Source organism: Hyaena hyaena, unplaced genomic scaffold, assembly GCF_003009895.1.
Source record: "Hyaena hyaena isolate Hyena2069 unplaced genomic scaffold, ASM300989v1 scaffold_40, whole genome shotgun sequence".
In the NCBI taxonomy this organism is placed as follows: Eukaryota; Metazoa; Chordata; class Mammalia; order Carnivora; family Hyaenidae; genus Hyaena; species Hyaena hyaena.
Window position 1 is genome coordinate 4,237,475 of NW_024080672.1, and position 118,096 is coordinate 4,355,570.

The 118,096-nt window shown below is 45.3% G+C and overlaps 2 protein-coding genes across 2 annotated transcripts; one reads left to right on the plus strand and one right to left on the minus strand.

The window, feature by feature from the left end:
• The first annotated feature begins 10,383 nt into the window (after positions 1 to 10,383).
• Positions 10,384 to 36,611, plus strand: WIPF3 (WAS/WASL interacting protein family member 3). Its single transcript, XM_039229902.1, has 7 exons — positions 10,384 to 10,573; positions 12,590 to 12,721; positions 17,733 to 18,485; positions 21,396 to 21,545; positions 22,517 to 22,618; positions 32,264 to 32,340; positions 34,328 to 36,611. Exons 1-7 carry the CDS (start codon positions 10,384 to 10,386, stop codon positions 34,349 to 34,351), a joined length of 1,428 nt encoding a protein of 475 aa, XP_039085833.1. The 3' UTR covers positions 34,352 to 36,611.
• Positions 36,612 to 40,899: 4,288 nt separating this feature from the next.
• Positions 40,900 to 105,809, minus strand: SCRN1 (secernin 1). Its single transcript, XM_039229881.1, has 8 exons — positions 105,618 to 105,809; positions 81,581 to 81,740; positions 67,644 to 67,825; positions 63,356 to 63,558; positions 60,007 to 60,201; positions 57,052 to 57,217; positions 47,655 to 47,835; positions 40,900 to 44,914 (listed from the first exon to the last, which is right to left on the minus strand). Exons 2-8 carry the CDS (start codon positions 81,737 to 81,739, stop codon positions 44,756 to 44,758), a joined length of 1,245 nt encoding a protein of 414 aa, XP_039085812.1. The 5' UTR covers position 81,740; positions 105,618 to 105,809; the 3' UTR covers positions 40,900 to 44,755.
• Between the last annotated feature and the right edge of the window lie 12,287 nt (positions 105,810 to 118,096).

Below are 118,096 nucleotides of genomic sequence, written 5' to 3' on the forward strand. Positions count from 1 at the left end.
TTCTTAGCAGCAACACCTGTTCTTCCTTTTCCTTCTGATACCTTTTCCCTGCCCCCTTCTTCCTGCGATGGCTGTCACACGCCTTGCCAAGCAATATCTACCCTGGTCACAGGCTGGAGGATAATCGGACAGCTTGCCCTGGATTCCTGGGTTTTCCCCTTCGCTATTGGCCTGGGTGATGTCATGACTAAGAGCGCATGCAGCCTGGTGGCCAAGGGACCCTGACTTGGCCTGGCTTCACCTTTCCGCTCTGCCCTGGCTAGCAGTAGACAGTGCACTTCATCTGTGACGCAGACGTGATACGCATCACGAGTATTTATGTCATGGGATTGGTTGGTCAAGTGCCTTTTACATGAGTTAATACACGTCAAGTCCCTGGAATGGCGCCTGGCCCACACAAATGCCTTCCCATTTCTTTTCCTCATGGCTGTTGTCATTATTGTCACCCTTTGCCTGCTGTGGCCTCAGTACCCAGACTCCAGAATCGCCCGTATGCACTGTAGAGTGAAAAGAAGGAGCCGGGTCTGGTGAAAGTTGGTTATTTCAGATGGAAGAGAGGAAGGGATCGCAGGCTTCAGCCTGAGGGAAAGAGAGAAAGCCTTTCACGGAAACAGGAATGTGGAAGTGACATGCTGCCTTTGACAGTGGTATTATTTCACTAGTTTGCAAATAATCTGGTGGGATGAGAGCATGTTTCTTTTTGGTAGTTCTTTTTGTCTTAAAAAAAAAGAAAAAGGAAGATATGAAACCTCAACCAGTTTTTTGAGACACTGTTCAAACTGTGATGTGCTTATTAGCAAACTATGATTTACTTGTTAGCAATTCCTAGCGCCCAGGTGTGCTAGGAATTAATGCTGGCCTCTTTTTTTTCTTTCTTTCTTTTTAGTTTACGAGGTGGTTGTTTCTGGGTCCAGCAAAGGTTTTAAAATCAGCTTTTCTCATCATTTAAATTTTAGTCTTAAAGGCCTGGGAGTATTGGCATCGTTGAAAAAGAGAGATGGGTGCTGAGTTCAATTCCCATCTCTAAGGACAGAGTAACCAAATGGTAAAAGGTATGAAGATGGCTTGAGGATTCGGGGCTACAATATAATCCTTAAAGACAGCACTCTCTCTTCCCACATCTGCGTTAGCAGACAGATGTCAGAGATCCAGAGGCTAAGGTTTATACAAAGTTCATTTCAATAGAATACTGATGGATTACTCACACGGTTTAAAAAAAAAAAAAGCTGGTGGGGTGCCTGGGTGGCTCAGTCCGTTTAGCATTCCACTTAAGGCTCTGGTCATGATCTTGCAGTTTGTGTGTTCAAGCCCTGTGTCAGGCTTTGTGCTGACAGCTCAGAGCCTGGAGCCTGCTTCAGATTCTGTGTCTCCCTCTCTCTCTGCCCCTCCCCCACTGTGTGCACGCACGCGCTCTCTCTCTCTCTCTCTTTCTCTCTCTCTCTGTCTCTCAGAAATAATAAATGAATAAACCTTAAAAAATTAAATTAAAAAAATACGGGATATGCCAGTACTAAGAGGGGAACAGCTTGGTTTTTGCATGTGAAGAGTTTCCACTCAAAAATAAGGGGAAATGCAGAAGCAAAATGATCTCACTTCAGAGAAGCGACAGTTGGTCTTTGAGCTCTTTTGTCATTAAAATGGGACGTACCTTAATCAAATCTTAAGAATGTGGTGGTCAGATGCTTTCCTCAGGGGAAAGGAGGGGAGGAACGCACCTGGAATTCAAAACACGAAGTTCTGTGACAAAACATGAGACATCCAGATTACGAGGCTGAATGAGTTTTATGACCATGTTCTACAGCAGCCAGAACAGATGTCTCTCAGTGTAGCCGCGACATAGGCTCCAGATATACAGATTTTCAGAAACTCTACCTGGGACCTGAAGGGCTTAGTTGGATGAGACAGCAACTCTGGAGGTGGATATTTGTATTGTTTTTAATTTGGGTACCGTCGACCTTGCTTGAGAAGAGAAACAACAGCTGAGCAAGCACTGCCATCAGCACTATTCCTGGGAACCCAGAGATCTGAGTTTCTGCCAGACACTCTCTGCAAATTCAGGCAACACTCTATCTAAAGTGAGCTACGTCCTGTGCCTCCCCATTGCTGGGTGTTCATCTGGACCTTCAGACCTTTTCTTCTCGCTTATCCTAACCTCCTCCTCCAAAGGCGAGCTGCCCTGCGGCCACCATTGTCACCTATGAATTGTCCAATTCCAGGACACCAGTATACAGGGATAGCAGTCTCAAATTTGCTAGCCACAACCTCCGTGAGAAATGTTACTATCTATCATATAGAGTCCAGGATCTCTGTACAATTCATTGGTCTTAATTCATAAAGGCTTTGATTCATTTCACATTTACTAGTATCACTGTCTTTTTGTTCACATGACGCACTGTGAGATTATTTCATTCATCTCTAATACTGTTGGATAATTTTGTCACATTCTGCATTCTTTCCTGGGATACCCTAGCTACCGAAATGACTGTTGTTATTTGTGTACGTACGGTTTACTGTTTATGCCTATAAAAGCTTGTGGGTTTTGACAAATGCGTAAAGGCAGTTGTCTGTCATCAAAGTATCCTGAGAAATGTATCCCCGATTGGACCTCTCTGCTCCAAAGAATGCCTGATATGTTTGCCTTGACCTTGTCTCTAGTTTTGCCTTTTCTAGAACGTCATATAAATGGAATCCCAGAGTAAAGGTAAATAAATAAATAAATGGAAAGAACAGTATATAAAAACTTTAATATTTAGGGGCACCTGAGTGACTCAGGTTAAGCGTCTGACTCTTGATTTGGGCTCAGGTCATGATCTCACAGTTTGTGGGGATCGAGCCCCACACTGAGCTCTGCGCTGACTATATGGAGCCTGCTTGGTGTTCTCTCTCTCCCTCTCTCTGTCCTTCCTGTGCTCATATTCTCTTTCTCTCTCTCAAAATAAATAAATAAAATTTAAAAAAAATTTTTTTAATGTTTATTTTTGAGAGAGAGAGAGAGACAGAGCATGAGCAGGGGAGGGGCAGAGAGAGAAGGAGACACAGAATCCAAAGCAGGCTCCAGGCCCTGAGCTGTCAGTACAGAGCCTGACATGGGCCTCAAACCCGCTAACCATGAGATCCGTAACCTGAGCTGAAGCCAGGTGCTTAATCAACTGAACCACCCAGACGCCCCTAAATAAAACTTAAAAAAAATTTTTTTAAACCTTTAATATGGGAAAGACCTGAGTATACCATAGAGAATTACAGTGTGCTTTGGAGGGGATGTATGGATCATATAAGGAAAAGATTAATTTGGAGAAGTTTAAAAGAAAAACGATTTTGTAAAGTAAACTGGTTTTGATATAGAGTTGGAAAGAGAAATATAAGGTTGGGGGGTGTGGCCGGGCTGGGGTCAGGGGTGCATTCCCAGAAGAGGCAGGAGTGTGAGCACAGCCTTGGAAGTAGAAAAGGAACACGGGAGAAATCCAGAGCAGTTTTAACCCCTCAAGAAATATAAAAGGAGGTTGAAAGATTCTTTGGAGAAATACGGCTGGATTCCTTGATTTGGTGCAGAATGGAGAGTCACGGAAGCATTTTGAGGAGCGTCAGACAATGGGCTCCTTAAATGCAGTTATCTGAGGGCAGCCTTGAAGATAGACCGGGATCTAAGTTGTGGAGACCAGTTCAGAGAATCACATCCAGAAAATAAATAACAAGGAATGCAGTTTTCCCCGCTATCCTAAGGTAGTGTTCCTTTGAAACATTTTGTAAGCCAAAATGTTATAAATGGAGGAAGCGATTACCAAAAATTTATATAGAAAGACTTTTGAGCATTCCCAAACCCAAAATACAACCTCTCTTTGGCTTTTCTGATACCTTAGGACACGTCTTACGAACAGGGGCACAAAATAAATCAAGGTAAAGTGCAGGTGCTCACAGACACAGCTGTGGTGGCTTGCTGTTGACATGCTGAGTGTGGGTCTCAGAAGAAGTTTGGCGGGGCTGTTCTGGCGGCTCGGGGTGCACGCTGCCTCTGCAAGACTTGTCGCAAAACAAACACTGGACGCTATTTTCGCTTTTCACCTTTCTTCGTGTAAGCGAAAGTCCTTTTCCGATTTCTTCCGTTTAGTGAAAATAGGTGCTCATGTAGGTCTTTTGTGAAAGTGATGTAATGTAAACTTTCAAACAGCGGAGGATCCCTGTATGTGTATATGTACATGTATGTTTGCAATACATGTGTACACACATATACATCCACATAAACACAGACATAAACACACACAGACACACTCCCTGACAACGGGACCCTGGCAGTCTCACCCATTCTGTATCCCCAACTCCTAATCTCATAGCACAAACTCAGCACTAAGATCTTAAACATTATTGAGTCACATTCATAACCAACAGGTTTGCTCTATTGATATCTGTTTGCCCTCTTTTCAGGATCCCTCTCTCTAGCAATTTCTGTAAACTATTGACAAATTCATTTTGCTGTGATCCAGATAAAACAACTGTCACGTGAATATAAAGGTGTGTTTTTGTCCAATGATCAATCCACTATCCATCTGTCCACTGCCTTTTTAAATGTATGGCTCCAGTATAGTTCAGTCTCTAACCCTTGCCTCTGAAGCGCATCCCATGAGCCGTGTTTATACATGCCTCAGATCCCTCTTTCTCTGTATTTCTTGATTGCTCCTCTTTCCTTTCCCAACCTGTATTCTTCTGTTTTCTTCTGATTATTCCCTACTGAAGGAACTTGGAATTCACATTACAATCAAACTTATCAGTGTTGCCAAAAACGAGTATCAGAAGCACAGCTTGCAGTTAGGGAGGGATAGCCATACAGTGGGACTACTTACTTGGTGTGGGTAGGGAAATGCTGGCATTTATAGGTAAACTCAGGGTCACTTACAGAAATGCAGTTAGGCCCAGCAGACCATGTTAATGGAGGCTTTGAATTTTTCATCCCAAGGGAGATGGGAACACACTGCACGTTTTGAGCAGAGTGACATGATCTGGGTGACAGGTGATGTGCTGAGGGTGAGCATGTTGCTCTAGGAACAAAAACAGGCTCTTCACCTGGCCTTCCAGGATCAGGAGGCTTCCTGGAAAACAGCCAAGAGACAAGTGTAAAAAGAGAAGAGAGATTAGCTCAAGCGAAGGCCCGGGGTGAGCTCCAGCATGGAATGCCGGAGAAGCGGAGGGCCTTGCACAGCGTGAAGGGGTTTGAACTTGATCCCCAAAGCCACGGGGAGCCAGCAGAACGTTTTATGGTGGGGGAGGACATGACAAGTGACATGTCCCCTATACAATTCTTTCTGAGAGCTGAGTGGAGGAGAGCAAGAAAACAGGAGGCATGAAGACCAGGGGATGGAATCCCAAGGTGTTGGTAGCCTGTGTAGGGTTGAGAAAGTTTTCCTTTTTTCCTCTCTAACTTCTTTGGCCTGTGTACTAATTAGATTGACATGAGACACAGTAACAGGAGAAAAGCAAATTTATTTTGTATGTATAGAAGCTCATAGAAATAGGAGACTCAAAGAAGTGACCAAAGCAGGCTGCTGATAGACCTTTGAGACAAAGAAACAAGTCTGTAAAGAATCATCAAGACATAGAAGTTTGAGCTTGGGGTAGCAAATTAGAAAAGAAGTAACAAGGTTTGTTTATACAGCCCTCTCAGCCTTGAATTCCCTATCTCTGATGATAAGGATGCCTCCTTTCCTCCTAGTACAAGTTGAGTACTATTCACATGGGAAATTTATCTCCTGCTAACAAGGGAACAAAGTACGGTCAGTGTCCTTGCATTGGTCATTTCCTATGTACCTTTAATTCAAAATCAATATGCCACAGTGGTATATTTTGGTGCAGCCTATGCTGAACGCCATCACCTGCATTAAGTCAGCATTGCAGCGATGGAGAAAAGGAGCAGGATTCCAGAGAGATCGCTGGAAGAATCAATAGGAGCTTGTGACTGAGTAGCTGTTGGGAATGAGGAAGAGGGAAGGGTCCGAGATGGCCTCCAGGCCCCCGGGGCAAGAAGGTAGCTGCCAAAGAGACTTCCAGAATTCCGGGGAAGAGATGACTCCAGGGATGTACTTCTCTGAGAATAGGAACAGATACCCCTAGAACCCCAACAGAAGGGCTGTAATTCTGCTTTCCCTCCTGTTAAAACACAAAACTCAACTGAGTAAACGTAAAGATCCAATTGGCTTTATTCAATGATTTGGGAACGGAGGAGCAGCCCATGTAGCAAGTAGAAAGGAGAACTGAGGAGCTGTACCAAATGGTAAGGGCAGAAAGGGGGTGGGACAGGGAAGTCATAAACAAAGGAAAGGAATATTTCAGGCAAGGCGAAGGGCAAAGGGAAGGGCAGGGATCAGTCACACAAATTACCTTATGAGTGTTGGTAGGATCATCCCAGATCGCCTGGGTAAAGTTCATAGTCCTGGGAGGGGCTGAAACTGCAATTTTGTCTTGGCCTGCTGTCTTGGGGGCAAGTAGCTCTGTGCTGTTCTAGCCCTCCTGGTAAAGGAGGTGGCCCTGTGCGAGGCAGCTCTGTCCTCCAGGGACCTCTCACGGTCTGCGTGCAGTGGCTCAGGAAACCAGGCTTTAGAAAAGGTTAGAAGGTCCATCCTTCTCGCTTGTGGATTTTAATTGCATATTTGGATTTCCAACAACGAGACCTACCATTGTCAGATCCCAGTATACCTCTTTCTGGAACAGCGTGACTTATGCACATTTGGGGTGTAAGGAACATTGTGTCAGTTAATTTTCTGTGAAAATAGTTCGTGTCTCCCGTTGGGATCTCAGGCTCTCTGTGTTCTCCCACGTAAAGACGGTGGCGGCAGGTGGGAGGCAGTGCCGTTCAGGCTGTTCTGGGGGTTCAGGTTTGGTAATGGGATCCGAGGACCCTGACTGCCGAGAGCTGTCTGCCCCCAAGTTTGGAGAAGGCAGGAGTGGGCTGAGGGCCTGGAAACCTGAGAACTAATTTTAGGTTTAGCAGCCACACTGGAGAATGTACCTTTAGGAAGCTGCAAGGCTGAAATGGTGTGAATATGATAGGGTTTAGATCATCCTGGAGACAGACAACCTGCTAGATTTGGATTAACTGGCTGGGTTTTTTTTTTTTTTTATTGGCGTTTCTCACTGAAATCAGTCTGAATCAGACAGATGCAGTAATGGCATATGGTGGCAAAGCGACAGACAGCAGGACGTGCATTTCAAGGTTTTGATCTGGGCTAGATTGCCTACCCCACCCCACTCCACCCCCACCCAAACTACCCTGAAACCTGCTAGACTCATTTGCTGAGATGACAAAGGGACATGCAGAAGCTTTCATAACTTATCAAGATGGGAAGACAAACACTTCACCACCTTGGACTGGTTAGAACTGTCTTTGCTTTTGTCTTTGTGATCTTACTTGTTCCCTTGGGTTCTTCAGCCCTTGCGTGGCTCAGGATGGGCGAACTTGCATTGCTGTTCTGCTACTTTGCCTCTTTTTAGGGTTCAAGCTCTTCCATTTGGAGCTCACTCGTGGGGAACTGAGTGCACAAAAGGTTTACGTAGAACTCAACAAATTGTCACACTCAATAACAAGGTTAAGAAAGAACAAGAGCAAACATTGAAAGAATGTTGTGTGTGTGTGTGTGTGTGTGTACACATGTGCACCCTTGCACATGCACGTAGGGTAAGGAAGACATGTTTGGTGGATATATTTGCCACAGGACAAGTGTCCAGGAGTGGCTTTCTCTCTGTTGATTATATTTTTAGTGAATTACTAATAACCAGGATTCGCAGAGAATAAAAGAACCAGTGAATATTTGGAAATCTCTTTTCTGTTTCCGTGCCCTGTAACCACAGTAACAAGGCTGCGTAGGGTTGTTTAAGAAAGCAAATTATGATTGAATTGTTAATAAATATTGCAGATGGCATAGAAGCGACTGCCACTGAGTAACCCAGTTTTCAGTGTGCAAATGAATAGGTCCTCAAATGTCCTTCTGGGCAAAACCCATTAAGCTCACTCTATATGGTCCCCTTAGCCATGAAGTTATTCATTCTTGACCTCACCAGAGGACGGACTATGCCATATCCGTATCAGGGAAGGGAGAGCCCTCTAGTGGAAAATCATCAGGGCCAACAGTACAGCAGGAAAGAGACAAGGAATCAAAGAAGGAATGTTAAATTTAGTCCCACGAGTTGCCCTGTGCATATAAACATGAGGTGACTTGCCATATCCTCCTGCTGATTTGGAAGATGTTTATCAAAAAATCTTGGCATGTGGAATTGTCAAGAATATATTGAGGCCTGTGCTAAGTAGGTACTCAAATCATTATTCCAAGGACTTTTGATGTTCTTCATAGCCCTCACCTAAAAAGTTTGGGATGGGCAAGGTCAGAGTGTAGGGGATGCATTTTGGTAACAAATTAAAAAATCAAGTTTAAATTAGATGAGATGATCCGGGGCACCTGGGTGGCTCAGTCAGTTGAACATCTGATTTCAACTTAGGTCATGATCTTGTGGTTCATGAGTTCAAGCCCCACATTGAGCTCACTGCCGTCAGCATGTCAGTGCAGAGCCTGCTTCAGATCCTCTGCCCTCTCTCTCCTCCCCACCCCCATGTGAGGTCTCCCAAAAATAAATATTTGGAAAAAAATTAGATACGATGACCCACCCACCCACCCACACCGGGATTATTAGCGATAAGGTTGGTTCATGGGTCCAGCTGCTTCTTTAAACAGCAGAACACACCATTCTAACCCTTGCCTTCCCCAAGGCTATTACCTGAGTTGAGCCGTAACTATCATTATAATTCACTGTGGTATTTATCTTGTAACTAGGAAGAAAGCTACAACACACTTTCTCTCCCTAATCTCTGAAAATAATACATGTCTGAGACTGCAGTGCTAGATTTTTGCAAAAATGTTCATACACTCTTGACTGGGTCATGACATTTCTCTTGGCCTTTTATTTTAGCCACTAACTACTTATAAATAAAATGAGAGGAAATGTTAAAAATCTCAAAACTTTGCAGTTTAAAATGATTTATGGATATTAATGGTTTATATAGATAGACTTTAAAAGCATGTTGTGTGAGAAATTCCCTGCTGTACATGTGCATTAATAATGCATACTAAAAACGTGTATTATGAGGGCTGGGGCCCCTTGCTCAGCTCTGTTATTGACTATCGTCCATGAGCCCTCGCCCCACAAGGGTTCAAAAAACCTGTTTCCGGGCAGCAAGAACCCACCTTTGAAGCTTATGTTCTTCAAAGCCCGCAGAAGATTCTTCACCAGGGCAGTGAGGCAGCCAGTGAAAATATGCCCTCAGCACGTTTTAGCTAAAACCACAATTGCCCTTGTTTCTAGTCTGTGACACTGGACAGTCTCTGACCATATAGTCAACAAAGGTGGATTGTCCTTTTCTGAACAGAAAATGGCTAGAGTGAGGATTTATAAATCCTGTGTCTACTTCGGGGACCATTTTAAGTTCTCTTATCTTCCTTGCAGCCTGATAAATATGGCCACTTCTGGACACTTGGTGGCCATCCTCTCTGTGGGACTTAACACCATATGTTTATGATGTAGGGGCTTAATTCCATGCATGTGTCCCCTGTCTCCTTGGCATGCCCACGTGCCCTTGGAAGCAAGGCCAGTGAACTCTACATCCTGGGTCTAGTTCCCTCGCTCATTCATTCATCTGGTAGTCACCGCGCCTACCTGTGGCCAGGTCCTGTTATACCTTCTCGGAAGTAATTTGTGAACAAAGCGAACAAGATCTTTTTCCTGACAGAGTCCTCTGGAGGTGGTGAGCCGTAAACTCGTAACCGCAAATGGAAATTTTCCACGAAGAAAGCCAAATACAAGTTTATGTAAGGTGATAGAAGTTAGCAGAGGAAAAGGGAATATGGTACCCTGAGAGAGAACACTGGGTAACCTTGTTTAGACAGGGGGGTCAGAAAAGGCCTCGGAAGTGGTGATATTTATGCTGAAAACCAAAGACACATGGTATCCCCCGAAAAGCAAGAGCTAAGAAGTATTTGTGGCTTTGAGAAACGTTTCACTAGGTCTCGGCTCACATAGTATGAACCTTCTAACTGTGTTTCCTACGGGCTCTATCTCCCAGCACTACTCAACCCCTCCCTTCATTTGCCACCAACCTACAATATGTTCTTTCGAGTGCTCCCTGGCTCTGCAAGCCCATGGAGACCCCAGCCATATCAGCTCGCACTAAAATGGGAGTGTTAAAAAAACAAGATTCAGTGGAGTAAATGTCAAAGATCTTATTTTATTCAGTGATTCATGAATCGGGCAGCATCCCATCCAGCAGAGAAAAAAGAGCCCCAAGAAGCTGTATACATTGAAAGACTTTTACAGGCAGAAAGGAGTGGACACAGGAAGTTATCCTGGCAAATGGTGGACTGTGTGATTATATGCTGTTATAATCAAATCCCTCTGATTCCCTTACAGGTAGGTACAGACACTCCCAGCTTGAGAAAGGCAGACCCCAAAGGTCGGAGCGCACTGTTGGCTGATATCCAGCAAGGAACTCGCCTGCGGAAAGTCACGCAGATCAATGACCGCAGCGCCCCACAAATTGAGAGTAAGTGGGCCACCGGGCCAGGCCTGCTGGGAGGCTAGGGCAGGCGCTGGGAGGCTTGCTCAGGGCAGATACCCAGGACCCACTTTGGGCCACATGGCAGACTTGCTCAATGTATGAGCCTCGGGGGTTCCTTTCCAGGTCTGCAGATGGTGTATAGTGTATCTTCTACCCTGCTCAAAAGCTAAGCAAACAAAAACATGGTGGGATAGCTTCTTTTTAATTGTGATAAAATACACCTACTATAAAATGACATAAATATAAAGTTCGCCATTTTAACCGCCAAAGCATCCAATCCCGTGCCATTTATACTTGCACAATGTGGTTGCAGCCATCACCCCCGGCTAGTTTCAGAGCCTTCTCGTCACCCCAGAAGGAAACCCCATACCCATTAGCAGTCACTCTAATTCCGCCCCTTTCCCCCATCCTTGACAGCTACTTTCTGTCTATGGGGATTTGCCTCTTTGGGATATTCGTATAAATGGAATCGTACAATATGTGGCCTTTTGTGACTGGCTCCGTCATTTAGCACACTGTCCTCACAGTTCACCCATACGAAAGCATGTGCCAGCTCTTTACCGTTGACTCGTATTCCATTGTCTGGCTGTTTCACTTTGTGTTTATCCACCGTGAGATAACTTCTAAAGATCACCTGCCGTGTGCATGTCCTCCAACTCAATGAGAAAAAAATTAAAGTCTCAACATTAAAATATGCCAAGTTTTTGTTTTCACGAGGAAAAAGACATACTCAGAATTCTCTCATAGGGTCAGATGACTGCACCTTCCTATGTATAGAGTATAGATGACCCAGGCTGAGTCCTGATTCTGCTACCGGACAAATCTGGGGTTTTCTCTGAGGTTCCATCTGCTTATCGACAAGATGGGGGAGATAAAAAAAAATACCTGCTTTTTTTTTTTGTCAGGATTGCTGAAGGTTGAAATAATATATGCAGAACTGTTTATCAATGTCATCTCTTAGGTGTTCATATAGTTTTCAATGATGCACATGATGGTAATTCTCAAGGATAGTCCTAACAGTATAATCGTATCTAGTATCTGTAGCTATATATGTTAGTACACAAGGATACACAAATTCTTTTAAGAAGTATTTTCAATAGTTGCAATAAAAATTAGTTTCTAGTTAGACCCACTATCTGATTGGTTAAGCCCAATGACCAGAGAAATCCATTTGATTGGAACACTCACTTCCTAATCATTCCAATGAATAGCTAAATGTATATTAAGACTCGGAATAATCTAAACCCATCCATCCACCAGTGGGCACTGTGCCCTTTTTCTCTGTGCAAGTTAGCCGCAGGCTGTGAACATTTCTTGCTAGGAATCCTTACCCAAGCTGAATGTCTTCTCATCGTACGTAGTTGGTTATCACACACATCTGGAAGGCTGGAATTAGTGACCCCTGTCCCCCAGGGTTTCACGAGCTTTCTCAACTGTAGAAGAAAAGATTCAGGGAAGGGTAGGGGGCTCTCACTCCCTGAGAGCCAGGGAGACAGAGAAAGCAAATGCCAAAGCACAAATCATTGCAGACCTTCACTTCCTGCTTGCCGTACCGAGCCAGACTCTGTGGACAAAAAGTTAAAATTACCAACTGAACTAAATCTGTGGGTTTTCTCTGTCTGGTCCTCCCACAACAACCGTGGAGTTGAAAATAGGGCCAGCGCCACACCTGCAGGGTGTGAGCGTTCTCATTTGGAAGGTGCCACCCATTCCCCTGCCCGGCATCTATGGAATGGCAGCGTTTAGGACCCTTGGTTTTGGCCACTTTTCAGGGCGCTCAGCTGCTGACGGTCAGTTATTTGGTGGGTCAGAGGGAGCAGCAGACAACATGGATGCAGGAGTCTGCACAACATCTAGGCAGAGGGGTTTGGGAAAGATGCCCGCTAGAGGTGGGAGAACGGGAAGGCTGCCCCAGGCAGTGCTGGCCCACAGCCCCGGGGTGAGAACTGGCGGCTCAGCTCTGCTCACACTTCCTCATCCACCTGCCTCTTCTCTGCAAAGGTTCTAAGGGAACCAGCAAAGAAGGAGGAGGCTCTGCAAACGCCCGAGGTGGAAGCACACCCCCAGCCCTGGGAGGTCTGTTTGCTGGCGGCTTTCCTGTGTTGCGTCCAGCAGGCCAGAGGGATGCAGCAGGTAAGGAACAATTCAGGCCGGCTACCTCGTGGTCTTTCTCTCCTTAGCATGTAGAATCAAAAGGGCGATTTTCGCGTGCCATGAGGGTTGCGACGTGTGTTTAGTGAAAAGTCGTAGAGCAGGAGATCGTGGATTTGGGAGCATGTACTGGAAGTATCCAAAGCATTATGCTCAAGGGATCTTGGAAACCATCATCCTATTTAAATCATCCCGTTGTAATAATCAAAGAATGATTTGCCATAGTGTGTAGGCTTAGCCATGCTGTGATTGAGGCTCAGACTGCAAAGTATAGATGAAGGGTGTAAATCGCATTAGAAAATCATGGTGACATCCCTGTGATGTGAGTTGTTGTATCAGGTAGGTGTTGCTGTGTAATGAAATAGCCTAACACTTAGGGCCTTTAAACAACCACTTATTTAGCTTATAGTTCGTGGTTGACTATTTAGGGTGGTCTCAGCTGGGCCCTGTCTAGTATCTACAGCTTGGGTAACTGGCTTTGGATAATCTTATATTTCTCGTATCATTGGTGCCTCAGCTGAGATGGCAGACCTGACTGATCCACACAGTTCTCAGTATGTAGCAGACAGTTTGGGAGTTTGTGCATGTTGGTGGGAAGGCTCCAACAAAGAGGACGGAAGTAAATAAAGTCTCTTAAGACTTAGTCTTGGAATTGGCACGATATCACTTCCTACCACATCCTCTTGCCCAAAGCAAGCCACAGGGCCGGCCCGGAAACAAGGGTGGAGAAAGAGACTTCACCTCTTGATGAGAGGATCTGCAAATCAGGAATCAAGAAGGAGTGGATAATCAAGGCCATTTCTGTACCCAGTCTACTGCAGTCGTTTGTGTGTTAGTGGGTATCAGATGTTTGAAAGCATTGCCTTAAAATTGGGCAAATATATATTTATTGTGTGTAATGGAAATATTTTCCTATTATTGTTCTCTTTAGCCAGCAAGCTGAAATAAATTCCAAGAATTTGGGGCTATCAAGCCCCAAACATTGCTGGTATAGAATCTTCTGCCATGTGGCTCTGTAGCTGTTTGACATAATGAGGTACATTTGCTGCTGTCACCAGCTGATAAAGTCCAGCAAAGATAAGGGCACTAGGATGCTTTGAGATCCAATTTGAACCTTCTCAGAGGCCATTTCATTTCCTCTCTTTTGCTAAGGGCTTGGCAAAGAGAGTTGGCATTTCTCAGGGCCGCCTTCTTTTTCAAAATTCCTGAGTGGCATCAAATAAACATCCTGTAAGATATACAATGTCCACTAGTTTGTCTTCACAGAAGTAAAGATAGGAGAAATATCCAGTCGGTTTTAACAGGGACCAGCCAAAGGAAGCCAGGCTGTCCCCATTCCTACCTGTGTCCAGTAGGACACAAGTGTCTGGTGTTTGAGCCACTCTGTGAAGACAAGGATTCATTTCTGTAGAGGGGATGGAAATCCATAATGAAGTGACCGATGATGGTCATAATGAAGTGATGAGGATGGAGGCTCAAAGACAAGAGACAATAAATAGATGAGATGCATGGACTGGATGCCATGTCAGAGTAAGACCCAGCATGGCTCTGTTTTCTCAGAATGCTTCCGTCAGCTTCCCGGTCATTCAGAGAGAAGGGCTTTGGCCTTTGCTACCTCTCTCATGTTCTTGCCTACACGCGTGCTAGCATGCACCCCCCATTCCAGCCACATTGGCCTCCTGACTGTTCTTGCACACACCAGGCATGTTGCTGCCATAGGGCCCTTGCACTGACTGCTCTCTTGACCGGAAACACTTCCTCAGGTGTCCACATGGCTCATGTTCTCCCTTCCTTCAGGTCTCTGCTCAACTGGCACCTGATCGAGCTCTCAGTGAGGCTTTATTCATCAACCCCCATACAATATCAGTCCCACCCCCTTACTCCATATCCCCTCTACCTTGATTTCATTTTCTGGTATTACTTTTCACCATCTGATATATTATATATTTCCTGGGGAGCTCACGTCTGTCTTCTCCCTCTAAATGTAAACTCTGTGAAGGCAGGAACTATGTTTCTTTTCACTGCCTTAAAAGTGCCTGATGGATGGTAGGTATTCAGTAAATATTGGTTGAGTGGAATGTATAAGTAGGTAGCATGGTTGCATAGAGCCATTAGACCCAGAAAGCACAGAGCCTAGTGCTCATGGCACTTTGGGGAGTCCATGAAAATGTTTGGATTTCTTTTAAAATCACCTTTAGGGTCAAAGATTCTATTTGCCTTTATAGCAACACATCCATAAAATGTCTTTAAAAGTCATAACGGGGCCCTGGCTTAGCGCTCTGAAGGAGTGGCCGTTAAAATAAGATAGGATGAATAAACACTGCTGGGTACTATGGAATGTGTAATGAGACTTCCATGCAGTCCGAGATCTTCTGGAAACATACACAGACTGAAGGCAGAAGACATATGTCACCTTTTGGTAACCCATAGGCTCTTGATGCACTCAGGCTGGCCTTTCCCCACCCACTTTGTGGTTTCCTTTTGTGTTTCTGTTTGGATTCCTAGGGTTAGCATTTATATTATGTATATATAAATATACAAACTCCTCGCTCCTTCCCTTGGCACTTGTTCCCCTTGGCTCTCTCCACGGACCCCGTGCTACCTGGCTTTCCAGTCTGCACTCATGCTAATTCCTCTCTCCTGTGGGCCTCACCTTGAACGTGTGCTGCCAGCTGTCTGCTTCATCCTAGGGTGAGCCTGAACATTAGCCAAACGAGGATTTGGGCCCTCTTTGCCTCTGCTGTTCGTGTCATAATAAAAATAGGTTTGCCCACGTCTCGATTGCCTGGCTGCTTAGTAAGCAAGGCAAACCTGCGTTTCACTGACTCATCCTGAGGGTTTTTGAATCTTGGGGACATGGTGTCCTTCCTTAGTCACTTAGAAAGTCAGGATGGGTTACTCAGGGGCTGAATCTGCTCCTCCTGAAACATATTATTCCTTTAAAGTTCAGGGAGCAAGTGGGCATATAGGGAAGCCTCGGCTTAGTCAGCGAACTGCCTTGGTCCTCCGTCTTCAACTCTATGCGCTGTGGAAACAGGCTTAGACCTTAGAGGCAGGAATCTCTGAGCCCAATACTTGCCTTAGACCTCACATAAAATGTCTAATGTTAGAATTGCAGGTGGTGGGAGCTCCTATCCTTGGAAAGGCCAGGTGGAGGCCTTCACTCCTGGCCACGGTCAGCTAGCTGTTACGGCGGTGCTTGCCTTGGGCCCCGAGGGGATCAAGTCAGCCAGCGTGGGTGCCTCAGGGTGAAGACATTATCTCTTCCAGAACCATCCCACAGGAAACCCTCAGCAGAGGAATAATGGGGCCACCACCCTAGAGCAGCCATTCCATAGCTGAGACTTATAAAGAGCAGTGCTACCCAGGGAACTGTCACATCATAGCCAGAGGAGGGTCACCATCCTTTTGAAAAGCCAGATACTGTCATCCTGCCCGCCGAGCTTCAGCCCCAGCATCACGACCACCACTCCTTGCTTTGATCAGCCTGGCTTTTGGTATCAAGTACTTTGGGGTACCATCCTGCACCTGGGTGGCCACGCACCCCTGGAGACTCATCAGCAGAAAAGCTCAGAACCGCTACCCGATGCAGGGCGGGTACAATCTGATTCGAAAGCCATGCTTCCTATTCTGCAACATCCAAGAAGCTGTAGGTCTGAGAAGCGACCATCTCTTCAAGCATTCTCCACGTGTTTTCATGAGGGTTATAAATCATAAGGGTGCAAGAAGAGGAAAAGATGGCTTCCCTAGAATTCCATTAGGGAGAGCACTGTATTAACCTAGAAGTATTTCATTTTATTTTATTTTATTTAAAAACATTTTTTAAATGTTTTATTTATTTCTGAGAGAGAGAAACCGCGTGAGCAGGGGAGGGTCAGAGAGAGAGGAAGACACAGAATCTGAAACAGGCTCCAGGCTCTGAGCTAGCTGTCAGCACACAGCCCGACGTGGGGCTCGAACCCACCAAGTCGAAGTCAGATGCTCAACCGACTGAGCCACCCAGGTGCCCCTAGAAGAAGTATTCTAATATGCCTCCTGAGTGGAGAGTGATGCTTCAAGGACACCTTTAAGCGGTGACTGCAGAATTTCCTTGCAGTAAACAGGGAGAGGAGCATATTTCTCCTAGGTAAGGGATAAAAAGGTAGGAAAGCACAGTGAAAGGGCATGCAAAGTGCAAGGCCCTTCCTAGGGAGCACCTCCACCCCAGTCTTCCGTGAAGTGCCTCAAACACATATTACTGTGAGCAGTACTGTGCTTGCTTCTCCAGATGTGTTGACTTCCAAAGAGGCATTGGGTTTCAAGTTGGAGGTTCATGGGCCTGTGGGGTAAGGAGGCCAGGAAACTAGGAGACAAAGAGCCCATTGGAAATGGACATGTCTTTGGGAAAAGAGGCTTTGAAATTCCAGAGCTATGGGACCGGAAGGCTTGAGGTCATCGGACTCGGATCCCCTAGGCAGTGTGTCTTTCCACTGACTCGTGAGTTACTTATATATTCAAGGAATGACTAATCTTCTGGTCTTGATGCAAAAACAAAGTCCGTGTTCACAAAATGCTGAAACTGAAGAAAACCTCCCTAGCAAGGAGCTTCTGGTTGGCACAGCTGAGGAGCGGAACTAAGATGTCAAGGCTGGGTATCCAACTGGATTGACCCAGTTGGTAATGGTGAATGAGTGTGAAGGTGGCCTTGAGGTGAGGAAGGGCAAAGAAGGTCAGAGCAGCCCTGTGCCCTGGGCTGGGAGACTCGCCAGCCCCTGGCAGGTGAGAGCAGAGGCGGGCTGGAACAGGAAGGCTGGTGCTGGCAAGGATCTTGGGGCGGGTCCAGCTGGCCCTTTCGTGTGACAGCTGCCGCACCTGAGGTTTCTACGTGAGCAGGAAGAGAGTCCACTGTTTGGCTCGCTGACATCGCGCTGGACAGTGTCTGTCATAGCTGCCCCCATACTTGGGTTCCTCCTTCCTCTGTGGCTGAGCTAACTCAGAACTTGTTTACTTCCAGGTGGCAAGACAGGGCAGGCCCCTGGCTCCCGGGCGCCTTCTCCCCGGCTTCCTATCAAAACTATCAGTGGCCCACTTAACCCCCCTGCATCTCCCAGGCTAGGCAATGCTTCTGAGGCCCACGGCGGTGCTGTCAGGGCAGTCCCTCCTCGCCCCAGCATGCCCGCCCCACCGCCGCCTACCCCACCCCCACCTCCTCCACCCCTGCCCCCACCCCTGCCCCCTTCCTCCCCCACCAAAGCTCCGCTGGTGTCCCCACCTGGCCCACCCACCAAAGGGAACCTCCCAGTGGTTGCACCCCCTCTCCCCTCTGTCCCTCCCCCTCCGCCCCCTCCCCCAACTCCACCCCCGCTCCCCCTGGGCTCCCTTCTCAGTGACAAGGCAGCAAAGCCTCAGCTAACCCCCTTGCATCTACCACCCATCCCCCCTCCACTCCCTCTCCTCCCACCTTGTGGGTATCCGGGGCTCAATGCAGAGGCCACAAGCCCTGCCCAAGATGTGCGGGAGCCTCCCGCCCCACCACCCCCACCGCCCCCACCCCCTCTTTATGCCTCCTGTACCCCGAGGTCCTCTGTGCCTGCGCCTCCTCTGCCAGGAGCTAACAACAGCAGTGAAGCCCCACCCCCGCTGCCCCCCAAGTCTCCCAGCTTCCAGGCCCAGCCACCCAAGTCCAGCGTTCAAGCCTTGCCTACACCGCCAGCCCCTCCGGGATCCCAGATGTTCATGCAGAAGAAGAGGCCAGGCCGGGGCCCAGGTAAGCACCACTGTCTCAGTCCAGGGCGGCCATATTGGAGGCCCCCTCAGCCCTGCCAGTAATTACCGAGATGCTAGGGACGCAGCCGGAGGCCTGCTCCTATGAGCCACTTGGGGACACCTTGAGATGTCTTAACTCTTAGGATTTTGTTTTAGAACCGAGCTATCCGTGCCCCTCGTGGAGCAGGATAAAATGTGCTGTATGGGACTTTGTGTTGTATTCATGTTAGAGAAGGAAACCAAGGGGAGAGAGGTTGAAAGACGTATCCAAGATGGTGCGGACCACACTAGCCAGGTATCCTGGCCTTAATCACCTTGCAATTACTAGCTGTGTGACCCTGGACAATTACTTAGCCTCTCTGTGCTTTCTTCTCCTCATCTGTAAAATGAGGATAGTAATAGTTCCCACCTCGTGTGATCGTTGGATCAGGGCCTGGCAACACTGAGCTCTAGAGAAGGGCTATTTATTCTTACTCTCGTCACTCATACACCCAAATCTCCTCTCTGCGGTGGAGGGCGCTGTGGAGGCAGTTTGTTTCCAGAACCAGGTCTCTGCTGCAGTTTCTGCCTGAGTTACTACAGGCTGGCCCCCAGCCACAATCTGCACTGGCCCCCTGCAGACTGGATTAGCATTCTGCCTTCTTTCTGGCAGGTTCTCGTGCTGACTCAAGAAAACTAAAGGTCTGCCTTTCGAGCCAAATATTAAAAGTAATTCTGTCATATACATAGCAGAGAGGATGTTGGATTGAGTGTGCGTGCCCCTAACTGATTTCCTCATAGTGAGGAGGCTTCATTCACTTCTGGTGTCCTCTGGATGGAAAGAATACCCACGTGTCCACACACATACACACATGCTCATAAACACCATTCACACACTCACCCCAACACACATCCACACTCACACACACAATATTCCTGTGTCTTTAAGAAACTCTTTTGATGCAGAAGGTTTCTTAAATGTATTTCCTTGAATTAAAAATAATACAAGCTCACTGTAGAGCAAATAGAAAGCAATTGAAATCACCAAAATAACATCACCCAGAAATAAAAACTGTCCTACTTGGGTGTGCTTCCCGTCATTTTTTTTTTCAGGCTATATCTACATATTTACAAAGTTTGAATATACAATTCAAACATTTCTATTCTCTTTCTATTTAATCTTACATCGAAAGCAGTCTTGCCAAGTTGTGAAAGTTTATTCAGAAGCGTACTGATGTGAAGCGTACTGGTACCAGACTTCTAGTATGAAGTTGATTCCATTTTTTGTTATCGTAAATAATGTTGCAGGAAATACTTCCATAGCAATTGTCACCTACCTTTTGTATATTTTGAAAAGACAGGTTCCGAACAAGGAATTCCTGATACAAAGGGCAAGAATATATTTTTTTAAGTTAATATATTTATTTTGGTTGGTGGAGGGGCAGAGAAACCTAAGCTCGACCTCTCAGAACCATGAGATCATGACCTGAGCCGAAACCAAGAGTTGGACGCTTAACCCACTGAGCCGCCCTGGAGCCCCAGGGCAAGTGTAAGTTCAAGGTTCTTGCTCATGAGAGATAAGGTTTGAGGCATTCTGTTTTCAACCGAGTAGTTGCCATATGGCCGGCATCCCTACCAATGAGCATCCTATGATTGGTCCAGGGAGTGGTGAAAAAAAACAAGGCCTTAGATTCAGAGACATCTGAATTCAACCTGGCCTCCCCATCCACTCCCCCCATTCACTCCTGTGTCACCTCATGCCAGTTTTTTAGATGTTTTGAATCTTGCTTTTGGGGGGAGGTGGGGAAGTAACACCTTTTATGGAGGATCCTTAGGGATATTCAGTGAGAGAATGTGCCTGCAGTGCACTGCACAGAGCAGGGGCTCACTGTTATCTCCTTACCATGGGGAGGGACAGCTTGTCCTCCAGAAGGGGAGTCAGCAGCCACTGTAGCCCCTTCACCCCTTTAGTCTGCTTATGGGAGCCAGGAGATCCTAGTGGGTCCTGATTCAGAGAAAAGGAAGACTGGGGTGGTAAACTCAAGGCCAGGAGTAGATGCTTGTCTGGCCTGTCTCCTTATGTCTTTGGAGGTGAAACTTAGTTTTCCACAAACAAAATGAGGGCAATTTCTACCTCAGGCCAACTGGGTGGGGGGCGGGTAGAGAAAGAGGTTGCAATCATGGACATTTTGTCACAGATAATGGTGGTGTGGTGGTCATCGTTTCAGCAGGTGAAGGTAGAACACCCTCACTGACGTGCTGAGACAGCTGCTTCTTAATTGCCAAAGAGTCACTCAAAAGAGTATGGCAAGGGAGAGTGAGCCTCCCACAGACACCATCAGGGCGAGTTTGGTGATGGAGGTGGGACTTGAGTTGCGCCCTGGTGGGCGGGGTGGATTTAGATATTGACTAGAAGGAAAAAGAGGGTCTGCCGTGCAGGGGAATCCTTGTGAGCAGAATCCTGGGGGGGGTGGGTAGGAGCAAGCTCCGTCAGGGTGCTCGTCCCGCCTGCTACTGTGCCTCACCCACAGACAGTCCCTCCCTTCCTTCGGACTCTGCAGTGGTTCCCCTTCTTTGAAAAGTGCCGTCTGATACTGAAGGTTGTTGCCACCGTTAATATTGTCACAGCTGCTAACATTTATTGGGCCCTTACTACACGCCACTTGACTTCACTCATTCAACCCTCTCAACAACCCTAGAAAGAGAGTGTACTATTATCTCATTTCATAGCTGAGGAAACTGGGGCACAAGTACGCTGTGTCATTATCCCAGAAAGAGAACTGGAATTCGGTCCCAGGCAGTTTGGCTCCAGAGGCTGCCTTTTCATCCGCTGTAGCATGCTACATCCAGAGATCTCAGTGCCTCACCTCTCACAGGAAGCTATAGCCTCTGCCATACTTGTCTCTCAATACACTGGCATGTTTCCTCTAAGGGACCAGTGGGGGGAAGCTAAATCCACCCCCAGCACCGCCTGCGAGATCACCCACCACGGAGCTTTCAAGCAGGAGCCAGCAGGCCCCAGCCTGGACCCCGACACAGCAGCCAGGAGGTCAGCTGCGCAACGGAAGCCTGCATATCATCGGTAAGTGGGCCCACCTCTGCCATGTCGGCTGCGGGTGAGGAAGCGACTTCCCTGGGCCCTGGGGAGAGTCTGCCAGCCCACCATTTCAGGGTGCGTGCTTCAGGGTGCATGCAGGAGCTCACTCCCACACACGACAACCTGCAAGTTGTGTGAATGAGGGTTCCTCTTGAGGCTTTCTGGGGGGTTCCAGAACCTATTCTCGAACCATCGAACTGAGATGAGGAAGAGGGAAGAAAACCAACATTTAAACTGTGTGTCTGTCTGTCTCCACGGGGAAATCCATGCACATTGGATTAGAAAAGAATAGAGTTATCTGGAAAAGGTGAGAAAATAATAGAAGGCCCACTAGCCAGAGAGACAGGTAGGGCGCAAATACAGACACAGGAAGGAAAGGTCTCTGGGGTCAGACACAAAGCCTAGATCACAAAGCAGGGACTGAAGTCATGAAGGGGCCACATAACCTCTTCTCTTGCAGTCGGGAACTCAGGGAAAATATGTTTGTTCTGGGGAGCCTGCGACCCCGACTTGACACGGGCCACACTCCTTCCCACCAGCCAGGCTGCAGACTCCTATTCTGCTCCCCGCTCCCAAACACAAGCCTTCCCAGGGGCTCAGGAGTAGCTTCAGGCCACAGGGACTCTGCTGGTGCCTTGTTGTTGTCACCTTCCCCACCTCTGACTCTGGACCCTGGAGAGCCCTGTGGCACTTCTCCCTTTAGAAACTTCCTTCAGATGTTGGTCAAAGCAAACGGGGGTGGGTGATCAGGGAGAGTCTGTCGGCTTCATTTTTCCTGATTCCCCTTGTCTGAGCCAAACAGCAAACACTGAGAGGTAGATGGGTCCCTTAGGGGGTAATAGCCCAGCCCCTAAAACCCTTGCCCAGAGCCGGCAAACCTGTGTGCTCTTGGGACTTTTCAAAACTTGGGTCACCACAACAACCAGAGTTAATTTTGCTCTTTTCCATGTGTGCAGATGACTTTGAATCTAAATTCACGTTTCATACTGTGGAAGATTTTCCTCCTCCAGATGAGTATAAACCATGCCAGAAGATTTACCCCAGCAAGATTCCCAGAAGTAAGTACCACCTTGGGAAGTGGTTTCTACCCAGAATTAAGTGCTTAGTGCGATTGATTGTCTACAGGCTGACACTATGATTTCACTACTGCAAGGATACAGTGCCATCCATGCTTCTGGAAGTGTCAGAGCATTCCCTGGCCCCAAAGCTTTTTACAAAACTCCAGCAATGATTGTTTGACTTTGGATTTGAGTGCCCGGATTTACCACTTGTCCCTCCCCTCCTTAGGCCTTTGGACAAGGAAGCTGAACACCTCAAGACAACAGCAAAATGGGACACGGGAGCTTTGTACTAATAACTAGGGAAGATTCTTAAAAACCCCAATTCAGAACTCTAGCAGACTGTGAAATGGAGAATGCCCTTAGATCAATGATTCTCAACCTTGAAGACACATTAAAACAACCTTTAAAAATCCCAATGGCCAGGCGGCACCCACACCAACTAAATCATAATATGCAGGGTGGGACCCAGGTGTCAGTATTTTTGAAAGCTGCCGGGTGATTCCAATGTCCAGCCAAGGCTGAAAGATCTCAGCCTGAGGAGAACCTGCCTGTTCCCAATGTCATCGTGGGGACAGCCTCCAAGGAGAAGCCTTCACTCTGCTTACCTAGTTAGCCCTTAGAGTGGAAGAGAAAGAGTCTGGCCTGCCCCTCAGGGCCAAAAGGGCAGGGAGGCGAGTACTTTAGGAGAACAGGAAGCAAAGAAAAGCAAGATGGCGTTTAAACCACACAGTGATTCTGCCTGTCAGTTCATATGAGCCAGTCCCGGTCCAGGGCTGAGCTAATCCGATTGGGCAGGAGCTGGTAAGGGGACAGAGTCAGCAACATGGGGTAAGGGTCATGTGAGCAAGGCCCCCACAACGTAAGGCCTCCAATCCCAGACATCTGTAGACTAGCCTGGAAAATTGTCAGTGTCCTGGGTTAGCCCAAGACCATCAACTGGGCTCTTTGACCCTTTCCTTCAGAGGAAATTTGGCAGAAGCCCTTCTCCAGGGTTCATCTCCCTTCAGGCAGACCAGGGAGCTCAAGCCTGCTCCCTGCTCAGGTCGCAGGTGCCCTTGGAATCGACCTGGGCAAGTCTTCTCTGCTGGCCTGTGGGATTGCACCATTAGACACTAGTGGCCTTGTGTGCTTGTTAAATAATACATAAAGACTGCTGCTCTGAACTTAAAGAGAAAGAGGGGGAGAGGAGCAGGGTAGGATGGAGGGCCAAAGATGAAGTCAGTATTGTCAGCACCGCTAATCTACAAGGCTCATTTCCTTTCCCTAAGCAAGGCTCTGCTCACTGGCCACCTTCATGCCACAAAACCCACCCTTCTCTTATACCCAGACTGTAACACGTGAATGTGACACCTGGCCCCTGCTCTAAACCGAGGTCAGCAAACATTTTCTCTGAAGGGCCAGAAATGACATATTTGAGGCTCTGAGGCCATATGTTCTTGGTCACAACTACTTGGTTCTGCTATTTTGACCTAAAAAGAGCCATGGACCATATATAAATGAATGGGCATAGCTGTCTTCCAATAAAACTTTATTTACAAGAGCAGGTGCTGGCTGGCTGTGGTCCGCCGGCCATATTTTGCTTATCTCTGCCCTAAACTGTTCCAGAAAAGCAGATCCCTCAAAGTCTCCTCTTATACTGCCTTTCTCAGTAGACTGCTGTGCAGTCCTTCAACCTTCACACTCAGTCAGTTCTAAAGCAAGCTGTACATTGAGCCCACGGTGCCCAGTCTCCTCCCTGAGAATGGAAGAGAAACCGTGCCTCACACGGCTCGCCAGGAGGGCACAGCGGGCAGTCTGCCCTGCATTCCTCTTATCTCAGAGAAGTGGCCAAATCAGTCCCCACACACAAAAAAATAATCTGATGCTCAAGAATATGCAGTTAAAAAAAAAAAAAAAAGGAAAAGAAAGTGAGCCAACATCCTACAGACCAGAAAGGGTATCTGCAATTTCAAAAATAAAGTATGGTTTTAGATTGACGTGACATTGACAGGCATAAACTATCCCAGTGGCTTCCTTGTGCAATTAAATTTGCATGTTCCTGCCATGCTTGTGAGCCACGGGATAGAAGCTTGTTAATTCTATTAGCGTGAGTCTGATACAGTTCATGGCTGTCTGATTACATTTCTCCTTACAGCTTTCTTCCTTCTCTCCACTGAACTGATTCCCCAAGTTAGAGTTCTTCATGTCTGGGGGACAGTGTTGGTTCTGTTTCACGCTTTTTTGTAGCAATTCCGGCTATGCCTCCTTCCATTGGCTTGCTTTCTCGCTCTGCTCCTGACACACACACACAGCACACGAATCCCCTAATGCTTAGCTTTTCCACCTGCTCTCCTCACGGTCTCCACTCCGCAGCTACTAGCTGTTTTCTTTCTTTGGTAGGATGATTTTACCTAGTTTTTCAATGGTTTAAAAATGCATTAGTGAGCGTCTGGGTGGCTCAGTTAAACGCCTGACTCTTGGTTTTGGTTCAGGTCATGATCTTGTGATTTATGAGTTCGAGCCCCACACTAGGCTCCATGCTGATAGGGTGGAGCCTGCTTGGGATTCTCTCTCTCTCTCTCTCTTTCTCTCTCTCTCAAAAGAAATAAATACTCAAAAAATTTTTCTTAATTCATTAGGTTCCTCAATAAGTTAATCATATAATTACCATATGACCCAGCAATTCCATTCCTGGGTATACATTGAAAAGAACTGAAAATGGGTTCAAACAAGAGTGCATACACACATATTCACAGCAGCACTATTCGCAAAAAGTGCAAAAAGATAGAAACATCCCACTGTCCATCAGCTGATGAACGGGTACACAAAACATATAGCCATACAATGGAATACTATCCAATACATGCCACAACATGGATGAACCTTGAAAACATCATGATGAGGGAAAGAAGCCAGACATGAAAGGCCACATATTGTATGATTCCATTTGTGTGACATACCCAGACAGGCAAATCCTTAGAGACAGAAAGTAGGTTGGGGTGCCTGGGTAGCTCAGTCAGTTAAGTGTCCCACTTCGGCTCAAGTCATGATCTCATGAACTCCTTTCATCCTGCAAAACTGAAGCTCCGTACCCAGTCAACCCAGTAAAATGACAACCACCATTCTACCTTCCGGCTCTAAGAGCTTGACTACTCTTGCTACCTCATATATGTGGCATCCTATAAAATTTGACCTTTTGAGACTGGCTTCTTTCATTAGCATGATGTCCTCAAGGTTATTCACTTTGTAGCATCTGTCGGAATTCCCAGCCTTTCTAAGCCTGAATAATATCCCATTGTATGTACGTATGGTGTATGTTTATCCATTCATCCATCAATGGACATTTGGGTGTATTCCACCTTTGGCTATTGTGAATAAAGCTGCTGTGAGCATGGATTTACAAATGTCTCTTTGTGTCCCTGCTTTCAATTCTTTTGTGTATATGCCCAGAGTGGAATTGCAGGATCATATGGTAACTCTGTTTTTAATAATTTTCTGAGGAACCACCATATTGATTTCCATTTTACATTCCCGCCAAGAGCACACAGGATTCTAACACTTGTTTTTTTCTGTTTTTTGTTTTGCTTTGTTTTGACACTGTCCATCCTAACAGTCGTGAAGTGGTTTCTTGTTATGGTCCAGTTCCTATTTTAAAAGAGTTACTGGGGCGCCTGGGTGTCTCAGACAAGTGTACAACTTTGGCTCAGGTCATGATTACACAGTTCATGAGTTCAAGCCCCATGTCAGGCTCTGTGCTGACATCTCAGAGCCTAGAGCCTATTTCAGATTCTGTGTCTCCCTCTCTCTGCCCCTCTCCCACTTGCACTCTGTCTGTCTGTCTCTCTCTTAAAAATAAATAAACATTAAAAAATGTTTAAAGAATAGTAAAACATAAAAAGCTACATTACACTTACAGCGAAACTACCCACCATGGTTTCCATTAGCAAAGAAACTTCTCCACCAAGTGCCACTCTAACAGTACTGAGTGGTTCATGTCATGAAATCAAAGGATTAGCTGTCTCAAGACTGAGAAAATCCATAGACACTGCCAGTGGCCGCGCATTTATGTCTGCCTCTGCGGAGGGCAGAAGGGTGGTGAGGAGTCTGCCCTGTGCTTCCCTTAGCAGCACCTGATCATCACTGCTGACCTCACTCCTTCATAAGCTATCTTCCAGCATCCCATTCTGTTACCACTATTCCTGTCCTTCTAGATTATTCCTTTATTCCTCTGAACAGGCAAAGGTGTTATCATGCCTATAAAACGTCCCTGGGCCATTTCTCTGCTCACAGCCAGTGCCGCATCTACTTCCTCTCCTTCTGCCCTTTCAGGCATTTCCCCCCACCCCCATGCCATGGAAAGAGCCCTTAGCAAGGCCTCCAGGGGACCTCCGTGTCACCAAAGCCAGTGGTCAGAGATGCTAACCAGGGTCCATCACTCCCTCCTTCTGAAGCACATCTTCACTTAGATTTCCCAGCAGCCCTCTCTTTCTTCTCTCCTTCCACGTTGTGCTTGCCGCTTCTCCATTTTTGTCACCCGAACCACTTTGGAGTCATCTCTGGCTTCTGTCTTTCTCTTCTGTTCCACATCCAACTTACCAGAAAAATCTTGGGGCTCCTCCTCTGAAATATATCTTTGATCTTATCTCTCTCACCTCTTCTTCCACTCTCAGCTTGGCTGAAACCACTGTCATTTCTCACCTGGAGACAGCAGGAAACCTACCGACAGGCTTCCCGGCCCCATCCTGCAGGCCTCATGGTTTGTCCAGAGCCCAAGTCCAGTCAGGCCACCCACTGCTCCAAATTCTCTCGCTCTATATCAATCAGAAAGTCCCACTATGGCTCATAAGACCTACATGAAGAGCCCACACAACCAGCCCCACACCCCACAAAACCAAATCCTTTTGCTCTAATGGCACAGACAACCTGGAGCTGGTAGAAAACTCCAAGCACACTCCCACCTCTGGGCTCTGGGTTCTTTGTACTTGCTGTTCCTTCTATGGGACACTTTTCCCAGATATCCATGAGAATTACTCCCTGCCTCCTCTGGGTCGTTGATCTAATGGCACTTTATCAGATAGTTCTTCCCTGACTGCCTTTCTTTAATAGCCCTCCCTGCCCCATCACTTTTGTTCTGCGTTATCATTTTCTTCAATAAAGAAATGGTTTTGTGGATCTATACAGAGAGGGAGGAGAAGTTGTGGACCAAATAAAGAGAAGAGAGAAGAGGCTAGAAGCATATACACTGAAGTGTTCAGAGTGGTTAGTGCTCAGAGGTAGAATGCTGGGTGGTTTTTATTGTCCTTAGTCCTCACTGTTTTGTCCAAGTTTTCTGGAACAAATATATATTACTTTTTGATCACTAACACTAATTTTAAAATTCCAGATTATTGGCAGGGGTGCTTGGATGGCTCAGTCGGTTAAGCCTCTGACTCTTAGTTTCACCCAGATCATGATCTCATGGTTCGTGGGTTGGAATCACATGTTTGTGAGCCGCATGAGGCTCTGCACTGACTTGCTTGGGATTCCCTCTCTGCCTCTCTCTGCCCCTCCTGCACTCATGTACTCTCTCTTTCTTTCAAAATAAATAAACTTAAAAAAAATTCCGGGATACTGGGGGAGAGAATCTGACTGGCCCGCCCCTGGCCTGAGCACCTGAAGTGTGGCCCCATGGTACACAGGGTGACCCGCTAAAATCTCTACAAGTGTAAGTGGTCCAAAAAGGAGTGGCGGCGCTAACACCAACCTCACCTATGACATGACGGTGGGCAAGGAGAGGAAAGGCCACATATGCACTGTCTAAGATTTGGATCTGGCACATACTAGAATTATCATTTCCAACAAAACCTGTCATTTGCTTTGGTTAGAGACCGTGAGAGGCATCCAGCGTTAGAAAGAAAGGGCCCTTTGAGGTCATCCAGACCAACTCCTTCAAGTACAGCTGAAGAAACTGGGGCAGAAATAGATTGCCCCACCCCCGGTCACAGCTGGGTCTCTGCTCTGTGTCCGGTGCTCTGCACCACACCTTCCTACCTCTCCACCTGGTGCCACGTGGACCTTAGCACGGAGAGCCTGTGCCGGCCCCGAGCTGCCAGTTCGATGTGCTTCTCCAGGAGCCCACCTCTGTGCTGACCTAACCCCTCAGCGCGCTGAGTCGCTGCAAGGCTGGTGGGAGTTCTGGGAGGCTCTCAGAGATGCGGCTTGAACAGCCAGCCCTGCCTGTACATCCTCTCTGGCCCTTCTCCAGTTATTGCAGTGTCCATCCTCCTGTTGGCTAAAGAATGAATTTTTTTTTCCTCTGACGTGGAAGTATTTCTGTGCCGAAGGCACCCTTCCTGAAAAATGTGACTTTCCCGGACCTCCCCAGCCATACGGGCACAAATACAGCTCCTGGAGCCCACTCTCGGAAGGAGAGTGGGATGGGTTAAATTGTATCCTGTGAAATAATAGAAAATATATATCTCACCTGTGCCCTCGGTTTCTGGCACAAAGCTCCTAGAACACATGTCACTTTCTAAGGGGTAAGAGTACTACAAGCACCTTTTGTTCAAATATTTGGTCTTTTTTTTTTTCTAATGCTTTATTTATTTCTGAGAGAGAGAGAGACAGTGTGAGCAGGGGAGGGTCCGAGAGAGAGGGAGACACAGAATCTGAAGCAGGCTCCAGGCTCTGAGCTAGCTGTCAGCACAGAGCCTGACACGGGGTTCAAACCCATGAACCGTAAGATCATGACCTGAGCCGAAGTCAGACGCTCAACCGACTGAGCCACCGAAGTGCCCAAAATATGTGGTCTTTGACCCTGGTTCCTGACACAGAGCTTTTCTAAACCTCTTGGGATTTCCTGGGTGACACGAACACATTTTGTTCTCATGAGGCCGTGCCTGGTGGGATCCTGGATGGGGGTGGATCATCAGAAAGATGAAGCCATCATTAGAAGCTGGGAACTTTGAGCCCCAGCCCCCTTCTTCCTGGAAGGGGAGAGGAACTGGAGGTTTTGTTAATGACTAATCACGTCTACCTACAAGGCAAAGACACCAGTAAAAATCCCAAAAGTAGGGGATTCAGAGAGCCTCTAGGTTGGCAAACACATCCATATGTTTGGAAAGTGGTGCACCCCCAACTCTGTGAAGACAAACTCTTGCTCCCTGGACCCTTCCTGACCTTGCCCTATCTACGTCTTCATTTCGGTCTTCATTTCGCTATTCATCTTTATCCTTTATTATATAATAAGCCAGTAACCACCAAGACCCCCCCCCCCCCAAACAAAGTATCTCTGTGGCTGCAAAAAGGCACAGGCTTGCTTGGTTTACAGATGACAAAAAAATAAATTTGGAAGCCAGCATGGCCCTCAGGCCTCTGCTCCTTCAGCCCCAGCTCAGACTTTCTTCTTTAAGGCCCCACAATCCAGAGAAGGATCTCGTCCACAGCAAGCAGCTCCTGCTACACAGCGTTGTCAATAACCGGGAAAGGAGGGCCATCTGTTTGCCAGGAGGCCTCCACAATGGTCATTCAGGCTGCTTGCGGGGCCCTAGACATACGGGATCACGTAGGGACATAAACTGTAGTTCTTTTTATTATTTTTAAAAAATTTTAATGTTTGTTTTTGAGAGAGACAGAGCATGAGCAGGGGAGGGGCAGAAAGTGAGGGAGACACAGAATCTGAAGAAGGCTGCAGGCTCTGAGCTGTCAGCACAGAGCCCGATGCAGGGCTTGAACCCACGAACCATGAGATCATGACCTGAGCCTAAGTGGTATACTTAACTGACTGAGCCACCCAAGCGTCCTTAAACTTTCTTTCTTATACAAGTTGGTGTTGCCAAAAGTTCAAACACTACTGTTTTAAAGAACTTGAAACACTCTTTTGTGGGAACACAGCCCATGTGAAGGAGTATTTCAACAGAAGAGCTCTTCTTTTTGAAATCTGAGCAATTCTAGTGGCATCTCATGGATGAAAACACCCTTAAAGGAGTATTTGGATCAAAAGCACCATGACTTTAACTCTAGGCCACCAACTTCTAACAGCAGTAGTTTCTTTTATAGCAAGACACAAAATTCTTCTTCCTGTTTTATGAAGAAATTGATTCTCCTTTAGCTCTGCTATTGTTTCCAGTTATAGTTATGAAGACTAGTGGGCACGGCTTTCCTACAGAGAAACTGGTCTTATTGCCCAGCAGTTCTCTGAAGGGGAACTGGTGCTCTCTCTCTCTCAAAAATAAACCAAAAAAAAAAAAAAAAACCAAACAGTTATTTTTAAGTTTTTTTTTTGAAAGAGACAGAGAAAACAAGTGGGGATGAGGCAGAGAGAGAGAAAGGGAATCCCAAGCAGGCTCTGTACTGTCAGTGCAGGAGCCCAACATGGGGCTCAAACTCATAAACAGTGAGATCGTGACCTGAGCCAAAACGAAGAGTTGGACACTTACCCAACTGAGCCATCCAGGCGCCCTCCAAAAAACCTGTGTCTTAACAGATGCTTAAGATGACTTACACGTTCATTGTAGAAAACTTAAAAAGTATTTTTAAGAGATTAAAAAAAAAAAACCCAGTAAATCTAGGAGGAACCAATTTAATATATTATTTTCATTTTTTAAAATAGGTCAAGTCATCCTATTTAAACAGTTTCTAGCTTGCTTTTTTCTCCTAAATTTCAGACATCACCCCAATTTACTTGGGCTTTTGGCTACTTCATGCTCTGTCATAAGGTAGTGAACCCTGGATTTCCTAAATAGTTTTGTTGAGCCCAGGGTGTTGTCAGTATTTCACTATCATAAATGATCTGTGATGAGTAGTTCTGCTTTTCATGTTGCTTTGTAAGTAGCACAGCAGCGTGGATTGTCTGGAGGGCGTGGGGACGTGCCTATTTAATTCCGAGTCCATGACAGCAGCAGGACAGAAAAGCCTCATACTTCATGCAGCAAAGGGGCACCAGGGACACCATTTAGAACAAGTGACTCCCAGGAAAAGTCCTGGAAGGCCTGGGAATGCGGATTTAAAACCAAACCATATCTATGCATGTATACACATATATGTAAGTAGTGCCAAAAAAAAAAAAATCTAGCAATATAAACGCCAAGCATGGAGTAGTGGTGATTTCAGGATAGAAAATGAGATGCAAAGGAAGGCAGGCAAAGAGGCACGTGAGGTTGTTTTGGGTTTTTATTGCCTTTTTTTCCTACATTCTTTGAATGCTGAATGAGAATATATTTATGTACAACTTGTGTAATATTTAAGCAAAGTGTATTTTAGAGAATGAGTTGGGATGGAGCCTGATTTATTCAGCATATGCTTACCTCTTACTCTTTTTTTTTTCCAACCAACCCCAGCACGACGCTTGGCACATTTGGGGTCCTGGCCAGATGAGCGAGTCTGGAGGTGGTGACTTGTTTGGAGCTAAGAAGCTATCACGGGCATTTAGATGCCAGACCTTATTAATCTGTTCTCCTTCCTGCAGATTGGAAGAGATGCCTGGGCATCTGTCTGTGACATAGAAGCAGTGGGTGGAAACACACAGTCTAGGGCCAGGAGCCTGGAGGTTTCAAGTTCACGGGCTCATGTTACCCTTGGTTCCTCTGCTGTTGCTTTAAGTGCTGGTTTAGTCTTCGTTTCTCCATGTCGTGCACGGGCAGTCCCCGGGCCAACAGATGGTAAGATTGTTCCTGTTTCTTTCAGGCCGGACGCCTGGTCCCTGGCTCCATGCCGAGGCAGCAGGGCACAGCTCAGATGACATCAAAGGCAGAAATTCTCAGGTAACACGTCCCTCGGGTGTCCGAATGTAAAAGCAGGAATTCCTCAGGGAGCCCCCAGAAATGCCGAGGCTGTGCTTTCTCCTTAAAGCTTTACATTTTTTGCACAGACTCTTTTTTCCTCAGGGAAAGCCATTTGGTGTACCTTTGTTTGCAGCTAGAGTGAAACACAGTTTCAAACTCTGAAGAGTGAAAGGGGGAGTCCCCATCACATCCAGGAGCAAGGTTGGCAACCCAGAACCCCCTACGAATCCTTCTGCAAGAATGTCCCCCATCATCCCCCCCTTCTCCCAATTCATTCTTCCCTGGTTACAATGGCTTAAGAAGCCTGGAAACAAAACCCTGTAACGTGCATCCAATGGAATTCAGGATTCTGTATTGTCTACAGAATGCAGGGTATCTTAGCGCACCCATGGGGGGTTTTCTCCCATCGATAAAATTGCTTCTTCTGGCCAAATTTAGTCACAAATTAAGTCCTGGTGGCTAGCGGAGAGCTGGGGAGAGAACCAGACAGGTTCTTGTGGGATAAGACAGCTTTTGACAAAATGCCCTCCTTCTTACACAAGGCAGCTTGGGCAGACCATCTCATGCTCCCAGGCGGAAGTGACGTTTCTCACTGCCCGCAACAAGGTCTCATCTTTAGAGGCCCTTTATCACTTCGCAAACATGCATTGAGTCCTGCCCTGGCCTCCTGTTTCAGAGTTCTATGTGGCAAAGAAGGTGGCCTCCTGTCAAACTGGGCCCTTCTGCAGCTACATGGGACAGCATGCGAAGAGACGTGAGAGGCGGAACAAGGTCCTGGACACCAGGATCATTTCCTTGCAGGGAGACAAGCACCTCCTTTCCTAACCATGGCTCATCTATGAGTTGTGATAACCACTTGGATTATCACAGGCTCAAAACTGGGTGTACGGCTGCAGTTAACGGAGAAGCATATATGCACAGGACAAAAGAGGAGGGGGGACCATACACAGAAGTCACAGGCAGGCGCTCTGGGAGATGGGAGTGGATTCCTGATTTTCTTCCTAGCGCGTTTCTGCAATTGCTGAATTTTCTACAGTGAATACATTACTCTTGTGGTCAGAAAAATACAGTAATCATCAAAATAATAGCCCCCACATAACCCAGTTCTTTACATTTTTTCAGATAACTTGCGCATGGGATCTCCTTTGATCCTTTTAGGTACCTTGTGATGTAAGCTAGAGAAATACCTTTAATGATATTGTTTTCAGACAAGAAAACTGAGCCCCAAGGGGCTAAGGAACTTGGCCCGAGGTCACATGCCCAGACTTCTGAGTCCTTGTTTGTGCTCCTCCCGCTATACCTCTCTGCTTTACCTGGTGTATTCAAATCGCCAGGATAGGAATCCTCCTTACCTTCAGACAAGGCCAGACTGATTAAACATTGTGCGGTGTCTGGCCTCTGGCTCCGTGGCAGGCACACACTTAACTCACCAGAGCCCATGAAAGTCTAGGCAAGGATGGATGGTAAAGTCTCTCTGGAGCATCCCATAGTCAAGAAGATCTTTACATCTAGCTGGATACCATCGTAATTTGTTTTTACTTCAGTGAGACAAAAAGCAATCACCTGGAGAGATCACAGGGTTATAAACAAAGCAAACTGCCCCACGGGGTACTTTTCTTTTAACTAGAAGGCCCCAGTGATCTGTGCATGAGCAGGGGCGTCCTGGGCTGGAAATCTGAAGGCCTTGGGGCCAGGAAGTTCTTTGCTTTTCTTGAGTTTCTGTCAAGGACTGGTGTTTGGTCTCAAAAATGTTTATTAGTTGGCATTGAGTCTTCATCTTCCACCAACTGTATGTCCCATTTCATCCCTTTTCTACCCACAATCAGCTCCTTGCATAGGACGGGGCCATCAGGCCCTGGCAGCCTTACGTGAGTGGGGAAAGGCCTTGGTGCCCAGCCCCAGGGTGGGTCGTTGGTGTGTGAAGCGTCTGTTCAGTCCACCTGGTAATGTCACCATCTTTCCACAGTTATCCCTAAAGACACTCCGGTGAGAAGGCAGATGAAGCCAAGGTCCTGTGAGCCGGCGGGGGCTCCACCCTGCCAGATGGGCATCCCCAGGAGAACGTGTCTGTCCTCACCACGCTCGAGCTGTAATTCAGTTCACATACAAACTCAGAGTGGAGCATTTATTTATTGTAAATATGTAGTTTGCACAGGCTTTAAGTCCGTACGGTAGTTGACTTTTGAGTAATTCAAACACACACCCACATTATGTTTCTCTGATTTTTTAAAGATGCATCTTGTCACTCATCTGTCAGTACAGATAGAGCCCTGTCCCCACCCCATGGTGTGTCCATTCCATGACTGTAAATATGCGTGCAGGCTGGCCCTTCCTAGATTCTGAACCATTTCTAGAAGATTCCTTAGTTTGCAAGTAGTCCCAAAGTCATAGCATCCATGATAGCTTCTTATTGGCAAGATTCTATATTCTCATCACACAAACTGCAAAATCGAACCAAATAATGCCTTATAAATGATGCAGCTCAGAGAGAGTAGTGTATCCCCACACCCAACAATGCCACACAGCCTCCCGTGAGCGAGATGCCGTGTCTCGCTTCCGTTTTGCAGTACAGGGGTTTTCTTTTTTTTTTTTCTTTTTTTTTATGCTGCCTAATGTAAATAGAACGCAAAGTAAAGGCAAGAGTGGGTGTGGGCCCTCCAATGCCAACCACAGGGCCCTTTTGTAACTGAATGACCCTACAAGTAGCCAATGCTCTTACCGTTTACAGTGCACCCCCCCCCCCGCGCCCACGTTCTCATTCCTCCTGTCCCGCTAAGTCTCTAGCCCCAATCCTGGCAGCCAGGGTAAGGCGAAATTTATGAGATTTGGGTATTTTTTCTGCAAGTTAGAAACATACATAATTCATTATTATTATTATAGTCAATTATAAATTCTATCTCAGAGTTGTTGGTTTTTTTCCTTCCCGGGATCAGGGTTTCCACAGAAAATATGACATGAGAAAGACTGAAGCATATTAGCAAATATCTGCCTCACATACCTGGTGCCTCACCCCCACCCTTAGGAACCTTGGACGCACCTGCCAGGCAAACCCAGCTCCCTTCTGAGCTCAAGAAGACCTGACTGGTCTGAGAGCTCCCCCTTCCGTGTGGCAGGCACTCCCCGTGGGGGCGAAGTGTGGAATTACAGCGGCCCCTGAATATGGACCTGGTCTGGACGGGCTCTGGCTGCTATTCTCACACCCTCTTTCCTGAGCTGGCCAGAGAATGGAGGCGTGTTTTCACTTGCACCTGACTCCAATTGCTCCCTGTCCTGGGAGAGGAAGCTGTACCAGAGGAAGGAGAGAAAATAAAAGGAAACAGACTGACCCTGGGGTCTGTGCTCAGAATAGGTAGAGATGAAAGGAAATCAAGAGGGAGAGGTGGGAAGAGCAGTGGAAAAACAGGTGTCCTTTAGAACAACCCACTCATGTGCTCAGACCTGAAGGACACCGTGTCCAGATCAAGCCATCCAAAAGAGGTAGCCAGTCAGGAGGGTTTTGGCAGACGTGACTGCGTACACTCAGCTGTTGTCTAAAAACTAACATGGCATCCTACATTATTGTTGTGCTTTCTCATTCCAGACAGGGGAAACTCAGCAAGGTCAAGTGCCCTTCTCTGGGGAATCAATCATGCCAAATTGTAACTGCTAAATCAATGGAAAAGAAGCTTTTGCAGGTCATCAGCTCTGGGCACAGCTGATTAGTTTTATTGGCTCTGGAAGGTTTCCAAAAGGTCAGAATTACTTTATTATAAACGGTATCCACTCCTTCTCCCTCCCAGTTGTATAAAATAATTACAAGGCTTTTCATGATCATGATTAAGAAGGCCCAAGACAAAGGCAATTCCACCTTCAGAGGAGACTGGCTGCCCTGATGAGGTGTTTATACATTCACGTTCCACGCCACTGGGAGAGAAATTAAAAATAAAACCATCAAGGACGGAGGGAAGGGATGAGCAGAAACCAAATATCGCAATTAGGGAGAACTCTCAGGAATCTGGCATCACATCTCTCCTCGAGACCTATCACTGAACTTCACACCCTTTGAACTCGTGAGCCACCTGCCTGTGGCAGGACAGAGGTGTAGCCCCTTGACCGTACTCTTTGGCAGAGGCGACGGATCACAGCACCCTCACCGCTCTCAAGTGTTTCTCGGACGCTGTCGCCTGTGGCTCCCCTGTGTTTCACATGTATTTTGTATTTATTGATGTGCCCTCCACAGACTTCTTTCTTTGTACCTAATAAACTTTAGTAAGTGGAAATGCTTCTGCTCGTGTCCTTGTTGAAACCCATGAAGGGGTGCCAGTACCCATCTAAGCCAACTGTTTTTAAGGGTTAGAAGAGCTTCTAAGAATGACAGGGCACGGGGGATACTCACACAGGAACCAACATCTGCTGCAGCGTGCTCTGTCTGAAATGGGGCCTTTCTGTTCTGAGCTGACGTTTCTCACTAACCTACGACGTGGTGTTTTCCTAGCTTTGGTGGCTAAATGGAACGGATGGGTATTTGGGGAAAGCAACGAAGGGAAAATCTTTCTCAAATATATTTTCTTTTCATTTAAAAAAAATGTTTGGGGTGCCCAGGTGGCTCAGTCGATTAAGGGTCCAACTTTGGCTCAGGTCATGATCTTGCAGTTCACGGGTTTGAGCCCCGTGTCAGGCTCTGTGCTGACAGCTCAGAGACTGGAGCCTGCTTCAGATTCTGTTTTGCCCTCTCTCTCTGCCCCTCCCCCACTTGTGCTCTGTCTCTCTGTCTATCAAAAATAAATAAATGTTAAAAAAAATTTTAGGGGCGCCTGGGTGGCTCAGTCTGTTAATCGGCTGACTTCGGCTCAGGTCATGATCTCACATTTGTGAGTTCGAGCCCTGTGTCAGGCTCTGTGCTGACAGCTCAGAGCCTGGAGCCTGCTTCTGGATTCTGTGTCTCCTTGTCTCTCTGACACCTCCCCGCCCCCACTCACACTCTGTGTGTGTCTCTCTCAAAAATAAATACACATTAAAAATTTTTTTTAATTTTTTTAATGCTTATTCATTTTGAAGGAGAGAGAGTGAGCATGAGCAGGAGAGGAGCAGAGAGAGAGGGAGAGAGAGAATAACAGGCTCTGCACTGACAGCACAGGGCCCAACACAGGGCACGATCTCATGAACCGTGAGATCATGACCTGAGCCAAACTCAAGAGTCAGATGTTTAACTGACTGAGCCCGAGGTGCTCCTCAAATACATTTTCTTAAAAAAAAATACATAACCCTGTACTGTTTTATTAATAAAAAATGAGCAGAGACCATTGCTTATAGAATTCCTCTCATTTGTGTTAAGATGAAACCACTTTCGATCTTAAGTGCACTGAGCACCTGCCCCCAACTTTACAAACCCCTGGCAGAATCGATACGAGGCAGTATCGTCTTGATCTCCACTATAGTATTTTCAGGTGGTCACGTCGGTAAGTAGCACAGAGGAGATGCGGTTCACCTGCTAGGTAAGCTGTCTTAGGGGCAAACATAGATCTGAATCTCTATTTTGCCTCTTACAAGTTTGAGGATGTAAATTATGTGACCCATCTGTGCCTCAGTTTCCTCATATGTAAAATGGGGACACAAATTTGTACCTATGCATACAGTGGTGAAGTGAAGTTAGACCTAGACAAGCCCTTAACCCTTGGGTCCCAACGGACCCAGGTATCGGCACAGGCCACACTCTAGGGTATAAGCAGTGTGTTCATGCTGAGTCACAAACAGCCATCACTGGCTGCATACACCCCAGCCCTTCTGCTTAGATAGTAGCAGAGCTGCTCAGACTACACTCCACTGGCTCTGCTGTTGGATAAAAAGGAGATGGCACTAATTAAAATTCATAGAGGCTCCCAGCATCAATCCCATCTAGAAGCGAATTTCTAAGTTAGCTGCTAAACACACTTTGCATCTGAATTAGTTAAGGACCTGACTTATTTTATCTGCCCTCTTATTAGTAGAGGTAGAGGTAAGCTCTTCAATGACCGGAAGGGCTAATCTGAGTAGAGAAGAAAAGCAATGGCCCAAGAGAACTGACAAAGGAGATGATGAACTTCAAAGCCATGGACTACAGAGGGGAAGAAGCTGTCACTTTAGGCATCTCTGATAGAGTTAAAGGTGGGAAAGGTGGTACTAGAAGGGTGAGGGAAGTGGCTTCATGGGAAGGGCTGTGGACTCCAGAAGCAAGGTCTGAATTCTTACCCCGTGCCCCAGAATTTTGGGCATCCTTCATGAACCTGTTCTGTTATAGGTTCAATGATGTCTTTCAAAAATTCCTATGTGGAAGTCCTCACCCCATATCTCTGCTATTGTTTGGGAAGAAGGTTGCAGATGTAGTTAGTGCCGATGAGGTCATACGGAAGTAGGGCGGGCCCTAATCCAATGTGGCTGGTGTCCCTGTAATAAGGGGAATGTGGACCCGGACACATACACAGGGAGAAAGCTATGGGAAGATAAAGATGGAGACGAGGTGATGCTGCAGGCCATGAAATGCCAAATTACCACCAGCAGACCACCAGAAGCTAGGGCGGAGGCATAGGACGGATTCTCCTTCACTGCCTCTGAGGGAGCCGCCCTCACTGACACCTTGGTTTTGGACATCTAATGTTTAGAACAGTGGGACAATAAATTTCTGTTGTTTAAGCCAACCAATTTGTGGTATTTTATTACAGCAGCCTTAGCCAACTTATACATGCTCTGTCACCTGGGAGTTTTGCAGCAGAAGGTTATGTTTACGAAAAAAAAAAAAAGGGTCAGAAATAAAGTTTAAAGAGCCAGCAGTTCCTTGTCATATCAATGAGGCAGTCATCTACTCTGACCTTGACACAGGTCACCTTGTGACAGTGACTAAGTCCTATTTTCATAAACAGGATATTCAGCTGCTCTTTTTTTTTTTTTTAATATTTTATTTATTTCTAGGAGAGAGAGAGAGAGACAGCGTGAGCAGGGGAGGGTCAGAGAGAGAGGGAGTCACAGACTGAAACAGGCTTCAGGCTCTGAGCTGGCAGTCAGCACAGAGCCCGACGCGGGGCTCGAACCCACAAACCGCGAGATCATGACCTAAGTGAAAGTCGGACGCTTAACCGACTAAGCCACCCAGGCGCCCCTCAGCTGCTCTTTGCCAGTCATGGTGGAGACCAAATCATGGCAGCAGTCTGGCATATCTAGGTCACAAGAGTGGAGAGAGCTGACCTTTCTCTTACGTAGCATCTTTTCCTCTTTTGGAGCTGCTATATGGCTTTAACCTAAAGATACCTGGCATAGAAGGCAGGAGCCATTCTAATGATCTAGACTTCTGTTTCTAGTGTGGTTTTTATTTGTTTAATTGTGCTAAAATATATGTAAGAGAAATTTACCATCATAACCATGTTTAAGTGTACAGTTTAGGGACACCTGGGTAGCTCAGGCAGTTAAGTGTCTGGCTCTTGACCTCAGCTCAGGTCCTGAGCTCATGGTTTGTGAGACAGAGCACTGACAGTGCACAGCCGGCTTGAGATTCTCTCTCTCCCTCTCTCTCTCTCTCTCTGACCCTTCCCTGCTTGCTCTCTGTCTCAAAATAAATACATAAACATTAAAAAAAAATTTTAAGTGTACATTTCAGTGGTGTTAAGTACATTCACATTATCATGCAACCTGTCTCCAGAACTCTTACCATCTTGCAAAACAAAAACTCTCAGGGCACCTGGGTGGCTCAGTTGGTTAAGCAACTGATTCTTGATTTTGGCTTGGGTCATGGTCTATCTCACACTTTGTGAGACTGAGCCCCGCGACAGGCTCTGCGCTGACAATGTGGAGCCTGCCTGGGATTCTCTCTCTCTCTCTCAAAATAAATAAACAAACTTAAAAAAAAACAAAAAAACTCTACCCCTCAGACAACAATCCTTGTTCCCCATCCCCCTGCCCCCGGCAACCACCATTCTCCTTTCTGTCTCTGTGAGTTTTACTACTCTTGGGACCGCATATAAGTGGAATTATACAATATTTGCCGTCTTGATACTGGCTTATCTCACTTAGAATAATCTCCGTGGATACTTGCGCTGCTTCCACACTGTATTGTGAGTGCTGCTGCTGCTATGAACATGGGTATAAAAATATCTCTGAGACCAGACTTGCAATTCTTTGGGGCATATATTGAGAAATAGAATTGCTTGGTTATATGCTATTTCTATTTTTTCAACATTTCTGAGGAACTGCCGTACTGTTTTCCACAGCAGTTACGCCATCTTATACTCCCACCAATACTGTACAGCGTTCTGACGTCTCTGCACCCTCCCCAACACTTATTTTCTGCTTTTTGGTGGTAGCCATCCTGAAGGGTATGAAGTGGTGTCTCATTGTGCTTTTGTGTTTATTTGCAAAGAGTGAAGTTATTCACAGAGCGGTACACCATGCTGGAAACCCTGAGCTAAGATTAGGCTTGATGAAGATGCCAGTCGGAAAAATATATCCCCCTTCATGTGTTTTCTCTGTTGTGACTGATGCCCGCATTTATTCAGGAAACACAAGGCCATTAATTTCAGTATTTTTTTTTTATTGTATGCTTGACGTATTTAGAGACAATTCCAAGGGCAAGCACTGGATGGGGAAGTTATCAGGTTCATCGATATTTGTACAAAAGGCTGTTAAGACTACACAGTCAGTCCCCACTGCAGGAAACGGAAAGATTTTCTTTGTTAGTATTCCCTGCCAATTGCATTTTCCAGCTCACACATGGAACTTCTCACGACATGATTGCAAACACATACATATTCATTCCCATGAGAAATCTGCATGTGACATTTCGGAATGTTGGAAGTCGCGCAGATAAAGCACGTTTGACACAAACCGTGGGAGCAGAGCTGGGGCTTGGGGGCGTGCAGAACGAAACGCCGCAGCCACAGCGAGGCAACAGCATGGTGCTGGGAGAGCAGGTGCATGTGACCTGTCACTCCACCCCCTCCGTACGGGGAACGGCCAGCAAGTGGGGGGGCTCCCCTCCCTCCTTCCTCCATGTGCTTCCTTCCTAAAGCTGCGAGCTCAGCCAAAGACCTCCCCGACAAATGACTGTTCTTCAGTCAAGGATGCAGTGAGGGGTGTCACAGCAGACACAACGGTCCCCCCTGGCTTCCGTGCTGAGGCCAGCCAGAGCTGTGAGACGCCTGTACCAGTGTGAGGTGACGTACGTTAGGGAGCGGAGTGGTTTGCCTGGCTGCTCGTTCTTTTTTATACCTAATAATCGGCCCAATTGTAAAGGAACTTCACTGCTAGTATCTAATAGGCATACACCTGCTCTGTTAGCTTGTAAGGAAGACTGTCTAATAGTAACACTGTGGCGCTAAAGGATCACCATAATCTCAAGTATCTGCTTATTCTACTGGAAGTTCCAAACCACCTCCAAGAACGAAGAGTACTACTTCTGCTTTGCTAATATACTTTTTCTGGAGCCCCTGCCCCCTTATGGGATGAGGGCTGTCTTCATCTATGGCAGTGCCATCTATTAGACAAGACTAAGTAGCTTACGTTTGGTTAAGGGGCATGGGATTGGGGGAGAAATTCCATCCTTTACAGCCATGTCCTCCTTCTGCACAAAGTATGCACGGCTCTCCCATTCAAGTCTTAATAGACACACAGAGAGTTATTTCAGGAAGCTATTTACACACTGGCCTTTAAACATTGCTTTCTTGGCTCATCTTGAATATTCATTTTCTCCATATTGCCTTTAGAAAAAGCAATCCCTGGTCAAGAACTTATCCAGGTAATGACAAGCATTTTCCAACAGCAGGGTCTGTTAGGAGAATATGGAAAGAAACCTCCCCCCGGCAACCTGCTCAAAATCCAAGATCAAATTTCAAGCAGTTGACATGAGTCGATAAAAGTCACTAGAAGTGAGTACAGCCTCATCAACAGATTCTCTACTCTCTTCTTGTCTTTCTCCACACCACCCAATGCACAGAGAATTCATCCTCGCTATTACTGGGAGTTTGACTGTACACAGACCCCTCTCTGTGCCCGACGGAAGTGTCCCAGGCCCGACGAACTTCTGCCCAGCCTCGCCTTGGAGGGCTGCCACGGCCCCTGGTGGTAAGACTGGGGCATCACAATTGTGACGTACACCATTTAGCCCGGACAATTCTCATTTAGGGTTGGCCCTTCTTTGAGATCCTGGACAAAGGTCAGTGTGCCCTAAAAGAAGTAGCCATTGTATTTCCCACTTCACAGCGGTTAAGAAATGGCATAGACTGGTTGGCCCATAATAATGTTTGGCCCATAATAATGAAAGTGGACCCCTGTGTAATTTATTCTCACTAGACTTCTTTTGGTAAGCCCCAAATCACCTTGGGTACCTCAGACATCTCAGGTCTGATGAAATGTTTCTGTAAGAGGTGGACGTGAAACCACATGGTGGAATTTTAGGGCAGCTTAACACATAACCTTGTTTTAAATAACCACCCAGCAGGTGGACTTAGGCAGGGTGAGGTACCTATAATGTCACCCCCAAAGCTCCCCCTCCCCCAACTCAGCACCTGTATACAGATGCTTTGAGAATGGCCGTTCCATCTAACAGAAGACCCTGAGTTCATCCACAGTGAAAGCCCTGAATGACACAGAGCAACTACCAGCCACCACAAATGGCTGTGTTGGCTCTCTCAGCTCTCAAAATATCCTTCTCATCTCCCACCACTTGTCACTTTTCCTTTGCGATTTTACGTACAGAACTTACAAAACTGGACCCAAAAGCTCATGGTGCTTTTGTACCTACACGCTTAAAGGGGAGCTGGTAGAAAAACCAGATGTGTTCCGATAAAACTGGTGACCCTGCATGTCCACATCTGTGTGTGAGACCCACGTCCCCTCCAGCCCTCATTGCCTGTCGTGCACCGCTGTCAATGCAGTGTCACTAACCCAAGGTCGCTTCGAAGATTACTGACACTCACGGTATTTCCACTTGCAAATTGCTACCAGGATGAGACATGATTAGGCCCAAAGGGTACGGGTGAGGTTGGAATGATGGGTTGCTGCTCTTCCACTAGCCGCTTACCTGCATATACATCCATTCATCATCTCTGCCCTCTGTCCGTTTCCAGAGTGCTTGAGAGTTTCGATGGCTGGAGGTAAGCCCCACTGCACTTGCCCACCTCAGCTGCCTTCATTGTGAGGGCAGCTACCAGGACATGCGGGCATGAGGAATAAAGGGAGGGCCAGGAAGAGGGCCAGGGCATCGTACACAGCTTTGTGGGATATAATGAGCCGGGCAGGAGAGCTGGGGGGCTGGATCGCTACCCTGTAGTGATCTGCTCCTGCATCCACCTGCCACCTCATTGCCCTCTGTCTTCCCAATGCTGAGCCCATCTGGTCTTCCTCACACACTCTCCTGTTCTCCGGGGGTAAATCAAATGCTTCGTGTGAACACGACATTGGAAACAAATCAACTGAATGAAAGTCTCTGCTGAGATACCGTAGTCGCCACTCCGATTCCAGCTACTTTAATGAGAATCTGAACAGCCAAGCGCCTCTCCTTTTCTTTCCCTCATGAGCTGGAGAAACTCGCAGCTTTGTGGGGTAGAACTATGCCATAGGGCCATTTAATTAATCCTGGAGTAGATGGCCATAACTGGGGCCAAAATCGTTTCTACGCAAGGCCAAGGGGTGGGTAAGCTACTGTGCAGAGAGCCACGTGGTGACGTGGGGAAGCCACGAGCATGGCTGCCCCCAAATCTCTAACATGGGCAGTTCTAGCTACCTCCGCCAACCAGCCCTCCCACAAGCACACAGGAGCCGTCTGCGGGTCCACCGCACGCAAGCGCAGTGGGCAGAGGACAGGCTCCTTAAAATCACGAGAATCAGGATGAGCTGGGACTAGAGAGGGCCCCCTCTGTTCCTTCCCATTGGTTTTGTCCTTCAGCAGACATGTGTGCAGACATTCTGCACCACAGGCCTGCACTCATGGGAAGGGAGGCCGGGTGGCTTCTCCCTCAAGTACCCACACAGGAGCCCTGGGCCTTTTTAACCTGAAAGAAACCATTCCTGAAAGAAAGAATAAGACTTCGATAGAGTTTGCTTTTCTCACACACTCAGTACTGTGGAGCCTCCTGCGGAGGCCTGATGAACCCTCGTCCTCTGTGAGAAGGCTGATGTGTCCGCTGTCACTGAAATACAACGATAGCAGCTGAAAATCCACAATGAGTCACACAATCGAACGACAGGCAAATGGATACACGTGACATCGCAAAAGAAGGGGGGCTACGTTGTCGAAGAAGGGGACATTGTTGGGATTCAAGGCAGAACTCAAGAGTGTGGCTTAAATGCATCTGAACTTTCTCGTTTTACTCAGACAGGAGAGTGGTTTGTTTTGCTGGTAATTTAGTAAGGTGGGAACGTTTAAATAAGAAGAAGAGAGGGAATGCTTACTTCACTTAAAGAACTTAATCTCAGTGTCAACACAGTCATAGAAAAGGTCCCCCACCTCAATGGGGTCCAGAGGGTCAGAGCTGGTCAGAATCTCCTCCATGGCTTCCAGGCCTTGCCTCTCTAGTTCCAACATGGTCTTCCTCAGCTTGCGACCCTGCTCCTGAGGAAGGACAGCAACAGCGAGAGTCACTGCGATGGACAAGAAAGCCTCCCAGCAGCCTGCCCACTCCATTCCATCTGTTTCCCCAGGACTGCCACAGGGATCATTCTGGAATGCCAGGGTGGTTATGGTACTGCTCTGCTTGGCATCCTTAACTCCTCACTGCCTTCAGGATAAGATCCAAACTCCTGAGTGACATTCGGGAAAGGCCTTTTGTAACGTGAGTACGAGGCGCCTCCTGGCCTCACCTCCCGCCAGGCCCCCCAAAGTCTCCCTTTCTCTGAACTGATTGCATTCTTCCAACCCTCCTCTTCCTCAGCACTCGGTCAACGTGCACCCATCCTCAGGCCTCTGAACTTCTCCTCTGGGCTCCCTGTCAATGCCTTTACTTCTGCATGGCTGTGCTCTTCCTGTCCTGTAAGGGTCTGTCTCCTTGCCTGTTCCCCCCATTAGACCACAATCTCCTGGGAGTGAGAACTGGGCTCATCTCCACGCTCAATGCCTGGGACACAGTAGGCACTCCCAGTGAATGCTTGTTGAATGAATAAATGGATCAATGAATAACCACGTGCCATGTCTGACCACAACGTACTTCTTTCTGAGCGGGTGAGATTTCTTCTTCCACTCACTCTGAGGGGATGACAGTGAAAAGCTTTCATGTGCCCAGTTGGGCCCAGAATGGAGAAGCTGCTTCAGCAGCCATCCAGAGCCTCCTAACATTGCGCCGACTCAAAGCAATGGTCGTTTCTCAATGCCAAAGCCCACCCAGCCTCATCAGTCTCATCTCTTTGGCATTTTATACAGAATTGCTCAAGCACACGCCCCTTTCTCCCTCTGTCTTCTAGTTGCCAAATATCCAAGGAACCTTACACCAAGAGGCGTTGTCACTCCAGGCTTACTGTCATCCACCTAGAAGATAGGCCTGTCGGGAACGGCAGTAGGTGGCCCTGGACAAAAGTCAGTGCGGTATATGGCAGCACTCATGGTCCAGGGCAACAGTGGGCACGGAAGACGGATGTAAAAACACCACTGGACTCTGACATGTCAAAATGGACATTTCTTTGGCAAGAAGGGCAAAGTTATGAATAGTGAGACCGCCCTTCTCTGAGATTCTTTCTGAAATCCCTTGATTCACTGTTAACATTGCCTTTCTTTATATGCTTTTTATATAGTCCGCAATGCCAAGCATAATATAAAATAAGCTCACCCAGTCCACACAAATGCAGACACCAATTTATCTACAAGGTGTCCCTTTCTTCAGAACAAACTAGACTTGTTGCAAGTTGGCAAATACATGCTTGGGAAGCAGATGGGCATCTGAGTGCCACATTCCTTCCCCTTCCTTTCAGCAAAACAGAGTCTTGGGTTTAAAAAAATTTTTTTTACTTTTTTTTTTTTTGAGAGATAGAGTGTGACAGAACATGAGTGGGGAGGGGCAGAGAGAGAAGGAGACACAGAATCTGAAGCAAGCTCCAGGCTCTGAGCTGTCAGCACAGAGTCAGATGCAGAGCTCAAACCCACCAACTGTGAGATCATTACCTGGGCTGAAGTTGGACGCTTAACTGACTGAGCCACTCAGGCACCCCAAGAGTCTTGAATTTTAAACTCAATCCATCACGAATGGCTGCTGTAGGGTTATATTGGGTGAGTGTCTTCTTTGAATTGACCTCTTGTAACTTTATTTATAGAAGCTTTGTGGGAAGGGGCAGGTGAGCTGCACGTTGAAGAATAACTTTTTTTAAAAACTAGGAATTCAGGGCACCTGGGTGGCTCAGTCAGTTGAGCGTTTGACTCTTGATTTTGGCTCAAGTCATGATCATGTAGGATCAAGTCCTGTGTGGGGCTCCAAGCTGAGTGCGGAGCCTGTTTGAGATTCTCTCTCTTTCTCCCTCTCCCCTGCTCGTGTACACACTGTTGCTCTAAAATAAAATTTTAATTTAATTTAATTTTTAAAAACTAGGGATTTGAGAATCTTTTTTAAAAGAACTCCTTACAATTATAGTAAAATATGCATAACATAACATTTGCCATTTTAGCCATTTTTAGGTGTACGAGGTCAGTGGCAGAAGGACATTTGCACTAGTGTGCAGCCTACCCACCATCTGTCTATAGAATTTTTTTGAAGAATTACTTTTTTTAAGAAAAGAACAACACGTGGATTGCCTGGGTGGCTGAGTCGGTTGGGCAGCCGACTTGGGCTCGGGTCATGATCTCACGGTTCGTGGGTTGGAGACCTGTGTGCTGACAGCTAGCTCAGAGCTTGGAACCTGTTTCGGATTCTGTTTCTCCCTCTCTCTCTGACCCTCCCCTGCTCCTGCTGTCTCTCTCTCTCAGAAATAAATAAAACGTTAAAAAAAAAAACAACCAAACCACGTGATTGCATCTTTAAATAAAGCATTGCCATCTCGTACATCGTTTTATCCCCAAAAGTATACAAAGAATTCTAGACAGCAGAAAAGCAGCTACCCTCTTTAGAATCGCACATTCCTCTAATTCCTAGGGAAACAGGGAATGAAAGAGGGATATTCCTCGCCCACTGAGTTCTAGGACAACATCAGAAGTGGAGGCTTCGATTCATTGGGTTTCAAGAGACTCACTTGAGTAAAGTGAATAGCAGATTTCTAGAAGGGTCTCAGGTACCTGGATGGCTGGAAGGGGGCGTGCTGGCGAGGAGGAAAACAAGGTCCCGCCTCCTTGTGCGCAGACCGCGCCCCTGCCACGAGCCCACCCCTAGGCTCACCTGGTCACTTTCGATGACAGCGCGCGCCCACTGGTGGGCCTTATAGAGCTCGTGCCGGCGGTCGGGCTTCTCCTGAAACCGAGGCTCCTTTTTGGCAGGGTCATCGTCCCCAAAACAGGGGGATTGTGCTTTGGGGACAAGTTTTACGTCATCCACAAAGATGAAAGGCTTGAATATGGACCTGGAGAGAAAGCAGAGGCGCTTCAGCCCAAGTGAGCCTGAGGCATGGGTACACCAGGGACGATCGTCTCCTTGGACAAATGCCTCCTGAGCCAGCTCCTGGTGGCTGGCGGCTGGTGGCTGCTGGCTGGTGGGTGGGCACCAAGGCAGACACAACTGCATACCTTAGTAAATATTTTAGTAAAACTAACTGTCATGTACCAGCTACAAATTCTTCTATTAACAGCCAGGGGACATCAAAACAGACTTGCTTTGTTCCTGAAAGGTTGGAGAGGCCCCTTTCAGTTGCGTCAAGCAAGGCAAACAGACACGCAGTGTTAGGAGGAAAGGGCGCAATGGGCCATCTATCTGTGCTGAAGGAGGTTTGCCTTTCTCTACCATGGCTTGCTGGAAGGTGATTCCTGGAAAGGAAGGGACTGAGACCCTGTGTCTTTTTTATTTTTAGGTTCTACCTGATTTGCAGATGGCATAAAATGTTCCAGAGTCCCCACAGAGGACACACCACAGAGAAACAGGAGTCCCGTTGTGTGAGAGAGGAGCTCTGGGCACAGAAACTCACTCAGCTCTTCTATCACAATGGTGTATCTTAGGGAAAATGGCTGTAGGGGTGGGGGATGGGGTGAACACGAGCGTGCATGTATCTGTGCATACCTGGGCACATGTCAACACACACACACACACACACACACACCCCAAAAGAGCCATGTATCTAAAGAACTGCATCCTGGGATCCCAAGCCAACGGGGCACGTGGAGAGCACACCTGACTGAACACTAAGGAGAGAGTCTTATTCTCCTCTCTCTGCACCCAGATAAAGCATCACAGCAGGGCTCCTGAGCCCCGAGGAGGGTCTGCTCTCAGCCACACCATGGGGCAGCACCTGCAATAACAGGAAAGACCCCCATGTGTACCGGTTGGGTGTGGGTTGTTTTCTCCCCTCCAAACTGGTGTGCCGGGGCCACTCCACGCTTCAAGTGCGTGAGCAGTGAGCGGGGATACTGGCTCCTTCAGCCCTGGGACGGCTGGGCTCGAGGCGGCCAGGGCAGCCCTGCCGGTGTGCCACACAAACATTCTCAGCTGCGCCGCAACCTGAAAAGGACTTGGAACCAATGACCCTGGCTACCCAAGTTGTGGCCTTGGACCTGAGGCTTCAGCCTCACCCTCAGGCCCCACCCCCATCCCTGAACCAGAATCTGCGTGTCCACAAGGTCCCCGGGGGTTGGCAAGATACCAAGTGTGAGGAGCAGGGCTGCGGACAACAGTACAGGCCCCCCTCACCCACCCACCCTCCCTGCTATCTGAAGATAGAATGTTCTATGAAGCCTCTCGTAAGCCAAAATGGTATAGAGCAAAGAAGTAACTACCACTTCGTAAAAGCAAAACTCCTCTTGGGATTTCTTTCGGTTTGTGAAAACAGGGACTGTACTAATGTACGTCTTTCGTAAAAGTGACGTGGTGGAGAGCGAACTTGCAGATAGTGGGGGAAAGCTGTTATGCGAAGTAACCTCTTAGGTTACTTCCCTGAGGATATCACGGGAAAGAGGACTCAGGAGAGGAAAGACCCTGCAGTCACTCTGTAAGACTGGGCTCAGGCTTAGTTAATTTGAATATTAAAAGCAGTGAGACCTTCCTACCCCAAGCTGCGAAAGTGGGATGGGACTGGTCAAGGACTGGTGCCAGGTCCCCGTTCATGGACCCTCCCCAGGAGGCGGGGGGCTGCCTTTCACAGAGGGAGAACAAAGTGCCACTTCCTACAGCCTGCTAAACATCCATGGGTCGTTGGCCCTTCTACTGAACGCTGAACAGATGACCGCTGAAGGTGAAAGGAATCGAGGGCAAAACTTACAAGTGTCTAAAGCAAGTCTGATTACACAATGTTGAGTTTTCCAATTCGTCATTCAGTTGATTCTGCAAAAGGGCTGCAGGGTAGGGCGGTCCCAGGAAAAGCTTAACGGAGGGGGAAGGGTGGGGGAGTGGGAGGAAAATGACGAGAAGAAAGGGTCCAGGCCTCTGGGGCCTTCTCATCTCTTACAACACAGCGGCCTCACAGCAGGCAAGCATCCCACCCTTCGGGGCCCAACAGCACCACAGGGCTCCTGAAAAGTCAGCGCCCAGCATGCCGTCGGGCAGCAGACGGTAATCTGCAGCGTCCTGGCCAGCACAGAGACCCTCTGCGGGAGACCGGCCCTGGGGCTCCAGCCGCACAGCCCGGGGCCTGTGCAGTCCCCATATTCTCGGCCGCCAGGTCTGTGCTGGCCAGAAAGGGTCAGAGCTGTGCCCTCTGCAGGCTTCCACTGGGCGATGGGGTGCCACAGGCCGGGTCACTGGCAGAGCTTTACTCTGCATCCCAGGACCATCCAGACATGGTGGCCCTGTGGGCAAGAACCACATCTCTGGGGGGCCAGGAGGGCACAGTCTGGTATCACTCGTCGGGCTAAGCATGGATCCCACATCTGCCTGACTCACTGTGGTGGGGACAGGGCGCCGGGCTGGGCCTCAGAATGAGGGTGTGTGGCTCCTCTCTACTCTGACCAATAGTGGGGACACTTGTGTTCCTTCTCTGTCTCCCACCGGGACTAAGTCCCCTCCCAGCTTCTGAACCTAAACATTTCTATTTGTATAGACACACTGGCCATGCAGTCCATGAACTTGTGACTCCGACTTCAAGAAGTTCATGCTGGGGCACCTGGGTGGCTCAGTCGGTCGAGCGTCTGACTTGACTCGGGTCATGATCTTATGGTTTGTGAGTTTGAGCTCTGTGCTGTCAGGGCAAAGCCTGCTTCGGATCTTATGTCCACCTCCTTTTCTGCCCCTCCCCTGCTCTCTCTCTCTCTCTCTCTCTCAAAAATAAAATAGACATTTAAAAAAAGAGGTTCATGCTAAGCACAGTCGTGGTCTTTTGCATCCAATATGTAGGATAATGTGTAGTAAAAATCATTCCATTTGATGGAACTTCAAACCCACTCCACATGTGCTGGAAGGTGGAGATTAGTTTAACCTCAATAAAGATATCCGGTGGCTCTTCTAAGGCAAGAAAGTAACATATGTTTACCAGTTATCCCATCTATCAGTTTTCTTTTTCAAAATAAATAATAAATATGATGGGGTTCCCATAATACTCTAATGTAGCCAAAGCTCTCCAAAGATTTCCCCCCTCCAAAGTCTGTAAGGAAGTCGGCATCCTCAACTGCTAAAAACATGAAATGTAGATATGTGAAGTGGTTAAAGGGAGAATTTTAGACATTGAATAAATAAATATAAACTACTGCTGATAGCAAATTGCAATAACACTAATACTTGTTTAAACCAGAATGTGGGAATTATAATTCAGGCTTCATTATTTGTGCCTGTGAAGCAGAATGTGGATAACTCATTGGTTTCCAAACCTTCTGATTTCTTGTCAAGCCTTATTAAAAAAAAAATCACACTAAAAATCCAAACAGGTGAGGAGAATCTCTGACATTTTTCCACACTTAAAGCTCAGATCAGGGGGTGTCTGGGTGGCTCACTCGGTATCCAACTTAGTTTCAGGTCAATGATCTTACGGTTCATGAGTTTGAGCCCTGCATCAGGCTCTGTCCTGATGGTCTGGAGCTTGCTTGAGATTTTCTCTCTCTCTCTCTCCCTCTATCTGCCCCTTCCCTACTTATTCGCTCTCTCTCTCTCTAAAAAAGAAACTTGTTTTTAAAAAGTCCAGATGGTAGTTTCTTAAATGCCACTTGATCAAATGTATACTAAGTCATGACCTGGAAATTAAATGACTTGACCAAGGTCACATATCCAGCCAGCGGCAAAGCTGAAACTGTCATCTGAGTCACGAGGCACACTCCTCCCAGGCCACCAGGACAGGGCAGGGCACACTTTGTCACACTTGTGGAGCCCTCCCAGAGTGTCCCAGGGATGGCTCTGACATGAGACACAACTGAGCGGCTCCAGAAAGCTGGTTCTAAGAAGCCACCTAACCTGAAATTCTCCCCCATCACTTGGCCCCGCCATGATGTGCTGTGACATGAATGCAAGATAACAGGCCCAAAAGGGGAAAGTCCTTCCAGCGGCAAAGGGCCACCCAACAGCTGGTTAATGAGGAGGTTAAAGCCTCCTGAGAGACCTACAGGGACAATCCATCCTCAGGAGGGGTGAAGGAAACCATATGACCATGACCATCAGGTCTCCCTGAGACAAACCTAAGGTCTAAGGCACAGTCTGATGACAGGCAGCACAGCATGGGCTTCCACACTGTCTCAGAAGTCTGCAGAATTTTAGCTTTGGGTGACACTTGGAGCCACAGCCCAGAGACCTGCTCCCATGGAGGCATCTGGCCTCCTCTGTCCTTTTTGTCATCCAGAATCTTGGGATGCATGCGCTAAGCCAGTGTAAAAAAAGGGTTCCCTGTCATTTGTTTTCTCATTTTGCTGGAAAGCAAAATTACCATGGGAACTGCTAACGTTTTACAGTGTATTGTAACTTTCAAAGTGCTTGCATTCAGTTCTCCTAGTATCCCTATTTTCTATTCACTCATCAGTAAATACATGTTGAATAATGACTGAGTACCAGATACCATTCTAGGTACTAGGGATACAGTGATGAACAAGGCAGGGAAAAAATTTCCATCCCATTTTACAGATGAGAAGACTGAGGCTCATGGCAGCTAAGTGCTTGGTCCAAAGGCATATTCCTAATAAGTGGCAGATGGAAAACTAAATTCAGATCTTCTCTTTTTAAAAAATTTTTAGTGTTTATTTATTTTTGAGAGAGAGAGCGTGAGCATGAGAGGGGTTAGAGAGAGAAAGAGGAGAAACATAATCGGAAGCAGGCTCTAGGCTCTGAGCTGTCAGCACAGAGCGTGACGCAGGGCTCGAACTCACAAACTGTGAGATGACCTGAGCTGAAGTCGGATGCTCAACTGACTGAGTCGCCCAGGTGCCCCTAAATTCAGATCTTCTAAAGCTGAGGTCAGTTTTCCCCCCACTACCTTTCACCATCATATTAACCTTCTGCTGGTTCTTTATATACATCGTGCAGGAAAATAAACCTTTCTGTGCTTTGGGATTTGGAATTTTATTATCAGTGGCCAGCCGGCACTTCTGACCTCAAACATGGCTCTGTTCTTACAGAAGGTACAGAAACTCCCCAAGCCACTAAGCCAGGCTTCGTGGGTGCCCTGGAGTCCCCCAGATCTGCTGAGGGGAGACTGGCTCAGAGGGGAGCAGCATTAAGGCTCCTACGATGTGAATCTGCTAAGCTTTCAACCAAACTCAAAAGAACCCAGAATAACCAGTTTTCTCTCAATTGTAGGTGTCCTTCTGAATGGGTCGCTCCAGCTTTACCGTCAGTCACTTCAATCACATGATCTCAGCCACATCTGGCTGAGGGCAGAACCTATAAGTGGAGCGCCTTTCTACTGAAAGAGAAAGAGAACTCGTACTTTTGGAGCATGGGCTGGATCCAGATGCTCCGGAAGGTTGTGAGGTCAAAACTGTAGGGTAGGAGAAGGGATGGATATGGTGCTATATGAATTCAGAATGAAATTGAAGGGGATGCTATTTCGCATGGGGCCCTCAGCTCTGTGATTGGCTGGCTGTTCCCTGAACAGCACCAGGGACTGTATTTACTTAAGCAGTCGCGTCTAAGGCGAGTTAAGTGTTACCTGCACCGACAGAGATGCCACATGTCATTACATTTGAATTAGCCAGATGAGACGGTCTCAGCTGACCCAACTTGGCATCTCAAGCTTAGCACGTTGGGAGAAGAGGAGGAAACACACACACACATACACCCCAGGTCGTCTGCATCTCCCCAGCGATCTGCCACTAGTTAAATTCGGTCCAACACCCCATTTTCCTAGAATTTCTTCCCAATTTTCTGTTTCCCGGGCTAAAGTCCATAGCCTAAAGCAATGAGAGAAATGGGATGGGAAACAGCCTTCTAATATTTAAAATGGAAACATTTAAAAATTTTCTCCCCTCTGGTTTATTCATCCTGTGCGTTGAGTATCTGCGGGCTTTCTCAGATCGGGGGGTCTCTTGGTGATGTGCTGGTTTGGCAACTATATCTGAAAAAAATAAGCCCTGATTCATGGTGTCTGCCGGTTTCTCTGGTGTGAACATGCCCACTGCGACTCATGTCACGTTACCAGTGTGACGTCACTAAACACAGGGTTGGGAAAAGATGCACCTAATCAGCTCTCCTAAGCTCCGGCCCACTGCAGGACTCCGAATTTCACAGTCTCAAAGAGCTAAGGTACCTCTCTACTCTTTCCCTCTCCAATTCTTCACATCAGTGAGGCTTTGCCAAGTGCCAACTTCCACCGAGGAAATGGCTTCCAAAGGTCAGAGCCAGAGCACTAAAGCCAGTCGCCGCCACTACATGGCTAACTGAGGCACCAGCTGACTCATCAGAATATTAATATTATGAAATCCGCCTTCTCAATACGATGAATTAAAGGTCTTTGGCATCTCCCTCTTTATCTCTCAAATTCTGACTCTTGTATCTCCCTCCAGCTCTCAGACTTGCACGGTACCTGGTACATCCTGGAAGGGACGGAGAAAGAGGAAAAGAGAACGCGAGAACAAGTTATTTCAAAAGAAGGATCTGTAATGAGTGCCCTGAGAAGAGAAGTGTGGAAGGAGACAGAACAGTCAGATGCTGTTCTTTGGTTCTGAGCATTAACTGGGAGGGATAAAGAACACAGTCCTGCTCTTGGATTATAATCTCTTGCAAGCCCCCTGCTTTGAAATGATTTCTTGAAAACATCTCTCTAACGTTTTTAGCGTCAGCAGAAGCCAGCTAAAATTTCCCTGATTTACTACCTAAAAACCCAAGAGGAGGTAATTACGCTTCCTGCTGACAAAATATAAAATGTTAAACATGCCCAATTACAGAGAAGCATTGGAATGTTGAATAGAAGAAAAGAATCTGTGACAGCTCTAACAGTCGCAGTAGGAAACGCAGCTCCCTTACCCCTGGAAGATAAAAATGAATGCCTTCCGGAAAGCCCTTCATCTTCTCTAAGATCTTTTCAATTAATTTAACCATGAATAATTTTCTTTTAAAATTACTTGAAAATGTTCCAGATTAAATATAAGAAGGATATTTCACAGCCCCTTTTCAGAACTGTACCAGGCTGTGTACTTCAGTCTAGGAAATGGCGTTCCTTTAGATTAGTGTCCTGACCTCACACAGCCCTGTCTTCTAAGCACAGCTGGGGGGTAGGGGACGGGTGCCTGAGACTTCAGGAGCAAAGGGGGGCAGTACAGGCCTTCCTCAGCTCAAAGGCCTGAAGGCCACTCCTTCAAAGGCTCCTGCTCACTAAAGAACATCGCAGAGCATTCTAAGCCCTTTAAGTAGGGCTGTAAGTGCCTACGTGGACCCCTGTGGTCCAGCACAGAGTGTTCTCAAGAGGCTGCTGAGCTGCCAGTGTTAGGGGCAAGCTAGGTGGGAGTCCATAAGGGAGGATGCAGACAACAGAAAGAGGAAGGACGAGCCCCAGAGCTGATGGACTGAAAAGAGCGCAGGAGTGGGGCGTTCACGAGACCAAGCATCCAGAGCTGAGAGATAAAGTGAAGAGGAAGCAGCTGGGGTCAAGAAGGAGCATGCCCTGGGAGGTTGGCTGGAGAGATGAGGCTCGCTGTGGGCGGCCAGCAGAGGTGCGAAGAGAGGGTAGCCAGTCTTGTTCACTGGAGGAGCGGGGGCGGAGGAGAGACGGAAACATATAATCTACAACAGGGTGCTGTTTCGTGGCTCTCTGTATGTGCGCCTGCTGGCTCTCTACCCAGAATGTCATTCCTGCTTTTCATACCCCACAAACTCTTCCTCTTCCGACAATGCCCGGTGCTCAAGAGATCCTTCCTCTGTGAAGCTTGCTCCCTCATCATCTCCTCCAAGGCACCTGTCACCTTGCATACATTTCCTCTCTAATACCCAATAAGCATGATAGTTGGAACACAGTAGGTGCTTAATACGTGCTTGTTGAATGAAGAAATGAGTGAATGAAAAGCTAATCAGGTCCTGCTAGAAGGATCTATAGATATTGGCAGTAGCTTAAAAAGTAAGGCCAACAGGTCAAGAGAGGTGCTCGGCTTTTCCCAAGTCATCTAAGAAAGCGTCCCTAGCTAGATGCCATCATTGTCTGCTATTCCTGAAACAGTAAGAGGAGAATAAACATGCTTGGCTGAAAAGGGAATGAAATTGAACAGCTTCCAGATTTCCTGGTAGCAGTCAAAGATGTGACACCAATATCATCGTTTTCAGCCAATGGAACCCCTAAAAAATACCACTGAAACTACTAGAATAAGATGTCTTCATTGTTTTCCAGGCTGAGGATCAGTCCTACCTGACACATTCATAAGCCCACCTTAAAAATTCAGATACAACAGGTTTGGGTCAAGGCACCTGTATTTTTCAAAAACTCCCCCAAGCGCTTCTGATAACGAACTGAATTAGAAAACACTAATAGTTGTGTCTAAGCCACTGCTGCTGTGACTTGTAGTATATGTGACCGAACATTACCAGAGAGTGGGGCTGCTGTCTGCCTGGCAGACCAGAGACAGTCTTAACAAAAGAAAAGTTAAACTTACTGTCTGTTTACTTGGATTATCTCACTTAATCTTCCCAAAAGCATACAAAGTGGGAGCTGACATTCTGTATGGCACAGATGCGGGAGCTTACAGAGGCTAAGTAACTGATCAGCCGGAATTCAAAACCTTGGCAGTTGATTCCAGAGGCTGTTTTTAAACACTGGGCAGTACAATACCTTTGCTGAACACGGGCAGAAAGCAACTCCCTGAAACACAGTCTTGAAGAAGTGGTCAGTGCACTCGAAGTTGCCTCAATCGGCATTACCTCCGAGCTGTTCTGTCCTCAACCTTATCAGAACTGATTGTTTTGATCAATCTTGGGCATTCCTGCATCTGTCTCACTGTGTGCTACATATGTTTGCCTCCTCATATGTATAGCACCATGCCCAGCCCACAATATCAACTCAATAAATATTTGTTGAATTTAAAACAATTTGATTCCACGGATGTCGTAATTAAATTTGATTCCGTGATGTGACTAGAGCCAAGAATTTCCCTTCATCAAAGCTCTTTGTGCTACGTTGGCCACGAACTTGACTCGGCTATAGAAAGAGAAGAACAGGGACACAGTGTGTGCCCACTGGTTGAGCTGTCGAGGAGCACACACATGTTCTGCCAGCATGACTGGGTCGCAGACAAACCTGGAAGGATCCGGGGTGCCAGTGAAGTAGTGAATGCACGGCGAGCTTCTGTTCTGAGGCAGAACAGACACGACGCTGGCCGTGGTAAGGAAGGACTCAGAGTCTATACAGACTCCACCGGCTTTGTCCCGTAAGATGTCAATCATGGTCTGCACAGTGATGCTTTCTGTAAGGGAAAAAGAGAGAGAAAGAAGCTATAACAGTAGCAGGTTGTTAACCAAAATCCATTCATTCCTTTTCCTTTTCAGCAACAGAACCCTGGATTGTAACTGCTACAGACTATACTTCCCAGCTTCCCCTGTGGCTAGGTGTGGTCACATGATAAATCCTGACCAGTGGGAGACAGAATGTTATGTACAAACTCTTCTCTCATCCATAAAAAGGATGGTTTGCCTTTCACTTTGTTTCCCCATCTTTCTTTTTAAAAACTTTTTTTTAATGTTTTATTTATTTCTGAGAGAGAGACAGCATGAGCAGGGGAGGGTCAGAGAGAGAGGGAGACACAGAATCTGAAATAGGCTCCAGGCACTGAGCTGTCAGCACAGAGCCCAACATGGGGCTCGAACCCATAGACTGGGAGATCATGACCTGAGCAGAAGTCGGACACTTAACAGACTGAGCCACCCAGGCGCCCCTGTTTCCCCCTCTTTCTGCTGCTAGGACATGCCCACAGGTGGCCACAGGTGCAAGTCAAATGTTGAGTATGGCTGTCCTCTGGTGCAGACTAACCCGCCAGCCCTGGACTGGCCACATACATCTAGACTATAACATGGGAGAAAAATAAGCTTCCATTTTCTTTCTTTCTTTCTTTCTTTCTTTCTTTCTTTCTTTCTTTCTTTCTTTCTTTCTTTCTTTCTTTTTCTTTCTTTCTTTCTTTCTTTCTTTACAAATAGTTTATTGTCAAATTAGTTTCCGCATAACACTCAGTAAGCTTCCATTTTCTTAAAATCATATTATTTTGTGGTCTCTTTGTTGTAGCACTTAGCAATTTCTCAACTAGTACAGTAGGCAATAGAGCGATATCCATAGGAAAGTATGTGCAATCTATTCACAATCCACTAAGCAAGCTCTCTCATACACACTTGTTGGTTACAGTCAATACTGTATTTGGGGAATAGGGCGCCTGGGTGGCTCAGTGGGCTAAAGCATCTGACTTTGGCTCAGGTCATGATCTCATGGTTGGTGGGTTCGAGCCCTGCGTTGGGCTCTGTGCTGACAGCTCAGAGCCTGGAGCCTGCTTCAGATTCTGTGTCTCCCTCTTTCTCTGTCCCTCCCCCACTTGTACTCTGTCTCTCTCTGTCTCAAAAATAAGTAAACTATAAAATATACATATATATTTGGAGAATGACCTCTCTGAAGTGGGAGAGAGCCACACAGAGAAATATTGAAAACATTCAGGGTCATTATGACTACCGACTCTGACTTCAGTTACATGTGTAAACAATTCCTTGACTATCAACGACCCCAGCTTTACATTTTCTCCTCTGATCATAATTCATTAAAACACTATTCTCTCGGTCTATGTTCACATCGATGGAATCAAAGCATCACAGAAAGACAAGGTGCCTTAAACTTCACTAACACAACTCTCATCCACTTTGTAAATTTCTATTTGTCATGTGTCATACCTAAAAGGATTCATAAGCCTTGATCTCTTCAACTACCCAGTGTCCAAAAGTCTCCACTGTCTTACAAATGAGTTTATTGATTTAAGTTGGGACCCAAAAGGTTGCTCATGTCTGAAATCTCTTTTAATCCCTGCGTCTCACTGTATCCCCTTGCATTTTATTTGTTGGTCATTTCTCCTGTAGAGTTTTCCACAGTCTGAACTTTGCACTTGCCATCCCAACTTTCTTGTAAAGAACCAGATAGTAACTATTTCAGGCTTACGGGCCACACCATCTCTGCTGTAACTTACCTATTGCAACTGTGCAACCGTGCCAGTGGGACATGGAGGCAGTCATAGCCACTACCTAGATAAATGCACCTGGCTGTGTTCCAATAAAGTTTTATTCACCGAATAGGGGGCTGCCGACAGGTCTTAGTCTGCCAACCCCTGTACTAAATGATCACAGGTTTAACTTACAAAATGTGTGTATCATTGGCAACTATAAAATGGGGCCTCAGTGGTTTACTTGGAAGGGTGTCCACTCGGGCACAAAAGTAATAAGCTACCAAGTCACCACATTTACCTAAATATGGGATCTGATTAAGTCAAGCACTGGGTGCAAGACAGAGGGTTTAGGAAAAGAATTCAGGACAATAGTTCCAACTCAACAAATGTTCGCAGAGCAAAAGACTGTAAGAGACACCATGAGGGAATCCCAATCTGAGTGAGAGATAGCACCCTGCCCTCCAGGCTCAGCAGGCTACTGAGAAAGGAAAATATAGGAAGACAAGACAATGAGTGAAATACAAAAACGTTGGGGTGCGTGGGTGGCCCAGTCAGTTGAGCATCTGACTTTGGCTCAGGTCATGATCTCACAGTTTGTGGGTTCGAGCCCCGCGTCAGGCTCTGTGCTGGCAGCTCAGAGCCTGGAGCCTACTTCGGATTCTGTGTCTCCCCATCTCTCTGCCCCTCCCATGATCATGCTCTGTCTCTCTTTGTCTCTCACTGATAAATAAATGTTAAAAAAAAATGTTTTACATTAAAAAAATAAATACACAAACGTGGAGGTAGAAGGAAGGTATCACAAAGACGAGTACAATGACATCATTTAAAAGAGAAATAACATCAAGAGGAGGAAAAGCCCTCATGGACAAGGAAGCATCTTGTAACAACAGATACATGTCATCCTGCCTGCACATCAGGGGCATCAACGCAAGTTGGTCTCTATGTACCAGGTCTATCCTCATCTCCTCTTTGCTCACCCTCCGAAGTTCAGACAAGTTCTCTGAAATAGCTGCAAGACAACAGGTATGAGAGAGAGAATCATAAGGGATATACTAACTCACCTTCTTTCTTTTCTAAGCTGTCTTTGCCTGCACAGCAGTCTAGGTGGTCATCAGCTGGCGAAAAAACTTCAGAAAAATTGAACTCGTCCTCTCCCGTCCACCAGCCTTGACTCTGAGCATAACTCCTGAGTTCGGGATGCTCCGCGTCAATCTTAGTGGTGAGTGAAAGCTGATTGCAAATACACTTCACTCCCTCTGTGGAGAGTACAAAGCCCAGTTAGTTGGAAATATACTTAGACTGAATCAAGAAATGGAAATTTACAGCGAGTCCCGTCTCCGCAATTCAACTTCACAGAGAGGAATCAACTGTATTTTTGAAGAGAGAAACACAGTCCTTGGTCCTCTTCTAAGAAGACCTCCCAGAAGGTCTGACCAGTCCTGACCAGGCACTACCACATTTTAAATGAGCAATGGTCACTTGATCTAAAATTCACATTCAAAAGAAAACATGCAAAGCCCTCGTTATGGCTAAATAAACCCCGAGCTTCTACTAATTATAGAAAAAAATGAAAGGTTTCTTGAAGGAGACACGACACTACTTACAAGACTTAGGAACATCACAACTATAGCACTGTTTCCTCCCCAATTTAGTTTTCCTCTACTTGAAGGGACATTTTACGCCACCACCCTCTGCCCAAATACATCATTTTTGGAAAATACAAATACGGGACTTCTTCATTCAGCTGTTTTTTTTTTTCAGGTCCCAACATTTAGAAAAACCCAGTGGCACTGATAATGAACTGTTTTAAAATAATGGAATGTACCTGTGAATGTATATCTCTGAGTATATTGGTATGACTGTGTGTGTATACATGTGTGTATATGTATATGACTGTGGACATTCTGTGGGAATTTTTTTTTTTCTCATAAAAATGTAAGTGCAGTTAAAAGAGTCTAGAATCAGGAACACTCTGAGGACACTCCAGCTTAATGAATGAGGGTTTGCCCAGAAATTCCCCTCTGCTGACAGGCTTGCTATGGCTTCTTCCGAAGTCTCAGCTGCAAATACGCTGGGGACAGCTTGGCCTTGATTCTCCAAGATGTTGTCTAGGATACTAAGAAGATATGTTCTATAAGCTGTAGCTCAAAAAGGCCATCCATACTTGCTGCTTCCAGAGAGCATGTTGATCTTCCAAATTCTTGGAGAATGAAATAAACAGAGAGATCAAACCACAAGCTGCAATAAAGCCATGATGGCCTAAAACCCAGTTCTTGGAGACAAGGTCAGTGCTGGATTGAGTTCTTCTGGGATGTTCTGCTCCACTGATTTGTTCTTCCAAAATAAGTATCACTAGCTGATGGGCGTTGGCCTTCTGTCATTCATCTTTTCAGAGGACAAGAATAAAACTACTTAAAAATTTTAAAAATAAAAAGGAGCTTTGGCCTAAGTAAGAGATTTTGGCATTCTTCATACCAAGCTATTAAAAAACAAACAAACAAACAAACAAACAAACAAACAAAACACAACCTTGTGAACACCACCACAGACAGGGCTGATTTATAATGTATGTTTGCTTTCAGGGCACGCAGGTGGCTCAGTAGGTTAAGCGTCCAGCTCTTGATTTCGGCTCAGGCCATGATCTCATGTTTCATGATCAAGTCCCGTGTCAGGCTCTGTGCTGACTGTGTGGAGGCCGCTTGGGATTCTCTCTCTCCCTCTCTCCAACCCTTCCCCATTCATACTCTCTGTCCCTCTCTCTCCTTCAAAAATAAGCAAATAAACATTAAAAACAATAGATGTTTGCTTCCTAGAATGTTGGCATTCGGGACCCAGTTTCATGAAGTCTTATTGCAATCCCACTGCTGCTGGGACCAGAGGACAGGAGATCAATGAGTCCAAGGAATGGCTGAGATTTTATTTCAATGTTTGGTGAAAGACAACATGCATTTTGAGGAGCTGGGGTTTTTAAGCTGTATCTTGAAGAGAAACTAGGCTTTGAAATGCAAGTATAGATCAAAAAGTTTTAAGCTCTATTTAAAAGCAATATATGACTGCTTTTTCAGCATGAACCACTTTCACGATGGAAACACTGGATAGTAAGGCTTTGTCTTAAGAGGACTTTTTTGATTAAAAAAAGTTTAAAGTTCGTGCACTGTAGCAGGCTCGGTGGTCCAGCAGCCGCACCGGCTGCCTCAGTTCTGTAAGTGCCACAGCAGTGGGGCGCAAGGACCAGTGGGTACATTCTGGGCATGTGGGGGTGGAGAAACTCTCTAAGATTGTTGCAAGGGTGCCACTAGCCCACCCGGGGCCCTTGTGAGGATGCGAAGAAGCCGCCCTCCTCCAGGCAAGCGCCACAAGCCAGCCACGTTGAGCACATAACACACCCATTGTCCACAGTGCATGACTGCACTGGCTTAGGCCACAGAAAACCACAGGCTTGATTTCCAACTATTGCAGCAGATCCTCTGCTTCTAACTCAGGTCAGCTTTGGTTCTAATCACCCCTAAGGCAGGTATGAAAACAGGTTTCATCCCTATCATCAAGTCTGAGGCACTGGAAGAAAATTCCTGACAAATTCAGTTAAGGCCAAGTTTAGGCTCAACACGAGAAGAGTGTGGCGATCCACTAGGCACGTCTGCCGCGAGCACAGGAGGGGAGAAACGGCGGCACACAGTCTATGTACACGTCATCCAGTCCTGAGGAACATCCGTGGGCCAGTTCTCTCCTAGAACTCCTTCGTTCTCTTGGAAACCCTTGATCCCATTCTGGGACCTCACCCGTCTGCAGTATGAGGGTGCTAAGTGAGGAGACGGGACAACCACAGCCCCCTTCTACCATCTCCTTCCTCGGAGCTGTCTCAGAACGAAATGCTGCAGGGAGCACAGAGCAACAACTGTATGGGCGCGAAATCCTTCCGGGTGGATTCCTTAATCCTCTGCTCTTCTAAAAACACTGTCTCAGGGAGAAATGAGCTTGTCAGCCCAGAGGTAGTCCATGGTCCTCACACAGATCCAAAGTCCTCTTTTAGAGGGACATTCCAAGTATGAGGAGCTACAGGGCTGGGGGTGATGAGGGGTAGCCCCCTGTGGAGGGGGTTCATTCAATTCCTCGAATGGGATAATCGCCACAGCCTTGGCCACATCACAGATCTAACCATTTGGATCACAAAACTGCCAGGAGCCACAACTGGGTCCTGCCCAGAAAGCAAGAGGAAAATAAGAAATGTCAGGAGCGTGTTTCCCAAGGGCTGACATCCCCGCAGCCCAGGTTCCTCTCTAGAAGCGGAGCCCAGAAGCGGGGATCTGGCCCAGAGACGGTCTGCACCAGCCAGGTGACGCCTGTGCGTCCAGGCAGCATCCCCCTCAGCACCTGCTGTCCTTGAGGCCCCGTCCCGTCCACACCGCTCACCTGTGATCTGCTCGGCGGCCCAGTACTTCCCCATGGTCTCCAGCACCCAGGCCTCCGCGCGGTCCACGATCAGATACGCGCTCTGGAAGCTGTGGCAGGCGTGTGCATCCTCATAGTAATTCCCACCCTGTCCGTGTTCCTCCAACAAGGCGACGATGACGTCCAGGGCTTCTTTGGCCGTTGTGCCTCTTTCCAAACCAAGCCTGAAGTAAGGAAGCCGGAAGTCTACCTGAGTCATTGCGTACCCGGTGGTTTTCACCACAGTAACCGACGCCTGGGACGGAGCTGAGTTGCGTAGCATGACGACACATGTAAATACAGGAATACGCAGGCCGATAAACAGATTCACGGCACTTGAGCTCGAATACATCTCTCACGTGCTCAGTTCAGAATCACGGGGGTGTTTTCTGTCTTTGGGCAACCCCCTTCCTACACAGACAGAAGACTCAGGAACCCAGTGGCTTCTGCCTCGTGAAAGCCAACTCAGCCATCTCTCTGTTTTCTAACTCTGACTCCCAGGGAGCTGGCCAGCTCAGCCCGAGCCTTGTCAGGACCCCTTTTCTGTGGCTTATTCTCCCTCCTGCCTCCGCAGAAAAGGAAATCTCTGCCCAGTGCAGCCTTGACCTCTGTCACTCTACCCGGGCATTTCGGTCAGAAATAAAAGGTTCCATAGCTAGCCCTTGTCCTCGGTACGTATAATTTACTCCCACATCTCCCTGGGAACTGGTGCCTGGGTAGGACATGCTCCATCCTCTTCTACATATCTCTCCTCCTACCTATCAGCCCGCCTCTACTGGTGTGACTTAGAGCATCGCTTATCAAAAAGTACCTCTTTCTTCTGAAATGAAATAGCAATCTGCTCCCAGCCCTTCCAATTTGTTGGCCTCCTACCGAGGGTGCAGATTTGGCCCTCTGTGTGACCTTGGGCAAGTTGCATAGTATGTTTGAACTCAGTTTTGTATCACCTGTAAAACAGGTACCTAATCATGCGGCTGCTATGAGGACAGGTTATGAGATAATGACTGTGAAAATATAAGCACAAATGCCCAGGACCAAGGAGGTGGTCAGTGGGTGTGACAGGCAGCACACTGTGACAGAAAAACAATGGCTCCGAGATCAAGGGACCTGGCTCCCAATTCCATGTGTGCCACCTACTGGCAGTATGACCTTCAGTAACATGACCTCTCTGAACTGTGATTTTCTCCTTTGTAAAGTCAAAATGGTACTACATCCCTCGCAGGCTGATTTGAAAGAGGATGGCACTTGCTATGGACTCAGTAAATGTCCACTGATTCATCACTTGCTTCGAATTATCATTCTGGCGGCAGGAACACAAGAGCCTCAGAACAGAGACCATGGGGCCGGCTAAGATGGTAGCATAAGCCAGTTCTGCACAAATTTTCAGTAGGAGAGCAGTCATCTATCTCTACAATTTACCCAGCTTGACTCTTTCTGAAGGAACCTTCACTGTACAGCCAGGGAGAAGAAAAGATAATGCTACAGACTTACTCTCTCTCTCTCTTCTAAGTTTATGTATTTATTTTGAGAGAGGCAGAGAGAATGCGAACAGGGAAGGGCCAGAGAGACAGGGAGAAACCAGGCTTTTGGCGAAGAGCCTGATATGGGGCTCAAACTCTCGAAATCTCGACATCATGCCCTGAGCCAAAATCAAGAGTCGGTTGCCTCACTGTCTGAGCCATCCAGGTGCCCCTATAGACTTACTACTCTTGTCACAGGCTTATTTTTGTAGTCCGATAATTACATATCAATTTATTGGGCATTTCTCAGTTTTAGCTTATTCACCAAGGCACTGGTTTGCAAAGCTGAACCCTAAGACCCTAGCAGAGTGATACAAAATAAACTCGGTAGAAAGTTGGGTTAAGTAGACTTTCCTGTCAGTCAGTGTCATCTTCTCCAAAAAGGACTGGCAGGAGCAAGCTCTCATCTGATCTTGAGGATCCAGAGCAAACAAGCATGCCATGTGCACCTCTCTAGGTCTGCCCGAGCTGTATCCCGAGGAGGGCCCCCTTCTCCCTTCCACAGGCGCCTGGCAGCCTCTGGTCACCTCGCCTCGTGCACACATTCCAGGGAGAAGCCTGTCCCAGGGTCTCCGCGGGGCTCCAATCTGCCGACGCAAGCACGGGCTAGGAGCCTGTGAATACCTAGGCGGGGGCACCCCACCTTCACGAGCTGTGACTTCTCCTTCGCAGTCTCTAGCTCACTCTCCTGCCGTCCTGCCCGCTGCGCTCCACACTGAGGTGCCCAGTACACGCCCTTGCGCTCCCGCGTGGGACTTCAGTGCCCTCTGCGCACGGCGTCTGCAGCGGGACCTCAGCACTCATCCACAGACACAACTCTGATCAGACCCTCCTACCCTCTGAGCCAGGACCATGGAAAACGATACACATGGCCACTCCCTCTTAGCTGCCGTGCCACGGGCCGAGGACAGGACAGCCTGACCACTCTACCAGGATGCAAACAGCGGCAGACCGAGGGGGCAGGTGCGCCCGGGCTACGGTGGTCTAGGGCCTCAAGGTACCGATATCAGGAGACCTGTTCCGAAGCCTTTCACAGCGGTCTGGCCCCACGAATGGGGCAAATTCACGTGACTCAAAACAAGCACAGCATCTTTCTGGTCCCATGGCTACTTTCCCTTTGGCTGCCTCACCGCACTAGGGGCACGACCAGGGCAGGAAAGGGGATGGAATTACCTGAACCAGGGTTAGAGTCTCACTCTGACCTCTACCTGCAGTGCAGTTCAAATCCTTTGACTGTATGAGCTCGGTCCAGAGTTTTCTGGATCTTGGAGTTAGACACCCCCACGTTCAAACTCTTGTTTTATGAAAAATCCTTGTTAGAATCCCTATTTGCAGCCCGTGACTCTCACACAGGTATGTTAGGCCCACAGTGCCCATTCCTGGAAGGTAACAGACTTATCCGTCGGTTGGCGGAAGCTACGGACCACAGGGGCCTTTGTGTAAATGTACACTTTCTCCCCGCAAGGCCTCCCCTCATTGCCTGGTATGAGATGTCGGCTCTGGGAGGCCCTTTAGAGGTCATCAGATCTAAGGGCTCCCCTCGAAGAAATGCAGAGACTGTGGCCCAGAGAGGTACTGTAACTCGGTGTACTCACACTGAAAACCAAGGCCCCTGGCTCCCAGCCCCAACATTCTTTCAACTCAGTCATGATTCTGTTGCGATTCACTATCTCAGAAAAAAAGAGAGCCGGTTCAGAATGTCATTTCGGTCCCACCCACCCTCTCCTTTGGTGGTTCCTTCAAAACTCAGTCATTGATCAGCCACCGCAGGCCAGGCACGCAAGTCCCGGTGCTCGTGACACGGGAGTGACCGAGCGGAGGCCCCCATCCCACTAAGCCCACGACAGGCCTGCTGCCTCCTACTAGGTAGTGGCTGGCAGAGCAGGTAAAGGGAAGAGGAGCACGGAGATGAAGAAGCCACAGGAGGGACATACTTCTCTTCTTTCTTCCTTGATATGTTATGTATTTGATATGTAACCTTCCCTCTTTCATATATTTTAGATAGATTTCAAACCATAAACCGCCCACTTAAAATATACCATTCAGTGATTTTTAGTATATTCACACAACTACCACTACAATCTAACTGGGACTTTTTCTTTTTCTTTTTTTTAACATTTATTTATTTTTGAGAGACAGAAAGAGACAGAGCGTGAGCAGGAGAGGGGCAGAGAGAGGGAGACACAGAATCTGAAGCAGGCTCCAGGCTCTGAGCTGGCTGTCAGCACAGAGCCCGATGCAGGGCTTGAACTCATGGACAGTGAGATCATGACCTGAGCCTAAGTTGGACGCTTAACCTACTGAGCCACCCAGGCACCCCTAAGTGGGACATTTTCAACACACCAAAAAGAAGTCTCATACCCATAAGGAATCACTCCCCATTTTCCCACCCCAGCCCCAGACAATCACTAATCTACTTTCTGCTTCTATGGATTTGCCTCTTCTGGATGTTTCATGTAAATACAATCATGCAATATGTGACCATTGGTGTCTGGCTTCGTTCACTTAGCATGATGTCTTCAAAACCCACCATGTTGAGGCACGTGTAAGCACTTGGTCATTTTTTATTGCTTAATGATATTCCACCGTAATCTACTCTTTTTTCCTATCACCTCAAACTTATCAAAAAGACACACGTCTACTTTGGGAGGGCTGTGTTACAAACTATGAGGTTTGGAGGGAAACCAATCCCGTTCCCAGTCCCCCACCTATTCTGAGCAGTTGTTTCAAAGAATGACTGCAGTCAGTACCTGACCAGATCCATCCCCAGTAAGGCTTCGGTCTCAGCGGCTGGTTCTCTGGCATTGATGGCTTCATTGGCTATGCACACGCCATGCTCATTGGCTCCCATTTCTGCCCCCCAAAGCCAGGCAGGTCTGCTTATCACAATGGCATGGGTCCTGGGGACTTGGTCAATTGAAATATAAGTGCACTGGAAAACAAAGACACGAAAGAAAGGACCATCACCTGTCAGGAACCACTTAGTTTCCACCTTGGTACTTAAAATGAACCACTACATCAGTTACATACAGAGCCAGGAAATGAAAGGCCTTGGGAACAGCAGACTTCAAAGATTCCCCAAGTCTCAATGCAGCTCAGAGGTCTCTGGTGCGTTTCAGTTTTGCCAATCAGGTTTCAGTCTCTGGTTCAAGCCCAATTTAATATTTATTTTTGAGGGAGAGACAGAGAGAGAGGGAGAGAGAGAGAGAACATGCGTAGAGGAGGAGCAGAGAGAGAGGGAGACACAGAACCCGAAGCAAGCTCCAGGCTCTGAGCTGTTGGCACAGAACCCGACGCGGGGCTTGAACTCACGAACCATGAGATCATGACTCAAGCAAAGTCAGACGCCCAACCGACAGGGCCACCCAGGCGCCCCAAGGCTGCTGTGTCTTTACCTGGAAAATAAGCTAGTGGATTGAGATCAAGTGATTTTTTTTTTTTTTAAAATATTTTTAGCCTCGGCACCCTGCCTTCACACAAACTCTTACACAGAAGCAGGAAGAGAGTAAAAGCGGTCATAGCATGTTGAGGCGAATGGAAGATGGGCGGTGGGCCCAGCTAACGCAAAGCCCGGCCTGCTCCTTCTACCCCTTCCCTCCCCACGCTGGGCCCATGGGACAGACAGCTCCCTTGGAGAAATGCGAAGAGCACTACCCTGGGTTACCCATAAGGGGCCTGCTGACTCTGGCATTCTATCAGCCCAGGACACGCACTGTATGGTGGCTGCAGCGTGAAACCCAGGGCCCGAAATTGCACAGCACTCTTTAGCTCTCAGGGGAGAATTTCATCAGCTACATCTACCACTTACATTTTCAATTGGGCCCTGAAAGCATCGGCTCAACTATGGCCTCAGATCCTTTTCTGACTCGAGACCCAATTGTATCGACTGAACGCACCCAGGAAGTTATTCCACACTGATTTTCCATAATGTCTCAGCCTCGGGTAAGAGCCAGAACGCGGGTAGCACGCGTACTCGTTGATCAGGGGACACGTGCATCTTCATCATCCCTGGAAGGTGTTGCTTTGCACTGAGATGAGGTTATTTCACTTGATAAAAAGTGGTAAAACTGACAGCTAATTAAATCCAGAAGTTGTCAAAAGGCTCTTGAGTTTTCCATGGCAAATTGATAACAAAATGCGCTCTTGAAATGTTTTACCCAGTCCCCGAAAGTTGTTTGCTTTGAAGAATGATTCTTTTAGAGCAAACACGTAGCCAGCATCGTGAACAAACTATGATCCTCGGTGCTCTTCTAAATGTACTTGCAGTTTATATCTTAAAATTGTGTTCTTTCGTGTAAAAAGCAGTTCAGGCACTGACCAACATTTTCCAAAACCCCCTTGTACACTGAGCGCCAGTGACAAATTCTGTCTTGAGAAGAATGAATAAACAGGGAAGGAATTTAAGATTCTTAAGCACAGATGTATCAGAAAGTTATTTTTAAGGGCAGGAAGAGAGCAAAAATAAGAAGGGGCTTATTTATCTGTTCTCAAATTCTTTTTTACACATTCGTTTCCATTCCACCAATTATTTACAGAGCCACCAGCCACACACAAGGCATTTTGTGGCAAGTGCTGTTTGTAGATAAATCAGGAAGGATGCCCAATCCCTGTCCTTTCTGCTGGGAAAGAAGAAGGCACACATCCAAATGACCATGACCACCAGGCCACCCTCAGCAGGTGTCCCTGAGGCCTGTCAGGTTTATATGTAATCCATCTTTCCCCCTCCTCAACCTTGTACATCTGAGTAATCCATGCCTGCTTTTTTCTTTCACATTCCGTTCCATTTATCCCCTTCCAAAATACTGTATAATTGACTTATGTACTGTGTATACTCTTTATGTATATTATTTCCCCCAGCCACAAGGTAAGCTCCAGAGGAGCAAGGAGAGTATTTGTGGTTTAGCTCAGTGATAAATCCTAAATCTGCTATACACTAGGCATCAAGAGATCTTTTTTCCAGGGAGGGAGGGAAGGAATGAATGAAGGAGTAAATAACAAAGAACAGAGGGACATAATGCAGGTTCAAAAGAAAGGGGGAAATTATCTAAGTGGTCAGAGGCTTTATCAAATGGGCGACATTTGAGTTGATCTTGAAAAAATGGGCCAGACATCAAGGTGCTCCTGACAGAGGTTAAGAGCCAGAGAAGAGACAGAGACACGGGTCCAGGAACTTCCCTCCCCATCCCCCACCCCGCTCTGTGCCACTCACAGAAGCTATTGAGAAGGCACTGAGTAACAGCACCGCAAGGACTCAGTAAGTATTGACTGATAAAAATGTTGAAAACTGAATCCAAAAGACCATATGGTCTTCGTGGGAGTTCAAAATATTTGTAGCCAACTTGACACTTTTTAGCCAAACTCAGAAGGAGGAGGAAGAAAAGAGATGCCCAAGTGGCCAGATGGGCCAAATCGGCCCCTCCCAAGCGCCGGGCGTAAAGCCAATGCACCAGATCCCCTTCATATGCCAGAGCAGGGGGGTATGGAGATGAGGAGATGGGGGAGGGGGTGTGCACCCAAAGCCCTAGGGAGCCTGTAACACGCACACCCTTAGGGCACCTCCCTCATGGACTGCAGCAGCCTGGGCCTAACAAGGGCCCTTCTGTGGCTGTAATTCACACACACTCCATTGTGTTTGAAACCTGACTGATCACACCCAGATCAAAGAGGATGCTCACACTTGTCTCATATAGATCGCTTATCTAAAATCCTCATCTGGGAGCAAACCTCACAAATAGGGAACGTTTACACAAGATGTAATTAGCTAAACTTTGTAAAGTCAGCCATTAGAACATGAACTCTGCAGGCAGTTCTTTCTTTCTTTTTTTTTTTTCAAGTGTATTTATTTATTTTGAGAGAGAGGGAGAGCAGGGGAGGGGGGCAGAGAGAGAGGGGGAGAGAGAGAATTCCAAGCAGGCTCGGCACTGTCAGCACAGAGCCCGACATGGGGCTTGAACTCACAAACTGTGACTTCATGACCTGAGCCAACACCAAAAGTCAGACGCTTAACCGACTGAGCCACCCAGGTGCCCCCGTCATTTTTTTTTAATACAATTCACCGACCTTCACAATTGCCACATCATTAATGAGGAGGCAGACGATACGTGGGATGGGATTCCAGGCAGCAGAGAAGGCCTCATCAAGGGAAAAAAAAAATCCAAACAGCACCTGACATGTTCTTTCAGCCTGACAAAAGCAATTTAGTTCCTCAAGTCAAAATTCCTTGCCAGATTTCTAATGGAAAACAAAAAGGGAAAAGGACACATTCACCACTCAAAAAGATCAATCTTTACAGGGATGGTTCTGGCCTCGGCTTTGGTGATTAAGCCGCATAAGAGGTCTGCAGAGACAGATGAGCAAACTGTCTTGCTGCCCCAGGGCCACTCCCAACCAGCCTTTAATAAAACAAATTTGTCAGCTGGTGTGACTTCCGGAGGCCAAGGCTGCATAACAATATAAGAATGTAAGAGCAGGGAGCACGGTGAGGCACACTTGTAAATGTCAGCCCTGCCTACTGCTAATCACTGAGGTTTTAAAGGTACTGCCTGCACTGAACCTGTCACTTTTTTTTTTAATTTTTTAATGTTTTTTAAAATTTATTTGTGAGACAGAGAGAGCGAGAGCGAGAGCAAGCGAGCGTGAGCAGGGGAGGGTCAGAGAGAGAGGGAGACACAAAATCTGAAACCTTGCTCCAGGCTCTGAGCTAGCTATCAGCACAGAGCCCGACGTGGGGCTGAACCCACGAACCGTGAGATCATGACCTGAGCTGAAGTCGGACGCTCTACCGACTGGGCCACCCAGGCGCCCCTTTCAGGTGGCTCCGGGGGACACGTGCCAGGTTGGAGGATAGAAGAGATGAGCCTTGCTTGACAAAGCCCTGGAGATGGTGACACAAAACAATTCTTCTGCAGAGCAAGCCCTTTATTATTTTCTGTGATTGTGTCAAAACCGAAAAAGCAAAATCAGCTCACACTGGGGCCTACCCCTTGCACATTCCAACGCACACTCTTCCTGGATATCACCCAGTGAAAGGGGAAGAGATACACTCACACAATAGACGTTTCAATTAATGAAATGCAACCATTGTGCTTTCCTACTGTACTCAGATGGCGAACACAGCCCTGGCACCACCAGTGAAAAGCACTCTGCAAGGAGCTGATGACTCAGCCAGACTTGCCAGGGAGGGGGGAGGGGGAAATAAAAAGCAGGGAAAATGGGATGCTTTGGAGGAATATTTTTAGTTTTAGAAAATATGCAACTCTAAAGCAGCATGGCTCATGATTACTGAGGTTTTAGGGGTTTGTTTGTGTCTTCATTAACCCAGTGGTTTGCCGGCTACTGGTTTTTGAAAACGTGCCCTTATGGTTCCTAGGACTCTAAATAAAGACAAAAAAGAAGATGTCAGCCACATTTTAGAAGATGGACCTTATACTTCCCTGAGGAGGTAAGATCTTTGAGAATGGGCAAATGCAAAGGCCTGGGGTGGGAAACAGGCTTGGGAGAGGGGACCCGGTGGAAGGAAGTTCCCTGCTAAGCCACACTCCCATGAGGTGAGGGGGACACGCCTGGCTCTACCCAAGGCTAGAGGCTCTTGGTCCTGGGACCAAAGAGTGGATAGGATGACTGGCACCCAGTCTGCCCAGTGGCCACACGGAGCTTTGTTCAGCGCTCTTTGATTCCAGAATAACTTGTGCTTTCCCACTGTAAGAGGGAACCTTCGGAAATGAAATTTAGACACTCTCCCCCGCAAAGCACACACACATCCCATAAACCACAAATAGAGCTGCCATCTGGGCAATGTTGCTAACAATGTTACCGGCTATCATTAACGGGCAATTTTCTATTCTTCTTGCAAGTATTTTCATTGGGGAAGAAAAAAGGAAGCGAGCTACCAAAAGGCTGCTCCAAACTGTGGAAGTTGTATAATCTCACTAGGGGTCTGGAACCCATTCAGAACTTTATATGTAGAGGAAAATATCAATAAGTGTGGGTTCGAGCCCCGTGTTGGGCTCTGTGCTGACAGCTAGCTCAGCGCCTGGAGCCTGTCTTCAGATTCTGTGTCTCCCTCTCTCTCTGACCCTCCCCTGTTCATGCTGTCTGTCTGTCTCTCTCTCTCTCTCAGAAATAAATTTTTAAAAATTTAAAAAACAAAAAAAGGAAGGGGGGAAATGGAGAAAAGAGTTATTAATATAAAAATAAGTGACTCTTTAAAAAGGCACAATGTGTCAAATCTGACTTGGCTATCAAGATTTCTGTCTCCACAAACTGTGACATAATTATTCCCTGGGCACCAAATATAAATCATGACAATTTTAATTAAAATTCACTGGTTTTTGGATGGGGTGCCTGAGTGGCTCAGCCAGTTAAGCGTCCAACTTCGGCTCAGGTCATGATCTTACAGTTCACGAGTTGGAGCCCCGTATCGGGCTCTGTGCTGTCAGCTCAGAGACCATTTCAGGTCCTCTGTCCCCATCTCTCTCTGCCCCTCCTCCACGTGCACTGGCTCTCTCTCTCTCAAAAATACAATAAACATTTAAAAAAAGAAATTCATTGGTTTTTGGAACAGCATTCTAACGTTGGATCTATTTTTTCTTAAATAGAAAATCCAACCATATAAAAACAGACATACCTACCCATCTACAGGCATGTGCACGTGCATACACACACACACACACATACACCATGCACACATAGAACATCATAATCCAGGAAATTATTCATCTGCTTCCTCAACATTCCTATCTATAGAAAGGATTGGGGCTTGAGAAGTTGAGATGCACTCTGTGATGCGCTGTGGTATGTATAGCATCTTCAGAGAGGACAAATGGATACATATTGACCTTTCCTACTCTGCATCCAAAGTGAAGTTGTTAAAAAAAACAAAAAAATAAAAAAAAAATAAAAAAAAATGAAAACAGAACCAACAGGAGAAAAACTAAAAAATATAAAAATAATGCTCCATTCTTCCATCTGTGCAGCTAAACAAAAACATGCAGTGTAATTTTCTAAATGGAGGAACTCTGGGGGCTGGGTGGCTTGGCCAGTTAAACATCCAACTTCGGCTCAGGTCATTATCTCAATGTTCGTGAGTTCGAGCCCCACGTTGGGCTCTGTGGTGGCAGCTGGAGCCTGCTTCAGATTCTGTGTCTCCCTCTCTGCTCCTTCCCCACTCATGCTCTCTCTCTCTCTCCTTCAAAAATAAGCAAACATTAAAAAAAAGATTTAAATGGAGGAACTCTGTTAAAGGATCCTATTCTTTATTCTTCTTTTCTTCATCTCAAGCAAAGAAAACTTGATGGAGATTAGATGATAGATGGATGAGTAGACTGATGGACAGACTGAAGGAAAGAGGAAGGCTAGGTGAGTGGACAACTTGGAAGGGAAGACGGCCTAGAAGGATGGGCCAGCTGGAAGGGTAGGTGGGTCGTGGATGAGTAATCAGGATGACTTTTAGCACATAGTTATTCTCAGAAAATGAATTCCTGGAGCCTCAAAACTCAAGTATGAGGTTTCTAGGGAAACTGCAGAATACATACGTTTAAAATGTCGTGAAATGCTAAGAAATAGATGGGAGTTTATGGAAAGTTCTCACTCTTCATAGTTTAGAAAAATAATTTCTGTATGCCAATGAGAGCTTTTATGAAAGTTACATGATAGTTGTTGGTCTCATAAGCCCACCGATGGAAAAGAGCCCATCATTCTGTACTTGGGAAAGTAACGAAAAGAAATTAAAGAGGTAAGAGAGGGACACCTGGGTGGCTCAGTCCGTTAGGTGATCGACTCTTGATCTCAGCTCAGGTCTCGATCTTGAGTTCAAGCCCCATGTTGGGCTCCATGTTGGGCATGGAGCTTACTTTAGAAAGGCAGGTGGGGAGGGTAAGAGTAAATTTGAAAAGCAGATTCAGAACTGAATGCTAAAGATAGCTTGGGAACTGACACCTGGAGTCGCAGAATCTCTCAACACTAGTCAATTCTTTAAAAAAAAAAAATTCTTTTTACAATGTTTTCCTTAGAGTTTATAAAGTAGTTTCAGATATCAGCTCCCATGTGCTTTACAAAAAAAGTCTGTAAGGCAGACACAGTGGGTGTTATGATCTTTTTCTGGCAAATGAGTAAACTAAGCATCTAAGAAGCTCAAAGACCCAGAAAGGCAGGAAACGGGAAAAAACAACTGGTAGCCGAGACCCCTGTATCTGGGGCGAGACTCATCCGGTCGGTTTTAGGCAATTGTAAATTTCCATTGATGTATAATGGCAGAACACGCACATAGTACATGTTCACAGGAGGGCAGGCCAGAGGGAGGTGGGGATGTTGGTAGGTGGGCCTTGAAGGATGCATCTACCAAGGAGAAGGGAGGGGAGGGGAGGAAGGACATTCTTAGCAAAGGACAGAATGAACAGAAGAAGCATAAAGAAATGCAAATGTGTAGTTTGTTCAAGAAATGATGAGCAGCTCGGTGTAGCTGGGGCCTAAGGGGCAAGCAGGGAGAGGAAGACTAGGAATGAGGACAGAAAAGTAAGCAGGAAATTGTACAAGCCTCGTGGAGGGCAGTTCGTACAAAAACTTTACCCCATGACCCAGCGATCCTGCACCTGGAGGTGTATCTAGAAACTATATCTGCACTTGTGCAGAATGACTTATATCCAAGGTTCCTCGTGACTGACTTTGTGGACTAGCAAACAGGCCCAGTGTCGACCAATAGAGGACTGACTGAAAAGTTACAGAATATCTCCACAGTGGACAACTATGCATCTGTAAAAAGTAATAATAAGGATGATCTCTGTGTAAGAACGTAGAAGAATCTTTAGAAAATGTTACTAAAAAATGTAGATCTTTTTTGTGCATTTGAAGTTTTAAATTTAAAACTCAAGTTTCAGGGGCCCCTGGGTGGCTCAGTGGGTTAAGTGTCTGACTTCGGCTCAGGTCATGATCTCACAGTTCGTGAGTTCAAGCCCCGCGCCGGGCTCTGTGCTGACAGCTCAGAGCCTGGAGCCTGCTTTGGATTCTGTGTCTCCCCTTCTCTGTGCCACTCCCCCTGCTCACACTCTGTCTTTCTTTAAAAAAATAAATAAACATTAAAAAAATTTTATCAAGTTTTGGAGTAATATATAACATGCTACTTTCATGGAAAAAAGTAAGAAAATAAGGCTAAGTTTTTCTATTTGTTTGCATTTGCATGAAACACTGGAAGGATGTGCAAGGAACTAGTAACAAGCATTACATAGGATGGGAATCTGAGTGAGTAGCAGTAAGGGAAAGTAAACCTTTTCAATACCACATGAATACATTACCTATTCAAAATGTAAAATTACATTAAAAAGCATCTTTACGGGGCGCCTGGGTGGCTTAGTCGGTTAAGCGTCTGACTTTCACTCAGGTCATGATCTCGCGGTTCATGGGTTCGAGCCCCGCATCGGGCTCTGTGCTGACTGCCAGCTCAGAGCCTGAGCCTGTTTCAGAGTCTGTGACTCCCTCTCTCTCTGACCCTCCCCTGCTCATGCTGTCTCTCTCTCTCTCTCCTAGAAATAAATAAAACATTAAAAAAAATTAAAAAAATAAATAAATAAATAAAAAGCATCTTTACTTGTTAAAAGTATCTCAAATAAGTTAGCCTTATGTCCATACAAAAACCTGCACATAGGAAGGGATCAGGGCTAAAAGGCAAAACAAAACAAAACGTGCACACAAATGTTTACAGCCGCTTTGTTCATAATTGCGCAATCTCAGAAGCAGCCGAAATGTCCTTCAATAGGTGAGAGGGAAGCTAAACTGTTGTACATCCAGACAATGGGGTATTTTTCATAACTAAAAAGAAATGCACCATGGAGCCTGGAAACGACATGGATGACCTTAAATGCATACCACTAAGTGAAAGAAGCCAAACTGAAAGGCTACATAGTGTAGGATTCCAAATACATGACATTCCGGGGAAGGGCAAAAGCCACAGAGACAGTGACTAGATCAGTGGTTGCCAGGGGTGAGGAAGAGATAAATGAATAGGCAGAGCACAGAGGATGTTTGGGGCTGAGAAAGTATTCTGTGTATAATATTTTCCACACTTTCCGCCTTCTATAATGGTGGACACATGTCATTAGATACATTTGTCAAATGATAGACTTCAGTTAAGAATAATGTATCCACATTGGCTCATGGATCATAACAAATGCAGCACACTGACGCAACACCTTAATAATACAGGAAACTGGGAGGTGAAAGGGCGAAGGGTTGTAATGGAACTCTGTACTTTCTGCTCGTGTTTCCGCCGACATAAAACTGCAGTAAAAGAAAATGAAGTCTACCAATTTCAAAGCAAAGAAGACAAAGGGAAAGTGAACCGGGTGCCAGTCAGGGAGAGTTCTGAAACGCATACAAACCAGCCTGGGCTCTCATCCTGTAAACACAACCATTTTTGAAACAAGGCAGTGACAGAGTTTTACTCTGAAAAGAAAATTCTGGTGACCCTGCAGGCTAAAGAATCTATGAAAAAGAGAGCCAGGGACCAAGAAGCAGACGACAGCAGCAGGGAGGTGGGGGTGGGTCTGGATGAGCGAGGGGCCGTGCGGAGGGGATGGGGACGCAGCAGAGGAAGCCACGGGACTTGGTGACAGCTGTCCTCGTGCATCCAGGGATGCGTGAGAAAATGAAGGTCAAAGTTTCCCTCTGGTTTCTAGATAAAACTCTGTGGCAGACAATGGTGCTGACAGAGGAAGAGAAACAGATAAGATGGGGAAAAGGAACTCGGTTTTCGAACGTGACGTTGTTACTACTCACAGGATACGGATGTGGGAATGCACAGAGGCAGCTCCAAACCCAGGTAGGCAACTCGGAAAGGAGGTCAGGCTGCCTCCGAAACGATTTCTGGTATGTATCAAACTGCACTTTTATACAAGGGGACATCACGTAACCTCCAGCGTATAGGAGTGATATTATACTCTGACTTAACAAGGGAAAGAAATCTAGTCTATTTTCTAAACTTGCTTGTACCCATGAGAGGAAAATATTGAGTTATTTAGCTTATCCCTCCCAAAAGAAAACAAATTTTTCCAAAATATCTATTTCAGACATTATTTATAAGTGGCTTATGTGTGATGCTGCAGTTACTATGGCTACTAACAAGTGATCCCACAATGCAGTGGTGTCAAACAAGCATTTATGATGCCCATGACCTTGATGGGTCAGGAGTTTGGACAGGGCACGACAGAGATGGGGCGTCTCCACGCCACAGTGTCTGAGGCCTGGAACTGTCTGAAGGGCCATTCACTCACACATCCGGCAGCTGACACTGGCTGTTGGCTGAAGGACTTCGGTTGCTCTCCATGTGGGCCCCTCCCTGTGCTCTCTGTATGTAGGCTGGTTTTTGGGTTCCTTCCAGACTAGTGCCTGGATTAGGGCCAGATCCCAAGAGACAGAGAGACATGCAGGAGCCAAATCCTTTCATGGCCCGGGCCTGGAGGACACAGAGAATCACTCCCCCAGGCCACACGGGTCAGAGCAAACACAAGCCCTCACCAAGACGCATGGCAGGGGAAGGCGGAATCAACCTCACCTCTCCACGAAGGAGGGTTCATCATGCTGTAAGAAGTGCACGTAGGATGGGATCTGGGGCAGCTATCTTTGGGAAATTAAATCTGCCCACATGAAAATCAAAGTATTGTTCCCGTCTGTATGACTCTCTGGGAATAAGAAACATTGAGGGAAGACAGACAGGGAAGGTCAGTGATAAGTCAAACCCGTAACAACTCAAACCCGCAAACTTCATCTGCGTTGAGTCCACTCTGTTCCAGGGAGAGGGAAACATTCAGATCAAAATGACATGGACAGTGAAGCATTAGCGAGTACCCGTCTGAAAACCAGCATGATCACCAGAGAAGCTAACGTTCCTGCCCGCCTATATTAAAGAAATGTCCTACTGAAGCTTAGAGGCTTGGACCCAGTTAGTGGCACAACATGAGAGGCAAGAGGCCCCAGTGAATATCCTGGGGGAGACGGGCTGCCACTGACCCCAGCCACACACAACCCATGCCAAGTCATGCCCCCATGCTGCCTGGTCATTTCACCGCCCCCTCTTAAATTCACTCAACATAAGCAGCTCCTTGTAAAGTTCTGTTGCTCTTTGGGGCTGCTTAGCTGTTTTTGAAGGATTTTGAAGGGTTGAAATCTTTATCTAAGAGTCAGATAAGAAAATAAAATACACATTGATGAATACTCATTTAAAACCTACCAGAGTTGCCAGAAAAATCAGTCTATTTTCCAAAACATAGGACACCAAAGAGTAGAGGTTGTGTCAATGAAAAGAGCTTATTAATGTACTTGCCCAAAGTTTTTTTTCTCTAAATTCTTCATCCTTGGGGCGCCTGGGTGGCTCAGTTGGTTAAGCGTCTGACTCTTGACTTTGGCTCAGGTCATGATCTCGTGAGTTGTGAGATGGAGCCCTGAATTGGGCTCCATGCTCAGCGTGGAGCCTATTTAAGATTCTCTCTCTTTCTCCTTCCGTCCCTCTCCCTCTCTCTCTCTCCCTCAGTCAAAAAAGTAAAAAACAACCATTAAAACACACACACACACACACACACACACAATATACTATAGCCAAGAAGTTTATTCCATGAACACAAGATGGTTCGATTTATCATAAATTGAAAGGAAAAAAATCAAATAATTATCTCCATCTCACTGAAAAAAAAAAACTTTAACAAAATGTAATGCTTATTCCTGAGCAGTTTTTTTAACATCAAAAATAGAAATTGATGTATACTTTTCAACATGATAAAATTATATAAATCTCTGTCCTAAAGCCAACATTTTAGTGACTGGAGAAGCACTAAAGGCTGCCTCACTCAGGTCAAGAACAAAGACAAAGGCACCCGCTATTTCCACTAAATATTAACTTTGAATCCAAGCCACCAGCCAATCAGTCAGACAAGAAAACAGAGATGCTGGGGTGCCTGGGTGGCTCACTCGGTTAAGCGTCCGACTTCGGCTCAGGTCACGATCTCACGGTTTGTGGGTTTGAGCCCCGCATCGGGCTCTGTGCTGACAGCTAGCTCAGAGCCTGGAGCCTGCTTCGGATTCTGTATCTCCCTCTCTCTCTGACCCTCCTCTGCTCACACTGCCTCTCTCTCTCTCTCTCTCTCTCAGAAATAAGTAAAACGTTAAAAAAAATTTTTAAAAAGAAAGAAAACAGAGATGTAAGAACAATCAAACTCTCTCTATTTGCAGGTGTTGATAACAAAATTACCTGGAAAACCGAACAGAAGCAACAATAAAGGCTCACACCACCAATGAAAGAATTTAGTGGAAGAGAAGACTAAAGTGGACATAAAATAGCCATCATGAAAGTCTGACAACACACTCTGGGAATATGGAGAAATGCATTGTCACAATGCCAGTAGAAATGTAAGAGTAAACCACCTACAGAAGGAAATTTGATAATATCCAAAATATTACATTCCTACTATGTGATCCAACAATCCCATTCTAGGCTGAAAAAAATGGATTTTTAAGCACTCAAAATAGGAATAGATGGCTCATTTTTGAACATGATACAAATACATAAACCAAGACCAGTTACTATGACAGATACACCAGGCTATTACTCACTTCAAAATACAACAAAACATTTGCAATAGCGAAAGACTGGAAAACAACCCAAATGTCCAGCAACAGCAGACCGATTCAACTATGATACATCCATAGAATCCAACACTCCACAACTCTAAATGAGGAATGAACACTATCCCTATTTATCGTATGGAGCGATCTCCAAGACATGAGTTAAGTTGAAAAAAGCAAAGTAGAGAAAAGTGTACATGGCACGCTGGCCATTCAAGAAAGAAAAGGAGGGGCGCCTGGGTGGCTCAGTCAGCTGAGCGTCTGACTTCGGCTCAGGTCATGATCTCACGGTTGGTGGGTTCTAGCCCCATGTCAGGCTCTGTGCTGATAGCTCAGAGACGAGCCGGCTTTGGATTCTGTGTCTCCCTCTCTCTCTGCCCCTCCCCTACTCATGCTCTGTCTCTTTTTTTCTCAAATATAAATAAACACTTAAAAAATAAAAAAAAAAGAAAGAAAAGGAACCGAGATAAATGTGTGTGTGTGTGTGTGTGTGTGTGTGTGTGTGTGTGTGTGTAGTTTATTATATACACAGGTAAATTTTTTTTTTAAATTTTTTGAAAATTTATTTTTTTCAAGAGAGAGAGCATGCAAAAGTGAGGGATGGGGAGAGAGGAAGGAGAATGAGAGAATCCCAAGCAGGCTCTGTGCTGTCAACCAAGAGCCCGACATAGGACTCTACCCCACGAACCATGAGATCATGACCTGAGCAGAAATCAAAGAGTGGGACGCTTAACTGAGCCCCCACAGTGCCCCCGTATGTAGTTTCTTAGATGGGAGGAAGTAGAGTAAATGAGCAAAGACAGATACCTGGCTTCTATGAATATACCTTATTTTGTACATTTGACTTTGGAACCATGTAAATATTTTACTGGATTATAAAACAAAACAAGGGCCACAGCAACGAACGTGGTATTCTCCGTGTGATCCCGTTTCTAAGGCTGTGAACACACCCACTTGGGAACCAGAATCAAAAGAACCAACAGCACAGTTCTGACCGGTGAGCAGCCTTAAGCAGTGTGCGAGGCAAAGCCAGAGGCAGAGGAGCACTAACGAGAGACCGAGACCGTAGCACAGGACTTACCTCGACCTTGCTCTCAGGTTCATGATCAGCAGCCGAGAAATACACAACCTCCTGTACTTCATCCCTGGGCCGCGCTGAATTTTTCCCAAACACCACCAGACCGTCCTTAGCACGTGGGGGGAAGGCCACAAAACAGTAACTTGGAGGAGCGACAGCCATCCTGCAAAGAGAGAGAATGCCAGGGATGGAATGGAAGCGGCCCTACTGTGGAACAGTCCAACGGTGAGTTCTTCAAACACATTTCACCAGCGAAGAGTGTGGAACTGCGTGCGGCTAGTTCATTAAGGGATCCCCAGCTGGCACAGGGAGGTTGAGCGCCTGGCGTGGAACTGCGGAGCCGCCGAGGCCAGATAGCGGTTAGTCCTCCGTGGGATTCAACGAGCTCAGATTTGCAGCCATCAGCAGGGCAGCCAACAGTGCAATGACATAAGAGAGCAAAACACAAACACACTGCAATGTGTCCCAGGAAGAGAAAAATCAATAAATATACTTGTAACAGTGCCCTCCGCAAGTGTCTTAGATCACGAGATGTGTGCCTTCCTGAGACGTAAGGGATTTTGGGGTGGTGATGGGGAGACGGGTCTAGTGATAAAGTGAAAGATACTCTCCCTATTTTATGTATTTTTACTCTACCTCAATGACATAACACTCAGGAATCTCTTGGTTTTCCTCCAGCCTCTCCAGTGCTCCTGGGCTGGCTTGTTCTCTTCCACCTGGCCATTGAGCATCCTCACTGCTTGATCCTTCCTCCCTCATTTAATGCTCTTTTCTTCCTGGGAAAACCCATCCATGCCCATTAGTCACGTATGTGGCCATGACCTACACATCTGATTCCAGCTCTGTTCTCTCCTTGATCTCCCGACCCAGAGGCCCAAATGCCTTTTTGCTACCCAAAGCTGACTGCACCACCTTCTTCCCTAAACTGAGTCCCTTCCCACGGGTCTCTATCTCACTCACCATCCAATGAACTATCTGTCCCACTGGAACATCTGGAGGTCAAAAACTACCCGTTCCATCTGCTTCTCTGTTACCTAACCTACCACGAAATTCCACCTGTAGATTCGATCTTGTAAATCTCTTTGGAAACTATCCACTCTTCCCCATCTCCACTACCACCACTCTGCACCAAGCCTCCATCACTAGCCTGGATCCCCACCAGGAGTAAGAGCTTATTGCACAACACTATTATGCCCCCTCCAAAACATTGGCACGTGGCAGCCAATGTTTCTTTTACTTTTTTTAATGTTTATCTATTTTTGAGAGAGAGAGAGAGACCGAGTGGGAGCAGGGGACGGGCAGAGAGAGAGGGAGACACAGAATCTGAAGTAGGTTCCAGGCTCTGAGCTGTCAGCATGCAGCCCAATATGGGGCTCGGACTCACGAACCGTGAACCGTGAGCTTAAGTCAGATGTTCAACCGACTGAGCCACCCAGGCGCCCCCAAAGTGATCTTTTAAAGGACGATTTGATCATGTCAGTTGGGTCACCCTCCTTAAAATCCTTCAGCGGTTTCCCACGGTTCTTAGAATAAAGACCAAAATCTGGTCAAGCTCATGCCGCCTCCTCAGCCCCATCTCATGCCACTCACCAATCTCCCAACTCCAGCACACAGACCTTTTCCCAGCCCCTCCAACCCTCCCAGGGCCTTTGCACGTGCTTCGCCCCTGTTCCTGAGCACTCCTCTCTGCTCCTTATACCAAAACCATTTGCCTAGTTGACTCCTACTCCTTCACATAAAAAAGTCAGTCAAATTTATTTCACTGTATTGTAAGCTCTCATAGAACCCCATCCTTTTCCTTTATAGCAGTCTCAATCTGAAATATTTATGTAATGATTTTATTACCAACAGTCAATATTTGTTCTTTCCCCCCAAAGTCGAAGCAAGATGAAAGCAGGGAAACCACGTGTCTTTTGAACCACTGTCTTCTGCAGGGTAGATTTTCGAAAAATAAGAAACAAGTGCTCTTTTCTTCTTTCTTAAAACTGAAGCCAACTCTCTACAACTCTTTCTTTTTTTTTTTTTAATGTTTATTTATTTTTGAGAGAGACAGAAACAGAGCATGAACAGGGGAGGGGCAGAGAGAGAGGGAGACACAGAATCCCAAGCAGGCTCCAGGCTCTGAGCCATCAGCACAGAGCTCTATGTGGGGCTTGAACCCACAGACCACGAAATCATGACTTGAGGTGAAGTCAGCCGTTCAAACGACTGAGCCACCCAGGCACCCTTCTACAACCCTTTCTCACCACCATGCCGCACCTGGCTAGAACTCCCTCCCCAAAGTCTGTGCATTTCCTTCAGGATCTGATTCAAAATCTCTTCCTTTTCAGGATGCCTTCTACAAAGGACTGTCATTTTCCCAGCATCCATCAGCACTGAGGCCTCCAGTTTGTTCTAGAATGATGTACATTTGTTGTTTGTAAATTTACTGCTTCAAATGTTTCAAATAAGGACGCCTGAGGGCAGAACCCAAGCCGCGCAACTCCCGCAGCCCCTTTCCCAAATCCCTATCACAGGCACTCAACAAACATTGCCTATTAGGCCTACTGTCATAAGTGTGTCATCAATTATCCAACTGAAATGTGTTTTCTTAGGCAGAGAAGGACAAATACCATATGTTTGCACATATAGGAGGATTAGGAGGAACTTGACGGAGGAACAAGGGGGAGAAGAAGGGCGGAAATGGTGGGGGAAAGGGAGAGAGGCAAACCATGAGAGACTCTTGAATGCTGACAAAAACTGAGGACTGATGGATGTGGGGGGGGGGGGGGATGGGCATGGAGGAGGGCACTTTGGGGATGTGCGCTGGGTGTTATGTGGAAACTAATTTGACAACTATTTGTAAAAAAAAAAAAAATAATAATAATAATAAATTGAGTTACTTGTAGACAGCAAAAAAAAAAATGAAATGTGTTTTCTTTTAGGATTCCAAAATATAAGTGAGAAATAAAGCAATGATCCCGGCAAAGCCACTGGGATTCAAATCTCAGTCGCACCACCTCCTGCTGTGTGAGCCCGAGCATGTCACTTTCCCTCTCTGGGCCTAGGTTTTCTCTTCTGCAACTGTTTTGCTCCAGCCCATACGTTTATTATGAGTATCAAAGGACATGATGCTTGAGAACATATTTCACAAACTGTGAAAGCTACGTGAGGGTAAGATACTCTCTTTGGGTTTTGACTGTTCAAATAGAGAAGCATCTCAAAATTTCTATGAAACGAGCCAGTCAAATCCACCTCGCTCATAACTGGAGCAGTTATCCAATCACAGAGTCAGCAACATCTATGTGAGGGACCCTAGTGCCACGTCTGCATCCAGGCTTCAGGTTAGTCTGTGCATGCACCCCCTGGGCTGTCGAAAGGCCTTCCCTACACTGGGCACCAAGGGCGCCAAGAAGTGGAGGAGCCCAGAGCTCTGGAGGAGGGCACTTGTCAGGATGAGCAGTGGGTGTTGTAAGGCAGCCAATTTGACAATAAATTATATTTAACAAATAAAAATAAAAATAATTCCCTCCTAGTTCAGAAAACTACCCCCACCCACTTTGTGAGAAAGAACAAGCAGGAAGATTAAAAAACAAAACAAAACCAAAAAGACTCCAGTTCCTTCTCCAATGATCCTTTTCTATTTTCACAAAAACTGCATTATCTTCAGACTTGAGAAGTAGGACAAAATAAACCAAACTCTGTATGTATAAGAAAGACCTAGAAGCATTATAAGATAAAATGCCTTAATAGTGAGTTTCTAGAATTTGAGGGTGGGAAAAATTGCTGGCTGAGCCAAATAAAGTGAAACAAATCCAGAAGATCAGATGGAGAAAAGGTGCATTTACTTGTGCTTGAAATGCCTTTTGTATGTGATAGGAATCCCTTTCCTCCCCTATCATTGGGTCACTTCAAAAGTGTTGGTGTCTTGGGGTGCCTGGGTGGCTCAGTCAGTTAAGTGTCTGACTTTGGCTCGGGTCATGATCTCACAGTTCGTGAGTTCAACCCCTGCATCGGGCTCTGTGCTGACAGCTCAGGGCCTAGAGCCTGCTTCGGATTCTGTATCTCCCTCTCTCTCTGACCCTCCCCTGCTCACGCTGCCTCTCTCTCTCTCTCAGATATAAATAAAACATTAAAAAAAAAAAGTGTTGGTGTCTCATCTATGAGCAGAACCTTACTTTATTTGGATCTTAAAATTTGTAGGAAGCCACTGCTCTTGCATTTATGAGATGTATCTATAGAAAACAAATAAAACTCACAGGGCTTTGACAAGCCCCTGTTCTATGCTTCAGCCAGGACATCTGCTTGGTCAGCAAGACGTATGAGTCACATGACCATGACCTGGATGTAGGCAACACAAGCCCAGGGATGTGTGGGCCCAGAGAGGCTGGCTTTGCCACTGAACCTTGTAAAAGACTGGGGATGACAGAAGGAGGCAGAATTTTAATGTCTAGTTTTTTAATGCTAAATGAACCAGCAAACTGTGTAACACACCCAGTAGCAAACCAGCCAAGGCTAATTGTCCATTTATTTTTCCTGGATCACCATTCTAGACACTAGCCTCAGAGATGACTTAGCTGGATCCTTTTCCACTCTTTAGATCAATGCTGCCTGAAAGAGTATTCTACATTGACGGAAATTGTTCTATCTCCAATGTCCAATACGGCAGCCATTAGCCTCATAGTGTGTTTAAGGAACTAAATTTTTATTAAAAACCTTAATTAGTTTAAATGTAAATAGCCACACATTTTATTACCAAGTAATAGGAATGCTATTGGACAGAGCAGCCTTATAACCTCCCAATAAGCCCAGAAATGAAGATTTTCACATTAAGCCTTCCAATAATCCCTTAAGTGCTTCTTTGTGAAGCCCTCCACATATTCTAATGACAAAATATAAACTGAATTACCAAATAAACTGAATTACCAAAGAGGAGGTAGTACATTTTGAGAAGACCCAAGAAAACAAACACTAGAAAGTAGCTACTGAACTCACCAGGTGGACTGAGTTTAAGCAAGCTCTTTCTCCAGAAGCTAAAGGTGATCAAAGCTCCCAATTCCTTTTCCCTTGATGTGAGTCTCATATCCCTAACTCTGACTACACCATGAGTGTGCTCCCCATTGTTGCCTAGAAGTCTTTTGGGTACTTCTCTGATCAATCCCACTCTTTATGTCCTAACTGAACTTTTGAGACTTTCACTTTTTCTCAAACCTCCAACTACCTCCCCTAAGCAGACAGCTCACCTCCTCCTCCACAAAGAAGACATGGCTGGGGAAGGGAGATTTTCAGATACATGATAAGCAGCTTTGGAGGTCCTGTGACTCAAGAGAGGGCAAGGAGCCAATAAATCAAAAAGCCAGAGCTGAGACCAGAGAGAATGAGGAAGATGCTGGAGAAGCAGGTAGACAGGCTGGCCCATGTTAAGCCTGGAAGCCCATGGCAAGGATTTTAGTGTCTATGCTGTGATAGACATGGCTATCTCTCCCACGGGGGGCTTTTAAGCCACGTTTTAGGTAGAGGGTAGAGCCAATGCACGTAGGCAGTTTTTCAAAGGAGTTGGCCGTGACAGAAAGAACTCCTTAGATGTAAATGAAGGGGTTGACAAGTAATTCCATTTCCATATATTCGCCCTAAGGAAGGATCAGGAACACGGACAAGATGTACGCACAAAACTGTTCAACACAGCAGTACTTACACAGGGGTAAAACTAAACCTTAAGTGTCCTGCATCGCAGTAATAGCTGAAAACTTGATGCTACATCAATGCCATTACAAATGTCTGTGAAAACTGAAATCATCGTTGTGCTATACGCTGACTTGGATGTAAGTTTTAAAAATAAATACATAAAAACGTTTGTGAAGAATTAAAAAAAAATTCAACGTTCATTTATTTTTGAGAGAGAGAGAGCACAAGTGGGGGAGGAGCAGAGACACAGGGAGACGCAGAATCTGAAGCAGACTCCAGGCTCCAAGCTGTCAGCACAGAGCTCAATGTGGGACTTGAACTCACCGACTGTGAGATCCTGACCTGAGCTGAAGTCAGACGCTTAACCAACTAAGCCACCCAGGCTCCTCAAAGAATTTTTAACTGCGTGAAGAGATGGCTGGGGAGGATCATCCAAAATAAATGATCTTAAATTATATAACATTATGCATAGAAAAGACTAAAAGGAAATGTGCCCAAAATGTTAACCATGAGAGACTGGCCACGGAATTCTTTCTAATTTTTTCATATTTTCCCTCAATTTCTAATTTTCCTACAGGTATTTGTACTTATATACATACAAAAATGAGTTTTCAAAAAAATAAACCCAAGGGACAGTACCGACTTTAGAATTTTATTTTAAAGAAAATACTTTGTCTCTACTTCTGTATCCTGTCACATCTAAAATTTCAAGACTGGCAAATTCTTATCAGTTATTGTCAGGATGACATTTAAAAAATGTTTATTATTTTTTTTTGGGGGGGGAAAGCATGCAAGTGGGAGAGGGGCAGTGGGACAGAGGATCAGAAGCAGCAAGTCTGATGTGGGGCTCAAACTCAAGAACCACGAGATCATGACCTCAGCCAAAGTCAGAGCTCAACCAAGTAAGCCACCAAGGTGCCCCAGGATAACAGTTTGCATTGAAGTATAATTGACACTGTTACATTAGCTTCAGGTGTATAGCATACTGATTCAATATGTGGATACATTGTAAAATGATCACCATGATATCTCTAGGGGACGTTGTCACCACGCATAGAATTTTGCTGCTTGTGATGAGAACTTTTAAGATCTACTCTCTTAGCAAGTTTCAAGTATGCAACACTATATGACAATATATATAATTAACTATAGTTGCTGTGATGCTCCTTATATCCCCAGGAGTTACCTATTTTATAACTGGAAGTTCGTGCCTTTGACCCCCTTCACCCGTTCTTCCCATTCCTCATCTCCTAAGGGTGATATCCTTTACTCAGACTTATCCTAATTATTCTCTGATACTTTCTTTTACTTTTTTCTACAGCCTGCCTAATTCAGGGCTCCTCAAGGAGCACACACACTCTCATTACTATTATTCACCCAAATAGTGGGCAGAGCTCTCGTGGCGTTGTCCCCTCTGTCGAGGCCAAAAGAATGACGGGCCCTTCAGAAAGCCAATTCTCTGCCGACCCTGAGATGAAATGCCTCTGGAAGTGACTCAAGGAAACTCCATTTTGTCCCTATTATCTGTCAAAAACACTAGTTAACATACCAGCTAGTTACACTACAGAAGAAAAAAATAATCTGACAAGTTAACTCATCTATATACCGGGTAAAACATGCATTTTGACATCTCTGTTTACAAGATTTTTATATTCAGTTTTTCATGCATGACACCAAAAACTAAGGTGTTTTTTTTGCCTTTTCCCTCAATAACTTTATATAGTATTATGATGTGACGTTCTCCTTCACAAAGAAAACTAAAATTCAACGAATTCCCAATAGCACATGCCAATATAGAAATTTACTGCATGAAAAGGTGTTCATTTGTTTATATTTGGCTTTCAAAAATGGTATAACCATTTGATAATAGATTTTTTATCATAACTACTGTCTACTTAAACCAGCATTAAATGAGTGGACAGAGGTTATGCAGAAGTAAAGCCTGATTCATGGCTTTTTAAAAAAAATCTTGCTTGTTTTGAGATGCGATTCTTTTTTGTTTTTTAATAAATGTTTATTCATTTGGGGGAGAGAGACTATGAGCGGGAGAGGACCGGAAGGGGGCGGGGGGACAGAGGATCCTAAGTGGACTCTGTGCTGACAGCAGTGAGCCCAATGCAGGGCTTGAACTCACGAACTGTGAGATCATGACCTGAACTGATGTCGGACACTCAACCGGCTGAGGCACCCAGGCGCCCCCTGAGATGCAATTCTGAAGCCATTTTCTGCATCATCCCCATGAGAGATGGGGAGCACCATTCACTCCGGGCCTGAAATGGAACCTAGCTGTAGCTAAAGTCATCTTTTCCAAACTGCGGGTTGTGGCCCTTTTGAGGGTTACGAAATCGACTCAGTGGATAGGATCAGTGGTTTTTTTTTTTAAACAGACATTTTTTATAAAAGAATGTATGCATCACACTTAACAAGGGTAACTGCCGTTATAAGAACCTTTAATTTTACGTTCAGGTATATACATGTAAACATATAAGTGGGTGCATATGCTGGGTGGAAACAGAACATTTCTCTCTCTTACTGTGGGTCTCAAGCAAAAATCTTTAAAATCAACAGGCTTAAAGGGCAGGTCTGCTGAATAAGGCTTCTTTGTGGTAAATACCAATTAGGATTCTTGCCAAGTAAGCGATAGACTAATAGTTCCAATTAATGAAACACTCCAATTTAACTCCCATGGATAGTTAAACCGACAGGCGTTTTCCTAGCTGTACTTGCTAAGAATATTTTAAAGTACATTTATCTGTGGTCCATACCGCATATTTTCTCAAACTGGATTATTTTTCATGTCCTATGCTACAAGAAGACTGGAGGTTGGGATAAGCATACAAGCTGCAATTATTAAAACAGAAGGAAGCTGGTATTGTTTCTGCAGTGGAGGAAAGGAGTCAGATTATTCACCAGCTGGAATGGTAAGAAAAAAATAGCTAGCACTTCTCCAAGCCCCTCCACCCTCTAGCCACTTCTCTGGTAAGCTACTCGTCTTCCTTTAGACGAGCCCTGTCCAGTAGAAATTTCTGCGATAATGGAAACGTTCTGTATTTGTGCTGTTCAACAGAGTGGCCACTGGTCAGATGGGGCTACTGAGTACTTGAAATATGGCCAGTGCAAGTCAGGAGCTGAATTTTTAATTATCTTAAAATGAAATAGCCAACATTACCCTAAGTGAAATAAGCTGATCACACACACACACACACACACACACACAAAACAAACACTATATAATCTCACTTATATGAGGCCCTGGAGTAGTCGAATTCATAGAGACAGAAAGCAGAAAGGAGTTACCAGGGGCTGGGGAGGGGGGAATTGGGAACTGTTGTTTAATGGGTATAGAGTTTCAGCCTCGCAAGAACAAAAAATTCCCGGAGATTGGCTGCATGACAGTGTGAATATCCTTAACACGACTGCACTGTGCACTTGAAAAGCAGTTAAGATAAATTTATGCTATGTGTATTTTACCACAATTTAAACAAATTTTTAATTAAAGAGCCATATGTGGCCAGAGGCCACAGTACTGCAACTGCCCAGCTTCGCAGATTGCTACTGTCAGCCGTAGTGCCCCAGAGCTCAATTTCTAACCACCCTTGTACCCCTTATCAAACTTCTTTCGGGGGTCCTGACTTGCGCATGGGAACAAGGTATGGGAGCATCCCTGGAGTTCGCTGCACGGGATCTGCGCCTTCACCCTCTAGCTGGTGCCCGCAGGCTGGCGCGCCGCACCCCTGTAACTAGGAGACGACTTACAGAATGTCTAGACGAGGGGGGAGGAAGCTGCAAGTGAGAAGAGGTCTTTGTCCCCAAGTTCGGGCAGTTGTTATGGAAGGGCATGAATGCTCTGCACCCGGGTAGGGATTTTCTTTGCCTGACCACCAGACTGCCCTGCCCTTTTATCTCAATGAAGCCCCTGAGTGTCCCTCATCAGTCACCTTACCCAGTAATAAGAAAGCCTGAAATTGCATGAGAGGAAGAAAATGACCACCTCTGTAAGCTAGAAGCTTATTAACTGTCTCATAAGCAACTGCGACAAAGCGCCTTTGCTTGCACACAGAAATGAAACCCAAATGCCCGGCAAGGTTTCCTTACTCTCCAAGCTCACAGCTTTACCAAGCAGATGGGGTAAACTTAAATGTGGTGTCTGTGGATTACCGGCTTCCAGAAAAGCCAAGAAGACATTATTTGATGATATTATTTTATTCATTGATAAAGGCATATTTTTATTATTTTTTATTTTTTTATGGTTTTTAAAAAATTTATTATTAAGACAGAGAGAAACAGAGCATGAGTGGGGGAGGGGCAGAGAGAGAGGGAGACACAGAATCCGAAACAGGCTCCAGGCTCTGAGCTGTCAGCACAGAGCCTGATGTGGGGCTCAAACTCACAAAACTGCGAGATCACGACCTGAGCCGAAGTCGGACGCTTAACGGACTGAGATACCCAGGTGCCCCAATAAATTCATTGTTTCAAGTATTGACGTTTGGGGCGCCTGGGTGGCTTAGTCGGTTAAGCGTCCGACTTTCGCTTAGGTCATGACCTCGCGGTTCATGGGTTCGGGCCCCGCGTCGGGCTCTGTGCTGACTGCCAGCTCAGAGCCTGGAGCCTGTTTCAGTCTGTGACTCCCTCTCTTTCTGACCCTCCCCTGCTCACGCTGTCTCTCTCTCTCTCCTAGAAATAAATTTAAAAAAACATTAAAAAAATAAATAAATAAATAAATTATTGACGTTCTTGCTGAACTGAAAACAGGACAAACCCTAATCACTTACAAATTGATTTTTCTGCCATGTATCTGCTGCCAGAATGGCAAAGAATAATGAGGTGTTCTGGAAAGGAATTATCTAGCTAGACATTGGATGTAAATGCTAACCGAAACTCCTCTCCTGAAAGAAAGATCCTAAGAATTGTTTTTGTTGAAAGCTCAAGATAGTAGAGCACAGGCTTCGGGAGTCCAGAGCCAGGAATTCCAGCTTCTAATACTCCATGCCTTGAATGAGGAACTATTTAACAGAAGAAAGATCATATAGAGTATTAAGTAAGTAAGCAGGCTTTGGGTCAACCTCGGTTTGAATCTCAGGCCCATGTCACCTTTCTCTGACGGACAATGACAGGGTTACGGCTGGCGAGGGGTGAAATGAGCAGACACCTGCAAATATTACAAAGTGCTCAGAACACCACGTGGGTCACCGTAAGGACTCGATCCTCATGAGAATGAGAAAAGATCCATGAGGAAGGCTATTCCTTTGTTAACGGACATCAGAAACTGGCTTTTTCCTTGAAGAATCTAAATGTTCTTTCATCTTTTGGAGATTTGCCTCCTTGTCACCTGATGCCTTTCAAGAGCTACTTAGTATCCCCTTTCTTTAATTTCAAGGGCAACCCTTCCCTGTGACCGTTCATACTTAGAGCAGCATGAGGAGGGACAGGGGGTGGCAGGCTGCACATTTGGTTTGGCCCAGGGTGCTGTCCCAGACAGTGGGTTTGCTTTTTTTTTTTTTAATCTGAATCAGCAGCTAACATTTTTAATTCTAGGGGCACCTGGGTGGCTCAATCGATTAAGCCTCCAACTTTGGCTCAGATCGTGATCTTGCGGTTGGTGAGCTGGAGTCCCGAGTCAGGCTCTGTGCTCACAGTGAGGAGCCTACACGGAATTCTCCCTTCCTCTCTCTCTCTCTCTTTCTCTCTCTCGGCTCACTCTTGCCCTCTCTCTCTCAAAAAAAACAAAAACAAAAACAAAAAACAAACAAAAAAACCTAAAAAAAACCGTTTTTGATTCTAGAGATTTTTCATAGAAACTCAGATGCTTGACTTATGAAATCTCAACAAAGATCTGCCAACACTGGGCACACATTCTTGCACGGCATCCAGACTGAGGGGGGGGCTCCTCTCCGCTATGCCCTCCACTCCCCGACACTGAGGCCAATGAAATTGCCACCTAGCATCACCCATGGGCTATTGCTTTTCTTATTCTTTCTTTTTTCATTGTCAGGTCAGTTGTCCTCATTTACAGTTGGCCCCACAGCTCCCTGTGTACAGAGGCAAGAGAATGATACACTTTAAGACAAACAGGCCCTTGTTTATATCCTGGCTGCACCCACCAAATGTAAGAAACAGGCAGGTTGTGAACTCTCTGAACGAGTTTCCACATATGAAAATGGGACTAATCCCCCTTACACAACACAGCACTCCAGTGTATGTGCAAGCAGATGGAAGGCACTAGGTCCTGTGGCTGTACACAGTTTACTTTTCTTTACAAATAAATGGTTACTTTCCTCCTTCTTACTCACTGGTGATGGTGATGGCCGCCATTACACCAATCCCTACTCTGGCTCCTTCACCCTGTCTGGCACATCAGACACGTGTTCCAAGGTATAACTGAAATGTGCTTAAAGAATTAAACCAGGGGGCTCTGGGTGGCTCAGTCAGTTAGGCGTCCAGCTCTAGATTTTGGCTCAGATCATGATCTCACGGTTGATGAGTTTGAGCCCCAAATCAATGCTGGCAATGTGGAGCCTACTTGGGATTCTCTCTCTCTCTCTCTCTCTTTCTCTCTCTCTGCTCCTCCCCAGCTCCTTCTCCCTCAAAGTAAATAAACTTATTTAAAAAAATAATCAAACTAGAATGATAGAGCCTCCAGACCTAACCATCAGTTTACAGAGAATGCAAATAACATCATAGTAATGCAATGAGGAAAGTCTAGACTGTGAGAAATTACAGGACAAATCTGACTTCTTCAATAACAACAATAAAAACTGCAAGGAAAAAATGATTAAGAGCAAAGTAACTTAAGAGATAAATCAGTCAACTGCACTGACTAGAATTTATTTGGATCCTGATTTAAATAAATGATTCAAAACCTTTATAAGACAATCGGGGGAAATGTGAACACTGACTGGATATTTGATGTTATTAATGAATTCATGTTTTAGATATTAGAAAACTGTGGTTATGTCTAAAAAAAGAGCCCATATATTTTAGAGATACCATCTGAAGTATTTTCCTGAGAAATGATATGATGAAAGTAATCCAGGACGGGAAGGAAGGGTGAACATTCAGATGACACAAGGTTGGCTATATAATAAAAATGGCTGAAGCGGAATGATGGGTACAGTGACTTACTATGACCGGGGGAGGGGCAGGCAGAGAAGGAGACAGAATTCCAAGCCTGTTCTGCACTGTCAGCGCATGGCCGGACTTGGGGCTTGAACCTGCAAACCATGAGATCATGATCTGAGCTGAAATCAAGAGTTAGACACTTAACTGACTCAGCCACCCATATAATAAATAACTTTTTAAAGGAAAACACATGATAAGATGCTTAAGATTATTTTAAGGTTAGAAATAGTACTGGACTGATGTAATACAGAGGATGTTTTCTTGGAGTTATTACTCGTAACTTATTTTAGGCTGAGATAATTCTTTGAGGAAGGATTATTGGATCAGGGGGATGGGGAGAGATCTTAGTTTGGCTTGTTATATTAGCGCAATGGGGGGAAAAGGTGAGCCCCTGGATCTCACTACCTTGCTTTATTTCTCTCCTTCATTTCAAAATACCTGTCAGACTGTTAAGTCCCATGAAGGCAAGGACTCTTACATAAGCCCTTATTTCCCTGGTCCCTAGCATACAGACTGGCACATAAGACTTCAATAAATGTCTGTTGAATCAATGAAGGGGAAGGAACATATCTATATTTCATCTTTAATGAGAGAAAGAGAGCAGGAAAACCTAATTTTGCCAAGGGGCTCCCAGGCTGTGGTTCAATCCATGGTATTCATATTTAACCACACATCAAAATCATCTGGGGTGTCTGTTAAAATGGCAGATTCCTAGACACTCCCCTCCTTGTAAATTCTGTTCAGTGGATCTATGCTGAGATCATAGAAAGTATATTTCTAACAAATGCCCCAGTGGTTCTCAGGCAGCCAGTTCAGAACTGGTGTGCAGTGCCCACTGGTACAGGGGATGTAACCTCTATGCTCCTCAAAAGCATGCTTCATTTTTCTGCCTGGTTCTTTGTTTGACCATGGAAACTTGCAGCCTACACAGTAAGCCCTCTGAAGGCATCCACCAGCATCAAAGGCCATCAACTTTCTGCCTTCTTGCTTCTCCATTTTATTTTTAAGGAAATCATTTAATTTTAATGGAATGTTGCTGAATTCGGCCACAGCGTTGGCAGCCACACCCTCTGATGAAAGCAGGTGAAACCCATCCCTGGTTAACCTAGGGGAGCAGGATTTTCTCTTCCCGAGTACGACAGACACAGGTACGGAGGCTATGTTTTCTTGGTCTCTAATTTTACAATGGAGAAATCAGGGGTTGCCTGGGTAGCTCAGTCGGTTAAGCGTCCGACTTCAGCTCGGGTCATGATCTCACGGTTTATGGGTTTGAGCCTGCACCAGGCTCTGTGCTGACAGCTCAGATCCTGGAGCCTTTTACAGATTCTATGTCTGTCTGTCTGTCTGTCTGTCTCTCTCTCTCTCTCTCTTCTCCATTCCCATTTGGCTCTCTGTCTCTCAAAAATAAATAAATGTTAAAAAACAAACAACAAAATGAAGAAATTGGAATACATGATCATCAGAAAGATTTCGATTGTTAATTGGCATTTCAATGCTTTTGCGATTTTTACTACTTCAATTTTAAATGTTTTTATTTTTTTATTTTTGATAGCATGAACAGGAAGGGGCAGAGAGAGAGGGAGACAGAGAATCCAAAGCAGGCTCCAAGCTCTAAGCTGTCAGCACAGAGCCCAACACGGGGCTCAAACTCAAAAACCATGAGATCATGACCTGAGCTGAAGTTGGACACTCAACTAACTGAGCCACCCAGGCGCCCCTGCAATTTTTACTACTTCAAAGAAGTAAAGTTTCATCCAACTCTTTAAAAATGCCGCTAGGGACGCCTCAGTGGCTCAGCCAATTAAGTGTCTGACTCTTGATTTCTACTCAGGTCATGATCCCAGGGTTGTAGAGCCTGTAGGTGGGGAACCTGTGTGGGATTCTGTCTCTTTCTCTCTCTGCTCCTTTCCCCCCATCCTCAAAATAAAATAAATAAATTTTTTTAATTTAAAAATGAAAATGCCTTTAAAAAAAGTGTTCCTCATTTACCACAGATGCAAGATTGGCAACTATCATGACTCCTCTGCCTTGGCTAGAAAGTGAGAATTTGGGCCAGAAAAAAAGAAGAGTTAAATGTCATTGCAATTAACTGAATATTTCCAAGTCAGTAAGATGGCTAAGAAAATACCTCCTGGATGATTTTTTCCAAATGAAATGATCACACACCTACTTGTTACCCATTCCAAAAATACTGCAATAAAGGCGATTAGCTAGAAGAAATGAAAAGAGTGTCTATTTAAAAACTGTAGAACTGAATTTTCAGGTACTTAATGACTTTTCAACTTCATCATAACCCCTAATAATTTAATGGACCACTGCACTGCGGCTGCATTCCCTTCCCTCAAAATACAGCCACTTAGATGATCCTAAGAATCAAAAAAACAAAACAAAACAGATGTAGGACATGTAAATGGCTATGTGTCAAAATCATGGAAAATATATAAATACACAGAATCAAGCTGGTGAAAGAAAAGAGGTCACACAAATTACATATGGCATCATTCAAGTTATGGATATTATCTAGACAGATAATGTAAGAATTTCATAGGGAAATGTAACAAAAATTTTAAGAGGAGTCATATCTCTGGGTTGTAGAAACATTAATTCCTTTCCTTTTAATGTTCATTTATTTATTTTTGAAAGAGACAGAGCGTGAGCTGGGGAAGGGTAGAAAGGAGGCAAAGGATCCGAAACGGGCCCCTTGCTGACAGCAGAGAGCTTGATGTGGGACTTGAACTCACAAACTGTGAGATCACGAGCTGAGCAACGTCAGATGCTTACCTGATTGAGCCACCCAGGTGCCCCAAGAATCACAGTTTCTTAACCTCTATATATTCAGGCATTTTCCAATTTCCCATGTAAAGGTATAGAATTTGTAAAGAAAGTATTTTTTTAAAAAATAAAAAGGAGAGTTACAATCAAAATAATCTATTATCCTAACTCATTGTAGCTAATAAATAGGATTTTACAATAGGGCAGAGGCCAAGGAATTAAGGAGAACTCTATAGCTCAGTCACGGCAAATGAACTCATTTTAACTTTGGGCCACGTCGGATTCTGCTTCATTTGCAATATATGGTCACAATGAGAAATATAAATAATGCAAAATGTCTAATGTAATGATTCACGTGACCAACTAATAACTAAGGAAATGCAGAGCTTTCTAGCCATAGTCAAATAGAACATTGTGCATCAAAACCTGCATTTATTCCTAAGATAAGTTAGGTGGTAAAATGGTCACTTGACAAAATTATTCTTCAAATCACTAACAGAATTTCTCTATAATACAAAATATTCTAGTATGATGTTTTCCAACTTTTAAATATTCCAAGAAATATTCCAAGAAATATTCATGGAAACCCCCACATAACAGTCATTGTAGTTGGCTGGGAAATACATAATGAATATATGTTGTGAATTTAGTAACACTTCCAATGGATTTGTATGTACTAAATGGCAACAGAATCCTTATGTATATGAAAAACAGTAGTGCAGATATATATGGCTCATTATTTAATCTGTGTACCTTCAAGGTTGGGACACACATGAATTCAAGGACCATTTGCAAAAACTGCACCACACCCAGTGATCTGTCCAACACTCTGGTGCATTTAAAATATGGTAAAGGGGCTCCTGGGTGGCTCAGTTGGTTGGGCATCCGACTTCAGCTCAGGTCATAATCTCACTGTTCATGGGTTTGAGCCCCGTGTTGGGCTCTGTGCTGACAGCTCCAAGCCTGGGGCCTGCTTCGGATTCTGTGTCTCCCTCTCTCTCTGCCCCTCCCCCACTCATGTGGGCTTTCTCTCTCTCTCTCTGTCTCTCTCTCTCACTCTCTTTCCCTCTCTCTCTCTCTCTCAAAAATTAATAAACATTCCCTCACCCCCAAAAAATTAAAAATTAAAAAATTAAAAAATATATGGTACCACTTAAAACTCAGGCTGCAAGATTGGTGACTATCATGACTCTTCTGCCTTGGATAGAAAGTGAAAATTTGAGCTAGAAAAAAGAAGTATCTGTTTAGGAATTTTAGAGTGAAGGAAAGAAGAGAGATTAGTTGAATGGCATCAGTTTCTCATGGATACAACAGTCTTTTTTTAATAGCAATAAAGAGTAGATAAACAGCACAAGAAAGATTAATTTTCCATTCAAGCTAGCCAAATTAGAAAAATATAGTCAGATCGAGTTCATGGTAAGGAAGATGTTTTCCACCTTGCATAATAACATAAAGAAAATGACTTGTATCACATTAACAATATAGGTGAGACTGTGCAGTTAGGATAATCTCTCTAAGAGGTTACATTATAGCTTTTTAAGAAAGGATCAGACAGGTCCCAATACCAGGTACAGTTCTTCCACTTAAAAATGGAGTTCTTGTCCATAAAGTTCTTGATGTATGAAATGTAGCCATGATATCTACCATAAGCTGGTATGAGGATTAAACGGATAATATATGCAGGCTGTCTAGAATAGAGAAACACTCAAGGTTTGCTCCTTTAACTTGTTCTTAAAGAACAGTGTTCTTGAAACATAACGATAACAGAGATAAAGGAAGAAGAATGTGTTTGAGATAGGCAGGTACATGGTGAACTGCCAAAAAGCATTCTCCGTGGGAAAGATCTAGAAGCTACTAAGCCAGCGGCATCTAGGATTCTTTCATTTCCTACTGTTCTCATTTCTAACATTGCTGCCATTGTGTCCACTAATTTGGCAAGGCTGCTTTGAATTATGACCTTCCTATACCCACCATCTGTTTTCTTCTCTCATCTAAAGAATGCATTATCTCTTCTGATCTCTTCCCATTAATGTGATTTGATATGTACCTGTTAACTCGGCAAACTGGGATTTAAAAACTCTTCTCAATCATTCTTAAAATGGTGATTTACACTCTGTCCCTGTAAAAAAAAATTAGCTGAATATTCATTTCCTACAGAAGAAATAAAGTAGTAAGATTTAAATCTTACTAGTAAGCGGAGAATTACTTTATTAGGTCTACCAAAATTTGATTTAAAAACTACTTTGTTGGGGCGCCTGGGTGGCTTAGTCGGTTAAGCGTCCGACTTTCGCTTAGGTCATGATCTCGCGGTTCGTGGGTTCGAGCCCCGCGTCGGGCCCTGTGCTGACTGCCAGCTCAGAGCCTGGAGCCTGTTTCAGAGTCTGTGACTCCCTCTCTCTCTGACCCTCCCCTGCTCACGCTGTCTCTCTCTCTCTCTGTCCTAGAAATAAATAAAACATTAAAAAAAAAAAACTACTTTGCAGGGGCGCCTGGGTGGCTTAGTTGGTTAAGAGTCCAATTCTTGCTTTTGGCTCCAGTCATGATCTTATGGTTCATGAGTTCGAGCCCCACATGGAGCTCTGCACTGACAGCACGGAGATTGCTTGGGATTCTGTCTCCCTCTCTCTTTGCTTCTCCCCTGCTTGTGCTCTCTCTCTCTCTCTCTCTCTCACTCTCTGAAAAATAAAAAGAACATTAAAAAAAATTAAAACTACTTTGTAAATACGCATGAATGCTAGAGCCATTTGCTGTGTTTTACCATTAGGGAATGTATCCCATTTTATTATCAAAAGAAACATATATGTGAATATATTCATTGCTACGTATATACATACATATGTATACACATACATTTACATAAATACAAGTATATGCAAAAGAGGGAGAGAGAGAGAGAAAGGAAAGAAGGAAGGAATGGAGGGAGGAAGGGAGGGAGGAAAAGACGAAAGAATGAAGGAAACGACCAGTATTAATGGATTAATATCTAACTAACAGGGGTGCCTGGGTGGCTCAGTCTGACTCTTGATTTCAGCTCAGGTCCTGATCCCAGGGTTGTGGGATGGAGCCCTGCATCAGGCTCTGTGCTGAGCATGCAGCCTGCTTAAGATTCTCCCCCCTCCCCCCGCCCCTCTCCCACTCTCTCCAAAAAAAATAATAAATTGTTTTAATCTAAGAATTGGCAGTGAAAATAAAGATGGGACACAGAGATAGAAGCTTTAAGTTTTACTTTATCTAGTTACGTCATTTTAAATTTATAGCAAGCTCATACTACTTTATTGGGTTTTTCATTATTTAAAAAATCAGATTCCTTTAGTGCTTAACAAAGACATTTCAAGACATTTCATTTAATTCTTTCAGGTCACTAGGGCACTTCTAAGTGCAATTTAAAAATACACTAAGATTTTACTTTGAGAGGAGTAAAATATTCAAAAGAGCCTCTGATCACTACCTTATTTTAATTAGAATTTTTAAGAAGTCAGATGAATTACCAGCATGCATTTTGAGCCCCTAACCACCTAGGTGCACTGTGTTTAGCCCAAGGGAAAAGGAACTAAAATGTTTTCAAGATCTTTATCATCTAGAAGAGGGGCTCATGAATACAACCAAGAGAGAAGGGCAGCAACCCAAATTAAAATGATGACTGGAGATGCTTATGGGAGCTTTCAAGGATGGGTCGCTCACTTTAGGGAAGGATATTAACCACTGGTAGACTTAGGCTAAACATATAACTATTAAGAACGGAAGAACGAGGGGCGCCTGAGGGGCTCAGTCGGGTGGGCCTCCAACTTCGGCTCAGGTCATGATCTTACGGTTCATGATCTCACGGCTCATGGGTTCGAGCCCCGCGTCGAGCTCTGTGCTGACGGTTAGCTCAGAGCCTGAAGCCTGCTTCGGATTCTGTGTCTCCCTCTCTCTCTGACCCTCCCCTGCTCACGCTGTCTCTCTCTCTCTCAGAAATAAATAAAACATCTAAAAATTTTTAAAAAAGAAAAAAAGAAGAACAGAAGAACGGAACGAGCTCCCTCTCTCTGCCCGAGGTGAGGCTCAAGCTGGGAGGCCCCTCCAGCCACCGTGACTGAGTGACCTGACTTTCCATCCATCCAGTTCAGCGCACCACCATCCCAGACTGGGCTGATGGTGTGGGGAGCTTCCATAGGAGAGTGTGACTGACACCTACATTGCTCTTGCCTTCTTGGATGGCAGGTGGCTCCCCTGTCACAAAGGGAATGGAATCACTTGATCTTAGCCATCCCTTCCACTAACAAGAGCTCGGTGACCATCCCTAAGAGTTGCTGAGAAGAGAGTTCCATATAAGACCCCTCACTGCCAGTGAGGGTAGAAGAGACACACAGAATGATGGAAAAGGATGTATCTTATCCTTGGTACAGGGCAGGTGCAAAGTGCTAGACAGTTGTGGCCAATCGACCTCTGAGGTAAAGCCAAGGACAGATCGAATATCACCTCCAATAACTTTTTTACATTTCTTGGCTCTTCCAAGTTCAGTTGCACTGTTAAAAAATTTAGCAAGATGTTTCCAGAGTCCCTCTGGAATATATCTAAAATATTACTTTAATATATAATCAATATACAAATTATTAATGAGGTATTTTAAATTCTTTTCTTCATATATATTTTGAAACCTGGTATGTAGTTCACACATCTCAGTTTGGACTCAGCTACATTTCAAGTGCTCAACAGCCACATGTGCGTGGTAGCTAGTGGTTAGCGGTTATTGAATTGGACAGCACAGACCTAGACTCTCATTCCAGTGAAAATGGCCCCAAACTTTACTAAAGACTGATTATTGCTGGATAAAGAGATCATGGGTGACTTTTTAAAAATAGCTTTGGCAGGGGTGCCTGTGTGGCTTTGTAGGTAAAGCGTTTGACTCTTGGTTTCGGCTCTGGTCATGATCTCAGGGTTTGTGGGTCCAAGCCCCGAATCTGGCTCCCTGCTGTTGGCGCAGAGCCTCCTTGAGATTCTCTTGCTCCCTCTCTCTCTGCCCCTCCCCCCAAAATAAATAAATAAACTTAAAAAATAAAATAGAATAACTTTGGCTTACTGTTCTCCAACAAACACAAACTGCACATGTTTATGTATTTCCAAAACACTTGATTTTTTTTTTTAAATGTTTTATTTATTTCTAGGAGAGAGAGAGACAGCGTGAGCAGGGGAGGGTCAGAGAGAGAGGGAGTCACAGACTGAAACAGGCTCCAGGCTCCGAGCTGGCAGTCAGCACAGAGCCCGACGCGGGGCTTGAACCCACGAACCGCGAGATCATGACCCAAGCGAAAGTCGGACGCTTAACCGACTAAGCCACCCAGGCGCCCCCAAAACACTTGATTTTAAACATCTTTGACCTACCAGAGGAATGTACGTGAATGAATCTTCGCATCCATGCTCTAATGTAAGTTATTCTTTTTTAAACAGCATACACGGCATCATCGACGTCAGTCTTCACTTCCACATCCATATCTAGCTCCTATCCACTCACCATCCACTCCCCGTTCCCTGCAACCCATGCACCCCTCTCCTTCTGCAGATCTTTGGGCTAAAGTTACAGAATGCCCAGAAGAAATGCTTTTCATATCCTCACCACCTCTGTGCAAATACTTACCCATGCGCACTTTCCAACGTGGCTACTACTATACGACCAAGAGAATTCAAATTCAGATTCTAGAAAGCCCTCTGTAACCAGTGCCGTGTCAACATTATTTTTAAAACTTGCTCTTTACCTTTTACTTAAAATTAGACATATTTGAAAGCTATTACATATCCCACTTTGGTGTCTTTTAACAAGAAATTGACCTAATGAGGGGCGCCTGGGTGGCTTAGTCGGTTAAGCGTCCGACTTTCGCTTAGGTCATGATCTCGTGGTTTGTGGGTTCGAGCCCCGCGTCGGGCTCTGTGCTGACTGCCAGCTCAGAGCCTGGAGCCTGTTTCAGAGTCTGTGACTCCCTCTCTCTCTGACCCTCCCCTGCTCATGCTGTCTCTCTCTCTCTCTCCTAGAAATAAATTAAAAAAAAAAAAAAGAAATTGACCTAATGATTCTCCACCAACAAAGTCACTCATGTTTGAATCAAAGAATGCATTTCTCACCTTAAAGAATATGCCTAAATTATGTTTTTGGTGCTTAAATATAGAAGCAGTCCAGTCGCTGGAAAACATGGACATGAGGTGCACACGGCTTGAGAAGTTATGGGAAACTAAGATGTAGTCGCTTATTTTAAATACCCACAGGTTTTTAAATTCATGCCATAGTTTGCTTTCAAATTGCTCCGTTTGCCATCCTACTAATGACAGGCTTGTCCCTTTTCCCCTAGGCTGTAAAAGGTGGCATGTAGAACCTTGACCTGGGCAGTTATGAGACCTGGATTTCAATCCTCACTGCCAGTTGCCAGCCAGCTATCTGACCTTGGACACAGCCCAATCACCCTACTGGAATCAGCCTCCCAGGCTGTAAAAAGGAGGGGGGTGACGGCAGAGTGCTCTCTCAGGCTGCTTCTAGCTTGCCATTCCTGACCTTAGCACTAATCGTCCTCTATTCCGTTTTCCCTGGGACACTTGTCTCCTCTTGCATCCCCTTCATCCTAAAAGAGAAGATGGCTAACAGCACAGCAGTGAAACCAGAAAGAAAGGCTGTTTAAAAAAAAAAAAAAAACCCAAAAAACCTTACAATGAGTCACCTTTCAAGAATGTATCACTCTCTGGTGCCTGGGTGCTCGTTCATGGAGCTGTATCAGTATTTCCCATGAAACTTGCTGTAAGAACCTGGCGTTTGTTATGTACTGTTCTTGGGTGATGTTTACACTAGACAGACACTCATCTCTTTTAAGAGCCACTTGTAGGCACAAAACAAACAGAAGTTATGCATCAAACAGACATTAGCAGCCACGTAAATCGTCCTTAGTGGAGCTTGGAGAAAATCAGATCAAGATCACAGATTTCAAGCTCCCTCCTGCTTTGCATGCAGACCACACTAGTCTCAGACCGCACTTAATTAGGTCTTTGCACAACCTTCTGATAAGTTACAGAAGATAATTACAGCTCCCTAAACTTCCCACTCACCTCCCCAGGACCCTGCTGCCTGCTAAAACCTAGCCTGCTGCAAAGAATCACTCCTACCGCTTAGGACCAGCCACAGCAACACCCAGGAGAGCCTTCCCTGCTGCAGATCTCCCCACCAAGGCTTCAGTCAGGGGGCAGCTGATGTTAGCTGTGGTCTGTACAGCTTCTGCCTGGCCTGATTTTTCATGCTGCCATTTTGAATTAACATAGGTTTCCTCTGCAACACATGACATCTTCTGGTCAGGCTTGGAACACAGTAGGCGTGCGCGCGCACACACACCCCAGGAAGCTGGACACAAGTGTAATTCAAGACAATTGCAAGTCAGAATTCAACAGCAAATCCAGAGAGCCCACATGAGCTATTTGGCAGAACCCTGCCAAGTCAATTTTGAGTCACAGCAAATGACAGCTTCCCTAGATGCACTTGGATTTAATGGACATTTTAAACCCCTAAATCCGAGTCCTCATCAATTCTGTAAAGTTCAAGCTCCCTCCTGCTTTGCAGACCACACTAGTCTCAGACCTCACCAGTGATGTCGGCAAATAATCAGCTCAGGACGGACAAGCGAACCGAGGACTGAAGTGTATAATCGTAGCAGAAATACATGAATGCCTTCTACCAATAAGTGTCCCGACGCCACAGCGTACCTACCCTGACACCCCCCACCCTCAAGAACCTCCTGAGTGCGGCTTGCGGGGGGTGGGATGGGGGGGGTAGTGGTGTCAAGTCCTGGAGCTCGCATAGACACCAAGAGTCTGCGCGTTTGCCCTTAATGGGAAGGCGGGGGAGGGCAATGTCCTGGACCTGATTCGTGATCGCAAACCGGGTGGACGTGGGCGCAGAGCCAGGTCAAGGACAGCGGGCCCCACCAGGCAGCCATGTTCGCGCTACCCGGGTGGCAGGTGCGTTACCTCCCGGGAAGGTGCCAGGCCCACTCCACCACCGAGCGAGCTGCGAACCCTGGAAGCAGCCCGAGGGGTGGCGGGGGCAGGGCCAGAACCCAGCGGGGCAGCAACTTGGCTCTCAAGAAAGGGAAACACAGGAAAAGCACCCGGAGGTTGGGGCAAAGGATGGGATTGGGGTGTAGAGGGGCAGACGGGCTCGAACTAGGCGGCAGTGCCCGCGCCCCGGGGTGGGGCGTTCCTCTCCTGCACCCCCTCAACCTACCAGCCCGAGTCATCCACCACCCGGGCAGAGGCCATCTCTCCCCCAATTCCGACCCCCCACCCCCGAGACTCCAGCCAGCCCCAGCCACTACCCGCCGGAATTCGGCCCGGGGTAGCGCTACCCGCGGGTTCGGAGGGACTGGGGCTGGCGACGAGGCACAGGGGACGGCGATGGCGGACGCGGCTGCAACGCTCGGGGAGAAGGGGCTGCGGACGCCCTGCGCTCCCAGCCGTGCCCGCCGCCGCTTACCTGCGGAGCTGCGGGCTGCGGGCTGCGGGCTCTGGGCTCTGCTCTGCGGTGCGGATGCTGCGGCCGCCGGGGACTGCGGGTGCTCCGCGGCCGCGACTACTGCGGCGACATCGGGGGCTGCAGCTGCAGTGGCGGAGGCGGCCGTCGGGCGCTTCCCCCTCCCCAGACTCCTGGCGCTCGGGCCCGCCGCCCCCCGCCAACAGCTGGCCCGGCTCACGTGACCGCGGGGCCCACCCCCCGCCTCCCCCACCCGGGCCGCGGGGCCGCGCCGCGCCCGCTGCGTCTGGGCCGCCGGGGCTGCAGCGCCGCGCTCGGCCGGATTTGGGAGGGCGCCCGGGAGCAGGGGAGCGGCCGGGAGGGCGACCGTCGCCGCAGAAAGTAGCTCCCTCTTTGCTCGAATTTTATTTCTTGGTCACGTCCTGGGTTGCGGCTCTCTCTCGAAAGGGGGAACTCGGGCTTTAGGGAGCCAGGCCCCCACTCCCAGCCAGCGCACTCCCGGACTTGGTAGTTTGGTTGCTACGGGCGGGCCTTGGTGCCTAAGCACAATTTCCCCGCGGAAGAGTGCCCTGTACGTTGTTGACAAACATGTCCAAGCCGATTCTCTGGTTTTAAAGGTGCCTTCCTGCGCCCTGTTGATAAACGAGACCCCATCCTGGGTACTTGGACATAGAAACCCAAAGAGGTTCAGGAACCCGCCCAAGGTCACAAGGAAGTAGTAAAGCCCAGATTCCATACCTGGCTTAATAAATCCACAGACAGGTGACAGGTGTATCAAGGTCATTGGTCAGGACATGACCATCGTCTGTTATCAGAATACAGACTCTACCTTTTATAAATTGACAAAAGCCCAACTCAAAAGACATGAAGAGAGAATTCACGAGAAGAAAACAAATGCAATACCACTCAGGCACATGAAAAGATAGTCAAGCTCACTTAACTGCAAATTAAGTGAGAATTTACACAAATTCAAATACACAAGGTAGAATTTTCCAACTATCAGATTCGCAAAAATAAAAAGCTTTTGTAAGCTCAATAGAGAACAATTTTGCAGTAACAAGTAACAAAAAACCCCACATATATATATAATCTTTAATCCAAGGATTCCACTTCTGTATTTTCCTAGAGATATACTGATACAGGTGTGAAATGATATGAGTACAAGGTCATCCATTACTACACTATTTGTGCTAGTGAAGACTCAAAGCAAATGTCCATCAATAAAGGACTGTTAAATATATCACAGCACATCAATATAATGGAATGAGAACCAGCTATAAAATTTTTTTAAATGGGAAGGATCTGGGACACCTGGGTGGCTCACTCTTGATTTCAGCTCAGGTTATGATCCCAGGGTCGTCATCCAGCCCCCGAATAGGGCTCCACGCTGAACATAGAGCCTGCTTGAAATTTTCTCTCCCCTTCTGCCCCTCTCCTCCACTTGCTCTCTCTCTCTCTGTCTCAAATTAAAAATAATTTTTTTTAATGGAGAAAGTCTATCCCTATGTACTGATATAAAAGATTTCCAACCTATACCAAGGGAAGTAGGGAGTCAGGACCATGTGGAGAATATCACGAGTTATCATCTGGGGGTGGGAGGGGGAATATGCTTGTACTCCTATTTGCAACTTCATGGAAAATCTTTGGAAGAATTCATAAAAAACTGTAATAGAAGATGCCATCAGGGAAGAGAACTGACAGAATGAAGGGAAGGGGAGGAGACTTTTTTCAAGTGTTTTGAATATTACTCGTCTGCTTGTGGTTTGCCACAAGAGTGAATGGAGTGTGGGCGAAGGCTGAGGGAATCAGTGGGGATACACTGCAGGATAGAGCACTGGTCACACACACTTGGAGCACAAAAGGACCTTATTGCACATTTAGTCCAACCAAGGAAACTGTCCTGTTACTGTTAACATATTTCTGTCTTTATATTAGAGTAGGTGTTTTTGTTTTTGTTTTTGTTTTTTTCCGAAGACATAATATAATTGGATCTTGCTTTTCATTCAGACACCCTTTGCCTTTGAATTGGAGCGTTTCCATCAGTGGCTCTTAACATTTGGCAATGTCCGCAGATATTTTTGGTTGTCAAAATGGCAGAGGTGGGGGAGGTCTCTACTCGTTATCTAGGGCATAGAGGTCAGGGATGCTATTAAACACCCTAGGATGCAAAGCACAGTCTCCCAAAACCAAGACTTATTTGGCCCTAAACAGTACTGAGGTTAAGAAACTCTGATTCAGGGGCGCCTGGGTGGCTCAGTCGGTTAAACGTCTGACGCAGCTTAGGTCAAGATCTCACGGTTCGTGGGTTCGAGCCCCGCGTTGGGGTCTGTGCTGACAGCTCATAGCCTGGAGCTTGTCTTCAGATTCTGTGTCTCCCTCTCTCTCTGACCCTCCCCTGCTCACGCTGTCTTTCTCTCTCTCTCTTTCTCAGAAATAAAACATTAAAAAAATATTAAATAAAAAAAGAAACGCTGATTCAGACGATTGATATTTAATGTAATCATTGGTATGGTTAGTTATAAATGTAATATCTTGATATTTCCATTTGCTCCATCTGTTTTTTGTTTGTTTGTTTGTTTTCAATTTATTTGTTTATTTGAGAGAGACAGAGACAATGTGAATAGGGGAGGGGCAGAGAGAGAGAGAGAATCCCAAGCAAGCTCTGTGCTGGCAGCACAGATCCCAGTGCAGGGCTTCAACTCATGAAACCATGAGATCATGACCTGAGATGAAACCAAGGGTCAGTTGCTCAACTGACTGAGCCACACAGGGACTTTTTACCTGCCTTCTTTTGAAGAATTGAGGTTCTTTTTAGTATTCTATTTTATATCCATTATTGGTTTACTAATCATACTGTGTGTTTTACTGTTTAAAACAATTCTTTTAATGTTTGTTTATTTTTTAGAGGGAGACAAAGAGACAGACCATGAGTAGGGAAGGGAGAGAGAGAGGGTGACACAGAATCTGAAGCAGGCTCCAGGCTCTGAGCTGTCAGCACATAATCTGATGTGGGGCTCAAACTCACTGCGACTTCATGAACTGAGCTGAAGTCAGACACTTAACCTTCTGAGCCACCCAGGCATTCCTGTGGTATTACTTTTCATTGCTCTAGGGTTTACAATATGCATCTTAAACCTATCGCTATCTACCTTCAAATAATAGAATTTCAGGTACAATTGCAACAGTATCCTTCTATCCACCACCCCTCCTTACCTTTACTACCATTGCTGTCATTTATTGTAGGTGCAGGTTTGATGATAGTGAACTCTCTCCAGCTTTGTCTGAAAAAGTCATTACACCATTTTCATTTTTGAGACAGTTTCATTGGGTATACAATTTTTGGCTGAGAGCTTTTTTTCTCTCAGCATTTTAAAGGTACCATTCTGTTTTCATAAGACATTGTCAGAAGACTTGCAAAGTTTCTGAAGAAAAGTCTGTGTTTGATTATCTTTCTTCCTCTGTACACAATATATCCTCCCCCACCCCCGGCTGTTTTTAAGAGCTTTGTCTTTAACAGAGGTTTTAAGCAAAATGATTATGATATACCTTAGTCTGTTTTATTTTTTTCCTATCTATCCCACTGTAGTTCATCAAGCTTCTTGAATCTGTAGGCTTATAGTTTTCATTCAGGTAGGAAAATTTTGGGCTGTTATTTCTATACATATTTTACCATTGTACACTGCCACAGCCAAACGCAGGGACTGCAATTATGTACAGATATTAAACGGCTTGATGGGGGCGCCTGGGTGGCTTAGTCGGTTAAGCGTCCGACTTTCGCTTAGGTCATGATCTCACGGTTCGTGGGTTCGAGCCCCGCGTTGGGCTCTGTGCTGACTGCCAGCTCAGAGCCTGGAGCCTGTTTCAGAGTCTGTGTCTTCCTCTCTCTCTGACCCTCCCCTGCTCATGCTGTCTCTCTCCTAGAAATAAATAAAAATATTAAAAACAAACAAACAAACAAAAAACGACTTGATGTTGTCCTACAAGTCATTAAGTTTCCGTACTGTGCCCCCCCACCCTGTCTTTTTTCTCTCTATAGTTTTGAATAATTTTTCTTAGTATTTCCTCAAGTTCATTTATCTTTTCTTCTACCGGCTCTAATCTACTGTTAATACCATCAGTGAAATTTTTATGTCAAATATTTTATTTTTCATCCCTTAGAGTTCTATTTGGCTCTTTTTATATCATGCATTTCTCTCATATACATTTTCTTTTAAATCTCTCATCATACTCCTATTTTAATAGCTGTTTTAAATTACTTGTATGCTAATTCCATCATCGGTCAATTTTTAATCGATTTGTATTTATCAATTTATCTCCTGCCTCTTTGTGTCTCTTGTAATTTTTCATTAGATAACAAACTTTGTGAATTTTCTGTTGTTAAATAATGGATTTTTTTTTTTATTCCTCTAAAGATTGAATTTGTCCTGGCAGTCAGTTATTTAAGAATCAGCTTGACCTACATGAGACTTGTTTATAAACTGCTTAGGAGAGGTCTGGGGTAGATTTTTTTCAAGGTTTATTTATTTTTGAGAGAGACAGAGACAGAACACAAGCAGGGGAGAGGCAGAGAAAGAGGGAGATACAGAATCCAAAGCAGGCTCCAGGCTCTGAGCCGTCAGCCCAGATCCTGACACGGGTGTCTAACCCATGAGAGCTGTGAGATCATGACCTAAGCCGAAGTCGGACGCTCAGCCAGCCAACTGAGCCACCCAGGTACTCCTGGGTTAACTTTAACTCTATGGCTACTTTAGCCCTTCTACTAAGGTATGACTCACATAGGGGCTCTAATAAATGTTCCATGCAATCAGTAAGGTGATCCTGGTTAGTAAACACCTGAACAATTCCGTTTTGTGAGAGCTCTGCAAAGTTTTTGGTACACAGCTCCCAGTAGTTGTTCCTTCCTCAACCTTGTGGAGATTTATCATTCGTACGCATAGATTGGTATTCAGTCGATGACTAAAATGCAAATTTCATTTTCTTTTTTAATTTTTATTAAAAAATTTTTTTCAGTGTTTATTTTTGAGAGAGAAACAGAGGCAGAGTGTGAACAGGGGAGGGGCAGAGAAAGAGGGAGACACAGAATCCTAAGCAGGCTCCAGGCTCTGAGCTGTCAGCACAGAGCCAGATGTGGGGCTCGAACTCATGAACTGTGAGATCATGACCTGAGCCAAAGTCAGGCTCTTAACCAACTGAGCCACCCAGGTGCCACTAAAATGCAAATCTCTAAATTTCTTTTCCATTATAGTTTTCTGCAGAGCTCTGCTCCACGTATTCTAACTGCTTTGACCTTCCTGAACTCTGATCACTCTTTCCACAACCCCACAAGACAACTGGGCTCTGTTTTTGTTTCCCTTGTCTTTGCCACATATGGTTCAGGAATTGCCTCCACACACAGCGCTGAGGCAATTGTAGGTCTCATCTCATTTGTTTCCTTTCTCCTGAGAACACAGTGCTGCTCTGCCTGTTGACCAATGTCTGAGACATGCGGTCTCATCTATTTTGCCCAGTTTTCTAGTTGCTTACAATAGGATAGCAAGTCCCAGAAATTTTTCCTTCCTGGCAAGATGTGGAAGCCTAGGAACACTAATCTTAATACCTCTAAGGAACCAAACGGACAGATACAGAATCAACTAGGCCCATTATTTTATGAACTATAAATATGTAGTTTACTTATAGAAGTTTTCCAACATGTCTAATTTAACAAGAAACATTTATGGAACACCTGTAGCAGGAATTGTACTTTTGCTATGAAGATGTAAAAGGCATATCCTTTGTAGTCCCTCCTCTCAGGAAGTCGGAAGCAGGCAAGGAAATTAATTAAGCATAAAGGTAATATATGCATATATTCCACATTCCCATCAGGGTGACATAAGAGTTAGGCACAGGTAAATATGTTGATCTAGCATATTGGGAAATGTAAACAAGTATGAAAGATGATCATAAATGAGGTTATCCAAACATAAACCATCTAAAAGATTATTGATGACAATGTTGGCTTTTCTTCTAAGCAGGGTTGTTGTTTAAAGAACCCCATACAATGATTTTGAGGAGCTGAAGTGCATATGTAATTGAGAAACGCCTTTAACACATTACTTATAGAGGTATTTTCCACTTAGTGCTTCTTCTGGTGTATAATTGGAGCAGGAAGAAAGGATCTGTCACTGGGCAGATCTCATGGGGATGAAAAACAGACAGTATTACGTGAATGAGACACTCACATATGGGTAAGAAAGCCTGTGTAATTGCTTTGTATGTAATCTTAGGAGAACCAGAAGAGCTGAGAGAAAAGCCATCAAAAACTGAGAAGGAAAACAGTAGTTAAGATTAGTGAGCCTCCTGCCTTAATTCTATGACGTTTGGGTTAGGTTTCTGACTTTGGTTACCATAGAAACAAACCTTTAGAATGCCCTTAAATCAATTTACAGAATCACTGCCCATATCGAGTATAGACAACACTGAGAGATTTTACGTATTAAAATCTATTTTCAAATCATTTCTAGAATTTAAATGATCCATCACGCTCTTTGACTATGTAATTTGGACTGCCATAAATTGTATTTTGGCAAAAGGTATAAAATCGTGTTTATTATAATTAGGTGATGGGCTTATAAATTCAATTATTCAAATGTGTCATTTCAATGAATATCTCCTATTTAATTTGAAATAACAGTTCATAAATGTTCCGGATCTGGTTTTAAAATCAAATTATGTATGTGTCACTCTCATTACTGTACTGTTAGGAGTCATTCATGGGTTTAGTCACTGCACAGATAATTTAAAGGAGAATTGCTGAGACCTTGTCTTGTCATCATCAAAGAACAGACTAATGAATTCTATGATCAGACTGGGAGTTTCAACCTAATCCTGTCTTGCTGATGTTTTCCTAGTTTATGTGTGTGGAAAAGATCCACCCCATGCTACAAACAGTTTTAAAATAGAACTTGCATTTAATATTCTAGTGATACCTGAGGCCACCTTTTAACAGATGAGAGCTTATCCAGAATTGTACAAGTTGAGCCTCTTAGATCTGCAATTTTAACATCATTGCTCACTTGAGATAATATAGGATTTTCAACACAAGTTATTATTAGTGGGGCGCCTGGGTGGCTCAGTCGGTTAATCAACTGACTCTTGGCTCTGTCTCGGGTCATGATCTTGTGGTTTGTGAGATCGAGCTCCATGTTGGACTCTGTGCTGAAAGCATGAAGCCTGCTTGGGAATCTGTCTCTCTCTGCCCCTCCCCTGCTTTCGTGTGTGTGCTCTCTCTCAAAATAAATAAATAAACTTAAAAAAAAGTTATCATTAGTTATTTTCCACTCTTCCAAGAACTAAACAAAGTCTGTGTAAATCGCTGTGGGAATTTTGAATTCAGTTAAAGGAAGACTTATTTCATGCTACCAGTGATTGATTAAGCAGTGATCCTACCTATTGAGAGAATGTATAAAATTTCTGACTCCAGAGGAAGAGTATTTTGTTTTGGACATGCTTCTATTTTCCATGAATGAGCAGAAAATTGGTATAGTTTTGTTTCCTATTGGATTAATTACCTGGCTTCCAGAGAATTGGAAATAATCTAAGATATGGAGAGATTTCAGTTTTTAAATTCCTAATTATTCTTCCCTCTCCTTTCCATTGACTTTCTACTTTTCAGTCATAAACCAAGCTGTAGGTCTTTACTATTATTACATCCCTTATACCAGCTCTTACATGTGCAAAGGGTGTAACTTTTTGTGTACAAAGAGTGATTTATTCCTTGCATTTGGAATCTGTGTCTGGTTCATTTTGATTTTCAAAAAGCATCTACCATATTTTTTTGAAACAAAAATTGAGCAGAAATTGTTTTCTCATATGAATTTCTCAGATAGTCAATTTTTCTTTACTGTGAATATAAAGAAAGGATTGAGCTTTAAGAATTAGTATGAAATTTCTAGAACAGGCAAATAAAGGAGATTGGTGATTGCTTAGGGAATTGGGGAAAAATGGGATTGACTACTTGGGTATGGGGGTTTCTTTTTGATAAGAAAAATGTTCTAAAATTGGCTGTGGTGATGGTTGCACAACTCCGTGAGTATGCTAAAATGTATTGAATTGTAAAAACATCATTGTATTACATATTTTTAGTTTTAAAAAATACCCTAAGGAAAAAAAAAAAAAAAAGACAACCATTGAACATTGCCCAGCTCAGAGAAAATAGGTCAGTGATAAAGAATGAAGAGTTTTGGGGTGCCTGGGTGGCTCAGTCGGCTAAGCGTCTGACTTCGGCTCAGGTCATGATCTCACAGTTCGTGGGTTCGAGCCCCACGTCGGGCTCTGTGCTGACAGCTAGCTCAGAGCTTGGACCCTACTTCTGATTCTGTATCTTCCTCTCTCTGACCCTCCCCTGCTCATGCTGCCTCTCTCCCTCTCTCTCAGAAATAAATAAAACATTTTGAAAATTAAAAAAAAAAGAATGAGGAGTTTTGAAGAATTATTGTCATAGTAGGAAACTGTTAGGAAAAAAGAATCCAAGGAGCAGAGTTGATTTACCATTCAGTCTTAATGTGAGTCAGAATCAATTAACTTTAGTAGGCTGCTTAATGTCCTTAAAAATTATGATACAAAACAGAAAACCTTGAATATTAATGCATGTGGCAAGGAAAGAAAAAAGGCACGTGACATTTTGTAAAAGATTATATACTTCATAAAATTTAGTCAAAACAATGCATGGAAAAACAAGAGAGAACAATTACACGGAGGGGAAATTTAGCAATTCAAATGGGGATTTCACTGTAAGATCCTTTTTAGTTCTTCCCTATTTTCCTACAAGTTAAAATATCTCTTATTTTAAAGCAAATCTCCTGTATTGATATTAGTTCTTTTCTTGGTTATTCTACACAAGTATATTACCCATTTAACTTAATTTAGCCTCTAACCTAAGACCTACTTTAAAAAAAAATCTAGGAGTGCCTGGGTAGCTCAGTTGGTAAAGTAACTAACTCTAGATTTAGGTTCAGGTCTTAATCTCACAGTTTGTGAGTTTGAGACCCGTGTTGGGCTCTGATACTACAGAGCCTGCTTAGGATTCTCTCTCTGCCCCTCCCCTGTTCTCTCTCGCTCTCTCTCAAACACATAAACTTTAAAAAACATATAAAATAAGCAAATCTAGAATGTCTCAAGGAAAGTATTTTCTGCACAAAATAGCTTACACAACAATTCAAGATATGATCCTAACAGGAAAAGAAAAGAAAGACACCTGTACGTGGCTGAATGTTATAATATCCTAGCCTCCTGCCCAGAGGTAAAATTATTATCAGTTATAGTAACATAATATACATTCCAGCAGAGTAAGTCCAACAAACGAATGAGAAAATGTTCTGAGAAATTGGAATTAAAGTCCAAAGGGTCTCCCCTATCCTTACTTCATTCATTTTTTTTTTTAATGTTTTATTTATTTCTAGGAGAGAGAGAGAGAGAGAGAGCGTCAGCAGGGGAGGGTCATAGATAGAGGGAGTCACAGACTGAAACAGACTCCAGGCTCTGAGCTGGCAGTCAGCACAGAGCCCGACGCGGGGCTCGAACCCACAAACTGCGAGTACATGACCTAAGCGAAAGTCGGACGCTTAACCGACTAAGCCACCCAGGTGCCCCCTTACTTCATTCTTTATGAGAACTGTCCCTCAATACCTCAATTCACATTGTGTAGGAAATGTTCTTACCACAACTCTTTTCCGGAAAAGAAATTACCTTTATCCTACAGCAGGGTGGAATTTTAAGTAAAGAAATGACTTATAAATTCCCAGAAATCCCCAAGTGAGATATAATTTAGATGTTACTAAAAACCAAGGGGATAGCATTCACTTTACTCTAGATTTTTAGAGTAGAAAACCTCAGCAAACATCTCATGTGATTTGTTTTCAGATCATAAAATAAAATTCATGTTAGCCTAGCTCCTAGGCACTTAGATTGGCTTCGTAAATTATTGGCTGACTCATACTCACTACAGTCATACATTTTATGCCAGAGGCTTTATTAGCAGTACAGGAACATGAAGAAATGGTAAACAAAAAAATCCTTGGTTAGTGTGCTAGGTGTTTGCAGATCTCCAGAATCTTCCAACTGTTTGCATGCTTTTCTTTTCCCTAACCATAATCTATGTATATCAAAATGAGCCACTTAATCCCTTTGGTAAACCAAACCTTGAAGGGCTTAAAAAAAGATTATTGGTTTTACACGGAGAACTACTAGGAAATTTTACCTAAATTATAACTGAAATATAGAAATATAGGCAAAGCACAGAAAGACAGATTCCAAATTGACCAAAAGTAAGTTTAACTGCATGGTATAGGCAGGTTTTCAGAGAGATCATGTACTAGAGAGGGCATTTCAATGACGACTCTTTGATTCAAAACTATGTACATACATATTCAAATATATGGATAGTTTATTCATAATATACGTATATATTAAACATGGCACATAGTTTATACAGTATATCTTTTTAAAATTTTTTTTAATGTTTTATTTCTTTCTGAGAGAGAGAGAGAGAGTCAGCATGAGCAGAGAGAAAGGGAGACACAGAATCTGAAGCAGGCTCCAGGCTCTGAGCTAGCTGTCAGCACAGAGCCTGACGCGGGGCTTGAACCCACGAACTGTGAGATCATGACCTGAGCCAAAGTCGGACACCCAACCAATGAGCCACCCAGACGCCCCTATACACTATATCTGACACATACATATATACTTATTTTTGAAGAGAAATCGCTTGACTGTATATTCTTCTAAAGGTGCAGGCTATAGATAATCTTGAAAAAAACAATACAGAACACTAATTTTGGGAAAATCTGGGATCTTTTTTCTGGTAGGGATGAAGAACATTTAACTTCTTGCTTTAAGAATTTAGAGTCATAAAAAATTCCTAACCCTAGGGAAAATAGCATCTCCACACAACTTATCCTTTAACTTCTTGCTTTAAGAATTTAGAGTCATAAAAAATTCCTAACCCTAGGGAAAATAGCATCTCCACACAACTTATCCTTTCGACTGTATATTCAGTTTTAGGCATAATTAGTTTCTCCAATGACCAATGCTTTACAGAACACAAGAAAGAATATTCAAACAAAAATACAGAAGACTATGTATTCAAGGGCAGGAAATTAGTGACGTTAATCATCTCTCAAATTAAGAATCTTAGAGCACGTGCATCAATATCATCTAGCAAGTGAGCTAAAATGCAGCTCCACGGGCCCAACCTAAGAATGAATCAGTATCTCTGGGGAAAGGGGTCAGGAGTCTGCATTTTTCACACACAGGCCACGCATTTTTGGTGTACGCTAATTTTGAGTCACTGCTACATTTCTGTAACATTTAGGAAGCAAAGCATGCCTCTCATTGTATTTGAGGATGGAACTAGAAAACCAATGTTCACAAGGGCTTTGTCTTCTGTCAGCCTGGAGCAAGGAGCTGAAGGTAGCAGAGGCAAGGCTGAAAGCAAAGGCAAAACAATGTTTAAAAGAGACAAAAGAGTTTACCTTCAAATAAAGACTCCAAATCCATATGTAAGAATGTATGGATTTCATCGTACTAAAGAGAACATGCAAATCTTACTAAATAGAATGCTACAGATATTAAGAGAGAGAAGTACTAATTTTCATGTGTTCAGATGGGCATATGAATGTAGAATCATGCTTGACATTTAGGTTTCAATTCAAACAGAAGTTGGTAAGAAACAAAAATAAATCAAAACATACTTATGATCAAGTGTTCTGCATCTCTGGAAATTAAGTTCTTTGTTATCCCCCCCCCCAGGGTTATTATTACAATGATAATTCCCTTTTTTAACAAAAAGGAGAGACATGTATTTTTTTCCATAACATTCCACCAAGTCCCTTTTTCTCCTCTTGCAATTTCCAAACAACACTGAGAAATGATCCATATACTCAATCCAGTAAGGACAGATAGCATTCTCATATCTAATAGCACTGTAGGTATAGAGAATTTCCTATATATCATGAGTGAGTACAAATTCATTTCCACAAGGAAAGATTCCAATGGCTGATTCCCCTTCTGAATCAGAAGTCATTGTTTCTTGTTATTTTTATTGCAACCCAGCATTTCATTTAATTACATAAGGTATTTTACAGTGCTCATTTACTCACTAGGAATTAATCATTATAATGTCCACCTGTGAAAAATAAAATCCCAAACCAAAACAATACTGAAAACTACCACCAAAACCAAACTAAATAAAACCCAATACATACACTTTCCAGTACCAAAATTCACTAGTAACTAGTGCCCACAGTTCTCAATGTTTAATGCTTATTTCAAAATAATTTAAACCAAACCACAGCTTTCCTTACACATATATCTAAACAGAGCAACAAGGGCACCTGGGTGGCCCAGTCAGTTGAGCGTCTGACTCTTAATATGGACTCAGGTTGTGGGATCGAGCCCCACATCAGGCTTCCCACTGAACATAGAGCCTGCCTGGGATGGTTTCTCCC

Bases quoted from the DNA above. Each gene is read 5' to 3' on its own strand.
- WIPF3 (XM_039229902.1), top strand. From the start codon at position 10,384: ATGGTGGACTGTGTGATTATATGCTGTTATAATCAAATCCCTCTGATT. The intron at 18,486-21,395 runs GTAAGCACCACT...GTTTCCTCTAAG, and splicing joins GAGGCCAGGCCGGGGCCCAG to GGACCAGTGGGGGGAAGCTA. The intron at 22,619-32,263 runs GTAAGTACCACC...TGTTTCTTTCAG, and splicing joins CCCCAGCAAGATTCCCAGAA to GCCGGACGCCTGGTCCCTGG.
- SCRN1 (XM_039229881.1), bottom strand. From the start codon at position 81,739: ATGGCTGTCGCTCCTCCAAGTTACTGTTTTGTGGCCTTCCCCCCACGT. The intron at 57,218-60,006 runs GTGAGTTAGTAT...TTTCCCTTACAG, and splicing joins CAGCTTAGAAAAGAAAGAAG to AAAGCATCACTGTGCAGACC. The intron at 44,915-47,654 runs GTGAGCCTAGGG...GTCCTTCCTCAG, and splicing joins CTGTCATCGAAAGTGACCAG to GAGCAGGGTCGCAAGCTGAG.